General features: G+C 33.3%; 2 protein-coding genes across 3 annotated transcripts; one reads left to right on the plus strand and one right to left on the minus strand.

Moving 5' to 3' along the window:
* Positions 1-2086: 2086 nt before the first annotated feature.
* LOC145663688 (carboxypeptidase B-like) lies at positions 2087-104494 on the minus strand. 2 transcript variants are annotated; one of them, XM_081729784.1, is made up of 9 exons: positions 104288-104494; positions 84251-84365; positions 63229-63385; positions 32651-32808; positions 17399-17489; positions 13979-14124; positions 9767-9823; positions 7972-8056; positions 2087-2408 (listed from the first exon to the last, which is right to left on the minus strand). In XM_081729784.1, the coding sequence occupies exons 1-9, from the start codon at positions 104365-104367 to the stop codon at positions 2203-2205; spliced, it is 1095 nt and encodes a 364-aa protein (XP_081585910.1). In that variant the 5' UTR covers positions 104368-104494; the 3' UTR covers positions 2087-2202. The 2 variants fall into 2 exon arrangements, with proteins under 2 accessions (XP_081585910.1, XP_081585911.1); XM_081729785.1 differs by lacking the exon at positions 9767-9823.
* Positions 104495-112260: 7766 nt separating this feature from the next.
* On the plus strand, positions 112261-113316 carry LOC145665338 (uncharacterized). The gene has a single exon (XM_081732637.1). The coding sequence runs from the start codon at positions 112261-112263 to the stop codon at positions 113314-113316; it is 1056 nt and encodes a 351-aa protein (XP_081588763.1).
* Positions 113317-144179: the final 30863 nt, after the last annotated feature.

Raw genomic sequence — 144179 nt, forward strand, 5'->3', positions numbered from 1 at the left:
ATTCAATACTAATCTACATCTTTCTAAATTTGAAAAACTGGTCTATAATTTATTTCTCTCATATAATAGAATAGGACAATCTCAAATGACACCCTACTTCCTTAGAAGCAAACCTGGCAGCTACAAGACTATCAATTTTGGAAAACCTGTTCCAAAATTCCGACTTTTATTGATGTTGCTTTTGTTTCTATCGCGAAAGGATGTCTTATTGTATATATTACATGAGAAAAATATTACAGGAAATAGTTTTCCAAATTTAGAAGGACGTAGAATACCATTAAACGAGATGTGGGAAAATTCCATGAATAGTAATGTAAAAATGATTTCGAATATGAAGTAGTTTTCGATTGCAGTTCAGTTAATATATTTAATATTAAATAACAGTTCATTATTAGCCAGTACACACTTGTATTTTATCATTTAAAGATATTACTATGTTTGATTTTCACTAAAATGTTAAAATCTAGCATTATAATAATTTAGTATTCATTCTTACCTTGATTTCTTCTAATGTTTGGACAACCGTGTGGAAAAGTCGTGGCTGGCCGTTTTCGATATAAATTATCGATAACATTAGCCAATTTGTTTCTAAATACGGAAGTTAGTCAAACTCTTAGTACGACGGTAATCACACGTTAAAATGCCTCTGAATGTCAATGAAAGAGTGTCAAGCAAAGAGGTTCAGTTATTTATTTATTTTATCTATTTAAATAATGAATCTTCCCTTAAAGTCCTTTGGTTTTAGTTCTCTCTCTCTCTCTCTCTCTCTCTCTCTCTCTCTTTCTCTCTCTCTCTCTAGTTTCTCATAATTATCTCTGTTTGTGAATTTGATAAATATATATTCCTTTAGAAAATAATATTTCGTGAGTTACATCCAAGAAAGTAATGCAACACAGAATATCTTTATTTCAAGATTAGACGGGAAAAATCGAACAAGTTGAAAAATTAATATTTAGAAATTTCAGCATCTTTTCCTAATACTTAAGGTACAGTAGAGCGTCGATTATCCGAAGTAATTGGGGGACATGGGCGTTCGGAAAACTGGTTTGTTCGGATAATCGAACTGTACATGTTTATTTGCCAAAAAGAAGTACTGTACAGTAAATTTATTCATAAAAACAGGCATCTCTTTAAGTATTACAAAGTAACGTACAAAGGCAACTTTAGTAGGAATATATAGTATGTGGTACAGTTTATTAAACAAAAATATGTACATATTACATACGCATTTTGCATGAACAATACACACAGTACACAAAGTGTGCTGATTGTTGAAACACAGCGACTGGCGGCTTGGCCGATCAGCAGCGCCTTATGAAGGCCCCATTAGAAGCAATGTTCCGCCAGCGGTGGCTCAGTGCGGCGACTACTGTGGGAAACTTGGTTTGGGAGTGAGGGGGATGATGACGGTAGGGTGGGAGAGTAACAGGTGCGAGCGAGTACACAGTTCGGTTAAGCGGTCGTTCGGTTGACCGACGTTCGGATAATCGACGCTCTACTGTATATCTATTGACATAACAAGTTCCTACGAAAATTGATTATATTACATTGAAATTAGCTAATGAATTGCTTTTGTTTCAGTAAGGATAGACGCTACGTGTAGTTTTTCAGCTTTCTGAATCATTTGATATTAGATTTATCTGTTTTTCCAAAATTATTATTTAATTGTTAAATTTATCTCTTGAATCTTTGAAAAAAGCGATGTAAATTAATTTAAACCTGTGAGACCAAGATCTTATAAAACAAAATAAAAAACAGTTACTTCATATGTCGTTAAGAACCAGTAAGAAAAAAATAATGAAAATTCTTTAGATTAAGTTTTTAATATTGTTATAAATCTTCTACTTCTTGTTTCGCTGGTAAATATGATAATTCAAGTTCTCAAAAAAGAAAGAAAAAACTGTTAAGTTTCATATACAAAGATGGAATTATAGATTTAATTACTCAATACTACAAAATAGTTTTCAATTTGTGAGAACTAAAATGTAGTTCACAATGTCATATGTTTGAGTTTAAGACTTCAGTTTCAGTATCTATTCACGAAACGTATTTTAGTTTAACGTTAAAATTAAAGAACGCTTTATGGACAGTGAAGATTTCCTCTTTTCTCATGTACAAATAATATTCTCAATATATACCAAATTATGTTTTTATTACAAACTATTAACTAGTAATTTACATCGAAACTCTTATCTACTAATTTTATGCAAAAATATCATTGTTGTCGTTTGCATTCTCTGATGCAATTATCTGTGCAAAAGCCTTAACAGCTTCGAACCCTTCTTTGGACAGAGGTAGAATTTCTGATCGCGGAGGATGGAAACTATCTCCACCCAATTCCAGAGTGTATGAGTACTCTATTCCAGCGGCTCCTTTTGCCCAATCATCACTTCCACCTGGTGCAATGCCTTTGAATAAGAAATGAAAACACTCCTTAAAGTTATGTTACAATTTAACTGTCTCTATTAACTAAAGGTTCAATGTTAAAGGCCACACGAAAGCATATAATCGGCTAGTGTATCATTCATCTTGTGTAAACTTATTAGTCGTTTAGAAACAGAAACATCATATGTCTGAAACTTTGAAGTTTTGCCTTTAACTGTTGGCTATATTGAGCTATTCTGAACTCAAATCAGTTTTACATTTTCTTAACACGTAAGAAGTTTTATAAACTCTGTAAATGAAATATGTAACAATTTATTGACTATTAATTTCCATATTAACACATTATGTTACGTGAAATAAGAAGAAACATGAAAAAGATACTCTTAATATAGATGCAATACTTTAAAATATATCATGCACATGGAAATACTATACCTTACCAAGAATAGAATATCAATGATTTTGTCTCGAAGAATTAATATAAACTCATTTATCGAACTTTTCTTAAAAGATAAACAAACCGTACTTAATATCATATTTCAACCAACATTCTGATTGAACTATTTCATGAACATATATATTAATGAAAGGAGGAAACATACACACCATATCGTCTGCAGGTGTGAATTCAATAACTTACAAAGAGTGAAAGAAATGAATGACTGGACCATTGTAGTGGTTAACGGAGCGGCATGGTATACCGAAGATCCCGGGTTCAAGTCTTGGTCCAGCCATTCACTTTTTCACTCTTTGTAAGGATTTAGGATTTAGATTTCTGGACTTTGGGTATCTTTGGCCATTTAGCCCGTCAGTATGAGGGATGACGTCCCTCGGTGAGCACACTACCTGGAGAAAGGGAAGAAAGAAAGGATTGGGGAAGAAAGGAAGTGACCTGGGGCCTATAAGTTAGGTACCACCCCGGCATTTGCTTAATATGAATGAAAAAATAAACAGGAAAACCTCATTTAGGACGGCTGGCCTGAAAAGGCTTTTTACACTTTTTCGAAGGAGTGCCCCCAGGACGGGAATCGAACCCGGGACCACACTCTTTGTAGGTTATTCCATGAACTATATTTATACTCTCGTGCATAACTTTCTTGTATACGGACCTACGTACTTTGCCTCTGTTTCCTTAAATACGAATGATAAACAACTTGTATATGCGGTTCCTGACAAATTATGCTGTCTTTTCAAGTATTAACCATTATCAGTCAACATAAGAAAATTTTCATCGAGTTTGATCAAGACTACCATTTTTCCTTTTGTTAAACAGGCCTTTCGTGTTTATAGCATCATATTTGTGTACTGCTGCGTTTTGATTTGTATGCTAATATGTTAAAGTTTACATTTCGTATTTACTTGTTTTTTCTTTTCCATCTAGCCAGAATAAATGTCTTTGTTTCTAATAATATACTTCTAATTGTTTGTACGTTAGGCGTCAATGTCGGTGTAAAGGAAGTCAAACGTACACCACCCTAAAATACATATTCCAGCAATGTACAATGGATGTGCAAAAGAATACCCACTGGCTATAATTCCCGAAAGTGCAACCAACAGAATTTATAGATATGCTCTGAATTAAAAGTGGGTTTAAAGCAGTTAAAACATAAGCTTTGACAGCAGTGGTCTCTAAATGCGTCGGCGGAAAGTTGGAAATGTTAGGGACCAATGGCTTCACGGTTCCTCATGTTCGTAATGACGGGTGCTGCGGTGTAATTTTTTTTCACACTTAAACATGATAAAATATGATTTACAAAGTGAAAAATACATCGAAGCACAAGTTATTCCGAAAGAGAGGAACCGTGGAGCTGACAGTCCCTAACAGTTCCGATTTCCCCCCGATGCATTCCGTTCGTCTGCTGCACTGCTGTTAAGGCTTTTTTTTTTTTTTTTTTTTTTTTTGAACTACCACATCTGGAAATTTTGTTGGGAGCACGTCTAGGAGTTGTGTCCAATATGGAATCCCTTGCGCACTCATTGCACATTGTTGAAATATATGTTTTGACATGGCGTATGAGTCACTTCCTTTACGCCGATATGAAGTTCCATACCACATTTCTAGTGTTCGAAATAAGCGTGTTACAATTTATATTTTCTATTTTTTGGCGTCCCTAGCTCTGAAACTAATTATGTACTTTTCCCTAAGATCCATATGAACTTTTTTATGTAAGGTATCAACTCTTACAATTTTTGGTAGAGTTTTTTAACACCCTGTACTTGTGGTTTCAAACGATGTGCTATATGTCATTCATTTATAGTTTCTCCTTGACGAACGCCTGGGAAGATATAATTGTAATTTCATTTCTTGGTCCTCAACATCCTTCAGAGAAAGGTATATAAAATATGCGATGGGAGAAATTACTATAAAAGCGAACCGATGAAACTCCTTAACTAGAACATCAATGATTTTGTCTCGCTTTAGCAGACTTAATAGTTCCTGCATTTTGTTACAAACTATTTTGCAGTAAGACAGAAAGATGATACAAATTCTGAACTGCATTGTTTGGTTTGTGTATCCCATCGGTTTTTAATTTTTAGTACACAGGAATTCTACCATAGCTCTTAATTTCATTGAATCACTTGTTGAATTCCAGATACAATTTTCTTCTCATTTCACTAGCGTTTGTTTTTAGTTATCAACTAATAAAGCATACAGGTATTTATAACGCTGCCTGAGGTTCTCGAGCTTCTCTCACTGATGTTTTCTTTTAATTACAGCGCTCACAACTAGCAACTCTAAGATGAAGTATTCATTAACACGGTACCTTATGGGGTGTAGATAACATATGCAATGTTATGAGAAAATCCAAGAAAATTTTCTTCGGTTTATAATGCCATGTTCATATACTTATGTATCGAGAACATTAAAGTAGCCTACTCATGTATCTTATACATATATTGTTTTATTTTAATAAGTAACTCTACTTCATTCGTTTGTGTTGTAACTTAATTGAAATTGAAACACTGGCCTCAGCCGTTAGTTTCGTGTACAAACTATCTCCTACATGCGGACTATCGCCTACCATAGGGTCAATCACTCGACTATTTTCAGTGTTTATACAATATGAAAATAAAAAGATGCTTCGGAAACAGATAATTCGCAGGGAACCACAGGATGCTTTCTGTTTTTACCAAGAACACAAAAAGTTTAAGAAGGTAGGCATTTCCGTAAGATCATGTCGGGACGTCACTTCACGTTTTGTAACAAGTTTTTCCTGCCAAATACAAGCCAAAGCAATTGACTATTAAGTCAAAGACGTTCTAACATTACCGTGTTCAATCACTACAGCCAGTCACTTTTGTGGTCAGAAAAGCCATGTACAAATTCAGTAAATGAATAGAAAGACAATGTCCAATTTTGAATTTAAGAGGCCTAATCACGGCGAAATTAAAATACCGCTAATATTACAGTAATTATGTGATATCTTCAAATAGATAAAAGATAATCAAAATGTGGAGCAAGAACGTACTAGACAATATTATTTTGTATGAGGTACAGTTATCACGAGTCATCTAGTAGCTTTCCGTTTGCAGCCATTTAGAAACGCGAAAATAAATGCCGATTTTCTAAATGACTGGAAATCGAAAGCAGATAAGTGAGTCGTGATAACGGTACCTCATGTAAAATAATACTGTCTAGGGAGCTCTTGTTCCATTTTTCGATTATCTTTTATCTATTTGAAGATATCACATAATTACTGTAAAATTAGCGGTATTTTAATTTCGCCGTGATGGGGCCAAGACTAAAAAGGGGTAGGAAGATAGAAGACATGCCTTACGATTGGTAGATGGACTGAATGCACTCAAATCATACCTAATTAATTATATTGTGCGTTGAATAGTCAATTTGTACATTAACTAAGAGCTGAAGATTTAAGTTAAATATCAAGATCCTAACCCTCTTTGTTTTATTTCTTAGAGTTCGACTTCCGACGAGAAACATTACGAAAACATGTTAAAGACAGTTTTAGAAATCGTATCCCTTTAGAAAAGAGTTCGGTTCTCCAAACAGCTGAATATGTATCCCCTGCAAAAGTGATAAAATGTAGTGAAAGTGTTAAATGCGCGAACATTTGAGGTTATTTTATAGATGGAACATTTCTTCAAGACTTCTATATTTTTCATCAGTATTTGGAAGTTGAAACCATATTTTCCATAAATCTAGCAAAATTGTGTAGGTGTCATCTCGCTCTATTAGATGTTAATGATTTTTGGATTAACACTATACCCACATTTAACAGCCATACACTCTCTCACTCTTCGGTGTTCGGTTTTCTTCGAAAGTGTATGGCTGTTCTGGGAGCGTACTGGGTAGCGTAGTATTTAACGCATCGGCATGATACACCGAAGATCTCGGGTTCGAGTTCGTGTCCAGTCTTTCACTCATTGTGTATTATTGAATTCGGACCTACCATCTAGCGTGTAAAAATAAGTTTAAATCGGTTGTTTCCACCTTTCAGTAATATAATGATAATACAACCATTAGCGATGTTCTGAACATGGAAACTGGATTGTCCAAACACAGTAGCTAAGTTGTGGTATAAGCCACGTGGCCTGCGTGAAAGAATACCAAAGAGTGAGAGAATGTATGGTTATTCTGGGAGTAGTCGCACCGCACAGGATTTGATGTATAAAAATAAGTTTAAATAGGTTGTTTCTGCCTTTCATTAATATAATGTATTCTCTTATTTTTATTCAAGAGTTTACACACCGAATTTTAGATCTCCAACTTAAGTTAATCCTTACACTCGGGACTTTGTGAATTAGTAAAGGGAAATTTCAATAAAATTGAAACTATCCTCTTCTTTCCCTTTGTGGAATATTCAGAAACGCTCAAATACATGTTTCCTTATTTTAAATTAAAACTCTAAATATCGAATTTCAGATTTTCAACTTAAGTGAGCTCTCACAATCGGCACTTTCTGATTATACAAAGGAAAATTTTAATATTTTATAAATATCTTTCTCTCTCTCTCCTTAGAAGCGATATTTTTGAAAACGCTGAAACACTTTTTGTGTGTATATTTTTTTTTTTTTTTTTTAAATTTAAAAGTTTGTATCTTGAAATACATCTTCACCTTAAGTGACTCCTCACACTCAGCACTTTGAGAATAAATAAAAATCTATATGCCGAATTTCAGATCTCCAAATTAAGCGAATCTTCACATATGGCACTTTCTAATTAAATAAGAGGAAATTTGAGTATTTCGTAAATTTCCCCCTTTTCCTCTTCAAAGTGAAATTTTTGATAACGTCGAAACACGTATTTTCTTGTTTTAATGAAGAGTTCATATGCAGAGTCTTATCTCTTTTACACCAGGGATTCGTGAGATACGCTATTTTTAAGGGAAATTTTCAACCCTCTTTCATCCCTCTTAGAATATGTATTTCCAAAACTCCTTTCTTAACCCTTACTTTCGTGACACTCTCTCCGATTTTCACGTTAATTTCTATAGTATCATGGCCTAGCCAATGATGAGTTGCCTCCTTCTTCTTTATATATATATATATATATATATATATATATAATATAGATTAATTTTACTTGTCGATGATATTACAATATTGTAAATTAAAATATCTTACCAAATTCAACTGAAGATTGTCGTACGTGATAAACGCTCCCGCGTACGGATTTTATGGCTTCAGCAGCACGTTCACCAGCCTTTTGCTAAAAGAAAATATAAAAAATATAATCCATAATTCAATATATTTATGAAATTATATAAGATTTAAATTAATGATGTAGGCCCTATTTAAAATTGTCTGCCTTATTCACGCTTATTAGATTTTTATGTTAGTATATTAAAGACTGTGTTGTAGGTGTTAGAATTCCATATAAGAGCTCCATTTTCTCCCAGGATGTGTTGGAAATAAGTTAATGTTTCAATAGAAATTGTTTTAATGATTTCTTTAATATCTTTCTTAGTTTATATTGATTCCACTGACTTTTCGGAAAGAAACAACTTTTCAAATACAAGCGTTAATTGTATAAAAATGTAAATGAAACACCAACGAAATACATAAAACTCTTTGTTTCACGTGTACTACCGTTAAACCTTTACAGAGTGTATGAATGTGATTTCTCGCTGAGTAACATTTCATCCTGTTTGATCTTAATAATAAATTTTCCAGTGAAACACTTGCATTTTCTATTATTTTTGTACTGGAGATAGGGCCTTTTGCACATGGATGTCCACAGCGAGGAGGAAGGAAGGTTAGTCGTCACAAAAGGTACATCACTGAAATTCTTGTGAGGGGTGGGGAGCGAAACATGATCCATTCAAACTGATATTATTTTTCAGTTTTAATAGAAATAAAACTGACATTGTAACCAGGAATTTCATCTTACAAGTATACTATTTTCGATTGACAATTGTGTGTTTGGTCAGTTTCAACAATTTCCTTGCATACGATTCCGATATAACTTAATGAAAGTTCAGTGTTAAGCAAAGCTTCTTTAAAAGCACACCTTTCGGTCATCCCACTCAGTCAGAAGTTGAAGGACCGAAAATTGTGTTTAGACAGAGAATATCTCGTAGCAAAGCGGGATCGGGAAAGGAACGTCAATAGCTAAGAAGACGTAATCCTAAAAATATTTTAGATAGAAATATTTCAAGCGCACATCTCACATTAAATTGTAGAATATTAATAGCAAAAAGTGTTGAGTAATAGCGAGTAGTATGTGAGATAATGTATGCAATGTATGGACTTCGGTATGCAATATGCCAAATGTTGATGGTATAACACATAATATCTCTCCAATACTTAGAGAGAAAATCGTGTTGATTAGTGGTAGCAAGTGTATCTAAGACCTCCAAAGTGTTAGTTGTATCATAGGCAATAGTCTTCAAGGATCATTAGGAAAAAGAATATGGAACTGAAACCAAGACTGGGCGACAGGAATCATCGAATATTAAAGAGGATTTTCAGAAGAAAAGGAAAAAACAAAAAAAGAAAAAACTTAGTAGCACAACTGACTACAGACTGCAATGAGCATTTCGAACAATTTGTTTCTACAACCACAATTCGACGAGAGATGTACATCCTAAACATTCGTTGTTTGTTTCGAATAGCCTTCTACAATATTTCTGTAATTATTGTTAATAAGCAGTTGATAATAACTAAACTCGGTCACTTGCTGTTCGTTTACTGCACTAAAGTAATCAAAATTATATATATACACACAGATAGATAGATAGATTAATTGCATAGAGGATAGTACTAAACATTACAACTTGACAACTTACGACGTACTCATTTCTTATTTTTTTGAATTGCTAATTTTCTTTAGCCTTGTAAGGAAGTTTTTTTTTTTTTTTTTTTTTTTTTTTTAAATAAATCATGTAGTAACTTTAGATCAGAGCTCTCCCTTACTTACTAGTTTCTGCCAGTCTGGTGGTGGTTCAAATGTGTATCCCCACGGATATAGTAAACTCTGCAACAATAAAAGTTAAACTTTGAACAGTCATGAGACACTAAAAGGAGAAGAAGCAAACCAATCTTGGTTCTTAACATAAAATAACTGAAGAAAATGCACATATTATTACTTGAAAAGTTTTAGTGTTTTCCAGAATAATCTGAATTAAGAAGGAAACTATATACCTTATTTACCCGAAAGATCCAATTATTTTGTGTGCCTCTGCTCATTGTGGCCGTAATATCAGCCATTTTTCACTGACAAATAATATACAGAGGAAGAAGAATCGTAACAAGAGAATAAATTTTTATCTTGGGTAATGAGAAAATGTGATATCTTCTTCAATCATCGAAAATTTGCCACTTTGATACAGGATTTGTCTCAGGAAGACCAATATTTTATGTACAATATATAACTCATATTTGAGAATAAAAATACTGAGAAATTTGTGAAAATTGTCTTTCCTTTAACTTAAATGTATAGGAAGAGACGTTAACGAAAAAGAAATAGTCATAATTAATGAGCTTGTGAAAGATGATACTGAAGTCATTTAAAAATAATACTACCCTACTTCACAAGGAAATTTTGAATTGATGTATTTTGTGTACCATTATTCTCTTTTTAGTGAATAGTGAATAAGTAGAATTACTAAACAAGGACACAGAAAATCTTCATTTTGTAGGGAAAAAAGTCAATTCATCCGGACCAAATTACTATTTACTATGCAATGTCGTCCTTGGGATAACCTGCCTCAGGTTTTCAAAAAGGAATGGTGTTGAATGAACTATGAACTTTAAGTTGCACCCATTATCATAGACCTAGTGAAATAGAATACTTTACTGGAGTCTCTAGATATTAAAATTATTACCTCTATTTATTATTATTTGTATTTATTTTCTCTAGATATTTATTATTATTTGAGCAGTTCTAGGGACATACCATCCTCTCTAGGTAATGAGGTGATAACTATACTTATTATACTGGCAGCGATGGTTTTGAGGATAAAACATTGAAAAATGTGTAAATAGTGAATACAAATATATTTGATATTGAGGAAATTTAAACTGAAAAGTAAAACTTGTAAACAAATTAAAGAAAATTGGCAGTAAAATATTTTGTATTTGTGTGATAAAAATAGAAAGAATTGAAAGATTGCTACAAAAACAGAACATGTGCACTCATAGATTTATTGAATATTTTATTTTTATTTTATTTTATTTTATTTTATGCATCAAAGTATAATTTTGCTGAAAAAACTGATTATTCCTATCTCTTGAAAGACTTTGAATTTTTATCCATATATAGAATTAAATGACATGCGAATCTTCGTCATTCGATAGAAATTTTCTTGAAACCAAAACATTGTAAATTTGAACTTAAAGATAAGAAAATATGACCTTTAAAAGAGAGATGGATGGCCAGTTGTTTTTGAGCAAGCCTGTACACTTACTGATACATACAGATTTTATAACCATTTTCTCTTCTGTTGAAGTTACAGGCTAAAACAATATACTCTAGGGTTAGCTTTTCAGTTTCGTGAAAAGTGGGGTCTCGACTTTGGTGTATACATATATATTGAACGTACACATACACAATATATATATATATATATATATTGTGTGTGTGTGTGTACGTTCAATTGCACCTTGCATTAAACTTCATTATTATCGTTTCTTTATAACCAAGAAAGTAATCTACTGATCTGTTTGACAATAGATGCCAATTTTATATATCAAATTATGGAATAGCCTACCTCGAAAGCAGGTATTTACTAGTATTTTGTTTAAGTATGTTCACCTTACTTGCAGGATACTTCATACGAAACGAGGATTTACGGGATACAGAAATCGGAGTGTTTATTAGTGGAGTGTAACCAATTCTTGATATGTCAAGACGTTGACCGAGTGTTTCATTTGCTAACGGCATAATTGCCATCAAGAACATTTACTTGAATCCTGTATTTTATTAGTTATTTGTTTGTTTAATGAAGCCTAGCATTTCTTTTCAGACTGAGGCTATATAGGACGTGGACCTACAGTTTAGGGTGAAATCCAAATTACAGTAACGTGTTCAAATTTCAATTCTCTTCTACCAGGAATCGAACCAAAGCCCATATGTACCAAAGGTGCGCGTACTAACCATGACCAGCGATGAGAATTGTATGGTATTAGTGTGATATGAGACACTGAGAAGAAAATTACAATTGCATACATTTGTTCAGTATCTGACATAAAAATCATGTATTTGTAACTATTTACTAAATTTAATAAAAAAAGCTATTAAATAAGATAGGGGCTCATCATATTTTTGCTGTAACAAAAGACAGTTTACTTGTGTTGACTATTCAAAAAGTGTTGAATAGTCGATATATTATACTCATAGAAAAGTAGATTGTTTATTTAGTAAAACATTTAAGAATAAGATCTGTTCATTTTTCGATAAAAATAAATATCCTAACTGGATTATAAAGGCTCTTATCTAGACATTGAGGATCATAGAAAGGTAATGAACTTTTCACAATAAAGTCAAACTATATATAAATATCTTCTTAATAATGAAAACTTCTTTATAATTAATTTAAAATAACAGGAGAAAATCAGAAGCAATATCCTAAATTTTGGAGCTTCGTTTTGGAGCGAAATAGCAATTTCAGTAATCAAGTAATGCCATTTAATGATAAGGTATTCAAGTATTGTTTTTGCAGAATAATATGCCAGCTTCTTTCAGTCAATGTACGCCAAATTCCCAGGTATTACAGTCATTTCATATTGATTGTATTACATGTGGAAATGTGAAACACAATCTGTGTCTACAGTCTGAATGTGACTTGAATTTAGGAATACCTCAAGGACCAAATAGCAAAGAGATATTTTCAATCTACTTTCTTTCTTTAAGAAAAAGTGATTTTAAAAAAAATCAAATGCCATATTCTCACAGCCCTACATAGAAGAACTTGGTGTTTGGTTTGAAATGCTGAAAAGTCTTAAATAGAAAAAGAAGATTCACATTTTTTTGATCTACATACTTTTGTTTATCCTATTGTATTTATTTTCATCGTTTATCTTATACATCATTTACAAAGTGAATGTATGAATTGGATACGTTAGAAAACATTGTATGTATGCAGGATTATACATTTAAATCTTACGCATACAATATTTGACATTTAGCTTAAGGTTGACTCTCAGGATAGACTTCTAGGACTATAAATCTAGCTATGCAAAATATTAAAAACAATAGATTCCGCAGAGGGTAGATATTTACCTAGGTATGTATCAACATCGGGAAAAGTTTACGGGGTCTCTTATCATGTAATGTACAGAATATGGAAAATTATAAATAATTCTCTTAATTTCTATGTGCCACAAATATATAATATTAAAGAAATCTCACATGAAGTGTTGTGGTGGCTCAGTGATAAAGAACTCCCCTCTTGTGCATGGAGTCCCTGGTTCAATCCAAGCTCGTGTCAAATGGGCTTTTTAGTGGTCAAATATTGTGTAAGTGGGTTTTCTCGTGATTCTTCCGGTTCTTCCCACTTTTTTATTCCATCATTTCACTGAATATCATCACCTTCTCCCTTAGTTTCGGAAGACAATTGTGGGACGTTAAACTAAAAAGTATTAAAGTAAAGAAATCCCATGATTTGCCACGAATATTCACTTTTTTTTTAATTTGGAATCAATATTAGACAATGAACTTGGAGATACTTCATACCTGCATTGTAGATATTCTTAGAAATATTTTTGTATTGAGAAGCAATTCTGAATATATGTGATTATTTAGGAAAGCTTATATACAGGTATTTGTAATAGTTTATAATGTAATACATTATAAATGTGTAGGTTTATAAGATATATGCAAATGCGTATGAATATGTTCTTCTTTATTAATATTTATAAAGTCTCTTGTCTACTCAAAATTCAAAATAAATAAATCATTATTTTATTATATCATTATATAATTAATATTTTCCATTTTGTGTTGAGTTTGTATATATAAATAACCTTTACTTTTTAATTACAATAATCTATATTTGAGATGTTGAGAGGAGATTGTGTACATTATTATTATAACCGGAAATTCTATTAAAATGAATATACTGATCAGTATATTTTGATTTCTTCTAAAGTTCACAATCATATTGCTTACATGTGTCTTAAGCGATCTTACCTGGCCATACGTGTGTATACTTATATAGGCTTTAATTCTATCCTTATGGGCATTAATGAAGTCCCGTAATGCTTGACTTTCTGGTTCTGAGAAAGGTTTTTCCCCAGCATACAAATCATAACAAGGATTCATGCTTCTTCCTGGTGCTGTAAGAATGTAGTAACAAATTTTATTACCATCACTACTATAGAATATTGTATGTATTCTTTTTCAAACAAAACTTTAAATTTAACTTCATTACCTGTTCTCACTAATTTCCAATGTTTCATAAAATACAATGTACACTCAAGGTCAAAAATTTGGAAACAAAATGAAAAGTACTGAAAAAATAACACATTGGCTTAATACTAAGAATTGTATTTTATCAGTAGAATATGAACATTGAACATGTATGTACAGAATGGAACCAAAAAATCACAGTTTTGATAACAAATCTTAGCATTATGAAAGAATACCCCTACAAACTAAACTGATTTTTCGTCAATATAACCGCCCTTAGCCTTTATGACGGCTTTGCATATTCGTGGTATCTTAGCTACCATTTTCTGTATTATGTTAAGCTGAATGGATTCCCAGACAGTCAATAATTGCCTCCACAGTTCTTACTTCGAAGCGGAACACGTTTTCTCACTTCTCTGTCCAATTCATCCCACAAAAGTTCGATGAATCCCAAACCAAGCGACTGTGGAGGCCAAACCATTATTGACAGGACACCTTCGTGTTGTTTTTGCTTCAGGTCAACCTTATAAAGCTGAGAACTATGTTTCGGATCATTGTCTTGTGGAACACGAAGGGAGCGTCATTCAGTCTAATACCAGATGGTATAGCATGCTCTAATATTAATTGTAATCTTCTATTTTGAAAATACCCTCTACCTGGAACAAATCCCCAACTCCAGACTCATTCAATTGTCCATATTTGAGCTAAGCCTTACGAGTAAAGTATGAAAGCTTCTACCTAGGTAGGTTACAATTAGAATGGCAACAAGTAATAACTCAAATAAATGTAAATTCGACTACTTAATGTAATACTGCATTGTTTTTCAGTATTTCCATTACAAGTAGTGTGTTCGTAATTGTTATGAGTATTTACGTAACTATTAGAAGTTTGTTTGTCGCCATTAGGAGAATATATAAATACAATCCGCTTCAGCAGAATAAAAACTGTCAATTATCATTACCATGATACACATTTTAGAACCATAAAAGTTACTTTTTTGCTTTTTTTTAAAAAAAAAGTTAGTAGAACAATTTATCCTCAAGCATATCATTTCTTTCTGCTCAATACGATCTATTGATTGATATATGTTTTCTTCGGTCAATATTGTAACATCCCTCATGGTTTCATTTACAACCAATCAACATGTGATTATATTAATAAGCATCAATCATGTGCGTCTTACTACGGATTGCTATAGCTGTAGACAACAAGCACACCAGCGCTACTGCCTCACCTGTAGCACCTATATAACCGAGATAATTTCAGTGACAAGTATCAGTCTCTGGCTGGTCAAATCCCCCTCCTCAGCTTGTCATGGACCTTTGGGAGAACCTTACCCAACCCTAGCCTTTAGCTTGCATTGGAGCTCCAGACCTCCTTACCCTCCTGGCTTGCAGTGGAGCCATATTGAGACCTTTACCTCTCTCTCTCCGCTTGCAGTAGAGCATTGAGTGTTCTATCCCTCGTCATGTAGCTTGCTTCGTGAGGAATCCTTCCCAAGAATGTCAGACCGAAGGGGACACCTATTTTTACACAAACATTTAAAGAATTTGTGCTTATTTTTATTATAGTGGAATTATGTAATAAAATTTCGTAGTGGGGGGAAAACGATTCTGGACTGTAATTTGCTCTAGCTGTGATCTACCTACACCCGCATAAGCATAACTTTAGAATATTACGGTTAAACTGAAATTAAAATTTTATAGTTAGTCCTAATTATGGGTTCTACCTCATTGCATATCTCTGTGTACTACAATTTGCTACTGTCATATTGTATATCTTGATAGTAGTCTTTTTCATATCAGTTTCAGCGTAATATGTGGCTTGGTTGACGCACATTATATTTTGGGTTTACAAAATTTCGTTTCTCTCGATTTTCTGAAAAACTACGCATGAGATTTTTATGTTCTTCTATACAACTTTGTTTAACTCAATGACATCTATCCATTGGAATCACCTCATCTTTGAACATTTTCTCCTTAATTTCTAAAGATTGTAGAATTATTATAGAATAATTAATTAATAACATTAAATTCTTCATATTGCCTTCATAGTCATATTGGCAACTTTACGGTAGAGAGTACAAACTGTAGTGTGATATATGGAAACAAACTCAATAGATGAGTGTAAAGAAATTACCTACGACTTTACAGAAGAAGCGAATAAAATGTAAGAAATACTAAGGAATGACTTGAGCAGTTTCAGACAACTTAAAGTGTTGTACAGCAATCAGGTACAGCAACAATCAGCTTGTCATTTCGCTTTGCAGGGAGGCAATTTAAAATTCGAGATCAACATTGCATTGAGTGTTTCATAATCTTCATTTATACCCGAAAAGTGCAAAATACTCAGATGGGGCCAAATTTGATATGGGTAATGACAACAATTTACGGATTTGAGACTCTAATGAAGGACAGAAAAGTTTTCTTGTTGAGGCTACAGTATCTGGTCCTCTATATCTTGGTATGTCGTGTCACTTCTGTATCCTTAGGTAGTTGATTTACAACCCAATGTAATCTATCAACATGATGGTATATCTTCACTTAACGGATCTGATTGTTCAGAATTTCTTCAGCATATCAAGTTCCCAAACTGCTGGATTGTACGTACGAAATCTATGAGGCTTGTTAAAAAATATTGAGATTGGCAACACCATGCTCATCATTTGCTAACATGGCATTTTAATTAGGGTAAATCTACAATAATCTAGATGATTTGTGCTTGATATTATCGAGGGTCTTCAGTATGGCAAATGTGGTAATAAATTGTCAAATACCAATAATAATATATGACATTTGGCAACTACCAGTACCAAACTAAGTAATTAATTAAGCGTTTCAAGTCTGTAGAAACGCGTTCAAAAATTACATTTTATCAACATAGGGGAGAATAGGTTATAATTGCCAATAAGTCCATGTTCGTATTCACCAAATTTATTAAACATAATGTATAGCATCTCTACGCATGGAAACACACAATCAATTACTTTATGTTTCGTAAGTGTAGTTGTAGTTCATATTCATAAATAAATTGATAGAATTTCTGAATATTAAAAGAAGAGAAAAATTAAATATTCGTTCTATTTATTTGGAGAGGAAAGCTGAATTCGTTAGGCCGAAGTGCACTACACAAGAAACTTTTCACATAAGTTATATTAACTTTGAATATGCTAAAAATGCCAAGCAAAATAGAACAATTTACCATCCCAATGGAAACCAAAATTCCTATTCAGATCTGTGCCTTTGCATATACTATTTTCGTTTATGTTTCTGTTCTTCCTCCAGAACTGCATCTAAAAGTAAGAGAAAATAAATTCAATTCGTATTTAGTTGAAACTTATGTTTTAAAAATATGTCAATACAAACATCTAGTACTTTTATGCAGCAAATTGATTTATTAATGACAAATATGATTTGTTGTAGAATACATTATTACTGTATTAGTTCTATTAATCTGTAGGTACATAAATTACTGTAAAATATATGTGTAAGTTTTTATTAATTCTGGAAATAAAAATGCATCTTCTTTAATTTTAAATTTAATTATATTTTCAATATTCTCAAATCAATTTTGATAATCATATCGAAATGGTCCAAGAAGTTTTTTTGCTTGATGCATCGCTAAGAGGCCCCGTAAGCTTGCAGTAGGATAGATGTCGGCTCTGAGCACATTATTTCAAATTTCTCATCCAGTATGAGTCAGCGATTCGGCTGGAAACGTCTTTTAAGTTAAATAAAACTGTCGTTTTTTCATAAATTTGTGCTTGTACAGTTGAATTCAATCAAAAAGATATATTGGAATGTAGTAAGTGTTAGAAGGGTAAAGCGTAATTTAAAGTACATCCGGCACAATATCTGTAAAAAGGTGAAAAGTGTGTTTACCAGTTCTATGCTTGAAAGTGTTGTTTTCTGTATAATTTCAAGAGCTGTGCGTTGGAAGTGTTGTTTTCTATACAATCTCGAGAGCTCTTCCCCAGCCCACATAGGAAAACAGAAGTTGGTGTAGATTAATTCCCCTTACTAATGACATAGTAACTTTCACTGTAATGTAATGTGTTGTGTCGAACTACTATCGCTATATCTGCATTATATTGTGTAATGTTTTGGCTGAATGTTCTACATTGTTGGATAGTTCCTGCTTTCCTAGTAAATTTTATTACATATACACACTTTTTAGGAGTTCTTGCACGTAGTCCTACGTGTGAAGTGCTCATATTACAGCATATCCAACTGTTTTCAACACAACACTTTGCAGTGTAAGTCATTATCAGTTGTAACGATTCTGTTTTTTTACAATGATTTTTTAAGTATATTTTTAATATTTGATTATTCTTTTTATGATTTACCATAAATGGTTATAGTAGAAAGGGGGCACCCGGTAGCTGAAAAATCGCCTTTTTTTCCAGGGTCTCCTGAGATCAAGGACTCAATTTTCCACTGTCTCACGATACGCTATGACCCACGCATCGTGCACCGTCCATGGTCTTTTACGACCTCCATTTTAGGGGTGTATTCATTCCCTTTTATGAGCACTTTTTAGGGGTGTACTCGTTCTCTTTTATGGCCACTTTTTCCACCCCTATTCGAACATAGTAGATAACACAGAAGATTACAAACACATAGCAGAGCAGAGAATACATAGCAGAGACTACGTAACATAGCAAGGGTGAACTCGTTCCCTTCTATGAGCATATTTTCCAACCCCTATTTTAACATAGCAGAAATGACACAAGACTACGAACACATAGAAGAGCAGATAACACATAGCAGAGACTACGTAACATAGCAAGGGTGTATTCGTTCCCTTTTATGAGCACATTTTCCAACCCCTATTTTAACATAGCAGAAATGACATAAGACTACGAACACATAGAAGACCAGATAACACATGGAGACTACGAACACATAGCAGAGCGGATCACCCATATTTGAACATATGGGGGGTGTACTCATTCCCTTTTATGAACACTTTTTCAACCCCTATTTTAACATAGCAGATAACACATAAGACTATGTAACATAGCAGGGGTGTACTTGTTCTTTTTTATGAGCATATGTTTCAACCCCTATTATAACATAACAGAAATGACATAAGAATACGTAACATAGCAGAGCTAATAAAAGACTATGGCTTATTTTTCAACCCTTATAAGACTATGTAACATAGCAGGGGTGTACTCATTCCAACCCTTATTTTAACATAACATAAATAGCAGACAATGAGCAAAGATTACAATCGAACACCCACGGTCTACAGATAGTCATTTTTAGAGGGTGTATTCATTCATTCTCTTTGATGGTCATTTTTTCCACCCCTAATTGAAATTACATAGCAGAGCAGATAATACATAAGATTCGCTTCCTTTTATAAACACTTTTAGGGGTGTATTCGTTCTCTTTTATGATTACTTTTTTCACCCCTATTTGAACATTTTAACATAGCAGAAATTTATGAACACATTCTCCACCCCTATTTTAACGTAGCACTGATTTCGTTCTCAACCCCTAATTTAACATACCAGAAATGACACAAGCATGTCCCCAAACTACTGACCATCGTGAACAAAGGCCAAACTCAAAAACGAAACAACATATCGAGGTGCTGTTTCCACATTTAGTAATTGGTCATCAACTAGTACATGTTATAAAAGTACTGACCATCGAGGTCAAAGGTCAAAATACTTAAAACCTAATAACTCAAAAACGGAGCCACATATTGAGGTGGTGTTTCCACATTTAGTAATTGGTCATCAACTACTACAAGTTTAAAGAAGTACTGACCATCGAGGTCAAAGGTCAAAATACTTAAAACCCAATAACTCGAAAACGGAGCTAAATATTGAAGTGGTGTTTCACAATCTAGTAATTGGTCATCAAGTACTACAAGTTCCAAAAATAATGACCATCAAGGTCAAAGGTCAAAATACTTAAAACCTAATAACTCGAAAACGGAGCCAAAATTTGAGGTGCTGTTGCCACATTTAGTAATTGGTCATCAACTACTGCAAGTTTCAAAAATGACCACCAAGGTCAAAGGTCAAAATACTTAAAACCTAATAACTCGAAAACGGAGCAAAAATTTGGGTGATGTTTTCACATTTAGTAATTGGTCATCAACTAGTAAATGTTAAAAAAGTACTGACCATCGAGGTCAAAGGTCAAAATACTTAAAACCTAATAACTCGAAAACGGATCGACATATTGAGGTGCTGTTTCCACATTTAGTAATTGGTCATCAACCACTGCAAGTTCTAAAATTAGTGGTCATCAAGGTCAAAGGTCAATATACTTAAAACCTAATAACTCGATACGCAGCCAAAATTTGAGGTGCTGTTTCCACATTTAGTAATAGTTCATCAACCACTGCTAGTTCCAAAATAATGGCCATCGAGGTCAAAGGTCAAAATACTTAAAAACTAATAACTCGAAAACGGAACCAAATATCGAAGTGGTGTTTCCACATTTAGTAATTGGTCATCAACTACTGCAAATTCCAAAATAATGACCATCGAGGTCAAAGGTCAATCTCGTAAACGGAGCCAAAAATTGAGGTGCTGTTTCCACATTTAGTAATAGTTCATCAACCACTGCAAGTTCCAAAATAATGACCATCGTGGTCAAAAGTCAAAATACTAAAACCTAATAACTGGAAAACGGAACCAAATATCGAAGTGGTGTTTCCACATTTAGTAATTGGTCATCAACTACTACAAGTTCCAAAATAATGACCATCGAGGTCAAAGGTCAAAATACTTAAAACCTAATAAGTCGAAAACGGAGCCAAAAATTGAGGTGCTGTTGCCACATTTAGTAATAGTTCACAATTTTAACTAGTGCAGAATTTCTGTACCTTTGTGAGCTATTCAAATAAACGCAAAAATTAATTTGGATAGACTAACAAGAAAGAAAGCAAAGATATACCATATCAACTAGCTGAGAATTTTATATCATCTTGTATTATTTAAACAAAACGAAGGACTAAATTAGAGAAAGCGAACATGGACCATTTTACTCAAATTTGGATTGAGTATTTAGTTTTGTATGAACCAGAAAAAAGTCAAGAAGGTCCATTTTAACTAGTTCAATATTTCTGTACAATTTTGTACTACCCAAATTTTATTTTTGTACCAATCAGAAGAAAATCAAAGAAGGGTCATTTTAACAAGCTCAGCATTTTATACCTTTTTGTGATATTCAAATAATAAAGGGAACAAATTTCAGTGGTCTATTTTATTTCTGTACCAATCAGAAGAAAAGCAAAGATATGCCATTTTAACTATTTAAACAAACGAAAAGATAAATTTGAGTGGTCTATTCAATTTTGTACCAATGAGAAATGCCATTTTTATCTAACTCAGAATTTCTAGAGCATGTTGTATTATTTAAACAAACGAAGGGATAAATTTTACTAACCAGAAAAAAGCGAAAACGGACTCAGAATTTATGTATAACCTTTGTACTGCTCAAATAAACGAGTGAATAAATTTCCAAAAGTACTTACCATCGAGGTCAAAGGTCAAATATTTGAACCCGAATAACTCGTAAACGGAGCCAGCAAGAGATTTCTGTGACCTATTCATTTTTTGTAGCAAGCAGAAAAAGTGAAGAAGGAATAACGTCATTTTAACAGGCTCACAATTTCTGTACGTTTTTGGGTTATTGAAACAAATGATGGAGTATTTATTTTTTGTAATAACGAGAAAGAAAGGAAAGATATGCCATTTAAATAGCTAAGAATTTTATATTATCACGTAAGGGATAAATTTGATTGACCTATTCAATTTTCTACCAACTACAACTGTCATTTTAACTAGCTCAAAATTTATGTACCTTTTTGTGCTAACTTAAAAAAGGCGAAGAAGGTCGATTTTAACTTCTGAGAATTTTATGTCGTCTTGTACTATTTAAATAAACGAAGGAATATATTTGAGTGGTCTATTCAATTTTGTAATAACGAGAAATACCATTTTAACTAGCTGAGTATTTTATACCATTTTGTACTACAAAGGAATAAATTTGTACTAACCAGAAAGGATCATTATAACTGGCTCAGAAGTTCCAATACCATTTTGTACTATTTAAACAAACGAAGGGATAACTTTCGAGTAAGCTTTTTAATTTTGTACCAAGAAAAAAGCGAAAAAGGGCCATATTTTATATCATTTTGTACGAATCAGAAAAAAAGTGAAGAATGAATAAAATTTGAGTGAACTATTTCCTTATGTACCAACTGGAAAAAGTGAAGGGCCATTATAGCTTTTGTATTATTCAAATAAACGAAGAAATAAACTTTATTTACCAGCAAGGGCGAAGAAGGTCTATTTTAACTAACTCAGCATTTTATACCTTTTTTGTGCTATTCAAATAATCAAGGGAAAATATTTGAGTAGTCTCTTTTATTTTTGTACCCATTAGAAGAAAAGGAAAGAAATACCATTTTAACTAGCGCAGCATTTTATACCTTTTTATGCCATTTAAAGAAATGAGTAAATAAATACGGGTGTCCTATTTCCTTTTGTACCAACGTGAAAACAAAAAAGCGAAAAAGGATCATTTTTAACTGGATTAGAATTTTATACCTTTTTGTAATATTTAATCAAACGAAGGGTTAAATTTCGTTTTGTACCAAACATAAAAAAGCTACACAAGTAAACAAAGGAATCAATTTGTACTAACCAGAAAAAGCGAAGAAAGACCATTTGTGTTGCCTATTGAATTTTGTACCAACGAGAAATCTCATTTCCAGGTCATGTTTTACTATTTAAACAAAGGAATAAATTTGTACTAACCAGACTCAAAATTTTATATCATTTTGTAGTACTCAAATTTGGATGGATTATTTAGTTTTGTACCAAGCAGAAAAAAGAAATAAATTTGTACTGATCAGAAAATCGAAGACATTTAAAAAATAATAAATTTATTGGGGTGTCCTATTTCCTTTTATACCAACGAGAACCATTTTTAACTGGCTTAGAATTTTATACCTTTTTGTAAAATTTGTACAAAACCGAAAAAGCAAGGAAATACCATTTTAACTAGCTCAGCATGTTATAACTTTTTGTGTTACACATTTGAGTGGTCTACCCAATTTCTTGATCATGTTGTACTTTTTAAACAAACAAAGGAATAAATTTGTACTAACCAGACTCAAAATTTTATATCATTTTGTGAAGGAATAAATTTGTGTGACCTATTCACTTTTGTAGCAAGCAGAAAAATGAAAGAACTAACATTTTGTACTAACTCAAACAAACGAAAGAATAAATTTGAGTGGCTTAAGCAAACAAGGTCAATGGTAACTAGCCTTTTTGTGCTATTAAAATAAACGAAAGGTTAAATTTGAGTGACCTATTAAAGAATGAATAAATTTTGTTTGCGGAGGTCTATTTTTATGTACATTTTGTACTACTCAAATTCTACTTTCTGTACCAACCAGAGAAAAACAAAGAAAGACCATATTACTCAAACAAACGAAGGAATTTCTATACCTTTTTTCTGCTATTCAAATAAACGAAGGAATAAATTTGTGTGACCTATTCACTTTTATAGCAAGCAGAAAAAGCCCCTTTTAGTTTATACCAACCACGAAGGTCCATTATAACAAGCTCGGTATTTTTATACCATTTTGTATTACACTAATAAATTTAGTGGTCTATTTCATTTTTGTAACAATCAGAAGAAAAGCTCAGAATTTTATACCTTTGTGGTGTTACATTTTGTTTATTTTGTGTCATCCAGAGAAGAATTTAAATTGAATCCCACTGACAATTCAGTTGCCGGTAATTCAGTATTTTAGCTCTAACTATTATTTACATGTGGTAGTCCAATGTTTGTAATCTATTAAATTCTTAATATTACAATATTACAAACTGATCCATTTATAAAATAATATAGTTAACAGTTCAATTCTCTGTAGCCCTTTGTAATTTTAGCCCTAATATGTTCTTCTATTCATACACAATCAAAAGCATATGCTACAATGCCTCAGTGTTCATTTACAGAATTAAATAATTGTTTATCTTTCTCTAAAAACATTTCTAGTATTTCTTTGATATAATAATCACACTCTGTAATGTATTCATATACCAGATTAAATTTTTTCTCCAAAGTATAAGTGTTCTTAATATTACAACCTTGAAAATGCTTCTTTAAATAAAGTTTATAGATTTTCTCTCTCATTTCACGTTTAATTAAGATCGTCCACACCTTTGTAATAATTCGTAATCATATTGCAGCAAATAGTTGTGATCTTTTTCATTTTCATTATGGTCAGAACATGCTTCGCATAATAATACTGCATTTGGTGTGTACTCATTAAATAATTGTATAACACATGTATCACTAATACTTTCACTATTACAATCGCACTCATTAACTTCCATTTCAAACAAGTAATATTTGATATACTGTCATCATCACTTTCCGGGAGTATTTCATCATTATATCTATTATAGCGTCTAAAATAATACACTTCTTCTATTTCTTGTGTTGGATATATGATTCTCACTTTATCACGTAATTCATCTGCCAAATCAGGGTCAGACGGGTGAATTAACAGTATAGGTTTTTCGTTTTCACACTGAATTTCTTTTTCTCTAGGTGAAACATAAACAATCTCCATGCTAGTCATTTTTCTGCTCTTCAGCAAAAACAAAACAAATAAATAATTTTATATACCTACAATAAAAGCATTCTATGCATTTTCCGTGTTTAATAATATGTTTCAAGCAATACAAAGAAACAATTCGTTAATATAACATCATGATGTATGTTCTATTATTTTCCAAATATATTCCATAAACTTATATTCCATTTTAATAAAACACATAAATGCAAAAATATATATATTTGAAGTTTCATATAATTTGCCTTAGACGAGGAAAGAAAGTTTAAAAAAATAATTAAATCGTCGAGTAATAGGCAGTATACTAGCAATATAAATGTTAGGTAACACATTGGTAACGTTGCTTAAATATCTGCATGGAACTTTCAAAACTTTTCGTTTCCTTGCTGAGCTGATTTTTACTTTGATATGATTCCTTCCGCTATGATCCAAACTGGCCAAGTATGCTGTTATGATTCGTCGTCATTCATCAGTTTTCTTTAAAACGCTAATTGCTATGAAGTCTGTTCTACACAATTATGACGCAACTCTGGTTTGTTAAATCTCACGTTCAAATATTTTATGAGCCTTACTTAGTGACGTGAGAGTCAATTTAAATTGTTCTCTGGATGACACAAAAATATACAAAATGTAACACCACAAAGATATAAAATTCTGAGCTTTTCTTCTGATTGTTACAAAAATGAAATAGACCACCCAAATTTATTAGAGTAATACAAAATGGTATAAAAGTACCGAGCTTGTTATAATGGACCTTCGTGATTGGTATGAAACTAAAAGGGGCTTTTTCTGCTTGCTATAAAAGTGAATAGGTCACACAAGTTTATTCCTTCGTTTATTTGAATAGCACAAAAAGGTATAGAAATTCCTTCGTTTGTTTGAGTAGCAGAATATGGTCTTTCTTTGTTTTTCTCTGGTTGTTAAAGAAAGTAGAATTTGAGTAGTACAAAATGTACATAAAAATAGACTTCCGCAAACAAAATTTATTCATTCTTCAATAGGTCAATCAATTTAACCTTTCGTTTATTTTAATAGCACAAAAAGACTAGTTACCATTGACCTTGTTTGCTTAAGCCACTCAAATTTATTCTTTCGTTTGTTTGAGTTAGTACAAAATGTTAGTTCTTTCATTTTTCTGCTTACTACAAAAGTGAATAGGTCACACAAATTTATTCCTTCACAAAATGATATAAAATTTTGAGTCTGGTTAGTACAAATTTATTCCTTTGTTTGTTTAAAAAGTACAACATGATCAAGAAATTGGGTAGACCACTCAAATGTGTAGCACAAAAAGTTATGACATGCTGAGCTAGTTAAAATGGTATTTCCTTGCTTTTTTCGGTTTTGTACAAATTTTACAAAAAGGTATAAAATTCTAAGCCAGTTAAAAATGGTTCTCGTTGGTATAAAGGGAAATAAGACACCCCAATAAATTTATTACTTTTTAAAAATGTCTTCGATTTTCTGATCAGTACAAATTTATTCCTTTTTTCTGCTTGGTACAAACCTAAATAATCCATCCAAATTTGAGTATTACAAAATGATATAAAATTTTGAGTCTGGTTAGTACAAATTTACTCCTTTGTTTAAATAGTAAAACATGACCTGGAAATGAGATTTCTCGTTGGTACAAAATTCAATAGGCAACTCAAATGGTCTTTCTTCGCTTTTTCTGGATTAGTACAAATTGATTCCTTCGTTTACTTGTGTAGCTTTTTTATGTTTGGTGCAAAACGAAATTTAACCCTTCGTTTGATTAGATATTACAAAAAGGTATAAAATTCTAATCCAGTAAAAATGATCCTTTTTCGCTTTTTTGTTTTCACGTTGGTACAAAAGGAAATAGGACACTCGTATTTATTTATTCATTTCTTTAAATGGCATAAAAAGGTATAAAATGCTGCGCTAGTTAAAATGGTACTTCTTTCCTTTTCTTCTAATGGGTACAAAAATAAAAGAGACTACTCAAATTTATTCCCTTGATTATTTGAATAGCACAAAAAAGGTATAAAATGCTGAGTTAGTTAAAATAGACCTTCTTCGCCTCTGCTGGTAAATAAAGTTTATTTCTTCGTTTATTTGAATAATACAAAAGCTATAATGGCCCTTCACTTTTTCCAGTTGGTACATAAGGAAATAGTTCACTCAAATTTTATTCATTCTTCACTTTTTTTTCTGATTCGTACAAAATGATATAAAATATGGCCCTTCTTCGCTTTTTTTCTTGGTACAAAATTAAAAAGCTCACTCAAAAGTTAGCCCTTCGTTTGTTTAAATAGTACAAAATGGTATTGGAACTTCTGAGCCAGTTATAATGATCCTTTCTGGTTAGTACAAATTTATTCCTTTGTAGTACAAAATGGTATAAAATACTCAGCTAGTTAAAATGGTATTTCTCGTTATTACAAAATTGAATAGACCACTCAAATATATTCCTTCGTTTATTTAAATAGTACAAGACGACATAAAATTCTCAGAAGTTAAAATCGACCTTCTTCGCCTTTTTTAAGTTAGCAAGAAAGGTACATAAATTTTGAGCTAGTTAAAATGACAGTTGTAGTTGGTAGAAAATTGAATAGGTCAATCAAATTTATCCCTTACGTGATGATATAAAATTCTTAGCTATTTAAATGGCATATCTTTCCTTTCTTTCTCGTTAGTATAAAAAATAAATACTCCATCATTTGTTTCAATAACCCAAAAAGGTACAGAAATTGTGAGCCTGTTAAAATGACGTTATTCCTTCTTCACTTTTTCTGCTTGCTACAAAAAAATGAATAGGTCACAGAAATCTCTTGCTGGCTCCGTTTACGAGTTATTCGGGTTCAAATATTTGACCTTTGACCTCGATGGTAAGTACTTTTGGAAATTTATTCACTCGTTTATTTGAGCAGTACAAAGGTTATACATAAATTCTGAGTCCGTTTTCGCTTTTTTCTGGTTAGTAAAATTTATCCCTTCGTTTGTTTAAATAATACAACATGCTCTAGAAATTCTGAGTTAGATAAAAATGGCATTTCTCATTGGTACAAAATTGAATAGACCACTCAAATTTATCTTTTCGTTTGTTTAAATAGTTAAAATGGCATATCTTTGCTTTTCTTCTGATTGGTACAAAAATAAAATAGACCACTGAAATTTGTTCCCTCTATTATTTGAATATCACAAAAAGGTATAAAAGTCTGAGCTAGTTAAAATGACCCTTCTTTGATTTTCTTCTGATTGGTACAAAAATAAAATTTGGGTAGTACAAAATTGTACAGAAATATTGAACTAGTTAAAATGGACCTTCTTGACTTTTTTCTGGTTCATACAAAACTAAATACTCAATCCAAATTTGAGTAAAATGGTCCATGTTCGCTTTCTCTAATTTAGCCCTTCGTTTTGTTTAAATAATACAAGATGATATAAAATTCTCAGCTAGTTAATATGGTATATCTTTGCTTTCTTTCTTGTTAGTCCATCCAAATTAATTTTTGCGTTTATTTGAATAGCTCAAAAAGGTACAGAAATTCAGCGTTAGTTAAAATTGTGTTTCTTTGGTTTCTTTCTCATTAATACAGAAGTAAATAAGCCACTCAAATTTATTCCTTCTCTACTTTTTTTTGCTTGGTACAAAATTGAATAGATCACACAAATTTACTAAATGTAAAAGAATGTCATCTCAATATGTGATTTCGTTTACGAGATTGACCTTTGACCTCGATGGTCATTATTTTGGAACTTGCAGTGGTTGATGAACTATTACTAAATGTGGCAACAGCACCTCAATTTTTGGCTTCCTTTTCGAGTTATTAGGTTTTAAGTATTTTGACCTTTGACCTCGATGGTCATTATTTTGGAACTTGTAGTAGTTGATGACCAATTACTAAATGTGGAAACATCACTTCGATATTTGGTTCCGTTTTCGAGTTATTAGGTTTTAAGTATTTTGACCTTTGACCTCGATGGTCATTATTTTGGAACTTGCAGTGGTTGATGAACTATTACTAAATGTTGAAACAGCACCTCAATTTTTTGCTCCGTTTACGAGATTGACCTTTGACCTCGATGGTCATTATTTTGGAACTTGCAGTTGTTGATGACCAATTACTAAATGTGGCAACAGCACCTCAATTTTTGGCTCCGTTTTCGACTTATTAGGTTTTAAGTATATTGACCTTTGACCTCGATGGTCATTATTTTGGAACTTGTAGTAGTTGATGACCAATTACTAAATGTGGAAACACCACTTCGATATTTGGTTCCGTTTTCGAGTTATTAGGTTTTAAGTATTTTGACCTTTGATCTCGATGGTCATTATTTTGGAACTAGCAGTGGTTGATGAACTATTACTAAATGTGGAAACAGCACCTCAATTTTTGGCTCCGTTTTCGAGTTATTAGGTTTTAAGTATTTTGACCTTTGACCTCGAATGTCATTATTTTGTAACTTCTTATTACGTGCAGTAGTTGATTACTAATTACTAGATTTGGAAACAGCACCTCAATATGTCGATCCGTTTTCGAGTTATTAGGTTTTAAGTATTTTGACCTTTGACCTCGATGATCAGTACTTTTTTAACATTTACTAGTTGATGACCAATTACTAAATGTGGCAACAGCATTTTAAATTTTTGCTCCGTTTTCCAGTTATTAGGTTTTAAGTATTTTGACCTTTGACCTTGATGACCACTAATTTTGGTACTTGCAGTGGTTGATGACCAATTACTAAATGTGGCAACAGCACCTCAAATTTTGGCTCCGTTTTCGAGTTATTAGGTTTTAAGTATTTTGACCTTTGACCTTGATGGTCAGTACTTTTTTAACATGTACTAGTTGATGACCAATTACTAGATTTTGAAACACCGCTTCAATATTTAGCTCCGTTTTCGAGTTATTGGGTTTTAAGTATTTTGACCTTTGACCTCGATGGTCAGTACTTCTTTAAACTTGTAGTAGTTGATGACCAATTACTAAATGTGGAAACACCACCTCAATATGTGGCTCCGTTTTCGAGTTATTTGGTTTTAAGTATTTTGACCTTTGACCTCGATGGTCAGTACTTTTTTAACATGTACTAGTTGATGACCAATTACTAAATGTGGAAACAGCACCTCGATATGTTGTTTCGTTTTTGAGTTTGACCTTTGTTCACGATGGTCAGTTGTTTGGAGACATGCTTGTGTCATTTCTGCTATGTTAAATTAGGGGTTGAGAACGAAATCAGTGCTACGTAAAAATAGGGGTGGAGAATGTGTTCATAAATTTCTGCTATGTTAAAATGTTCAAATAGAGGTTGAAAAAAGTAATCATAAAATAGAACGAATACACCCCTAAAAGTGTTTATAAAAGGAAACAAATCTTAGTATTATCTGCTCTGCTATGTAATTTCAATTAGGGGTGGAAAAATGATCATCAATGAGAATGAATGACTACACCCTTTAAAATGACTATCTGTAGACCGTGGGTGTTCGATTGTAATTTTTGCTCATTGTCTGCTATTTCTGTTATGTTAAAATAAGGGTTGCAATGAGTACACTCCTGCTATGTAACATAGTCTTATAAGGGTTGAAAAATAAGCCATAGTCTTTTATTAGCTCTGCTATGTTACGTATTCTTATGTCATTTCTGTTATGTTAAAATAGGGGTTGAAAAATATGCTCATAAAAGAGAACGAGTACACCCCTGCTATGTTACATAGTTTTATGTGTTATCTGCTATGTTAAAATAGGGGTTGAAAAAAGTGTTCACAAAAGGAAACGAGTACCCCCCCCCATATGTTCAAATATGGGTGATCCGCTCTGCTATGTGTTCGTAGTCTCCATGTGTTATCTGCTTTTCTATGTGTTCGTAATCTTATGTCATTTCTGCTATGTTAAAATAGGGGTTGGAAAATGTGCTCATAAAAGGGAACGAATACACCCTTGCTATGTTACGTAGTCTCTGCTATGTGTTATCTGCTCTTCTATGTGTTCGTAGTCTTATGTCATTTCTGCTATGTTAAAATAGGGGTTGGAAAATATGCTCATAGAAGGGAACGAGTTCAACCTTGCTATGTTACGTAGTCTCTGCTATGTATTCTCTGCTCTGCTATGTGTTTGTAATCTTATGTGTTATCTACTATGTTAAAGTAGGGGGGGGGGAAAGTGGCCATAAAAGGGAACGAGTTCACCCCTAAAAAGTGCTCATAAAAGAGAACGAATACACCCCCTAAAAAGTGCTCATAAAAGGGAACGAGTACACCCCTAAAATGGAGGTCGTAAAAGATCGTGGGTGGACGGAGCGTGGGTCATAGCGTATCGTGAGACACTGGAAAATTGAGTCCTTGATCTCAGGAGACCCTGGAAAAAAAGGCGATTTTTCAGCTACCGGGTGTCAGGTGTTCCCCTTCTACTGTTATTTTACATATTTTAGCTTTTTATTTATTTATTTATTTATTTTTACTTATTTATTTATGTTTTGCATTGAAAAGTTCTCTATGTGGGAGTATTAATATATAGATAGTTGAATACGATTTCACTACTAAATGTATGCATTTAAAATAAATATCTTAAATTAAAAATTCAGGTTTATTTGAAAAACTTTATTTTCAATTTCTTCAGCAAGGGAGACGAAATTCTTTTATAAAGAATTTCCGTAATTTTCTAGATTTTAATTAATATAATCGGGGTTATTTTAGTTAATCTTATCATAAAATGGATTTGGTTAGGCCCAGACGCGTGCAAATTCTGTTGACTTCAAAAGTCATTAATTTTGAGTAAATATAAGAATGCTGTTTATTGCCAGTATATGATGTTGTTACAAGTAAGAAAATCTACAATGATGAATTTAAATATCGTCAATAAAGTCACTAACACCGCTATCTTTAAAGAAAAGTTATCAATCTGCATAAAGTCTCCGTATTTATAAATTAAAGTTGCCCTGCTGCTTTGATATTATTAAATTTTGAACAGGTCGAAGTACTATTTATCAGAAAGTACTAGAAAGAGGTTTGATTCAAATTTGAAAATTTGTCTGGTAAGATAAAGTAAACATTTTTCTGTTTGGAACAACCTAAGATTTGTACTCATAGTGTATCTCAATTTCGTGTACATACATTGCTTTCTGTCTCGGTGACACTCGAATAATAACTGAGAAATAGAAATTCCAAATATTGTTCTTAAATTGTTCCAACATACTACGAAATGAGTTTTAAATTGAATGAATAACTTGCAGTTGGAATTATTTGCTCAGTACGTTGATATTTATATTATTTTATTTCGACGAATGGGGTTTCAGTGGTTTGATTTCAACACTCATTTAGTCCGCAAATCCAGCAAAATGTTCTTTACTTTAAATGTTCTTTACTGAAAATTAAATGTTCTTTTACATAATTTTCCCTAAAATAAAATTGGACAAAGTAAATTATTATTATTAGTAATGTATGTTACAATTTCGGCAATCATAGCCTTCTTTGCTTGGTAAAATTTTTTCTTTATTTTTAAGTTTTACGACATTTCAAAGCTATAATGAGCAGCATTCACATACTTGTAATGTCAAGTAATCAAATTTAATTTTAGTAATATTAAATTTATGAATAATTGAAAAAGCAAGGAACATTTAAGTAGATGTGAAGTAGAAATCAGTAAAATCATTAAAATATTTGTTCATTTTAAAGAAAACAGAAAAATCATTTTCCTTAAAAATCAATAAATTAAAACATGAAGATAGTACAAGTATATGTACTCAATATCGTTATCGATAGAAACCTTAAGTCAATTCGGAGTCGAATATTTTGTGCACATAAGGTGAATTTAAGATAGACTATGATATATATTTTATATTAAAAGTTTATAAATGGTATACTTACCCTATTCCGACTGTAATCATACCCGTCAGGATTAAGTAAGGGAATCATATACCAATCTACAGCATTAAGTACATCAAAGTGATAGGTTCTATTTTCCAGAAGTTGATAAAGTATATACAATCCACATGCAGGAGACACCCATTCACGCGCATGGATACCTTGAAAATTAAAATTATTCCTATGTTGGTCGAATAGTAAACCTGTATGCAGTTAAGAAATTAAATAACAAACACAAATTTTTCGTTACAGGAAAAATAAGTTATTCATGATTGCAAGAGTTTCCTAAAAACTTTAGGGTTAAACATCGCACTTTAATATGGCTTCTAATGTCTGCAAGAAATTCAGCAGTTAATTTTATTTAAGATTGCTCAGGATAGATACCTGAAAATAATGTTAAAAAATGAGACTTATTCATGATCCTATGAATCTCCAAGAGTTTAATTAATTCTCTATAAAGGTATTCTTCACTAGTACTTATCGCAACTTAAACTGTCAATGAATGCCATTTAAATTAACGTTGTACTATAATGATATTATATTAACCACGATGAAATCCTGTGCCAGTTTTCTTGCTTAGCCCATTGTTTTACGTATATGGCGAATCATTTTTCTGTTTCCTTAGAAATAACTTGGTGTTTTAATTGTTTGATTTTGTCTTCTTTAAATTTAAGTGAGTCTTGCATCGTAAAAATCAAATTTTGTGATTATATATAAATTTAACATCCCTTGCTTTCTTGAGATGAATTTGCATTATATATAAATTTGTTTTACTTAAATTTGAGTACTAAACGTTAAAATTATGTATATAAAATGTCAAATTATACTAGCAGAACACCCGTTCTTCGCACGAAGAGAATACGTTTCAGTTTGGACATAAAGTGTTGAATTTGGATTTAAACAGCATCGGAAGTGTCACTGTTCGTCTCAGCGACCCCGAAAGCTATGTATTCGACACTAATATCGGTCACTTTCGATCATTTGTATATACCTCTCCCTCCCCCAAGTTGCGAGGCTGAATTTGGATTTAAACTGCATCGGAAGTGTCACTGTTCATCTTAGCGTCCCTGAAAAATATGGATTGGTCGTTTTCGATTATTTCTAAATATCTCCCCCTCCTCCTCCCCTAGTTGTACTGTCAAAGAGAAATGATAAAAAAGATCCTAGGATCGAACCTCATCTATGTTGAAAATTTGATTGAGATTGGTCGGGTGTTCAAGAGGTATGATGTCACAAACATAGTGACTTTCATTTTTATATATATAGATATATAACATAAGAAAATTTTAACATTTAATAATTAAATTTAGTTTTAGTAAAATACATTTATGTATAATGCAAATTCATCTCAAGAAAGCAAGGAATATGTAGTTTGACTCGAACAAGAAACCAGTAAAATTACAATATTAATTCCAAAGAAAACTTTTAGCCTATATAAATCAATAGGTTAAAAGTAAATAAAGTATAAGTATTCAGTACTGTTAACAATATTGCTTATACCTCCTTAAAGAAATCTTTTCATCCACAACACTTAATGATAGGGAAACTTCATATCTTTTTTTCAGTTGTTTTAAGTAGTGAGATATGTCGAAAATATAAATGATAGTTAAAAGTATACAAATTCGAATGTAATTCTAAGATCTCCTTACTTTCATTTTGGGATAATACTGAAGGAATTAGATCCTATAGGTTTGGTATATATTGCTAACTTACGTTCTGATAGTGTGAAACATCCCAAAAAAAAAATGAAGATTAAATGGTCAAATTAAGCAACAAGGAGTCTCAAAATGGTAGCTGTTGTCAAATATCATATATCAATGCAAAGGCGGGGGTGATGAAGATTCAGACTTTCCCGAAACTTTAAGAAAATCAACATTTTCAAGTGAAACAAGCAAAGAGTGAGCAAAAAGAAAAAAAAAAAAGTAATCAGAAAAGTGTAGTTTTTTCTGAGTCAGTCCAAAGCGTATCTCCAATTTACCAAATTCGGTGAGCACGAGAATGAACACTGTGTGAAACGAGATGGTGCAATAAGAATCTATTACTTTTTAAAAAAATATTGATTACAATGGTTGCAGCTTTTAAGTATGTCATCAACTATCTGGTGAACATTCAAAATATATGTTATGAATAGAATATATATTAATTTTAAATGATGCAGAAACATCGTCATTCATTCCAGCGCTGATTATCATTTCAAAATTATTGTTGGAGTTGAAATCTTACAAAAGCATTTTACAATGCCCAACAATAAGTAAAGATGACAATAAAACTTGCACATGATTCGACACAAAGTACTGACTATGAGTTTTACAAACTGTTCAAAGGATCCCTGGAACTAGTAGCATCCTATGTAATAATTCGTCTTTAGAGGTATTACGATTCACATTGTACAAAATACAGACTCGGAGACATACTTCCCAATACTACTCTTTTTTATATTCTTAATTAGATTAAATTTTTTTATCTCAACAGGATACCCTATCATTTATCTTGTATCTGATTCCAACCAAGTGTCACGCCATTTGATCGACATGCATTCAAATTCTACAGGGACGACTTAATTGATTCTTACGATGAGGTATTTTGAAGAAAATGGGAATAATAGGGACAAAAAATCTGAAAATGTCCTCTCTACACAAAACAACTGCGAAGAAAACATTTTCCCACTATTTTCTCTACTTTCTTACTATTTAGCTTTAGTTAAACAAAGATTTTCAAACCTGAAATTAATTAAAATGTATTTGAGGAAACGAAGAAGTGAAAATTGGTTGAATGGACTTGTTTTTGTCTTTATTCATATTTTTTCCAAATCTAGGCTGTAGATTCTCCTAATTATCAAACCATTTTGTTGGATCTGGAACGCAAGACGTATAAAACTCATTGTGAGAAATATAGGTAAAAACAATTACGAATATTTTCTTTGTAATATCAATCTTTTCTTCGGCATTGTACTCGTGGAACAATATTAGTATTATCCATTATACTAATATAGAAGCGAGTCTCTTTTTTTTTTATCTAAAAACATTTTTTTTTTTTGGGAAGGGATCTCTATCAATCAAAATTTAAGAAAATACTAAGTCTCTTTATTCTCACATTTATTTAGTCAAATTGTTTGAGTTGTAGCCAATGTACAGAAAAATATCAGTTATTAGATAAAATAATAATAATTAATAATAATAATAATAATAATAATAATAATAATAATAATAATAATAATAATAATAATAATAATGAGTAAAGACTACATAATACAAGATAAATATAGTAAATATGTGTAGAAGGTTGATAGAACTTCTGCCTCGAAAGAAAAGGTTACCAAGGGGACCTTTGTATGTTTGTTTTACCTTTTTTGTTGCCCATAAATGAATTTCAACAGGTTATTACTTCTCGGTGACTCAGCTTTTAATGTTGCACTTTAAAAATTGATACAGATAGATTTTTTTCATTTTTTCAGTGCACCTTATCTACGAATATTGGGGAACTAAAAATGCTGTGTCGTATGATTATCAGTAATCTGCCTCCAAATAAATCTTTTTGCCATGTGACCATTACCAATTATTTAATTAGAATTGTAACAGATAGGAATACTTATGAAATAGTCCTTTTGTTGGCATCTCTTGTATGTTTTGTTAACATCCTTTGATATCTGTTCTTGAACTTTCTCTAAAAGCACATAATTCATTTCAATGGATTGCACTTTGGTGTAACTAAAACCTACACTCTGTTTCACTTTAGAGGTCTTAATATGTATTAAGGTTGAATCCTGTGAGACGGACCTTAAAGAAGGCCTAAGTAAAGTAAGTTCTTACAAACTGGAAAGTCAGGAAAAACGAGGAAAATTAAAAATGGCCAGGGCATATCAGAGAAACCAATTGAAAATGAGAGAAAGTCAGAGGAAACATTGAAGTATATTCGGACGTTTTTGTTTTATTAAATGGAGAACATTTAAAATAGATAGAAATATCTTTAACGTAACGCCATTATGAATCATCGATGGTGCGATGAATCAGTGGATTGGAATATGTGTAACCTACTACGTCATTTGCACTACTTATTCAATGACTCTGCCGCTAGTCGAGGAAAGTTTACTGCTATCACAGGATGTATAAAATTTTCTGTGAAATTATGTGACGTCCGCTGGTTCAAAAATGCCATTTGTTTTCAAAGGGCAATGGAAATTTTGGATTATGTAATTAAACTTCTACAAGCAAAGCTGCCAAACACAAGATCTATTTAAAAAACCGAAGAAGGTAGCAAGAGATCCATTTATGAACTGCAAATTGGCTTTCTGCAAGATGATATATTGAATGTCAGGCCTTCCTGCGTAGGTTTTAGCCTTCAAGACTAATGGCTCTAATCGTTTTGAATGTTAAAGGGAAATTTTTACAAGACCTCATGATTCATTGTGGGAGACTAGAACTACTGAAAGGTATAAATACAGGGCTATCAAATTTTCATGTGTCAGAAAATTTTATTGTGAGCAAAACTGTCAACAGTAGATTTGCTTCCTGACTTTCTCTCGCAGAAATAGGAAGAGAGACCAGGGAACAACAGGAACTGGAATTTTCATGATTAACCTGAATCCTAACTACTATGATTACCAAACTTCAGCAGTGCAGTCTTTTACAGTACAAAGCAGTTAAAGATATTTCGTTAGATCCTAAGATAATTCAACATTTACCCCGTGTAGGTCAAAAACGGTTCTCTTTTCTTCTAGATAAACTTCATATGTCTGACAAAAAAGGTGTTTTCTTCTTCTAGACAAATTTCATATGTCTAACATCAGAGACGTTGTGCTCGCTTAAAGCTCTAGGAAAGGATGCATCTCTTTATTCACCTGAATTCAACTTCAAGAAATCTTCCAGAGTTGTAACAAACAGGGGCGGATCCAGGGGTGATCGGAGCGACCCCCCCCCAGAAGAGGGAACTTTCTTATTTTATATATATAAATAAAACCCATCCCGAAGTTTGGAGCCCTTAAAAGTAGCAGTATGACAATCCCCCCCCCCCAGAAGTCGGTCCTGGATCCGCCCCTGGTAGCAAATTAGAACTTGAGACTGCTTACAGCAAGTTTCTTACTGGTACTGAAGAATTATGGAAAATTCTAAAAATTGGGTTGCCATTCTTGCATGGAAATGCAACGATCGAACGAGGGTTTTTCGTCAATAAATCACTTTTAATGTAAAATATGCATGAAAAGGCTGTAGCAGAAAGGCATATTCATAACTATGCACAAGAGGCAAGAAGTATGGAACACATGCAAATCATCAGAAGATACTACTTTACGTGAAAGGCTCCAGAGACACTGCAAAGAGTACTTGCACCAGCAGAATGAAGAGATAAATGAGTACAACATAAAGGAATCTGAGAAGAGAATGTTGGATGAATAACTGAGAGATTTGGAGCAACAGAGAATACGTCTGAAACGGGAAAGTGATGTAAACGAGATAGCCACCGAACTAAACGAGATGAAGACGGAAAGGACTTTCTTGACGTAAATTGCAAGAACTTTCTGACGAGAAGGTCGATGTTTGGTCATAATTTTGCGTTAATCTTGTTTCTAATTATAGTTTAATAGTTTTAATTCAAATAAATTGCTGTATTGGTTTTTACTATTTGAAAGTTTCAGTCATATTTATATGTATTTTATGTGGAGTTTAAAAAATAAAAAAGTAGTGACAATATATATGAAAACAAAAGCAAAATAGGTACAAAAATAAAATACTGAAGGGAAATTATCAAATTGGTGAGGTCGGTTGTAGGGGAGGGGAGGACGACTTTACAAGAATTGCATGTAGCCATGGAAAGTCATGGATTTTTTTTTTATTATTTTTATCAGAACTTATAGGAATCTTGAAGTGTTAGTTACTCCGAAGAGCAGTCCAAATTTTATATTTTAGTGATTTTCGAGATATAACCATGTTTTTGAAATTAATTGTGTGGATTATACATTAGAGAAAGTTAAAGGAATGAATAATAATTATTGTGTTATGTATTTCAAGTGTGTCTCCACCAGCTTGGTAGGGGTAAATCACTAAAAACTTTTTTAAAATGTTACATTTTCTAACCCCTAATGACTAAGAGTTAATTTGAGAAGTATCTTATCAGAGACTGATCAATCTCCAAAGTGTTGAATATATTTGTATTTTGTAGAAAAATTAAACAGTATAATTTGTGCGCAAGTACTTTTTTTTGTAAGGTATATCGATATGTTCTTGAAAGTTATACTATCATAGTAGTTTATATCAAAATTGTTTAAATATACGAAATATTTTCACGGTCAGGAGACATCATTTCTCAGCTAGATGAAAGGTTTTTTTTAGCACATTGTGAAAAATAATTTTATGAAATTCAACTAACTGTGTACTATGTGCTTTACAATTCTAGCTCTCACCAAAGAAAAAAAGGTTACTTGCCCAGGTTTGTATATACAGAGTAGATCATTCATGAGCTTCTTCGTGGCTAAGCGGTTAGCGTACGCGTCTTTGGCGTGAGAGACTCCGGTTCGATTCCCGGTAGGAGCTCATGTGGTTCGGATTCCACGTTAATCAGTAGGTCCCGTCTCACACAGCCTCGTTGCTGACAGAAACGTTAAGCTCAAAAATCAAATCAAACCTATTAGATCATTCATTTCAAAACACCTTTGTGACTAAAAAAAATGGACAATGCAAATATCGACAGGGAAAAATTCTTTAACATGCCCTGCAATATCATCAGATTAACATTGTTCCCAACCTATGCGAGAATTTGTATTTAGCCTACCAAAATCTATTGCTGCAATGATATAGAAGCAAGGGAAGGCATTAATCATGTTAAAAAATTACCACAAATATGTCATTCTAAGTAGTAAAGCAAGCTTACGAAACTTCTTTAGTGGAACTATATTAGTCGCCGAAATGAAGTGATCTTAGGGCTGTTTCGTTTCGTGCATACTTATTTCTATTTAGTGAGTGATGTTAATTATCCATGCTGTGAAGACTGTATCGTTCCACTAAGTATTTTTCAAATTTTTATGGAATATCCAGAATACCAGATCTCAGCGAACTGTTCGGACTATCTATTGATTTCATTTTGATTTTGAGAGATAATTCTATTTTAGTGACTGAATTGTCTATTTTATTCGTAAGTTTTGCGAAGTTAGTGTTTTTTTTTTTAGTTTTTTCTTTCCAATTTTTCCTGTTAGGTGATATTATAATTGCTACCCTTTGAACTATTTTCATGTTATATGTTCTTGTTTTGTCATTTAATATTTTAGCTTGCTTATGACTTCTGTCTTAATTTTATTATAGTAATTTTTGTTGGATTTACTCTATTATCTCTTTGAAGCTGTATTTGATTTGCACTGATTTACACTATTTACACTATTTACTGAAGTCGTATCTTTAATTTAACTAATCTTATGAGCACCATGTGTCATCAATCTTATCGTGACGGGGACAAATAGTCTCACTATTGATTTCCTCATTAATCTCAGCAATCAATCAATATCGTTATAACAATAATTTTTGATCCAGTGCATTCTTGTATTTCTCCCTAGATTTTATAATGTTCTTATCATTATGTGTCAACAATAAATTTTAGGTTCTGTTCTGCTGTTTCCTTTTCGTTTGTTTCTTAAAATGTTTATATTTTTATATATATTTATCATTGTGAAAAGATAAGCAGTTTTATTGCTGACTTTTTTTCGAATCAGACTTTGCAGACTGTATTGGTATAAATTTGCTATAGAATTTTGTGCCAATATAAGTTTTTGATATAAACAAAGTTTGTATTATAATTTATAGAATTCTTTGTTCTTTTTTGGTAGAAATTTTATTGTTTAATAATAACAAAATATTTTTATTTTTGAGGTCCAATCAACTAATAATAAAGGTGATAGTACACTTACATCATCTGTACAGATACATGATGAAATTTTGCTTTTTCATTATAAATGTTACAACTTGGCGTAACGTGTAATTTTTCCCTTCAAATATGAATATGAGTGCTGTAACTTGAATTGTTTGAAGTTCAGAGGAGAAACTAATTCTGACGCATCCACATTTTTATATTTCGATTTGGAAGCGTTTGTAAAAATTAGGAAAGTAAAATGATTATACCACGAATTGTAGTGTCATTTAATTTATCATTGTTGTGTAAGTCGTTGTCATTATATAAGTCAGACATTATAGTATAATTGTTAGAAAAACGAACAAAAGCCAAATAGCACTTGTTTTTATATCAAATGGAAAACAACTAAAACCGAAATACCCTTCTTCCAATTCTAAGTTTATCTAAATGATTTCGTAATATATATCTGAATATAATTTATGCTTTCCATATTTTAAATCCTACTTCTGGTCCTTAGTAGAAAATGATCATCTTAAAAAGGAACAGAACATTTCTAATACGTTAAAATATGTTCTCAACAACTGACTAATGGATATAACACTAAATAACTTAATAATTAGATCCGAGATTTAAAAAAAAAGAACAAATTTTTAAATTTGAGATTGAATTTTATAAATTAGTACAGAAAAAAACAGAAAGAGAAAATGCTCTCTTTATATGGTTGTGAGATATGAATACGATTAACGAAGCAGTTCCATATTTTGTATTTTCTATCAACAACTTCTTCACTATACATTAATTGTAGTACACTGAAGAAATTGACCTAAATAAACTTTTAGCCGATTTGAAGTCTACTCTAGTAAAAACACAAAATTGATAATAATTATTTTTTTTTATTAAACATTACGCAATCAGATATTTTGAGATGAAGTTTCTGATGACTTAGATTTTTCTTCGGCTTTTATACATATTGAGGATGCTGATTACAAAAATGAACTTCGTTTTACGCTAACACATCAGGCTTCTTCAGAAATAGCGCCCAAATTCGGGAAAATTACAAAATTTGTGTATTTTACAAAATATATAGAAAATTTGAAACTCTGGATAAATAGAATGATCACAGGAATGAATGAACACAGGAATAAATCTTGGGTTTGTATATTTTATGTTACAATAAGAATGAGCAGCTCTTCTAAATTTTCCAGTTAAATGATCATGATCAGCAACTTTGGTTATACATGATTTTATATTGTTTATAGTCTTTTTCAATTCTTTAGTACATTCATCAAGTATAACTTCTATATCCTCCTTTTGTTCTTTTATATCTATTAATATGTCATCTATATCATCAATATCATCATCATCTTTTTTCATATACAATTCCTCTTCTAGATGTTTATAACCTTCTTCGATTTTCTTTTTTAAATGACTAGTTAAAATATTTAACCTCTCTATTTTCTTTTCTAATAAGCGTGGAAGTTCTTCAAAAGTTCTTTCACAAATATGACATTTTTCAGATGATTCAAATATATTTCTTTCTTCTTCTGTAAGGTGATTCATAGGTTTATAAGTATCATAAATCTTTGCAATTTTAATAGCTTCTTCTTTTAATTTTTCTACAAATACATCTGATACATTATCTCCTATATATTCTACTGGTTTGCTTTTATAAGAATCTAAAGTGCTTTTGACATAGTATGTAAAACTATTTGGTTTATGTTCTTGATATGCGTTTGAATAAGATCTTTCTGGATCAGGTTGGCATGTAATAATTTCCTTTAATAGTGATTCAAAGTCAGCAATAATTGTAAATGGAATTCTCAAAGTTTATAATTCGTTTATAATTAATAAATTCAAGTACCTTATTCCATTCTTTTGGTAAAACGATTTTTGCAGCTGAATATAATCCACAGTATTTTTCATGCTCTTTTAATAACTCTTCTGATTTAAAATGCTTAGCTAAACATCTTTCACATAGGAATCTTTTATGACCATCTTTAGTTATTTGATTGCCTACAAGCTTCCACAAGTCTTTAATCCAACAATAATGAGTTTTCTTTTCACTTTTAAGATATAACAGATGAATATGTTTTTCTTTCTTTTCTTGTGCGATTCGAAGTGGAAAAATTGAATAGTTATTATCAAAACTAAATACACTAATGGAAATATCAGTTCTTTTTTCAAACTTGGCTATATCAGTGATTTGTACAGGAAATGGGATATCTTTAAAAACATCTCTAAACTTATCTTCATGTTTTTTATATGTAGAGACCCTGTCTCCATGTTGCCCATGTTTAACTGGATATAATGCAGATATGACTGAGTATAGGAAACACTTTTGATCATTATTCTTTATATTAACACATGCTCTTCTCTTCTTAACCATGTATGGAAGTTCTATGTAAGAGGAACCTCTCATTGATACATACTTATTAATTCTTAATTCTAAAAAGTCTATAGAATGTAACATCCATCCAGATCCTTTACTTTGAAACTCTTCCATTTCTCTTATGAGTTTGTATGAAGCTTTTTTACAAAAGTCATCTAAATCTGTAAATTCGAGTATTATTTCATTTGAAGTTTTAAAATTATGTTCTTGTATCATATTTTCTTTTTTAAATTTACAAATAAATGACATATTAACTTTAAGCGCATTGAAAAGTTTAAAACTGTCCTTGATTTTATTTTTAACAATCCTACTACTTGCATTTAAGAATTTCAAAGGATCTTTATAACCATCAATGTTTTCTATTCTAAATGTCTGTAATCTATATTTCAATGATGTTTCTTTCAATTCAACTTTTAGCTTAGGTCTTTTCGGTTTCGGTTCTTCAATTACTTCTTGTTTAAAGGGGAATATATCTCTAATCTGCCTTCTGCTTTGTTCATCGTCATGTTGCTTAAGAAGGTTTATTAGTTCTGCTTTTCTTAATCGGGAATATCTTTTGATTCCCTTTTCTTTACATTGTCGTCTTAACTCTATTACAGTAAATTTACTATAATTACTCATCTTATTTATTATATATAAAATCCTACTACTCAATTTTTATCTTCGCCGGATTATTTCTGTTCATTTTTGTACTATTTTTAGTTCCATATATCCTAATACAACGCTTAACATTGTACACTCCTGCCATTGTCTACATATTACGCGTTGTATTAGAACACGACTTTGATGAGAATACCCCATCAAAGTCACATATACACATATTAAAATTAAATCATTTTTGTAAACTTACTCATCATCATCATCATAATCATCACTGCCATATTTATATTCATCATCACTATTCAAATCAGATGTTTTTTGTTGCATTATTAATAATTCTTTTTCCTTTAACATTATTTGCTTCTCTACTAGTGCTGCTAAGAGTTTAAGATCATGATGAATTAGTTTAAGTCTATCATGTAATAAATCAAAATGTGCTTCCATATTTGTTATATAGAAAACCAACAAAAAAATGAAATAAATTTAAAATCTAAGAATAAAAAACAAACATGACTAGTGCTAAGGAAATATTATCTTACAAGCCTATATTTGATTGTGTATGTAAATATTTAGATATTGGTGGTTATAATGATGAAGACAAAATAAATTTTAGCATCTCCATAGGTATGTTAGATCATTTGTTCAAGAAAGCCACTAAAGAAAACAACTCATTTCTTACACAAAACATTCTCTATGCAAATGTTATGAATTTGTCAGATGAGATATTAGATTCACTGACTAATGAACAATGGTTATCTATAGGTTATGATGATTATGAGGGGGAATATAACTATGATCACATTACAGAAGACTTCATACGTAAATATCTGCAGAAAGTTAATTTGAACGAAATATGTTTATGGAAAAAGTTATCGGAAGAGTTTATAAGAGAATTAGCTGATAAAGTTGATTGGGAGATTATTTCAGGAAGCCAAGACTTATCAGAAGACTTTATAAGAGAATTTGCAGATAGAGTTGATTGGAAGGAAGTATCGTATAACCAAAAGCTATCTGAAGAATTTATTAATGAGTTTATAGATAAGCTTGATTTTGATGCTATATCTTATGGAAACAAACTCTCTGAAGCCTTTATACGAGAACATGCAGATAAAGTTTCTTGGGGACGCTTATCTGGAACTCAACATTTATCAGAAAACCTTATAAGAGATTACGCTGACAAAGTAGATTGGGAAATAATTTCAATATTTCAAAATTTAACAGAAGGATTTATTGCAGAGTTCAAAGACAGAGTTCATTGGCATAACATTTCAATTTTTCAACACCTCTCTGTAGAGTTTATATATTTATTTAGACATTATGTAGATTGGAGAGTTATAATAAGAAAATACCGTAATAATCCTGATTTAGGTGGTATATTGAATTTAGCATTCGATGTTACAGCAGATGGTTTGTTTAATGTTTAACTAATTACCTTTTATGACTATTATATCATAAAAGTCGTAACCTTAATTATTAGATATTAACCTTAATTATCTTTTATGATTATTATATCATAAAAGTTGTAACTTTAATTATTTAATATTAACCTTAATTATCAGATAATAACCTATCATATAAACAATCAATTTCTTTAATCAATTCTTCTTCTGATAGTGGCGTCCAAAACTCATTACCCTTACCTTTACGAATATCTAGTTCTTGTTGCATTAGATTGAATAGCTTAATACTGTTAGGATCTCTAAACTTTTCATATATTATTACATGATTCGAATATTTTTCTTCTGCTTCATTAAGAGGCTTATATAGACTTCTCTTTTGACATCTGATAGCATAATAAGGGAAAGGATCATTAGGTTTGTTTTTCTTATATATGATTAGACAATTATCTTTTGAATTATCGTTTGTATATGGTGCTGCGATTGTTTTAAGATGATTTATTTCCTTTTCTTGTTTCTCATTGTTTATACGTAATTCATTCATTTGTTGTTCTATTTCTTGTAGTCTTGTTTGAAGTTGATCGTTGTTATCCTTATATTGTTTAAAGTCTTTAGAGAAATAGTCTTCAATAATATCATAACACTTATCATAAAAGTCTTGTGAAATCCAAAAAGCAATAGCAAGAAATATTTTTTATATACATATGTTCCTGAGATGACTGATGTTGTTTCTTTATCCCCTCCTTTTATTAGATATGTAGAGCAACAGAGCGAAAGTGCTCCATTGCTTTTTTCCGTTTTGCTATTTATTTTTTCATTATAGTATTGTATTAGTTCTTTTGATTCTTTATTTCTCAACCAATCTTTAAACGGCTTACCACCATCTTGACACAGTTTAGTAGCATTGAAGTAACCAGTCTTCTTATCTATAATCAGTCTAAAGTCACCAAACAGACCGTACCAGTAATCATCTTTAATCTGTTCATAGCAAATATCATTTAAACTATACGAATTATCCATAGTACTTATATTTATTATATAGAAAATCTTTATTTTTTTTTTGCCGGAGCATCACGATCTTGACATAGCTTAGTAGCATTGAATTAACCTGTATTCGTCTTTTATGGAATAATAACCATAAAAGACAACATTTATAGTTACACTACAACATTACTTTTATCTATCCAACTATTATGCGAATCATCAAACCCTAGCCATTTAACATATACTTTATCACCTTTCTTTCTCAACACCTTTTCCACCAAGTATTCATCTTTATGTTTCGTCTGTAATAGTTCTGGTTCGTAAAATCTACCTTGTACATCCTCTTCTTCTAAATCTTTAATTCTATATGTAGGTGGATTAGATGGAATAACTTCACTAATAACAAATACTTCTGTTGACCAATTAGGTGTATATCCTTTCTCAAATAACCCTTTCGATTTACTTATACGAACATAATCACCTAATTTGTATTTAGATTTAACACGTCTATATTCTTTTTTATACACTTTTTCCAATATTGTTCGCTCATTCTTCTTATTAACTTCTATAGGCTTTAAACCAATTGTTCTATGTACTCTATTATTATACTCACTAGCCAATGTTGGTAATATCTCTATCCATTTATAATTTCCTTGTGTTGTGAACCTTTTTCACATGTTTTGTTTAAGTGTTCTATTAAATCTCTCAACAACAGAAGCTTTCTTACCACTATAGGTTGAGTAGTGATTAATCTTATTTTCATCCATTAACTTCTTAAACTCTTTATTATAAAACTCTTTACCTTGATCTGTTTATAAGTTACTAGGTTTTCTCGTTTTTAATATGGATTCGAATGGTTCTGTAACATTCTTACCACTTTTATCTTTAACAGGAACAGCAAACGCATATTTAGAGAACACATCTATAATCGTTAGCAGATACTTATAACCTTTATTTAATTTGGAAACACCTTTTAATACTCCACTATCCATTTCAACAAGATCAGCTTGCCAAAGATCATCGATACCTTTTATAACTACACTTAATCTGTCAAATTTTTTTCTAGATGGTTTGTGAATTTCTTCTATAATGTCTTCTCTAACACCTTTACCTTCTTTTAGTCAATCGGGCTTTTTAACGAATTGAGTTTTAGTAACACCACATACAGAACAAATACCTTTCTTTAGATATCTTCCATTCTTTGTTTGTTCAATTCTAAAGGTATCTTTCTCCGTATCTGTTAACTTCTTACACTTAACACAATACATCATTATTTATTGTATAGAAAATCAACAAAAAAATTTAAAATTTATCATTACCTAATACTATACTTTTAACATTATCATCATCATCATCACTTGATTCGTTTTTATCTTCTATTTCTACATACATAATAATCAATAATAACTTACCTTCTTTCAATTCAGAATCTTTAGATGGTCTAATTGCTAACTGATCATTTATATTAAAGTGTAATGGAAAACTTTCAACTAAAACGTCATTTAAAAATAAGTCTATAAGATGTTTATTAAAACTCGATTCTATATGCATTAACCTACCTCTATAAAGAAATTTGTAGGCAGCAGCTAAATTATGTACAAAAAAGACTGGTTTCCCAAGATCATCTTCTGCCAATCGACATGGAACTTCAACAATTTCTTTTCTTGTAAGTAAATTAAACTCTTTTTTCACTGATTCAAGCTGTTCTAATGTTACAACATCTTGTTTATCAATAGCATTAGATACATTACCAAAAATATCCATATTTATTATATAGCAAACGTCTTTAGGAAAGCTCTCTTTCTATGTACATCACAACAAACAATAATTGACCTTCTTCCATAGCCGAATTTTTAGTTGGTTTAATCGTTATTATATCATTCTTCTTAAAACCAAAAGGTATATTTTCAATCAAAGTATCACCTATAGTCTAGCAGCTAGGAGAGTCCTGTTGGGAGTTTGAGAGCCAGAAGGTTTGTTTATTTTATCGAGTTCTACTATCTTTAGTGTTTTAAAAAAGATTGGTCACATGTTCTGAATCATGGTCATTATTGCGCAATGGCCGCCATCTTGAATATTCCTTTCGTATTCACTACATTTTTCTTAAATACATCTACCTCAAGCTGTAATTGTCGCAAAGGTATCAGTTATATCTCGTTCGATTTGCAATAGTATAGGCTTTTAGGTGACGTTATTCACTTGTCAGTAATACACACAAGAGGGAAGTAAAGGAGGGAAATTTGGAAAAATTCCCTCAAAAATTTCACTTTTACCGATTTTTTGCTATTGTTATATGGCAACGCTGGGTTCTAGACGAGAAAGAAAAATTACATACATTTCTTGTAATGTGATAAATATATGCTGAAAGTTTTGTCTTGATTGGTTTACTAGCAGAGGAGTAATAAAATATTTTGTATTTTATGATTTTGGTCGCTCTAACAATCTTTGGATTTAATGAAAGTACTTTTGTCACATAGAAAGACCTCCAGCTCAGACTGTAATTGCCGTAGAGGTACAAATAATATTTTGTTTTATAATTTGTTTGATTAGAGTAATAAATGGTGTGGATTAATCTAACATATGTGCCATTATAACTTATGACAAGGAAGTATAAAGGAAATAAATATAAAATTCACACGAAATATTTTCCTTTAATGATGTGGAAACACTAAAAGATAGAAGTGGAACTACTAGAAATTCACTAAACATTAATACCCAATATTTAATTCACAAGTGAAGACATAGATTTTTTAAAAATCGTAACATTTCATATTTCGTAATTAAGAAATGTGTTCCAAATTTGATATCAAGTGATATTTTCAAACAGCAATTTATCATTATTCTTATATAACAGTCCACAAATGTCTGATAAACTGACACTTTCATCCCACGTTTACACACATATTCTTCACTTTACATTTACAGAATGGACAACACGGTATTTGTTTCACTCTGCAAGGACAAACATTAACTTTGGCACATGTCTTGCACATACAAGGAGAGACAAATTCAGGAGGTCTGAAATATCCAGTCGTTATTATTGGCTTAAGATATCCTGCTTCTTCTATGTAACCATACTCTAGTGGATTCAGTGGTTGGGCTTCATCCAGCACAGTCACCCATATGTAGCACTGAAGATATGCACGCTGTATATGAAAGACTATCGTTGTTGATGATGGACATAGTTGAGAAAAGTTGATAGCTTTTGCTTTGTGGTACTGTTCAAATCGTTCAAATCGATGAACCAAGTACTTTTGCAATAAAAAGCTCAGCATTTTGTATCATTCTTCCATCCAAGGGAGCAACCCCAAAATTGTTCAACAGGGTTCCTGATGTCATTACTGTTTTAAGTGCCATAAGTTTTGTCCCAACCTTACTTGTGGTATCGCAACCAGTTAAACTGTGCACAGCAGGAAGAACATATAAAAGTGTGTCGTCCATGTTCTCCGTCATTTTGTGAAGTGGTATGTACCTCATAGATGGTCGTGTGTCTTTGACAACCCACAGTTCTTTCAGGCCACATTTTTTATAACTCTATTTGAAATGATATAGTGCGGAAATCATAACATATGTATCTACTGAGGCAATCATAACTCTTTCAATGGAATCGGTTTCGACCATGTGTTGGATGTGTTTCATGATTCTATTATCAGCTTCCTCACATTCACAGTGAAGATCTGGTACCAAACTAACAGATCCTTCGGTTAATTTCAGGCATAGCTTTGGGTTATGTTTGTGACCTCCTCCCAAATACAAAGATTTTATAGAATTTCCTTGATGACAATCCACTCAATGAAGAGTTCTTGCAAACGTGCTTTGTTCTGGCTTGAAGCCCAAAAAGTGTCCATGTTGACAGGAAGAGGTGCATTTGGGTTACTAGGAATCACATCAATAAGATCAACATTTTTTTGTCGCCTCAGTCGCTCCCAGTTTTTGATACTTTTATCTTGATAGAATTCAAACACTATGTCAGTGCGCAAACAACCTTCGGAGAGTTTTAAAAATATTTTCCACAAATAGTCAAAGTAGTCTCCAAACGTTTTACACATAATTCGTTTGACATAGACTTTTCGCGCGTACACCATAAAGTCAATCACCATTGCTGCTCTCGTTTCCTGCTTTGGTAGATAACTAACTACATTATTCTTATTTAAAAAGTGTTTTTCAAGTTCTTTGCTGAGTTGTGCTTTATCTGCTTTCTTTAAGAACCCATCATCTGTTAGATAATACGATGTAAATGTAAGATCGTATTTTAGTACTGTCTCAATATCGAAATTTCTTGAACATGCTATTTCTATGAACCGAATAGCATTATTTGTTTCTTGGAGTGCCGTCTCGGTTGCAGATATGTGTTTCTTTGTCTCTGGAAATTGTTTATGTATGGGATCTAGAATACCTTTGGATTTGTCAATGAGCCTTTCGTGAACGAAGTTTTTGTAGCTAGTATAGAGAGTTAGTACTCAGCTATTACTTGATCAATTTTTGTTCCACTTATAATGTTAGAAATTCCACGACTTTCGACTTTCGAAAAGGGATTTCCTCTCTCAAGCACAAGAGTTATCATCTCTGAAATATTTTGCTGCTCTTAAATTGTTAAAGACTTTGAAAACTCATGATGAAGAGCATATTCATCGTCTTCATTAAGGCCACAAAACCGTCTCAAAAAGTATGTTATATTTTCTTTCTCATGTTTGATAAGATTGTGTTTTGTCACGGCTTCTTTTTTCTGGTTACTCCGATTATGCCTCCAGATCCCTTGGCTGGCTTATTGTAGTGTTGCTCTAGTGCTTGATCCAATGCAATGCTGCTGAATCTATTGTTACTATGTTGAACTGTGAAATGACCGTTCTTAAACTCATTATAGATCAGAAGATGTTCTTGTTCTAGTTTTAAGCAATCGTGGTAATATAGAGTACAACACTGTGCATAATTTGTTCTGTCAAATGAGAAGAAAAGTGGCAAACACTCTCTAAGGCTGCATACATGCAAATCCCAGTTATTTTCTCTGTCCGCTCGAATTAAGTCTCGGAGAAGAGGAGCAAGTGTGGAGACAAACCGATCCCAATAAGCAAACATTTCACTCTTTTGTGCTCAACTTTCTCTAAATTTTTCAAAGTCCATTCTGATGGCACTCAGGTTTTCGATAGCACATTTAGTTTCTTTAGATAAACTTTGTTCTTCATACACAGATAACTGTATGCGTTTTACTATTGAGAACAATTTGGAATATTTAGTTATGTTAATCTGTTCCATGAACGCCTTCCACTCCAGTGTTTCCATTTCTTCACAAAGCATTCCTATTGCTCTAACTCCCCTGCTATAGTGGTTTCCTTTTAAAGTGTGTGGACCCATGGTTTCAGTCTGAACAAGCATTTCCAAAGCTCCACTGCTCTTGAGGTATAGTCCAATACATGCAAGCACGACTTTCTGAAGATGAAATCCTCCAAGGCCAAAAAATATGTTGGAAAACTTTTCGGGTTGAAGAAGCTGAATTTCTTTAGTTATATGATATACGCCTTCGTCACACCACAGTGAACTCTCTTCGATATTTAACTGGTGCAAGATATCTTGGAAATTACACATTGTTGTATAAATAGAGTCATACTGAGTTGCAGGATAGGGTAATATTGGAGTATATCCCGTAATGGTCCAGTGAGAAGGATGTTCAGATAGTGCACTCGTAAAAGCGTTTCTAGAGGGAATCTCAACTTCCTGAGGGAAATCTAAATGAGGTACGTTAGGAACGAAAGTACTGAGGATACTGCACCTTGTTTTTGGCTTTGTATAGTAAAATAGTTTTTGGGCATCTATATCTTTAGTGAGAGTTCGTGAAGTGACATCAATGCCAAACGTTCCCAGGTATCTCTCGCTAAACACACACAGAGTGTCTCGAAAGTACCCCGATATAGAATAATTCTGTTATTATCAGAGTTACAGCAAAATGTAAGAGGGAAAACCATCTCCAAATACGATGTTTTCAATCTAAAGTGAAGGTTCTTCTAACAAGACGTTATCACTCAGATGATGGTCTTGAAACAAGACAAGTACTGTGTCGTGTGTTCCATGCATTCCTGAAAATGTAGCTTCTTCTCTGTCGAAATTGTCCATAGCACCTCGAACAGGAATGTTGGGTTTTATTGATGGAGGTATGGAAACACGGTGTCCTTTAGCCTTAATAATAGTCCTGTTTGCTAGCATTTGATCTTGACGTAGCACATCATCATAACTGCAGCATAGCCCTTGACGGTTCAACATGGTGATGATAGTTTTGGATCTACTTAAATGGTGTATTGCTTGAGCATTAGCGACATGTAACGATGTTTTTTTAAGCCATTGTGTATTAAGAAATAGGATATCTGAAATAAGGTATCACGTCTACGCTGAGTACTTGATGATTTACAGAATGAGGGTACTAATTCGTGAAGGAGCTTTTCCCATTGCTTTGGCCCTGACTGTTCATAATCTAATTCAGATTTTTGCAGGTCAACTGTATCACCACACCATTTATTACTCTAATCAAACAAATTATAAAACGAAATATTATTTGTACCTCTACGGCAATTACAGTCTGAGCTGGAGGTCTTTCTATGTGACAAAAATACTTTCATTAAATCCAAAGATTGTTAGAGCGACCAAAATCATAAAATACAAAATATTTTATTACTCCTCTGCTAGTAAACCAATCAAGACAAAACTTTCAGCATATATTTATCACATTACAAGAAATGTATGTAATTTTTCTTTCTCGTCTAGAACCCAGCGTTGCCATATAACAATAGCAAAAAATCGGTAAAAGTGAAATTTTTGAGGGAATTTTTCCAAATTTCCCTCCTTTACTTCCCTCTTGTGTGTATTACTGACAAGTGAATAACGTCACCTAAAAGCCTATACTATTGCAAATCGAACGAGGTATAACTGATACCTTTGCGACAATTACAGCTTGAGGTAGATGTATTTAAGAAAAATGTAGTGAATACGAAAGGAATATTCAAGATGGCGGCCATTGCGCAATAATGACCATGATTCAGAACATGTGACCAATTTTTTTTAAAACACTAAAGATAGTAGAATTCGGTAAAACAAACAAACCTTCTGGCTCTCAAACTCCCAACAGGACTTTCCTAGCTGCTGGATTACTAAATATATGTCTAAAAAGTATTTATCCAAACTTAATTCCATGTGCATTATTTTCCCATTATAGAGAAATTTGTAACCGTTAGAGAGATTAAATATTCTAAAGATTGGCTCCTTAACGTTTTTAGCTCTTAATCGATATAGTAGAGGTACAGTTTCTTTCTGCATAATCAATTTAGTAGTATCCATCCTAACCTTTTGAAGATCTTCTTTCTTTATGTATGTGTCTTGTAACGTTTCTAATGCATCTTCAAATCGTTTTCTATCGTTCTCTAATTGAGCTTCTATTGATCTAAGTTGACTTACGCTAACAACATCATTTAAATTCTCCAACAACTTTAATTTTTCTTCACTAATATCAACATTATCTTTTCTATCTTTAACATTACCAAATATATCCATACTCATTTATTATACAGAAAATGTCCAACCTAATTTTTCAAAACATTTCTTTAACATCTCTATTTGTTTAGATGAATGTTTAAAATCAATATCAACATGAACATCGTGCTTTTTCAACACATAGTATAATACACATTTTAAGTTAATAAACAATACTCTTTTCGGATACAGTTCTTTAAAGGTTTTGTATAAGTTTTCGAAGTCCGTTATAAGTGTTTCTTCCATATGTCGTAAGTTTAATGGTTTTTGATCGGTAAGGTGATAGTGTATTAAATAAACATCATCATAATATTTTGTGTATTTGTTTTTCTTTAATACTTCTAGAACATCTTTTGTTGATATTAAATGTTTTGATATATCTCTAAATTCATCATTTAACACCTTGAACACCTCTTCAGGAATAATTCTATACTGTAAAGCTTGTAAACGAGATAACTGTAACTTAAATCTTTTTATAGTATCATACCATGGTTTTCTTACGCAAGCAGCTCTCATTCCTTCACAAGTACTGTAAACAAAACCATTCGCTACAGAACAATTATGACAAATATATGTACTCCTGCCTTTTGTTAATGACTTACTACCACAATTACTGCATTTTAATGGTCCGGTGTTATAATTTGATAACATATCCTTTAAGGTAATTATTGGATATAACTTTACCAACTCTTCTTCCGTATACAAAAATTTAGGTATTAACATTTTCCATAACTGAACAACTGTATATGCGTTGTTTTTATCTTTTAAGTCTATCTTACTAACATCCCGAAAATACCAATTAAAATTAAATCTAACTAGTGCATCTAGTTCATCCTCATTTTTCTCAAAATAATCTAAAAATCTATTGTGTATGGCTTCCATATTTATCTTAAAACAAAACTTTTATGAATATAAACCATAAAAGTACTTAAACTTAATAATATTTAATCATTTTTAATCATATACATAACATCACTAAAAGAATACCCTTGATTTAGAAGATTTAAAACCTTAACACAAAGATGACCACATATAACTGAACTAAAGTCTTGTATTCGTTCGTCATTGTAAAATAAGTTTTCGGTACCAAGATATTGTACTAGTTGTTTAGGAGGAACACCACCATAAGAATCGAACACGTACTTTATGTTGTTATCTTTCCAATAGCATATCCAATGAGTACCAATGTTTTCTGATTTATCAAAGTTAACTACACCACATTCATTTATATAGGGTTTTTGTGGAAGTTCATCACTCATAAATAGGCCTCTAAATTGTTTTATCTTTAATTCTTTAACCAACCTCTCTATATCGAAGTTGGTCAATGGTTTTAGTTTTTTGATTTCTTTGGTTTACCTGCTCCCTGCTTTTCTTCCATAGCCATATTGTGTCTTTTTTGTTCTTCAAGTTCTTGTTTATTCTTCTTAGCATCCAGTACAGTTTTAGTAATCGCTGCTGCACCACCTGCTAATGAGCCAACTGCTCCTAAAGCTGCTAAAATGGCTGGAATTGTAAAGATAAAACCACCCATATGCTCTTTCTTAATATTTTTCATTTGTGCAGTAGTTAAAGTTAAATCCATTCCTTTACCTTCTTTAATTTTCTTAGATTTATCACTAAGTTGTTTCTTTGTTAATACATGATCAATATTTAAATCCTTTAGTTCGTTATAAGGAACACTAAACATACAACCTTTAATAGAACACATCTTCCTATTTATTTAAGAGAAAATCTTAGTTTGTAAAAATACAGTTGTTGTTGCTCCACCAAAATCAATTAAGGAATCATTCTCATCTGTTATCCTTATCTCAAAATTGTCAACCTTGTCTTTGGATATAGGGAAAAATAATGGATAAGTAGGCTCGTAAATAATACTATGTTTGAACTCAGCATCTGTTTTGAATGATGCTAAAATTCCTGTTTCCCTATGTGTATATTCTGTATCTTTCACAAACATACCATCTGCTATATTACAGTGAACATTTATAGTATCAAACGGATGAAACTTTGGCAACTTACTTCCAATATGTGTTTTGTTCTTTTCTAAAACTTCAAAAACATTAAACCCGAGGACAGTACCTATACTCCCAATTGTAACATCATTACTATCAGTTTGAATTTTAACTCTATTTCTTAAATGATCTTCTGATAATGTTATGTTGATGGATTGAGATTTTAAATATTCATTAAGTGATTTTAAATTATATTGACCTTCTGGTATAAAAACTTGTCTATTACCATATGAGAAACTGTTTTTTTCTGTTGTTATGTTTGGAGTTAGATATGTACTGTAAAACCCAACTAGTCCTATACTTAAATAGTTGCTACTGTTGTCTAATTCGTAATGGAGTTTCTTCTTTAAAACAGAAGTATCACTCGTTAACTTAAATACCTTAGCCATTTATTATATAATAAATGAATGAGTTTGATTTACCTAGAGATATTCCAAGAGAAAAAGTAATCAAGTTAATAGAAGATGTTATTCAAAAGTTAGAATACAGTTTAAAGAAGAAAAAGAGAAAACTACGAATTGTTAAATATGCATACTACACTTTGATCACGTTATCAGTCATACTTTCTGCAACAACTGGATTTATTAATATTTTTATACCTGTAACAATTTACTCAATATTAACAACGTCTCTTGCAACTGGAAGTGCTATAATAACAGGTTTGTCTTCTAAGTTAAACATAAGCAAAAGAAAAGACGAATATAAAACCATTGTCACTTGTATTAACTCATTTAAAGAACAGCTAGAGATGATAATAACATTAAATGGTGAAATGGATAACGAATATATAAAAGATACGTTGCTTAAGATCAGAGAACAACTTAAAGATATAAGATCATAAAAGAGTCGATTTTCTCTATAATAAATGAGTAAGAAAACTATTAATTGGGATGTAAAAGAGATGATAAAAGAAACAACAGTTAAGAAAAGAAATGGAGAACTTATACCTGATGATATTCGATGCCTTATAGTGGGTTCATCTGGGTGTGGTAAGACGTTTTTGTTATTTAATTTTTTATTACAGCCAGGTTGGTAAACAATAATTACTTCTATATATATTCTAAAAGCATGAATCAGCCAAAGTATGAGCAGTTAAAAGATCGATTTGAAAAGGCAGAACTAAAGTTTAAGAAACAAATAGCAACGTTCTTAAGCGGTAATGATTCTATTGTACCTATTGATGAATGTGAAAAATACTCTGTAGTAGTGTTTGACGATTACATTTTGGAAAATCAAGATACTGTTAGAAATTACTTTACAAGAGGTAGGCATAGACATTTAGACTCTTTCTATCTTGCACAAACATATTCAAAAGTACCTAAACAGCTTATAAGAGATAACGTTAACTTCCTATGCATATTCAGACAAGATGATACTAATCTTAAACATGTGTATAATGAGTTTGTTGGAGGAGATATGTCTAATGATAAATTTAAAGAGATATGTTCAAAATGTTGGCAAGAAGATTATGGTTTTATAGTAATTGATATGACAAGGAAGGTAAACAATGGTAAGTATAGAAACAAGATAAAACACTTCTTAAACGTTTGAGTTTTTTCACGTTTATTTATGTTCTTTGACGTTTATTGACGTTTGTTCGTTTTCTATATAATAAATGGATGAAAAAGATATTAATAAGAATATCAAGTTAAAGGAGTTCTTGATAAAGGGCTTGAAATCTTGGAAGAAAGAAAGAGCAGGTATATATGATAAATTTAAGACACAAGAGCAACCTGTAATTGATGCTATTCAAAACTTAGGAAGTGAGATCAAAGAAGTAGCAGAACAAAATAAAAATCTAATAACTGAACTTGTTCCAGTTGTACATAAGACGGTTTCAATAGATCCTAGTCTACTAGAAACACCTAAAAAGATAACTTATGATAGTTCCCCAAGTAGTAGTGATACGCCTATAACAGGAGAAATAAAACAAATGAGAAAACAAATTAAAGACAAAGTTGAAGGAGTAGAGCCTTTAACAACAGCACAATCATTTGGTAAGATTGCAACGAAATATTATAGTAAAACAAATGATAGTGTGTTTGGAATAAGAACTGTAGAAGAAGATGGAAAAATAATAAGATAGGAAATTCTGAAGTTAAAGTGAATGGTGATGATTTGATAATTAATGGTAAAACTTATAAGGGAACAGAAGGTCTATGGGAATTGTTAACGATGAATACTAATAAAACCATTGAAGATTATGATGATGATGATTTTGAACAGTACAAGGAAATAATAATAGAATCAGATGCTGCCTTCCAAAAATATAATCGAGATAAAAAAGTAGCATCTAATAGAGGTTCTAAGTACATTAATATTATCAAGCCTATTTGGGATAATTATATTAAACCATCTTTACCTCCAACTCCTAAAAGGACTGGTGAAGGAATTAAACAATATACAGAGATACCTAAAGAATATATATGGATGGATGATGTGAGAAAGTTAATTGATCGGTTAATAGTTATAGATGGAGAAGAAAAGGCTGGTAATAATAACTTTTATAATGAGAAAGTAGGTATAGTGAGTATGATTAATAATAAGCTTTCACAATTTATTCCTAATGATCTAAAAGGTATAGGTTATTTGATTAAGATCTTAAATACATTACCACCACGATTCTGGAATGATAAGAAGCTTGGAAAAGGATTAGTAAATGATTTGATTAATAAACTCCCATTTGAATTACATATTCCAGGTTTCAGATTTTGCGGGCCTGGGACTAAGCTTCAAGAAAGATTAGAGAGAGGTGATGAAGGCATTAACCCATTAGATGAGGCTTGTAAAGAACACGATATATACTACAGAGACAATAAAGATACAGAGTCAAGACATATTGCAGATAAGGAACTAGAAACTAAAGCATGGAAAAGAGCATTTAGTAGTGATGCATCAATTGGTGAACGATTAGCTGCTTTTGGGGTTGGTACTGCTATGAATGCTAAGGTTAAGTTAGGATGGGGATTATAAGTTTTTAATTGTTATTATGTATGATTCTTTTATGGGTATATCCCATAAAAGCGTTGTTTCAAGATTTTCTTTATAATAAATGGATAGTGTTGAGAGTTACGAGTTACAAAGCTTTAAAGCTAACACAAGAACATTTAATAATTTGAATGAAGCTAACAAAGATATTGAGTTTGATTTCGATGTGGGGGATGGCTTTATACATCCACACAAAGCAGATTGTCATATGACTTTTGAAGTTGTTGGTGCATCAGTCGGAGGAACATTTGGTGCAAATGATACTATAAAACTTGTAGATAACTTCTTACCATTCTTCTTTTCTCAAATTGAGGTTAGAAAGCATGGTGTTGTTATAGACAAGATTGAGCTACCAGGAATAACATCTACAGCTATCGGAACATTAAAGATTTCCAAACCAGAAGTTGAATATCTAAAACAAGCAGGATTTGAAACAGATGATAAACTTGGTCTAAGAAAGCACTTTAGTGTTTTATATCCATTAAGATTAATTCCCGGCTTTTTAAGTGATTATAAAGAGGTTATGTGGAAAGGTGGATTGAGAATAACATTTACAAAAGCTAACAACAATAACGATGTCTTGTATAAATGGACTGGATCAGGAGCAGGTGCAGCAGCTCCTCATGATGGAAAAATAACAATAAAAAGTATGGAGATAAGAATGCCTATTGTTGAATACGAATCTAATTATGAAAACAAGTTAAAGTTGAATATTCTTAAAGAACCTAAAATCATGTTTTCATTCCATACTTATCAATGTGTTCAAAAGACTGTTGTAGGTTCTTTCTTGGAGTTTGATGTTACTACTCAATTTAATTCTAGACAATTTGATATGCTGATTTCGTAGTTGTAATGTTCCAAACTGATAGAAGTGGCAAACAAACAGCAGATGCAAGTAAGTTTGATCATTGTAAGGTAAAGAATATCTATCTTAAGAATGGAAGGAATGAGGTATTTCCAAAAGAATCAAGAAACTTAGATATTGCTAACAAGGATTATTTTAAGATGTACGAAGATTATACTGCATTTAAGAGAATAACATGTGGCAATATCGAAATGTACTATGATCCTAAAGAGTTTATAGATAACAGACCAATGTATGTGATTAATTGTAGTAAGAGGAAGAATGTATCGGTAAATGAGAGAACAAACATAAAGATTGTAGTAGACTTTGCAGAAGCTGTGGCTGCTAATACTATATGTTATGCAATTTTAATTGGACAAAAGAACTTTACATATGATCCTAAGAATGAGAAAGTAGTAGAAGAGTTTTAGATAGTTAAATGTATGTTTGTATTCAAGTTTTTCCATAAACAAAATTCATAAAAAATGATTAAATATTTTTTGGTGAAGATAAAAATTGAAGAGTGTTCATTGATTTTCTATATAATAAATACGATGTCGAGTCATATTGAGCTTTTAAATAAACTTGGAAGTCTTGAACAAAAACAAGTTATTGGATTAAGAGAATTAGAATTAAATACAGAATATAAAATTGTGAAAATGGAAAAGATTAAAACTAAGTTTGGAAAGAGCATTTTAGTTGAATGTGAGGAGTTTAAGGTATTTCTTCCACCTAGATTTACAAAACACTTAACTGATAAAATGATTGATGAGATCGTTAAAGATGGAATAAAAATGAAATACACTGGTTTAAAAGATAATTATCCAACTGTTGAGTTCTGTATGTAAATGAGGATTGGTTTTAAGAATTTCTCATAAAACGAGCATTTTCCTTATAATAAATAAACTATGGCTAATTATTTGAATAAAAAAAATGACGTTAAAGCATTGAGATTCCTTCGCATAGATGAGTTAGAAAAAGGTAAAGCGTACGAGATAACATTATGGAAATTGATTCAAACACAGCGTTATGGTCAAAGAGTTTTAGTACATTTAGATGAGAAATATAAGACGTTATTACCACAAGGATATAATGATGAAACTGAGCAAGTATTGAAAGATTTGAAAAAGTATAAGCTGTTTGTTAAGTATGAAGGTTTGAAAGATTTAGATAATGGTTATAAAATACATCAGTTTTACTTTAGAAATGAATCCAAAAATAAAACTTGTAATTTTAAGTGTATAAGTGTTTTTATGATTTCATTATCAATATCCGAACTTGTAATTTTAAGTGTATAAGTGTTTTTATAGTATCAGACTATAAAAAACTAAGACCTTTGGATATACAGAACATAATGTCATTTAAATTTTAAAGATACATATATAAATAAGGGATTTATTTGAGTTTTTTGTAATTATATCCTTAGAGTTATGCAATTTATAAGACTTTCAATAGATAGGAAATTTATTTGTCTATTGATTGTCGTTTGAATTTTGAAAATCGGTTAATATTTGACGTTCTTATAGCAAGTTCAAAATTTCGGGAATTTTTTACGGGTTTATTTTTGAGTTTTCGGGAAAATGTTATTCTTTAAAAAAGTCTTAAAATATTATTTGACTTATGGTAGTATTTTTATTTTTTCGATTTGTTGAAATTTTGTGGAGATATTGAAAAAGGGAAAAGTATCCTTTGGGTTATGTAACCATCTATGCATTTTAAAAAATTGGTTATGTTATTAGTATTCATTTACCGTTTGAATTCTTGAAATCGGTTAATTAGGGATCGAGGTATTAAATAATAACGTTATTTGGGGGTGGGACTGCAAGTGTTGCCAACTCACTTTTAACAATTATCATATTTATTAGTAATGGGGTGAATTCATCCCTATATGTTTTAAAGCGATATCTTGAAAAATTAAAATCCTGGAACGTTCCGAAAAAATATATTGAGTTGGAGACACTGATTTTTTCTTTTTTGAACATTGATGTTTTAACTAAATTTCCCGGTTAGGTGGCTATGATCAATAAGTTACTCACCTACTCAATAGATGGTGTTGCATGTGGTATGTTTCAGAGTAATAAAAGCTAGAGAGTTGCGGACAGATTTTGTATCAAGAATTTTCTTCAAAGTGATGATCTTGAATCGAAAAAAGCGGGACAGACAACAAGCCGTGACAGCTAAGACAGACAGCCAGGACGGACAGTTTTGGTGTTGTTATTATTACATACTCAGAAGAAGGAGAAAACATGTTAACTGGTATTATGCAAGTAACGTTTTACTTCCTCTTTCTTCTTTGCTATATATGTATATGTGTGCTCGACGGCTGATATTGTGAATGTGTGCGTGTGTGCAATTGAATGAAAGTGAATGCAGCGTCTGTATGCAACATAGTAAACTTTAAACTTTTATAATTCAGTTATTTGTGATCCGATTTACACCAAACAAAAACTATTTTTTCAATCAAAGACAGCACTATATGTTACAAGTTTTAGATGTAAGATTTTAAGATTTTAAATGTCATAAAACAAATGTTTATTTAGCTTTACTCCCAATTTGAATAAGGCATCATCCTTACCCTCCATTTCAAAAATGCACTTATATAATCATTCCACTTCTTATTATTGATATGATTAATAAAGATATGATGGTTCTTAAAACTAAAATAGTAGTCTAAATTCTTTTAGGGTAATGCATTATTCCACAGCTCGTGTATTTTATTAAGATGATATTTTGCTCTTTCATCAAGTTGAACTTTCCCATTCTTGTAGTCGATGTAAAATTCTAAAAACATTAGTTTGATATAATTCAATTCGTTTTGTAAGTCTATAAATTCTTTTTCAGATAATTGTTCAGGATTTACAACATGATAAGCAAACGCACCTATTTTTTCTGTTTCATCATTTTGTTTGCTCATTTTATTCCGGCATGCTTTACACTCATCTCGTCTTGTATTTCCATTTCGAGAAAATTCTTGATATTGTTTTAATTCTCCACAAATTACACACTTTTTCATGATTTATTAAATATAAAATATCCAAAATAATTAATTCATTTTTTTTATTTTTAAATGTCATAAAAGCCTATATGCAGTGCAATTATCCAATTTACTTTGTGCATTCTTCTTTGTTAAAATACTATGGCTAGTGGTGGATTTTAAATTTTCGATGTGTATAATTAGATTCTATGCTGGAGGATTTCATATATAAAAAAGCCTGGTTTGAGGAAGTGGCCCCAAACTGGTTTTATGAATACTACTGCCATATTTTACGGATTATAAGACACGCCTTCATTGTTCGCATTTTTTTTAAATACCGTAACATTTTTCCAGTTTTTCGCAGAGTTTACGGCCTGCATATTCTAGTCTGTGGTTCTGGGTTTGTGATGGCGGGGAAGGAGGAAGGCAGTGTTAGCAAGCCTGTGAATCCCCGCAACTCATGTTCATCACATCGGTGCATTGCTGCTGCTAGTTGAATCCAGTGTTGCCAGATAGAGATAAGTTTCCCGTGGCATCGAATATATGGTCAGTTTTAAGATTGGCGGGAATTTTAAATCAAACACTGGACATTTTTATATTAATTTCAATATAAGGCTCACCTGAATTTTGGAGGCAATTTTTCGAAGAAAAATGTGCGTCTTATAGTCTGTAAATTACGGTAGTACAATATAATTAATTACAAACATATAGGATATAGATGGCATATATTTATGAAACATGCCCCTGTAATATATATAGCAAGAAGTTGAAAATAAATAAATAAATGATTTTCTCACCTCAAAGGGGTAACTGTGACAAAGGAAAAGAAAAATATTAAAATTAACTTAATTTTTCCACCAGACTATATATAAAACCATAACCTTGAAGAAATTTATTTAAGATTTGTAGATATACTCTATGAATGTTAGGGCCTACATAAATGTTGCATATGATCAAATAGTGATATCTACGACATTTGATATTGAATAATCCTATATTTACTGAACTAAGCTTTAACATAAGAATTAATAATGTGTAGGGGAGTTACCTGCATCAAAGAATATGGCTGGTTTCTTTGTAGTATTTTGTTGTGATGTTGATATTCTGATTCCTAGAATAGGCCTTCCCAAAAACGTGTATCCTATATCTTTTACATTAATGATGTTAGGATAGGTATTAGCGAGATAATCTACATAAGAGTAGATCTGTTGAAAGAAGAAAATCATGAATTATTTAACAAAGATTTAAAAGTGATGAAAGAACTTTTTTCATTGTAACATGTCAAATTGTTACCTTAAATGTCATTATCAATTTTAAGTTTAAAGTTTCTCGCTAATACTTACCTACGATGTTCCAGTGTGAAAAAGCCTCTTTTTAGAAAGCCATGCATTACTATTCTGGTAACTGATAGTAGTGATAATGTCAACATGAAATCAAATTAATATTTTACTACCCAATGAAAAGAATTAAAAATTCGACTTTGCTATTACACTGTATTTTGCACTGTGTATGTTATTACTTATACACTAAAGATAAGTACTAATCCAAGAAAAGTAGGCACTAAGACAGACAGTTGAAAATATTGTAAACAAAAGTACGTCAATACACCATCTTTGGCGTTTTTTTTAATAACCGATACTATTTTATCCATTATTAATACATCATCTGGTTTGTTACTAAATTCCAGTGGAACACATTCAATACCTTTTGTGGTGTAATTCAAATTTAATAATTCGATATGAAACAAAATCGAACAAACATAATCATCACCTTTTAAGTTGCAAGGCATCCACAGCGCGTCGATTAGGAAACAAAGCTTATAACGGTATGTTGGTCTCAGCAGCAGTTTAGAGACACCAAAGTGGGCAACGATGTAGCCACTGGACTATACGATTTGGAGCAAAGAGTTTGTGGTAGGACATTTGGGCAACACAAGATGTCCGAATATTCGTATATTCTAAATATACGTTCACTCATTCATTTATTGCATCCGTTAATCTTCATACAACGAAATTGGACAATATATACAAAAATATATATGCATTTATTACACTTAGAGTACTCTAAATTCATTAATATGCCTTATTATACATTTTATTTTTACATATACGAATTATTTTAATACATTCTTTAATAAACTAAAAGCATTGTTATAGTAGATACTTTTAAGTTTGATTCTAAAGTTATTTACAGAAACCTGACCTTTTATACATGGTGGAAGCAGATTATATAATAGACTACTTTTAAGTATGACAGATTTATTATGTATGCTTGTTCTGTGTGCATGCAAGTGAATATCTTCTTTGCTTCTTTTATTGTAAACTATGTATGTCTTTGTTAACTAAATTTGTTACTATTGTTTTTTCAGATAATTAAATATTTCAAACAAACACATCGAAGAAAGAGTCGTGATACGTTTTAAATGGACTGCTAGTGCAGATACAACTCAACATAAATATTGTTGTGTTGTCTGAGCACTAATTTAAATAAGCTGAAATGGAAAGAACAAATTAAATATTATACTTTTATACATTAAAATATTAAATTTATATTATTATGTTATATTGTGTATATTATATAATTTAAAAAGTACATGTAAAACTTGTAATTTTATATTTTAAGGCACGTCATTTGAAAACCACTACACAGTACACTCTACATTTTGCATTATATTAAAATACATAGTTTAGCACAATAACTTGATTGATTTTTGTCATAATAAAACACTAATTATAATAGATCCCCAATTACGTTTTGTACGTCACTTGCGGAAGACATGATAGACCGTATTATACTCATTGTTCCATTAGTGATAATTATTTCATTTTCACAAATATGTACATGAATTTTTCTGGGTTCTTTGACAGTTTGAATGATGCATCTTTATTTCTCTGAAAAAGATAACTTTATCAACGTATCATTTTGTTTAATCACGTAATTGTTCAGTTTTGTTCAGTTTTAAACACTGCTCTTTTTCGTCACTAGATATTTTTTGATTATATTATCGTAGATTTTTGGGAGTAGTGTTGTAATTTATAAATATTAATATTAACTATAAAATGAAATATTATAATTAGTTTTAGGAGTAATGCAATCTATCGCGCTACATTATGCATTGACTATTGGTCACACAGGCATTGCAGGTCAATTGTTGTTTTATTCCCTCTTCATTCTCGGCTGTTGTTGAGATAGGTGTGGGCGGAGCGGAGAAGAGAGGACCACAAAAAAATTAATTTGTTCTTTCCACTGAGGGGAAAAGAATAATATGACACGAAGATATTTATAATTATTATCACATATTTAGCTATTTAATACAATTAATAATTACCGAGATAATGGATGTTTTCACTAAAGGGAAATTCTCGATTTACTGGATTACTAACACAATTGTTAAATTTAACTATGATTTCACCAGTAGAGAGGTGTTTCGAGGATTTTTTATTTAATACCAAATAAGGAAAACAGAAATCAAGCACAATGTTGGACAAAGCTAACAGCTCTTTCACTGCCAAACGTATATAACGTACCTAGGTATATTTGAAAGGAGCAAATTTCCAAGATTTTTTAAAATACGGATGGTTACGAAAACAAATTAAAATGAATATAACACATCGGTGGATAATTGACTGATTATTTTGCTACAAAGTTAATTTGACAAGAAGGTTTTTATAGTGGTGAAACTTGCGTGTAGCATTAGGAACACATACAGAAACTTCTAGTTTGGCCGGTAGCTAGTGTAACTGGGTTAACTCTCGTGATATCTTGTCACCACTTCAAAAATGGAACTAAAGGTATATATTAAGTTTTGTGCGTTCTTAAGGAACTCCAATGGAAATATTGAGAGTTCGAAACAGCTTTATTGGGACAATAGCCTTTCTTGTTGCCGTGTTTTTGAATTGCATAAGGAATTCACTGCTAACAGGGAATCTGCAAAAGATGAAAAACGCCCAGATGCAAGCACATCTTTTCAGAGAAACCCAAATTACTGACAAGTTCAAAGTATCATTTTTGATTGTCCAAAATGCAAGACTCGGGATAATGTCAAACCTCCTGGAGATGAGTAAGGAGAATGATCGCCATATGAAAACAGACAATTTAAAGAGACTGAAAGTGCGTGCACGTTTTGAGCCCCATTCCTTAACGGAAGATAAGAAACTGAAACTACTAGAAACACTCCACAAGAACATTGGTAGGATGGAAGGAGCACCGAGAAAACCATGGGTAAATGAAGGAATGTTTATGAAGATGGAGGAACGCAAAAGGGCGAAAACTATGGAAATCGAAGAATATGGAAGGCTGAATGATAAATTGAGAATGACACTAGTCACGTCCTGATGAGTAATTAGTGCAATACTAAAGAGTTCGACTAACATATGTTTCCTGCAGTAGTCAGGCCTTTAGTATGACACTAATCATACGTCAAAACGACTCTGCATAAGGCCCCATGTAACGTGAGTTCTTGTCACCACGGCATGGCGCGCCCTGGGGTCGCGGATCGAGGATACGTCCTCTAGATATGAATATTAGCTGCGAATGTATTGAATAAGCAGCCACGGAAAGATGACAAGGGGTGGTTCTCCATTTTGGGAGTTTGATGCGATTATTTTTACCTCATTATGTAAAAAAAATACTTTAAAATGGACTTGAGATTTGGAACGCGAAATATAAGAAATCTTATTGGGTAGGCCCACTAAAATTCGTAAGGACTAAGTTAGACAAACATAGGATGGGCCTAGTGGGAGTTCAAGAAGTTAGTGGCTGGAAAGAGAACAGTGCCGTCCGGAGATTTTATGTTCTTTTATGGGAACGGAAATAAAAATTCCCGACTAGGAACAGAGTTTATCGTTCAGAAACGAATAGTATCAACAATTAAACAGGTTAAATATGTTAATGATAGACTTTCTCTTATTAATCTTGATGGTTAATGGCGTGATATTTGGTCGTTTAGAGAAGCTGACTGTGACACTGGCCTCTACCTGGTAGAAGCAATAATAAGAGAGATATTGTTGAAGAAAGGAAAAATTTAACATCTGAACACCGAGAAGTTTTATTTAAAGGAAGAGAGCCAAGTGAGAGGTTGTCAGATTCAAGTGTCGAATAGATTCTCGGTTTTAGAAGGTTTGGATGTACTAGCGTTGAGGATATTTAGTTGGAATTAAGGATGACATTACAATGTCAGCAAAAGAAAAATCGTGCCAATCGGAAATACATAGTTTAGTGCATTTAGTCAAACCATGTATTTCCTAACAGAGAAGAGAAAACAGGTAAAACTGCGTTCACTACAAAATCTGAACAATATAACTACACAAAATTTAGTAGACATCAGGCGGTAAGCTTCAAAAACCTTTAGATCAAAGAAACGCGACCTTTTGAAAGCTAAAATTAATGAACTTGAAGTTAATAGTAAGAACAGAAACATTCTGGACATGTATACAGACATCAACGAATTTTAAGGATGTCTATCAAGCTCACGCTTATATATTAAAGAAAGCTGATGGAATAATCCTCACTGAAAGATTATCCAGTTTGAATAGATGGAAAGATTTATTTGATAACTTGCTTAATACACAGCAAAAAACTAATGTTCTTGTAGAAAGGGAAATGCATATAGCAGAACCGTATATTTCAGACCCTAACCAAAGAAATAGAAATTGCTGTAAAGAAATTAAAGAAAACACAAATCTCCTTGTGTAGACGAAATTTCGGCTGAGTTAATTTTAGTAATACGATCTTGTTACTCGCTGTTGACATATTTCTTGAGGAACATTATGTAAAACAATTGAAAACACATCGCGCGGTTTGCATGTTGAAATTTTGCATATACCTGGATTTGTTTAAGTGTTTCTTTCTACTGTGCTTGTCTGTAGTTTCAATTTATAAGACTTTATAATTAGATGCTCAACATATTTGGTAATCACACAGAAAACAACACCGAATATTCTACACTTGTGTTTATTTAACACACAGGCCCTGTGTCATTTCAACTACTGGTATTTGATACACAACTCCAAATGGAGGGTGAGTTGTTCTAACCACCTGTTTGTGTTATATTTTAACACAATCGTGTTAACACATACGCATGTCGTTGAAATAACACAACGATTTTTTACAGTGTACTGTTAGCAAGATTGGCCCCATAAGCACATGAAATTACTCGAAATTATCAGTGCGGATTTAGGCGAAATCGATTAACTATCGACCAGTAGAAAAAAATACTCGAAAAGAAATGGGAATACAATACTCCGGTGCATCAATTATTTATTGATTTTACAAAGGTCTACGACTCAATTCGGAGTGAAACATTGTACAACATTCTTACAAAAGGAATACAATAAATAAATAAATAAAAACGTTAGGTTAATTGCTATGTTAAAATGAATCCCAAAGTAAAGTCGGGGTAGGAAAACTCTTGTTCACAAGCTTTCACGTCGAGAATGGCCTGAAACTAGGAGATGCGTTGTCCCCATTATTAAACTTTGTTCTGCAGTACGCTATAAGGAAAATCAAAGACATCAACCAGGCCTAGAGCTGAATGATATTTACCAGGTTATGGCGTATGCTGACGATGTAAATCTGATAGAGGATGATAGGAGAACAATAGAAAGAAATGCAGAGGTCTTATTAAACGGTTGCAGGAACATAGGTTTAGAAGTAAATGCAGAGAAAACTAAATACATGGAAGTTCATCGGGATTGTAATATTGTGAAGTATAGATACGAAAAATATCTAATAGTACTTTCGACAAAATAGATACTTTCAATTTTTTAGGTTCAATATTAACAGACCAATACCACATTCACAAATAAATTAAATGTCGGCTGAAAGCAGGGGCGTCGTGTTATTGTTCAGTTCAAAATCATTCGTGTTCGTGAATTCTGTCGAGGAATTTAAAGCTTAAAATATATAAAACAACAATCATGCTTGTTATGCTGTATGGTTGCGAAATATGGTCGCTTACTCTGAGGAAAGAACATAGACGGAAAGTATTTGAGAATAAAATATTAAGGCGAATATTCGGACCCAAGAGGAACGGAAATGAGGAATGGCAGAAACTGCATAATTTATACCCTTCACCAAACATTGTTAGTGTCATCAAGCCTAGGAGGCTCAGGTGGACAAATCATGTAGCCAAAATGAAAGAAAGTAGAAACGGTTTCAAAATATTAACTGGAAATTCAATCGAAAAACTACCATTAGGGATAATTAGTAAGTTCCAATTGACTCAAAAATGCAAGATGAATACCAGAAACAATATTTTATTGTTATGTTACTGATACATAACCTACTTTTCAATATATGCACCACTTTTCAACATAAATGCATTTGTGATAACGAGACACGAAGTTTTGTATGCCTGTGTCAAAGGACTTCACCGCTAAACGTTTATCCTTGTCAGGTTGCCACAACCATCTGTAGCTCAGCAGTGCTGTTTAAACTTTGTCCGGCCAGAAATTACTTCAGGTGAAGGAACAAGTGGAAGTAGCTGCGCACTTTCTATCAATTCAGGTATAATCATAAACAGTCGGCCACTACGATGTTCGTCGTGCACATTGGTGTGGTCTGCTGTGAAATATCTGCCATCTTCTGATTATACCTTTACTCATGACATCAGATCCTTACACTTTACACAACTACTGGTGGATCTGTGGCACTGACAGCTTCTGAGCATAGAGAAACCTGATTACAATGCGTATTTCGCACTTGGCACGAGACTGTATGAGAGTACACATGTTTACCGAGCTACAATTCTCTCACCGCTAACTTCACACAGCTGCGTTAGATCAAGCTTCTGGCTACGTGTTCCTCCTCTACTCGTGCGCAAACCATCTTGGAACACTTTGAGAACTTACTTTCTGGATGCGCCTCGTACTAATCGTCCAGTGATCGGAGTTTTTTGACAAACACAAGGTAATGATTGATGTTTGATGTATTATGAATGTTATTACTTAAAGTGTGTTAAACTCTAATATGCCTTTTCCACATTCACATTTTTGTGTAGACGCCTACCCAAAACTTAAATTAAAAATTAAAAAAAAATTAAAAGTATTTCAGGTTTATTTAACGTAATACCATCATATGAATTTAACACTGCCAATAACTTAACTTACCTTTATTCTTACCTGCACTAAAAGTTACAGGAACATTAAGATTGTTTCATCTATGAAAAATATTAGCGTTATATGATCTGCTACACACTATTTGTGTTCTTTATTGCTTTATCCACATCTGCCATTATAAGATTCGAGTGTTGCGTCGTAATTTTCATTATCTATCTTTATTATCTGTTTGATGTGGTGGAATAATGTGGTCGTTAATTTACCGTTTCTAGTGGGCTATATAATCTTAGTCCATTGTTTTATTCCTATTCCGCATTTGTTTCATACTTCGTACCACTTAACAGTATTATCTCAGAAATGAAGCAAACATTAATGAAATAGAACGTATACTGACAGTTCAAGTTGTGAATAACAATACAAATGGCGGACAAAACCAAGAAAATAAAACTGAAAAGGGGAAGTAAACAAATAGATACTCATAAATAAACAATACGATGAAATCAAAATTAAAATATTACTTCGGGAGACAGAACTCAAGAATGGAAAAGAAATTGTTTCAATTGAAGTAAAATGGCTTCTAATTAAAGGCCGAAAATATATCATTTACATGAAAAATTGGAAAGGAATTACTCCAATTTACAAAAGAAGAAATAACGTATAACTCTAACTTCTCATCTAAAACTGGATTACGGAAAATGAAAATGTATTGTCAGTAGCAATTACATATAGGTAGATCGCGAAGGCCTGTGATAGATCAAGTGACAATGCCAGAGGTAAGTAAGGGAATCAGGTGCTTCCTGGTAGCTATGTTTTCTACCAATAGTGATGATTGCAGACAATTTCTTCCGGGTGGAATTTCAATACACAGGGGTTAAAGTAATACTGCAAAAATACTGGTAAAATACTGTAAGCACGATTTGAGATTTGTCGTGGGAGCCTCGTAAACTTAGAGGACTCTAGGCTCTTATTAAATAAAGATACACATAAGTCTTATTCGTTCATTGTGAAGTCCATAGGCTTGATTGTATAAAAGAGTATAAGATGTTTTTTCAAATTGTCGGGACTGATTGACTCCTGATAAACTGAGTGTGACTAACTTTCCCAATTTGCAAAATAAATTCAACTATCGGTAACATTTCTCTACGCCCCACTTAAGCCAGAGAGGTACATAATATAATAATGGCTTTGAAATTAAGTTGGTCTTCTGGTCTGGATGAAATATCAATGGCCATTATCAAAAAACATAGCATTCATATCTCGGAAGCGTTGTCCCACCTCATTAACATTAACATGTCTTTTCAGACAGGCATATTTCCTGAGAAGTTAAAATACGCCTAGGTCAAACCGTTATATAACAATGGAGCCAAAAATATCGAAAATTACAGACCAATTTCATTAGTGTCTTCTTTTTCAAAAGTCATAGAAAAAGCCATTCTCAACCAAATTACAATTCTTATCTAAGCATAATGTAATTTCACCTACGCAGTTTGGTTTTCAAAAACACAAATAAACTGAAATTGTTATCCATAATTATATCAATGAGGTCGCGGAAACTCTGGGCAAAGGCAAAAAGTGCATGGGAATGTTTCTAGATTTATCCAAAGCTTTTGACTCCGTCCTTCATAACGTTTTTATCCATCAACTTAACACTTACAGTTTAAGAGAAGTTGTTAACTCTTGGATTAAATCTTATTTAGAAAATCGTGCCCAAGCTGTTGAAATCTCATTCATGTCGGACACAGCTGAATCAGCGACTTATAGATCTAAATTGAAAATCATTTCTACTAGTGTTCCTCAGGGATCGATACTAGGACCCATATTATTTCTGTTATATGTAAATGATTTGCCTACCAAGGGAAAGTCACGAACTGGCTCCGCTTAGATCCGAACGACACAATTGTGTTTGCATTTGGTATGCTATAACTAGACGAGTCCCAAAGCTATACGTACCACCGGTTGGTATATCGTGAGTTAGAACATATTTTGTAATGTAGAAGCCATTAGCTGATAGAGTAGTTTGAACCGGATCATTTGTTCGGAAACGATTGGGTATATGGAAACTTGACGAATACGTATTCCTTCATTTTCAAGGGCACAATCTTTGGGGTAAAAAAGTTTTCTCCAGGGTCCCCCGCAGCGTCCCAGACAGGGCCCAACTCAAAAGTGTCAAAAGGCAAGAGGGTTAAGTAGCACATCATTTGAAAGCTGTTGTGGAATGAAAGAAGATGGAGCAAGTTTCGACTCTCTATGACAAACCTATCCAAAATGGCGGCGGGTCAAAATGTGATGAAAAACGTAATTGGAAAGTCTATGGCCAACCCTTTAAATCGAAAATGGTGAGACAAATGTAAAAACAGGAAATCACGTGTGGCATTATTTTCAATGTACTACTATGAGCAAAATAAATGACGCGTCTCTTTATTTTGAAGTTTTTTGAAAATATCTCCGTTTTCTTTATTTCGAAATTTCGGAAGGTTTCCCCAGCAGGACAGGTTAATAACAAACCCGTTTTTAATATTTGTGTTAGATATTAGCTTAAAATAAAGAAATTAGAAGCAAAAAACAGTAAATCGACAGAAATCTCGAGAATTACCAACTCTGCTAAAGTGGGAAATTTTCAAGAACGCGAGGGAATTCTGCAGTTCAACACGAAGCAGCGACATCTATGTCATTGAGAGAAACGTGGATTAGATCTACAAACGAAAATTTTAACGAAGTATTTCTAATATGTCTTATTATATGCATTATCAGCGAACTCCAAATATATGAATCTATGTTAAGTATTAACGTATAGATAGAGCAAATAGTGCAAATTGAATATGGAAAAGGACGAATTGTTAGCACATCGTAATGAAAAATCGTCTTTATTGTAGAACAGGTTCAGTTCACGTAAGTAAATAAATAGCTCAGTTAGATAAAGGAACGAGTCTGTATGCTAAAGGCAGTGGGTTCGAATCTCATGGAAGTGCTGTTGTCATTTTTATCACTATGTTATTTTATTTATTTTTTATGTGGGAAAGAATCAAATTGTGACGTATGTGTAAAACTCATGATGATACCAAAAAAACAGAAAATATCGTTGTCGCATTTGCATTAGTGTCTCTAATTTTTGTTTGCAAACAGTTTCGTAATTATTTTCCCTGTGCTCACTGCTCACTACATGCTCACTGATGCATAACGAATGTTTTTCAGTAAATGTTAATTCTAATTTGGAGAATTTTATAAAGTTTCACAATGTTTCTCACTAGATAGTCTTCTATCTACGTGTTTGGATATTTTGATAACAGATTTCCCTATTAAATGTTTAATTTTCCCTATAAATATTTGTATTAAATTGAAATTGTTTTGAATCTACTACATAAGGAAAGTTGCCCGAAGGAGAAGAACTCAAGTAATTTATATTCTACGTAAAAGCAATCTATTGTAGAATGATGATGCCTCTTACCTTCAGCACATAATCTTAACGTTAGAGAGTCAGACAGAGAAAAATCCTGTTTTTTCCTCCCCTATGACCACTCATCTTAAAGCTCTATATGTAATGATTCGTGTCACATAATTTCGGCTCTCCAAAAACATTTATTATTATTATTATTATTATTATTATTATTATTATTATTATTATTATTATTATTATTATTATTATTATTATTATTATATTATTCATGTATATGCCACCCTTACATAATGTGGTAACTTTCGATATCTTAGTTTAAAGTGCTTTCTTTAGTAATAATTTGAGCAACCACGTCACAAACTTAAAAATGTATGAGGGGGTAGGACGTTTTATGTCCCCCCTCTCTTTTCAGCACCCTCACCCAACAGAAAGTATATAATTTCTGAGAAGCAGGGCAGACAAAATGAATAAGAAATATATTTACAGCATCCTTTCCTCCTTCGTAAATGGAATATCACGTAGCATTTTTTATTCTACCGAAGACGACCCTAGGCCGTTATGGTTAAGTAACAAAAGAAATACCTAATATATTGATAGCGCCCCTTGACTGTAATATTATCTCTTCTTTATTTGCTCGAGGCTGCCCTACACAACCAAGGGTGACAAAAAGAATAGGAAAAGTGTCTAAAGATTACAAAAGCACTTTATTTTTTGTCAGAAACAAGGCAGTATATACACAGCATTGCTTTCGTTAACAAGTGTTTCACCCTTGAGTCGCTTATAAAATTAGGCAGAATAAACTTTTGCCGATCATTGTTCTAGAGGGACTTGTCCAGGATGGTTCGGTGTCGGGCTAATAACGATGAGTATGTTTGTTTACATCACCATTAAAGAAATAGCAAACTTTCTGAAAGGAACTTACTCAGGAAACATCAGATCTACCTTCTACTTAGCCAGAGCACACTCTGAAAAATTGCATCTGGAGATCTGAGTGAAAGTTCTATGGGACTATTAGAAAAATATATATTCCCGTTTCCACGCTGATGGTAGAATTTCTTAAGCAGTTATTGAATTACGTTCGAAGCATAGGCGTAAATAGCGGCCCCGCAGCCCTGTGGCGTGGGGACCGCACAAGCCGCAAGGCCAAAAAATATACAGAAAGTACGCAGGGGAGGACCAGGCCAAATTTTCACACGTGCAAATTGACTTTTTGGCGCCCTCCCTCTAGTACTAGCCTATATTTTACATTTTATCATAGTGTTTTTAATATTTTAAACCCATTTTTCAAAAAGAAATTCATTACGTAGGAAAATTTCACAAAGAATATGGCCCGCTATAAGCAATACGAACTCCGCCCCCGCTATAAATAATACGAACTCCGCTTGGTCTAGTGGCTAGCACGTTTGCCTTCTGTGGTGCCGGGTCCAATTCCAGGTGGATTATTGTTGAACGATAAAAGAGGTTCGGATTCCACTATAATTAGTATCCACATCTCCTCTGGCCATTAAGGCATAACAATGGAACGCTAAACTCAAGCAAACAAACAAACAATACCTACTTCCCCGCCACTCTTTATTCTACATGCCCTCTCTCCATTTTCCGATACAGCCCCCTTAATAATATAAAACTCTCTTCTTCCATGGTGAAATGGAAAAAGATCATGTAATTGCCAGTACTTTACAAGAATATAACCAAAAACGTCAGTAGAAAACACATTATAAAATTTACTCTTTGAGGCTCGTTTTGGCGCCCCTCTTTCTCTGGCGCCCCGAACAGTCGCTTGGCTCTTGGTCCATCCCTGAAAGTACGGACACATAACTAAGGACTGCGGAGGATAGGTTAAGCTTCATGTTATGCCACTGGTTTCACGTGTTTGAAATGTTCAGTAAGTGATCGGTTAGTGAAATAATTTCGACGGTCACTGATGTTTAAAGTGTAGCTAAGACAAAGTTACCTAACCAAATACATTTGATATCGCGATGCCACAATTTGATTTTTCCTCACATAAAAAAGATAAAAACAATAGTAATAAAACCCTTACTCATACTGGGCTCGAACTAAAAACCTAATTTATACGTACTAGTTGCTCTGACCAACTGAGTTTCGATTTCTTACGCGAAAGACGTCTGTTATATTACGAGGCATGCTTTTCATTATCAAAACTGTTCGAAGTAATACGAACATGGCTTAAGAACAGAGACGTAACTGAATTACCACTCGATTGACCTTAAGGGCAAATCATCAAAAGGTAGCTATAAACGTAAGTTCAGCATGCGTTTCTGAGGAGTTCTATTCAGTATTCCTATCTGCCAATCATGCTTGTTCATAGGAGTAATATTTTACAAACCTAACCTTTCGATAGAGCACAATGGCAGAGAAAGGGAAGGAATTCTTGCCCTTGTGAATACCACAATAAAACTGTCGCGTCTCCTTGAAGTGATATTTCATCGAAAACAACTCGTTTTCCTTTATATATCCGAAGTTTTTGAGGGTTTCAAAATGAGGAAACGTTACTGACAAACAAGGACGCATTTAGGGGTGGGTCCAGGGGGTCCGGACCCCCCTCTGAAATCCCAACTTTCTGTAAATTTAGCCTAATTTTTGGAGTTATATTAATTTTATTATAATTTATCCTAATATTGAAGTCGGACCCCTCCCGAAATAAATTACTGCATACGTGTCTGCTGACAATTTGCAATATATTCGTTAAATAGTAAAGTAAAATAACTAAATTAGGAGCAAAAAGCTTCAACACGGGCTAACTTTTGTCCACTGCCAATATTGTTAGAAGGGATATTAATAGCAAAAACTGCTAGTCAATGCTGAACCTTGGAATGTCATCCCGAAAAACAAGCCTATTATTGAGAACTACATATGAAACATGTTATCAAAACTTATCCAGCTTTTATCTGGCATGAAATTATTATATACACTAAAATTCACTCTCCTAAAATGTGTATCTAAACATTGCTCTACGTATCTACGAAGCAATGAAAATTTTTTATCGAAATATGTGAGCAGGAAACTTTAACAGCCAGCCATTTTATTTAAATCGTAATAAACCCTGTAACCGTGCATTAACGTGAAGACAAATCTTGGTCCATTGGTAAAGTGTAGGGAGAATGAAAACTCAATGTTCGTAGACTCGAATCTATCCACTCATCACAACATTTTATTCTTATGGGTAACGATGAAATAAAAAAATGTATAACCGTTAAGACAAAACTTCAACCAAGTCTGAAGTAAACAATACTAAAATAGTAACACAATGACGTCAACCAAGAATTATTTTGTGTAGCGTTTGGACGAAATTACAGCTGTCAACAATTGCAGAAGTAAAATCAGGCTGATAGGTGTAATGCAGTCTAGACTTCTAAATGCATTTACTTCCTGAAAACTTCCGTCTCGTCATTGGTATGCCGTAAGTCATGGTAAAACCTTTCAATTGGAAGTGAAATGACACAAACTAAAACAGTTTTAAATCAATAAATGTCTATGTGTAAAAGTAGGTGTCTCTTGTCTGTAGTTCTGAGTTCCTTTTACTTTGAAGTGACAAATGAGAGAAGAAAGTATGGTGTTCGAAAAAAATCAAATTTGAGATTTCAACGAATTTACACGTATTAACGTATAGCTCCTAACACCGAAAAAGTTACTTTTCGATACATGTCCATCTGTTTGTCCATCCGTTTGCTACACGCACTCGCCTAGAGGCCATACCGTTCAACTTATCTGCACGAAATTTTAGTTTAAGATTTTCATAGTATTTCCTATAGTTTTTTTATTTCCCTCCTACTCCCAAAACAAGGGTAGTTTCCTGTACGATGAAAATAGAAAAAAAGATATTTTCTCATAACTGGCTCTAACGATCTTGTTTTCTTTCTTTTTTATATAAATCAATATTTAATTAGCAACCCTATTTTGTGGTATAAGGCATTTATCTGAGAAAAATCTACAAGGGGTAGTTTATACTAAGGGGTGAGTTTTTCTCAGTAATTTGCTCAGAATGGACTCAAGCGTTTTCGTTCATATTTTATAAATAAGTATTTCATTAATAAAACAATATGACATAACTCGTTTGACCTAAAAAAATGCGAGGGGTAGTTTATTTTTGGTGGAGTGTGTTGTCTAGGCGATTTTCTCAAAAACGACTCAAAAGAGTTTATTCATATTGTAAAAATAAATATTTCGTTAATAACCGAACAATATGGCAAAACTCGTTTGTCCTGAAAAAAATATGCGAGGTGTAGTTTACTCTCGGGGGTGTTTTTCCTCCACGGTTTTCTCAAAAATGAGTCAAGCAATTTTGTTCGTACTCAGAAATAAATATTTCATTAAAAACCTAATAAGATGGAATAACTCGCTTACCCTTAAAGAATCCTCAAGAGATAGTTTATTCGGGGAGTTATTTTTCCCTCACGATTTTCTCAAAAATTACGCGGGCAATTTTACTGATAATTTATAAATAAGTATTTCATTAATAACCCTATATTTTAGTATAAGTTATTTCTATGAAAAACAATTACAACGGATAGTTTATTTGGGGGTCAAGGTTTTTTCTCGACTATTTTCTCGAACGACAGGCGATTTTGTTCAAATTTTGCAAATAAATATTTCATTAATAACCAAAATATATCTTAACTCATTGTTCGAAACGATTTACAAGATGTAGGTTACTCCTGACGTGTTCTTTCTTAACGACTTTTTCAAAAATGACTAATTTGTTTTTTTTTTCATATTTCATAAACAATGATTTCATTAATTGGTATATTATATGTCTAATGAAAATGTGCTCAAAGTGTGAGTTAGTTTTGTAGTGTGGATTTTCTTCAATCGAAGTTTTTAATTCGATAATCTGACATTCGATGTATTTTAATAATACGATAATTTTATCCGCATTATCCAAATACACATTTCAGGAACAACTGCGGCCTAACACAGTTAAGACATTGAATTTAAAAAGTTTAGTGCGGTGGCCCTGTATCTGAATATTTTTTGGCGAACTCCCTAGCTTTTTTGTGGTAAACTCAGGCTTTTCTTTTTCGAGCGACAAAAGAGAGAAGAAAATATAGTGATTGTGAAAATAATATATCAAATTCACATTTCAACGGATTTACATGTTTCATGGCGTCTACATACCGAAAATGCGACTTTTCGACACCCGTCCTTTCGCTCAGTCCGTTCGGTACACTTTTCTACGCACTCGCCTAGAGACCATACCGTTCAACGTATCTACACCAAATTTTAAACTTAGGGTTTACATAGTATTCCTACATGAGATTTTCCAATTTTTTCCTACCACCTAAAATAAGTGTGGTTTACCAACCGCCGAAAATCTAAAAAAGCTATTTTCTCAAAAATGGTTTTAACAATTTTGTTTATTTTTCATTAATCAATATTTAATTAACAACCCTATATTGCAGTATCAGATATTTCTCTTAGAAAAATTTACGAGGGGTAATTTATTCTTGAAGGTGACTTTTTCTCGACGATTTTCTCAGAAAAGTCTCTGGCAAAGTTTGTACACACTTCATAAATAAATATTTAACCTTACAACATGGTATAAGTCAATTGACTTGAAAAATATATGAGTAGTAGTTTATTCTTGGAGTTGAATTTATTCCCAGTGAGTTTCTCAAACTCGACCAGTTGGCAACCCTGTATCTCGACAACGAAGCTAAATTCGAAAATTACAAGAGGACCATTTGTCTCCTTTTGATGTCACGAATCATCTCCCAAAGTTTGTGGACATCTTTCAGGTTCACCCTTAATGAAGCTTCTTTCCGAAAGGTTAACTATTAACTTTAGGCATTGTTTATTTTTTTTAAATCACAAATGCCGTTATTAATTTTAAGGCAGAGAGCTATTCTGAGAGAGTAGATCTTGAAAAATAATTTTAAAACTTAGACTTTTGTTTTCGAGACATTTTACAAGCTATCTCGTGTCCGAAACATTAGTCTCGTCTTATCTTGGATGACACAAAGCACGTCTCGTCTTTCTCGAGACATGTTTTATCTCGTGCACATTCGTTAACACTTGGAAAGGATTATCTTTCTACTCAAAGCATTGTTTTTATAATGATTGCATATTTATGATAATTGCTGTCAACATAAATTACAGTCCTTTCAGTTGAATTAATTTTTATTATTATTATTGAAATTAAAATTAAATGCAATATCTAGTTTAACGTTGCACGATTATGCACCTACGCTAAGGGAGAATGATGATGAATGAAATGGTGAAATGAAGAAAGTGGGAGGAAAATGGAAAATCCCAAGAAAACCCATACCCATGCACACGGTATTTCTCCACCTCAAATTTCACTTGGCGCGAAGTGGAATCGAACCACGGACCCCATGCACCAAACGTGAATGCTTTATTATTATTATTATTATTATTATTATTATTATTAGTATTATTATTATTATTATTATTATTATTAATAATAATAATAATAATAATAATAATAATAATAATTGAAGCGAGCTTAACGAGTTGAGTTGATTTTGAGTTTAACGTCCTGTTCAACAGCGAGGCTATATGAGACGTGAACCTACTGATTAACGTGGATTCCGAACCACATGAGTTCCCGCCGGGAATCCAATCCGCATTTCCCACGCCAAAGTCGCGTACGCTAACCGCTTAGCCTCGGAGGAGCTCCGAACTTAACGAGCTTAACGAGTTTCAACCGTCCGATTCAACCAACGTTTGGGTGCCTGCTCGTTCGTCTGCTCCATGACAACTTCTCATAAAAGACATTTCATTTTAATGAAACTAATAAGTGCCATCTTTTAGCTTTGCGAAGTAACTATTGCTTCGAATTTGAATCTGTAAAATATAAGAGGTTAAAGTAACCAAATGGTGCAAGTTTCCACTCATGTATACAAAACAATTTTGCAATATCAACTACGTGAATCTTGTCCTATAAAAAAAGCCGAAAACCCTACACCGAAGAGCCCTCCGAGATTTGATCATTGTCCACACGGACTGAAATTGTCGTTTGAAGCCAATACTTTAATATGAAGCCAATAATTTCTTTAAAATAGACGAAAAATTCGAAAGTTATAAGCATTTTCATGTTTTTGCCTTTTCCCATAAGGGAGCCGTAGCCTCTTATACTGAAGAGCCCCCCCTTCCCTCGAGATTTGATCAGTGTCCACTCGGACTGAAATTGTCATTTGGAACCAACACTTTAATAAAACTAGCTCTATGGCCTATGGAACCCGGAGGTTCAATGCCGCGTTCACAAAAGCTCTCCACTGACTTCTATCCTTAGCTAACTGCATCCAGTTTCTAGTTTGTATTCCAATCTCTGCGAGATACCAACACTTTAATACGAAGCAAAATATTTCTTTAAAATAGACGAAAAATTCGAAAGTTATAAACATGTTAATATTTTTGCCTTTTCTCATAAGGGGGCCGTATTAGCCTACACTAAAGAGCCCTACGAAATTTAATCATTGACCACTTGGACAGAAATTCTCATTTGAAACCAAAACTTTAATATGAAACCAAAAATTAAATTTTTACATCAATTTAAACTGACTGGGTTCCGGTTCACTCCGCTATTGTTTAGTTTAGTTAAGGGGTAATTTGTGACAGCTTCACATCATCAAAAGAATCCTTCACTTCCAAGCCCCCCCCCCAGAAGTTCGTGCTGGATCCGCCACTGGAATCAATATACACTTTTCCTATTCTTTTTGCCACCCTTGATTGCGTAGGGGCTCCTTCGTACAAATAAAGAAGTGGTAATATTACAATCAAGGGGCGCTATATATTAGGCATTTCTTTAGTTACCTACCCCTAACCTCACAGGGCCATCTTAGGTAGAATAAAAAATGTTACGTGATATTCCAATCATGAAAGGGGAGAGGATGCTGTAAATATATCTTATTCATTTTGTCTGCCCTGCTTATCAGAAATTACTTTCTGTCGGAAGGGTACTGAAATGAGAGGGGCAAAATAAAACGTCGTACCCCCTCCTACATGGTTGCTCAAACAATTACTAAAGAAAATATTTTAAACTAAGATGTTTAAGATTTAAACTAAGAAACTAAGATATCCTTACATTATGTAAGGATGGCAGATGGCATATTTAGGATAATAATAATAATAATAATAATAATAATAATAATAATAATAATTATTATTATTATTATTATTATTATTATTATATTTATTATTATTATTATTATTATTATTATTATTATTATTATTATTATTATTATTATTATTATTATTATTATTATTATTGAATGTTTTTGGAGCACCGAAATTTTGTGAGACGAACAATGGTATGTAGAAGTTTAAGAAGTTTAAGATGGGTGGTCAAAGGGGAGGAAAAACCAGGATTTTTCTCTGTCTGACTCTCTAACGTAAAGATAATGTGCTGAAGGTAAGAAGCATCATCATTCTACAATAGGTTGCTTTTACGTAGAATACCAATTACTTGAGTTTTCCTCCTTCGGGCTACTTACTTTATGCAGTAAATTCAAAACAATTTCAATTCAATACAAATACATTGTAAAACTTTTCCGTAATTAAACATCTAGGGAAAATTAAACATTTAATAGGGAAATCTGTTATCAAAATATCCAAACACGTAGATAGAAGACTATCTAGTGAGAAATATTGTGAAACTTTATAAAATCCTCCAAATTAGAATTAACATTTACTGGGAAACATTCGTTATGCGCCAGCGAGCATATAGTGAGCAGTGAGCACAGGGAAAATAATTACGAAACTGTTTGCAAACAAAATTAGGGACGCTAATGCAAGTGAGAGAAATTAATAATATTCACGGAGAAATTAAATATCGACTAAAAGCAGGGAATTCGTGTTACTATTCGGTTCAAAATCTCTTATCGGCGCGATTTCTGTCGAGGAATTTGAAGCTTAAAATATACAAAACGATATTCATGCCTGTTGTTCTGTATGGTTGCGAAATATGGTCACTTACTCTGAGGGAAGAACATAGACTGAAAGTATTTGAGAACAAGATCCTGAGACGAATATTCGATCCAAGAGGAACGGGAATGGAGAATGGCGGAAACTTCATAACGAGGAACTACATAATTTATATGGTTTACCCAACATTGTTAGGGTCGTCAAGTATAGGAGGCTTAGGTGGGCGGATCATGTAGCTAGAATGGAAGAAAGTAGAAACGCTTTCGAAGTCTTGACTGGAAGACCAATCGGAAAACGACCATTAGGAAGACCTAGGCGCAGATGGGAGGACAATATTAAAATGGACCTCGCAGAGATTGGAATACAAAGTAGAAACTGGATGCAGTTAGCTAAGGATAGAAGTCAGTAGAGAGCTTTTGTGAACGCGGCATTTAACCTCCGGGTTCCATAGGCCATATAGTTAATTAGTTAGTTAGTTAATGCAAGTGCGACAACGACACTTTTTTTTTATGGTATCGTCATAAGTTTTACACATATGTTACAGTTTGATTCTTTCCCACATAAAAAATTAATAAAATAACCATAGTTATAAAAATGACAACAGCACTTTCATGGGGATCGAACCCATTACCTTCGGCATACAGACTCGTTGCTTTAACTAACTGAGCTATTTGTTTTCTTATGTGAAATGAGCCTGATCCGGTAAAGACGATTTTTCATTACGATCGTGCTACCAATTCCTCCTTTTCCATAGATAATTTCCACTATTTGCTCTATCTTTGCGTTAATACTTGGCATATATTCATATATTTGGAGTTTGCAGATAATGCACGTAATAAGACATATTAGAAATACTTCGTTAAAATTTTCGTTTGTAGATCTAATCCACGTTTCTCTCAATGACATAGATGTCGCTGCTTCGTGTTGAACTGCAGGATTCCCTCGCGTTCTTGAAAATTTCCCACTTTAGCAGAGTTGGTAATTCTCGAGATTTCTATCGACTTAATGTTTTTTGCTTCTAATTTCTTTATTTTAAGCTAATATCTAACACAAATATTAAAAACGGGTTTGTTATTAACCTGTCCTGCTGGGGAAGCCTTCCGAAATTTCCAACACATCAAGAAAGCGGAGATATTTTCAATAAACTTCAAAATAAAGAGACGCGTCATTTATTTTGCTCATAGTAGTACAACGACCTAAAGTAAAAACATCTTGTTCCTGGGCTTCCGCAGGGTCCCAGGTGGGGCCCAACTCAAAGTTTTCAAGTGGCAAAGTGACGATGACATGTAAAATGATCTAAAACAACCGATAATAGTCTCCAATCCAAAGTTTTCGAAGTTGCTGAGATGAATTGTGGCACTGCCGATGGCATTTAACTCTTAAGTTCATCACCTACCAACGTGGGGTGACAAAGGTGAGGGGTGGGATGGGAGCGAGAGACATGAAAAAATAATCAAAAAGACAATATTAGTATCAAATCCATAGTTCTTGTGACTGAGATGAATTGTGACACTCCAGATGCCGTTCAAGTTCAAGTCATTATTGGCATGAGGGTGTCAAGGGGACAGGAGTTCAATACATAGTTTTTGATGTCGCTGAGATGAATAGTGACACTTCCGATGCCATTTAATCCAGGTTTGGCCCCTATCGGAGCTCCACGTTCAAGAGCTAAAAATAACATAAAAATAATGCGTATATTTATCGTAACTACCTACCTGGTTTATATCGAAGTAATCATCGAAGGAGATCTTAAAGTTATTTACAGGGCCAAAGTTATTTACAGGGCCTATCGAGCCTATTGATTCGCTATTGAGGTTCACTCTGCCAGATCTACAAAAGAAATACAAAGATATTTTAAGAGGTACAAAGACTACAAGCATATGACCTAAAGGAATTTTTATTAATTCACTTTCAATCTTATATATATAGCTCAATGTCAGCGCCGGGCTGTTGATAGTGTAAAATGAGCGACTTCACTTACAAAGCTGTCCCAAAAGTTCTGCAACATACAAGAGGAAATTGAAACACGAATATCAGAAACAAAGACAGGCCATCATGTTGGATGACCATTACTCATCTTTGGAACAACAGTTCAAGCTGATGGCGATATCAGATGGTAGGTTTAGAATTGAAAAACTTGCGACAGACAGCATGCATCTCATCATATGAATTGAATTGTCTACCACACAAGAAATGTATGAGAGAGCGCAACAAACTATAATCTGAAGGTGCAACATCTGGTCTATAGGCAGGATGAAGTAACAACTCAAACCCTTCAAGTTCAGCCGACCATACTTCGAGGCCGATGACTCTGAGCATTGTTAATTTGCAGCAAAAACCTCTTACTCCTCGTTAATGACTGATATTTCTCATTCAGAATGGCACACACTCGGCGTAATTGTTCAGAGTACAGTTCACCTGTTACAGCATGACCCTCTGGAACAAACTCAAAATGAATTATCTGGTCAATATTCCACCAAACACACAGCATTAGCTTTTCCCCAAATCTGTCCTGTTTCACATTGGCTAGGCTTCCTGTCCTTTTTTCACCCACTGTTTACGTGTGTCATATGTCAGGGTTTTTCGAAAATACCCACTTTTTATCTCCTGTCACAATTTTCCACCAGAAACGAACACCACATGGGTTATCTTTTAACAAAATCTGGCAAATTGCCACTCTGCGATGGGCCTGTCCCTCTGTTAGCTCAAGCGGACTTTGTCGGGGCTGTTTATTGATGTAATCCATGTCATGCAATTGACGGTTTACTGCCGATTTGGATGCCCCAACCACTCGTACTAACACATGTGTACTCGATTGTGGTTCAGTACTCACAACATTTTGCAGAGAGCCGTTAATGCCCATCAGAGGTAAACCCTTGCGGAGCTTGTCCGCGATGCTTAAATAACCTGAAGTAATTTTTTTGAACCAACGGGAAGCTGTCGATCGATCCAGTACTGCTTTGTCCTCTACACGACAAATTTTCTCCGCTGCAGCATTTGCAGTTAGTTCTTTTTTCCATAAAAATCGTAGCACAGCTCGCATTGTAATTTGGTCCTCACTCATGTTGCCCTTTTTGACTTTACGGGAACACTCGTTACACACGCACTATTTGCCTTCACTTGATCCCACGAACCTGTCCTCTATGCCTCCTAAAATAGGTCATCGTGATTGGGAAAGTTAGTCGCTTCCTTTTAAAAAAAAAACTGGAATCTTGTAATTATGATAATGTAGCCAAATATGAAATAAATTTTAAAACATGAATTTCGGAATTCTTGCTTCATATATATGCTTTAGGATTAAGTAATTCATATCGGACTTCCGAAGAGAAACATCAAAAGAATTTAATGACCGTGTCTATAGCGACAACTCCCAGTCACGACCCCTCTCCAGTTTTATTAGAAAGAGGAAAGAAAGAGTGAGAAAGAAGAGGAGAAGGTAGGAGAAAGGAGGAAAAGGAGCAAGGAAGGCGGAACTAGAGATAAATGATTACTGGATAATTATGGAAATATGAAAAATGAAATCTTTAGTTTTACGTTCCACGATTATGCCGGTTAGGCTAAAGAAGAATTATGGAAATATGATAAAGGAACTTGAATAGTTATTAAAACGTGATTCACATTCGAAGGTTATTACTTGAGGATCAATTCTGAAGTGACCCGGAAGAGACACATGTTCCCTCATACTACCCGGACTTGGATCCAGGCAACTGCACAAGTGGGAGTTGCCCTAACCCAGCCCAGGGGACGAGAAGTTTTAATTTAATTGTTTATCTATTATTTCGAAACGTTAAATAAGCTGTATCCAGTATTTGAATATTCATAATGGAGATCGAACACACATTTGAATCAGTCAAGAAAAAAATAAAGTAACGTATATATTCTTCACCAATAGAAGTCCGAGATTTCTGAAAAGACTGTCGTTATTCAAGCTCATCCTGTCATTTTAGCTTTTCTCCCAGAGCCGATTTAGACTACTTTGGAATTAGTTATCTTTCATGACCTCCGTCATACACTAATACATATATAATGTCATTACAAAATTATTATGAACACTATCATAGAAAATCAATATTAAATGCTACCGCTTAAAACTAAATTTATCATTCATTCACACACACACACATACATACATACTTGACAGAGTATCGACAAACCATCTATCTACGATTTGGTGAACATTTATTACATCTATTAAGAAATTAAACACAGAATTTATAAACATACATATAAATATGCCAATCCACACACGAGATTGAACAATAGTAATGCAAGGATATATATATTAACAGATAGATTAAAAGGAAAGAAAAATATGTTACATATAGAAAGAAAAATATATAAACACTACGAGTCCTCTCTCGTAGCTCTATACGAGCTATAATATCATATATATTATCGCAGCACCCTTTCTGGTGTCCATGCATTTCACTTTATTCCATTTCTTATACACACATAAGATTACGTTTACTAATAGTCATTAACACATATTCTGTTCGTCGAAGTATCTATCCAATACATTTCTCCCATTTCTGGGGTTAAAATATCAAAGTCTTGTCACTCATATCACGTTGACTAATGTTGCTTATTCTGTCGTTCACCTACTATCCCATTCATCTTCTTTCTTTCTTCAGTTTCTTTCAGTTAATATCACCTTCTACTACCAGGCGCACACAGTTAACGTTAGATTCACACAATGTATATGTAGGAACGAGAATTTTCCAAGTTCAGAAGGAACTTTCGTTTGTATTGAGAACACGACTACTGAGGTGGAAACACTGATCAAGTTTGAGAATCCGTATGGGAGGGAAGGAAATCGAAACGTAGTTTTACGGAAGGATTTTAGTTTACTAACCTGAAGGTAGATTTAAGGATACAATAGGGTTACGATTACTTGCCTTAATCCCATGCTACATACAGTTAATGTCATTATATATGTTACTTAATAATATTACAAAGATTGAAGAGAGTACCTATAACATGCGGCGGTATTTTCTAACATTCACATTTTACATTTATCGGATATCTCGGAACTGTAGCAACCAAGGACCGTTCGGGGTAGGTACCAAGACCCTTTACACATATTTATTCAATTCTCCATTATACATCTTATTTCAATATCATACTTATATTCCACACATATTTATATTTTAATATTCATTAACCATTTAAACTTTCAAATCAATAACCCCTACACATTAAATTTTATAGGTTGCACTTTACCTAATCACCTAATATTTCACCTAAGAGATAATCAAAATATATCGCACATTTACAAATAACTAATTGACCGCACATAATGATAAAATTAATATTCTCAAGTATTTTATTTAAACTGGTAGATATTTAATTTGCATGGCAAGCACGTAAACACAGAATATGTATAAATATATGGTTCTAAAAGGTTAACACTACTTTTGGGCACAAAACAACTACAACAACATTTACGTTTATGGCTACCAATGGAAACAAACGTAGAAATGACTGATAATTCGAAGGGGAATTCCGAACGAATAATGAAAAAAGGCAAAATTTTATCGTATACTGAACCATCGCTCGCTATTTCAGGGGTCGAAATATGGAAAACGTTTCCTCAATATTCCACATCAACGAATACCTCCACGAATCGTGTCTCGCGATATCTCGGTTGGTAAATCAAGTTCAAATGATCTATGTTGAATGGTTGATATACGTCAAGTTCAAAACGGGGGTGGAGAAGGTTAAAAATAACAAATCTTGAAGAAGAGAATAGAGGAATAGATAGAGAAGAAAAAGAAAAAGCAAAAGCGGTGCCAAAGGAATAAGCTAGGACACTAAAACTACAGGGATAAGTGGTAGAATTTAGACATACAACAATAAACAGCCAAATATGCTTTTCTATGCCTAAAACGTGCTCTACTATATATGTAGCCTAAGATAAATATCTTGAAGCCCACAAGCTAGTCCGTGTCCTGAGCGAGATTTCCAAAAAGACAGTGGCTTTATGGAAATCTCACTTCGCGCTGTGTCCGGCTGAGACTGTGGAGACTCCGGTACTACCGGAATGATTGCGTGGAATCTTAATTTAGAATTTCTAAATAAAAAAAATATCCGACCCCTCAGAAACTGATAACAGTTCCCAGTAAAGTATAGAAACTAGAGTAAAGTCGATAATTTAGAGACGATTCTAACAGGGACTTGCCAGAATTAAAAAATAAATTAAATTACTTTTGTACTAGTAAGTTGTCAGCGAAATCTTATTATTAGCTCCCAAATCGCAAGGGTGCCAACCTTGAGGAGTCAACTAATTTCAAAACACTATATCTACTAGAAATAGAAGAAATGAAAATTCATGGACATGGGGGATTTTGGACGTCCTGGTACGGTATAACGAAATTCTACTGTACTAGATTTTCTATATTATTCAATCCTATCCATTCCGTTACCTCCGCAAACAGCAATGAACTTAGCCTAATCAGGTGACGTGGATAAGAGATCAGAGATGCAGAGTAGTATCGCAAATGTAAGCTGAACGCGTATATTTGAACTGTACCAATTCTGCAAACAGCTATTCTGTTTTGTGATTGACTGGAAAATGTCCGGAATTATTTGCTTTATGGCTACCATTTGTGTCGTCAGGCTGGATGATTAGTTAGTATGTACGTTTTACTATTAAATGTCAAACCACGAAGTGAAAATGGAACCCGTCATTTATACACGACACACTATCCTCACACAAAATTCGAACGTAATAATTAATGTACTAATGTATTTATCATTATTTAAATAAATTCAATAGTTTGTAACAAAATTTCCACTGGACAAATATATTCACGGGTGTCCTATAATTTGTTCATACTCACTACCATATACACATATATATTATTAATATTACCATTACTCACTTATATATCTTTATTCATTTTTATAATGTCGATTTATTTTGACACACTATAGTCTACCATTACGCCCAAGACTGTTCAAAGCAGTCTTATTATATGTTAAAGTCAACAAAATTATTATAGTACATTAATTAATACGCGAGATCTTGTATGAACTGATATTAGATTCTACCAAAGCAAACTAGTATATTTCACTCTAGGGCTTCGAATTATTTTATATGCAATGAAAGATCAATGTCATTAACCCGTAATAGGGCGCATGGTGTACAAAGCTCCGCAGCAAATGCTTTTAGTATTGTATGAAACACAATGCGGCACCCCCGCCGCTCACCCCCCACCCTATCTATCCCCCACTACCCCTCTACCTGACCCTTAGACAGAGAACCAGTTTGACACTCAGCTCTGGCTAGGTTAGGCGATTTAGGAAGCAGTGTTGTCTTTTGTACGCCGCGCGCCCTATTGTGTGAGTTTTTGTGCGGACACTTGTACGCCGCGCGCCCTACACCGGCATTGTTTTTACAAACTTTTTACGTACTTGTTTTAGTGAAATCGTCTTGTTTTGCGTTTCATGTCGTCGTGTGTTGTGTGTTTGTAATGTATTATAATTTGAATCTTTAAATAGACCTATTACTTTGTAGAATTTTGTGGTAAAGTTATTTTGGCTACAATGGAAAATGAAGAAAGAAATCGTTTGCTTTCTTTACTTGATAGGGTTAAAAAATAAATCGAAGAAGAAGAAAGAAATGGTTAACCTGGTATAGAGACTTGCGTAGACATTTGTTTGAATATAACGAAGATGATAGTAGAAGTAATGAACCTGAGCAAGAAGATGTTATCGAAGAGGAAGGATCTGATCAGTCCGAAGATGAATTGGAATACAGTGATCACGATAAGGAGTCAGAAATGTCTGCTAATGAAGAAACAGCAATAGAAAATGATAGTGATGGAACAGTAAACCGGAATGTATTAATTGGAAAGGACAAGGAAACTGAATGGAATGCTCACATGAATGATGCTAATTTACGTGGAAGAGTGCGAAGACAAAATATTATTCGAGCGGAAAGAATAGGAGTGCGTCTTCCTACACCAAAAGGTGAAGCTTTGGCAACGAAAACCCCATACGAAACTGACTCCCTGACTCGCTCATTGACGAAATTGTTGAGTACACCAATGTTTGGATACGGACAAATAGAGCAAATTATGCTGTTGAAAGGGACGCTAAAGAGACTGGCCGATTAGAAATCCATGCTGTTATGAGTTTGTTATTTCTTGCCGGTGTGCTGCGGTCTTCGAATACACGTATGGAATATCTATGGGCAAACGATGCACTAGGAATTGAGTACTTTCGTTCCACAATGTCAGTCAAACGTTCCATTTTATATTCATTTCTTGTTATAAAGTCGTTTTCGCAAATGTTAGTTTTTTTTTTTTACCTGTAACTGCTTAAAATGATAAGTTTAAATAAATTTTGTTTAAAAAATTGTCAAATTTCAAGTTTTTTTAACATATAAATTGTTAAAAAACAACTTAGGACTGAAAAATTACAGTAAATATGTCTTTAGAGACCAAATGAGTGTATGTGGTACTTTGTACGCCACGCGCCCTATTACGTAACTTTTTCTTATGCGCCCTATTAAGGGTTAATTATCCTCTTAACTACATGCAATCATATTTTCTGAGAGTGTCAACAATGCTATCGTTCAGCGAACGTAAGGAACAGAGAATTTCGAAACTTCATCCTGACAACAGAAAATGCCATATAGACAAACTTCAAATTAAGGAAAAAGGCAAAGCTTTCTGTTATTAATAATTTGATTACTGGATTATATAAATGACTGTGCTTGTCAGGAAAGTTAATTTACAATGTAAATCATATAAATAGCTAATCATATGGGCCAGAACTAATATTTACTCATCATTAATCGCAAAAGAAGGGTAATTTTCGTGTTGACCAGTTTACAGTTTACTAAGTATCAGAGCAACAAAAACCTAGCGGCGAATAATTCACAACTCGGCACGAGATGGCGTTAGTAGTATGAAAACGAGCTTTGCACTAGTAAATGAAATTTGTACTTTGTCATCGATAACTATAAGTAATCTACTATGCAATTACGGTACAGTGTTACTATGAATCTGCGGTGTGAATTGATTTATCCGTTTAAACTGACCACAAGAGACGACTAATTAAACGATACACTGTCCATAAATCGATTAGGTTTACATGCACACACCTACATGCTACAGCCCACATAAACTAAGAAACCAAATATATATATATATATATATATATATATATATATATATATATATATCACTACACATGTTGAATCATCTTATCGCATAGCTCAACTATACATAAATCAAACAAATTACTAAATTTCACCCTCTCTATGAACTATGAAAAGGAGAAGGATTAATTAGAGCCCAATGGCCCTACAACTAATCAAATCATGGTTTCCAATTACTATTAATGAAAAAGAGAGATAGGTCCCTTTCCTGATGGGAAAAGAACCCTTACCAAAAATCGTTCTACCCATTTCCGTTGGAGCTGTGGTCAATTTAGGAGCAAATGAGAGTTCCTGTGCTAACTTACACTGACATTATGAAATTTAATTTAACTATAAATAAACCTACACCTACCGCCATGTTAATAACAATTTTAAAAAATCACATTAACTATAGAAGCTATGTTATTACAGGCCTTCGTACCCTAAATATATTTGGAAGGGTTAACGGGATATCCTAAATGTTTTAAATCACTTAATCTTAATCTGGGGAGCTCTCGACACCAAAAAGACCATACACTATTGTTCTACTCCTATCCACAGCCACTTATAGATGCAAACATGGCGTCCTTGACTTGAGGTTCCATATCTTAATTTTCTTGAGTATTTTAAAATGAAATTTTAGTAAGTTAAGACTCTCAAATGCTTCCTCACTGTTTATTTCGTAACTTAAACTACTTTTGCCTTGATAATACGGCTTTCTTTGACTAAAATTCCAATTTTCTGAGAACGGAAACTGATGTGGTCTAGCTTCAATCGTGTCCCAAGCAGAGAATGACAAGAATCGCACCTTAATACTAGCGTTGGAAATAGTTCCAATCAGAACAAAGGATTTTGGCGGCGGAAAATATAAAGCGAATAGAAAATAGTATAAACTGGATGAACCGAATTTTGGAAGGATATGGGCATCTCAGAGGGACAAAGGGGGTCTAAATTATTCTGTCAAATATTAGATTGGAGGATAATTTCAAACAATTTCTGTCCAATAGCGGACCTATGTTTTCGTATAACATTAAAGTGTATAATTTCAATACTCATCCATTTGAAATGTTCATATACAGGGTTTACATTAAAATAATGCATAAATAAAGATATTATTCTCCAAAATATAATTCCTACTGGGTTATTCAAAGCTTCCATAATAATTTTGGTTTGGATAAGAAACAAATGAATATACTACGTGGACCGATGAATATATATTGAAAAATCTACAGTATACATTACGTTCAAAAAATATTGGGCCACTCCAAACAAAAATTTAATTACCCTGAGTGTAATGATACATTACACAGAACAGTTTTCATTTGTAGCACCACCTATCCTCCCAAAATTTTACCTCATGCAGGTCAGTATGCTGATGGTGCAGGACTTCTAGCATAGTCTGATATTTCCAAAGAAGGCAAATTATTGGCGATCAGTTATGTTATATGAACGTGGCGAAGGTGATAAGTGTGTTGTGTATGTAGCGAGAGACAATGACCAAGGTGATACGGCCTACATAACTCACCCGTAAAACCACATGATACGGATCTAAGTGACAGGACCGCTGAGGTTTAAACGAGTTGTCATTCAAAACCTTCATGGATTGCGGTGCAAGTGACGGAACAAGTTAAACAGCAACTCCCACAGTCCGTGTCGACAACCTCAGTCCGTTGCTAGTTACATGGAATGAATATAGTATAGGATTGGGTTGAACAGGCAAAACCGCGTATATGGGACCATAACGCTTTAATTCGATGGCAATGCAAATTGGACCACTGATGACTTGAAACGTATGTGATATGATCGGCTGAATCATTGTTAACATTATTTCAAACCTCGAGTCGTTTTTACATGTGGCGGACACCCAAAGAAGCTTGTGATCCGCAGTGTTTCAGTCTGAACTATGAAACTGTGCAATGTTTTGGGCTGTAATATCCTATTTTTGAGTGTATCCTGTACTGATGCTGATCGTCACTTTGCTGCCGTAATTATATGTCGCCACTTAAGGTGTGATCCCCATTTTATGATCCAGATGTTTTTTTGGGGCAGTGATACCATAATTCAGGATGATAATGCACCAATTTACACAGCTGGAGCTGCTGCAACGTGATTTCACGAACATCGGGATGAAGTTGAATACCTCTCTGGCTCGGTATACCTTTGAGCCACAACAAAATTGAATATCTGTGGTTCACTTTGGAGACATAAATCCGCCACAAATCTCCCTCTCTCACACACACAAGGAACTGGATGAAGCACTGCACGCGGAATGGAGTAATATTCCACTTGCTATCATTTACAATGTCTATTAATAAATTTCATGTCGCATCAAAGCTGTTCTGAGGACGAAAGGTAGTATATATATATATACAGGGGCGGATCCAGGATATGATCAAGGGAGGTGCTAAATCAAATTTTGCCGTTTTATCCAGTGTAAAGCAGGATTGAAGCCCATTTTATCCAGTGTATATCTTAGCGTCAAGGGGGGCTATAGCCCCTATATCCCCCCTTGGATCCGCCACTATATATATATATATATACTACCACAATTCCACTAATTATATTGGAAGATAAATAATGGAAATATGTTAAAGTAAAAGTAATAATCATATGCATTACAGAGTACTCGTCATCATCATCGTATGTATTATGTCGTTATTGGGAGGTCACTTGCTTCAACTAAGAAGCTTCCATGTTCCACTGTCTTCTGCTAACCTCTGTGTCTTCACGTACGATTTCTCTATTTTAATATCGTCTATTAATGTAAAGTACTAGTTGCAAGGTTTCTTAGCCATATAACTTAGATATAAAGTTTTTCTTTTAGAAGCGAAGGAAGGACATTGGCTCCTGCTCATGATAAAACTACTTTTAATTTAGCTATTATGAGAATTTGCTTACCTTACAAAGAATTCAGCTAAAGAAGAAGGAAAGATACAAGAAAACAAGTGAAACAAAACCGATCAAATTATATTTATCGCGTTATAAAATTTATACTACATTATAAACGACTAAATGAGGCGTTTTATTATCTATACTAATATCATAAAGCTCTAACAGCCTGAAGTCTAAAGCTTGCTAAATAAAATATTTATAATATGACGTTTAGATATAGTAGTACTATATAGTTATGTTCATTACAGTGTACGCTATTTCTATATCACGGTTTTAAAGTTCGCATTCCAATAGTCTACTCAAATGTACTAAACTAGACTGATGTATTATGGTTAAGCGGAAAACTGAGTATCGTGCAGGAAAATACGATGAAAAATTCCAGCTTACAAGGTGAAGATTTTTTTTCAAGCATGTTTTAATGTTTTTGTGTGGAATAGTAGACAAACTTCGGAATACGGTAGTAGAAAATTTATATGTTGCTTTTAAAAACTTCGACCTGTACTCATTTTGTGATCTAATGGCTAATGATCTCGTTTCTCGAGTACGAAGTCCAGAATCCAATCCTTTTTTGTGGTGAAAATCTAAATACGTAGATGTTGATAACCAATTTAAACTAATACGTTAACATCAACGCAGAAATGATACGTCGAACACCAATATTGAGGTTTTAAACTCTAAATATGAATTTTTAGTATGTAACAACATTTTGTGCATTTCTAAACCAAATTATATACTCTAGAGTCACAACGCACTAAGGATTTTGGTCGATTGAATTTATTTAATTGGATGTTTGTCAGTACCTGACTTTTTTCGCTATTATTGCCTTGCTTTGTAGACCGGAATCGGCTACTTTTAATACAAGTTGCTCATTAAAATCAGTCACCATGCTAGATCAAAAATTAAAATTTTGTACTTCTGTCTGACATGAATTCGGATCTCGCGTACTAGCACGCTGCATTACTGAATTATCTTATATAATATACATTTTGAGCTCCTTCGTAGCTAAGCGGATAGGGTACACGCCTTTAGCATGGTTGGATTTCCGGCGGGAGCTCATGTGGTTCGGATTCCACGTTAATCAATAGGTACCGTCTCATATAGTATCGTTACTGAGAGAGACGTTAAACTCAAAATCAACTCAACATACATTTTTTTTAAAACCCTGCTATCTAATCAGAAGGAATAGTAATAGAAAAATCTTAGGTTTCGTGAGTGCTATATTAATCGTTAGTAGAGCGGCACGGTGGCTTAGTGGCTCTGGTGTGTGAGGTCTCTGGTTCGATTCCAGGCCAAGTAAATTTGTGATGGACAGCATCGTGTCAATGGGTTTTCTCGGGTTTGTCCAGTTTCCTCCCACTTTCTCATTCCATAAATTCTTCCATCGTCATTCACCTGCCTTAATCATCGTTTCTTTAGCCTCACAGGCATAATCGTGAGACGTTAAACTGAAATATTTATTCTATTTTCACTAATCGAATATGTAGCTTTTAACAAGAGGAACTTGGAATCATCAATTTTATCTCTCTTTATTTACGAGTTAGAAACTGTTTCCAATTATCGTGTTATTTCGTATTAACATAACAAATGTATATACAGTCATGTTGGAAGATTCCCAGCCACATTTATATCTCTTCAAAAAATAAAGAAAAAAGAAAAAGAAGAAGAAAAGAAAACCATTTCTTCGTAATCAATCAATAGATTTTATAAAGCTGGACGAAACGGTATGCGCGATTATAAATCCTCATGCGTATTTTTCGAGAAAGTCGACCAAAAGGAATTGTTATGACGTTAATAAAGTATGCTATTCGTAGCTAGCATAAATAAACTCATAAACATTCCATCTATTAAGATAAAAACCGATACTAAATATGTCGTCATCAAGCCTTTCATCATGACAATAGAATGATGGCGGTATACATGATGATTAGTGAGATATAGTAACCTACAACCATAATTAAATCTTAAACATTAGTTTTAAATATATTTCGATTAATATTTTCAGAGTTGTACGTTTTTCTCCTTTTTTGCAAATATGAAGAAAATATATTTTTTAAATTCACTTCCTCTTGTGAGTAAGTATACGGGATATTTTTAAAGAAAGATGAGCGCCATGATATTTGAACAAGACTATACGATAAATACAGTATTTTAAGAAATATATATATATATATATATATATATATATATATATATATATATATATATATATATATATATATATATATATGTTGTTTTAAAACTTACAGTGAGAATCCCTCTATCAAACTCCAATATTGCAAATCCACAAGTATTGTAAAGAGAACTATGCTGTACATTTCCCAATACAATCTACTTGTCTTAATATCAAGAAGAGTCCACATATGAGAGATAATGAAATATTAAAAAAATGACTATGAATCAAACATTATTCATAATTTTTTCCGTGTCTTAATCACTCTTTCTTTGAAAATGCATTTTGTGCTCTTATGATTAACATTATGAAAGGATGCGTGCGCGCACACATAACTTAGATTACAAAATCAGGAAACATGAATTAGATCTATATACAGTTTTATTTTCGAAACTTTTTTCATACAGAATCAGTGTAGCTTATTACATTGTGTGTCGCAGAAGTTAATTAAAAGTTGCAAAGGACTAATTTTTTTACTTTTGGAATAAGCTATTGTGTATGGTATTGTTTCAACCTATCTCTTCGGAAGTCTTCAATAATAAAATTGTTTTCGTCAAAGGAAAGAGCGTATATGACAATGGTATCATTTTTAGTGTGCCATAAAACTTGCTTTTATAAGCATGTTATGTACATCAAGTTTGTGATTCCAATGTTTTCCGTATACCTAGACATTTATGCGTTTATCTAGCCAGACACATGATCTTCTGTTGTCTTACAAGCGGAAGCATACGTACAGAAATTGTAATAAAAGTTTCATCCGTTAACTTGTACAAAACAGTAATGGAAAAATTATTTAATTATATATTTACTTTTCTTGTTAATAAAAATATGTATCAACGTGGGACTATTTCACAATGTAAATGAAAGGATGTGGATAATTCAAAACAACTTTTAAAAAATCGAATCTCGTTTCAATACATCTTTGTTGTTTTCAAAATACTACCATATGTAAGTATAAATAGTTAAAATTCCGTATAAAATATATCGGAGAAAATGAATCTTTTCCTCAACTGTACTTAGATAATTTTAGTATTTGGCTTAAAAATTTTACAAAATTATTATCATATAATGAAAAGAAATATCTCCGAAAATGACTCACAAACCAGTAGTTAGATGCTATTGACCTGATCAAAATAATAGGCGAATACAAATTGTCACGAGTAGTTTTTGAGGAGTATATATATATATATATATATATATATATATATATATATATATATATATATATATATATATATGAGTATGCACATGCAGGGTGATTGTGCACCGTTGGCGGAAACTTCGGAGATGAATCTACAGATAAAATCAAGAAAAAATGCCACATGAACATTGGGTAAATGCGGCTTCGTTTGGACGCTAGAAGCATCTGAAATGCCATGCCACCTTCTGAGGCGGCATTTTGTAATGTCGCGAGAAGGGACAGAAAAGAGGAATGTTGGGTCAAAACATATCAAAGAAAACCCCATTCGAAGAATACAATTATGCACAAGTAATCAGGGAACATTGGCGGCGCAACGGTGGCTACAAAGAAAGTGAATAAACACCAGAGAAAAGTAAACGAATTACACTGAGAAACTGTAAGAAGTGATGCTACATGTAACATCCAGCAACAAACGGAAATGAACAAAGACAATTGGCTGCGTTGAAGCTCCAGAGATTCTTTGGAAGCCGTCATGTAGTAGTATCTTGGTAACACAGAAAAGTAGCAATTTCGGTTCAAAGGAAATCCCATCCGAAGAAGATAATTATACACAATTGATGACATAACAGTGGCGGTGCAAGGATAAACCACAAAGAAAGCTGGAACTCTACATGTGGAATGCGTATGCAATTGGACTATCCCTTTGAAAAACTCCTGGTGCATAGGTAGCGAAATGTACGACTGCAAAAGAATAAGAATAATAATTAAAAAAAGATAAGAAGCGTAAACAGCGAAGAGTGGGGAGCACGGTAATTCCCTCACTGTTTGTAACAAACCTTCTAATTTCTGTTTTTACTTCGACATATTACGTTTTGCGCCCCGGATTACTATACGTGAAATCACCTTCACTGAAGATTACCTGGAGAAGGGGTTAGAAGGGTAGATAATATTATACGTATCCCAATCAGTAGTGTTAAATGAAAGTGAAGTGAATTGTCGTACACATCTCGCTTTCCGACTTGCATTTTTTAAAGCATTCATATGTATTCAATCAAACGCAGATCGCGGAAGCGAAACTAGGACTATGGGAAAATACAGTTAAGAGTCAGAAATAATTTTGATCTGGCAATTATGAATAAAAGGAAAACTCGAGGCGCGGATCTCCCTCCCACGTGCACTCTGTCCCCACTTCGACAGACATGATTGGACGCAATGTTTATTATGAACGCAATGTTTGACAAAATTACGTTTGTTATTACATGAACAGAGGGCTTACACCAACAGTAGGTGGAACAAGGGGGCGTGACGAGCGTTGGGTTGTAGAGCTTCTACAGGCAGTAGTGGAAGCGTTATCATGGAAATAGCACTCGCATTGATGGTGCAGAGTACAACGGTCAGTGGATTCGTAGTGAATAGGACAATCAAGATAACATCGCAAGCGTTCCTGTGATAAACTGCTCTGATACAGTAATTTCGGGACCGGCTTTTAAGGTGCAAAAATGTAGTAGGAAAAAGGGAATAAAAGAGGCTGAAAAATCGTTCAAAAGGTGCTAATAGGACCTTTATTAAGTGCTATAGTATACAGTTACATGAACAATCTTTATTCATTAGGGCTGAAACAGCAAATATTGTTAAAATCTTGGCTTTAAACATTTGACAGATTGCAAAATTGTTTTATTTAATCTCAAACTTGAACAACATTCGACATTCTTGTAACAAAATTGTGGTTAAAACAAACTAGGTATTTAAAATAAAAGCATTAATTTAGCAATATTGTGGCTTGAGAAACCCTTACTTACTACTGAGTTTTCAGCAACTGGTTTTTCGAATGTTAGTTTATGTCGCTTGGAGCTCAAAAGCTCCTTGCACGGTACGTGAAGAAACTTCGCTCGACATCAACGGAAACCAGTGGTACACATCTTGTAAGCACATGGACAGGAAGTTCAGTTGACGTTGCAAAGGTTTCTATGTCCGGATAGTTTCGCAAATTCAGTTCAAATTTATCCCTAGGAAATTCGTCAAGATTGCGTCTAAATTTATGGAATGTTACGTGTGAACCAGATTGAAAATAAAACATATTGTTTTGTCAAAATTTTTAAGAAAAGAGAGAGAAAAGGGATAATAAAGATGCTGAAGGGTAAAAGAAGTAAGAAAAAGGGAAATTTTATGAATCTAGCGAAAAAGGTACAACATCCATTAAAAAGTTGCAACAAAGTGCGTTCATTTCAGTTCGTTTTATGCCCGGAAATAGATATTATAAACTTTGGTTGTTATAACAACCACATTTTTAGAAAAGGAGCTGAATCTTAAAATCCGCTCTCTAGTAATTACGAAGTTTATTTTGTAGCTCCCCTGCGCCACCACTGTTGTATCATCACTCGTGCATAATTGTCTTCTTTGGATGGAGTTTCCTTTTATATCTTTTGTACCGATATTCCTACTTTTCTGCGTTACCAAGATATTACTACATGCCGCCTCCCATAGGATCTACCTATATAGGACTTCAACGCAGCCATTTTTGCCTTTGTTCATTCTCGTTTGTTGTTGAATGTTACATGTAGCATCACTTCCAACAGTTTCTCAGTGTAATTTGTTTACTTTCCTGCGGTGTATATTCACTTTCTTTGCGGCTCACCCTTGCGCCGCCAGTGTTCCCTGATCACTTGTGCATAATTGTATTCTTTGGATGGGGATTCCTTAGATATCTTTTGACCCAACATTCCTCTTTCTCTCCGTTCTGGCGATATTGCAAAAGGAAGGTAGCCTGTAGCCTCCAAACGAAGCCGCATTCACCCAATCTTCATATGACATTCTTTATTTTTTTTTTACCTGTAGATTTATCTCCCGAAGCTTCCGTCAACCCGTCAACGATGCGCAAATCTCCCTATATATATCCAAAAGTGTATCCTTCATCAATTTTCAATAGGTGTACAGGGTATTCCCTGCCGGATGTAATTCTCACAAGGGACTTATTATTATTATTATTATTATTATTATTATTATTATTATTATTATTATTATTATTATTATTATTATTATTATTGACAACTCGATTTCTGAAAATACTTGCTATCATCGGATGCAGCGCGCAAAGAAACCTAAGAAAAACAAGTTTTTAGTATCAGACCGTAAACAGGGCTGGAGATAAAGGGGTCCTAAGTTCGAATAGAGGACGCGGAAAGTGCATATAAAAATCATGTAATTTTGAAATGAGTGAGGGAATTGAGATCAAAGGTGTGAGGTGCGAGTATCGAGTGTAAAGCTCTTCGGAATAGGTATACTGCGCATCATGTCGGCCATCCTAAAAGTCGCCGTATTGGAGTTATCGAAAATAAAGAAACGGGAAGGAAATCATATGACATCAATTTAGGCTAGCCTGTTCCCAGAAATTCAAATAGAAGTTAGTTTTTACCAACCCTTATGTGTTGAGTTTTTACGGATGCTGGAAATTTTGAAAAGGCGCAATTAATTGTAGTGTTTTCTACCATTTTAGTCGATTCAACGTGAACCAGAAACACGATCAAAATTGGGCTGTGAGTGTGGGCACAGTGTTAGAGTTACTTCCGTGGATGAGGGAGTATTATGTTGTTAATCAAGCTTTAAAGGTACATACAATCCTATCAATATATTAGCACCTTAAGGATCCTCGAAACAGCTATGTGAGAAAGTTACTCATGAGGCGGAAACTACAGATGCTTAAATTCCAAGGGTAATCAGTGTTGATAGGGAATAGCGTTTTGAACCTGCAACCTAATTTTGAGTAGTTCCACCGGAAAATGTTGGAGTAGTATCTTACGAAACATGACTCCCGTCCCATGCAGAGTCCTTGTGTATTTATGACCCATTCCAGCTAAAATCACTGGTTCTAACACTCCTTAGTGCTCTTCTATGCATACACCGACGATTGTGGTCACCTCTGGTATCTGTTATTTTTAGAAACAGTGTCCATTTACAACCATGTGCAGGATTACAATTAACGGAGCAATCTGTTCAAAATTTCCACCATCCGTAACTACTCAACACATAAGGGTTGGTAAACACTAACTTCATATTTGAATATCTGGGAACAAGCTAGAATAAATTGATATGCCACATGATTTCCTTCCCGTTTCTTCATTTTCGATAACTCCAATATGGCGACTTTTAAGATGGCCGATATGATGCGCAATATACCTATTCCGAATAGCTTCACATTCGACACTGACAACCAGATTTGATCTCAATTCCTCCAATTGTTTCAAAATTACATGATGTTTATATGCAATTTTTACGTCCTGTATTCGAACTTAGGACCCCTTTATCTCCAGCCCTGTTTACGGTCTGCCGCTAAAAGCTTGTTTTTCTCGGTTTCTTTGGGTGCTTCATCTGATGATAGCAAGCATTTTCAGAAATCGACTTGTGAAAAAAAGAATGGCCCTTATCAGATATGCTCTCAATAGAATTTTGAGATATACCCTGATTTCATGGAGGGTCCAAAATAGGCAGGAGGTAAGCTTTGGCAACAATGGACATCCAATGCTTCGGAGGGAAGGCGGAAGTGTTAGGAACAGGCAGCTCTACGTTTGTTTCTTATTTTGTGTGTGTGTGTGTGTGTGTGTTAGGAATAACATGTGATGCGATGTATTTTGTCATGGTATATTTCACGTTTTCTGCACTTATAAGAGTGAATGAAAACATTGCAGCATGCGTTCTCCCGAGTACAAGAGACCGTGCTGCTGACGATCCATAACACTTCTGACATTGCGCCAAATGATCCCATGTTCACTGCTATCAAAGCTTATCGTTTGCCTACTTTGGACCAATCATAAAATCAGAGCATATCTCAAAATTCAGTTGATGGTATGTCTGGGAATTTCATCCTGCAGGGAATACTTTGTACACCAATTGAACATTAATGAAATATGCATTTTGGAATTGCGTATGCGTGACTTCCTTTACGTTGATAAGGACCACCATCTACAGTCTCTCGAATTCGAAATAGGGGTTCTTGAAATTTGGCTTTTTCGTGATTTTGGACAGTCCTAGCTCTGGAACTATGCACTTTTCCCCACAGGTTCATATGAACTTTTTCTCTTATTTTGATGTAAGAAATCATCTTTTACAGTTTGTCGGTATAGTTCATTAACACTAGAAAACGTGAGCAAGAGCTGTTTAGAACATGGGGTGAAAATAAAACCCAGTATTATTAGTGATGATATGAAGTGTGAACGTGAAATAAAAGCAAGGATATGAATGATGAGAGAAGCCTTTAGGAGAAAGAAAACGCTATTTTGTGGGACCTTGAATAGAGAGTTGAGAAAAGGAATTATAAAATGCCTCGTGTGGAGTGTTGTACTGTATGGATCAGAAATATAGACATTACGCAAAACGATGAAAAACGACTGGAAGCTCTCGAAATGTGGGTGTGGAGAAGAATGAAAGGAATTAGCTCGGTCTAGCGGAAAACAAATAGGAAAGTGTTGGAAATGGTGAATTAGAAAAGAACAATTTTAGATATTTTTAAGAAGAGGAAGAGAACTGGTTAAGGATATTGGGTAAGAAGAAACTGTAGGGACGTGGTGGAGAGTATAGTGGCAGGAAAGAGAGAGAGAGAGCGAAGGAGACTACAATTAATGGACAATATCAGAGCAGGGAAATCGTACGTGAGGACGAAGAAGTTAGCGGAAGACCGTGGAGCAAGTAAGCTCAGTTGCAGCAAGTGACTTGTCAATAGTGGCAGAATTTCTATGATGATGATGATGATGATGCATATCAGTCGATAAATCACATCGAACTGAACAAAATGACATACTTGAGAGTAAAATCTCATGAATAGTTTTTCAAGAAAATTGAAATAAACTAATTTTTATGTTACTGAAAAGTATATTGTTCATTGTCAATAATAACTAGTACTTTTTGTTTTGTTGGAATAGATTGTTTATTTACTTATGTGTAAAATACTGTACCATATCGGATAATGTTAAGTACCGTAGAAGATTGTCTAGTGACATACACATACTCTTTACAGTGACACATATAATCCTAACAGTGATATACAGTACATACTACTTGAATAATTCAATTTATCAGATTAACATTTACATTTGTTAAATTTAATTAAACTTATGTATAAGAACTTGTATTGACTTGGTTTTCGTTTTTTCGTATATAATCATGTATAATCATGATCATATATAGTTTTGATATTTACACATCAATTTCATTCAAGTACTATTAAACGTGTATGTAACGCAAATGCATTTTGACAGAGCAAGGGACATTTAACTCGACTCTAAAAGAACAATTAGATTCACGTTTATTTGAAAGAAAAAAGAATGCATCATATAAATCAATGGCATGAAAAGAGAATATAGAGAAGGTACTCAATCCCATTAATAAATTGATCACTATGCAACAAAACTTACTTGATGCTATTTTGATTGTTGCTTGCAGGCAAGGATGCAGCGAGCACTAGAATGGCAGTTAACAAGCAGAGAGCAATCATATTTTGTATATGTGTGTGTCTGTACGTAGTAGCCAAGATAATATACAAAGGATCAAACTACCATCATCCTCTTCGTGACACAAAATGACATGTTAGGAAACCGAAAGCAATGACGAAATGTTGCTCTTAACTCATTCAGCACGAGAACTGCTATTGTTTTCTTCTCTACTTACAGAGACGCCATTTTCTCTTTACCTTTGCATTCATTTTAATCATTACTACTTTAAAAGTTGATGACTCTAAATCATAAAGAGCATTTTTTTCACGTATGATGAAATTTCTTCACACAATTAACATCTTTTAACACCTAAAATGGTGTGTATATAAAAAATTATATATAGTTAGAAGTGCGTGTAATTATCGATTTCGTACTTTTATTCTCACATAATGATCAGAATTGAATGACTAATTAAAATGTTAGTGACTTTATTTAGTGGTGGATGATTATTAAACGATGAAAATGTCATGTTGTACTTTTACTTTTCTTTCTTGTAAGTTGCCATGTTAAAGTACTTGTTCTTATTTTTCATGCGCTAGATAGTTTGACTTCCAATATTTCTAATATTGATGAAACGTATTCGTTTGTATTGTTAAACAAATTATTTTTAATTTTTATCCTTAACTTGAGTTTCCTTTTTCCAAAAGTAAATCACAAGTACACATAGTACGTAATTGACTACACTCTTCCTATCTTATCCAAGCTTACCATGATGGTAGATATTGCTTATCTTTGAGCGCAAATGAAAACATTTCTACGTGAAGGTCTTTAATTTCAGACCATGGGCCATCAAACTTTCAAAAACAGTTCTGGTGAATGTACAACAAAATTACATGAAACAAACCTATTATTCAACGTTAATTTGACTCATAAAAGAGCGAGACGGATGATTAGCTATGCTGTATAATGTACTGAGCACCTGCAATAAAAATTTGCTTTATAATACTCAATGAAGGACCATCATTTTTATGCCCTAGTAGCCATAATGGTGAAAAGAAAATAAGTAAGAATTAAAACCAAAAAAGAACAATTATTTGTTTCAGCTGTCACAATATATGTTAAAGTAGAGTGTTTTGTAAAAATGTTTACCGGCATTAAAGTTACTGGTCACAGCTTCATAACTTAAGGAAGTCAGAGGTTTTCCTCACAGAAACAAAAATTTACTACTGAAGGATATCGGTCCAGTAAGAATTAAATAGATCCAGTGGCGTAGTAATTCCTGTAAGATAATCAGGAGCTTCGAAAAGAAGCCTCCAATTTAGAAAACGCTGAATTAAGTCTAATAGACGGGCATAGACCGGGAGCACACAAATAAGAGGTCATGTGCGCTTGTGCTATAAAAAGTGCACGATAAGCGCACATAATTTAAAAGAGTTCTTGTCCTTAGTGGACTGATTTTTTTTATTTCGCAAAATATTACATTATTCCTTACACACAGTCTTACGTTGTAAATTACGAATAGAATAAATGATATATCAGGACCTTGGAGGAGAAAAGGCGAACCCGAAAAATCGATTTTTTTTTCCTCTTAGCGGACAGGTCTGGACAATATATAGATAGCGCATCTCGCTCTGCTTCGCCCTTAGTTTTTTCACAGATTTAAGATAAACAAAGATTCGCCCTATCTATCTTAATGTACTTACAAAACTTTTAGCTTGATTTCCCAACACCCCGATTTCAGGATTCGCCCTTTCTCCTCCAAGGTCCTGATGTGTCGGAGATGAACATTCATTTTCTATAAAGGAGGAGCAATGAAACCAAAAGTTAATGTATCTGTTAGGGGTGTTCCGTGCATTGTATTCACTGAGCATAAGTTCTGTCAATTTCGTTGTGGAAAAGATAACATAACTTGGAGATAAGTTAATATAATACGTTTTACGTCTTTGCTTTCACGTTGACGGTACTTTTTTAAAAAAGAAAATATATTAAAGGCCCTGCTTTATTAATAGCCACAGCAACCATTTTTCAAATTAAATAGCAAGGTTAATTGTGCATAAATGTAATTAAAGAAATTTGTTTCAAAACTTGTAGCAATCTGGTACAAGTTTCTTCTCCTTGACCAAACTTATTTAGCTGGTGGTGCTTACATCTTTCATTGTGGTGCGAGAGTAAAAATTAATTCTAAAATTTCTCTACGTAATTATTCAGTGTTTCGAAAATACCAGTTAATGGAATAATTTGTATTTTTGATATGTTCCCCACTCTGAAAGAATAAGTCTTGAATTCAATTTTGATACATCATTGCCTTAGATTACGAACTAAGCAAGATCAAAACCTTCTCAAAAGAACTGGTTAATTAACTAACAAGCAAGATCTTTCAAGTGCCACACTCCAATTTGCTTGAAACTCCTGGAGTGAATAAAGGAGTCAAAAGTATGACATACTCGTTTTTTCTATCGGCCAATGTGGGGGATGAAGGGGTAAACAGCCCCATAAAGTGCGAACATAGGGCTATATGACACATTTTAGTAAGGCCGTAACTAACAGCGACAACGCAGATTTGCTTAAAACTCCTGCAGTGGATAAAGGAATCAAAAGTACATAGGTGTTTTTTTATATATCGGCCAACGTGGGCAATGAAAGCGGTTAACACCCCCATAAACTGCGAACATAGGGCAATATGACACATTTTAGCAAGGACATAACTATCAACGCACAAAACAAATGTGCTTGAAACTTCTGCAGTGAATAAAGGAATCAAAAGTACATACGTGTTTATATATATATATATAAACGAGGGTCATTCGGAAAGTAAAGAACGTTTTGCGCTAGCGCGTGCGCGTGTTCCCCCACCCCCCCTGCCGCTTTGTTATTGACCTGGGCATGCTTTAGCCTCAGTCTGGCACCAGCTGCGATCCGCTACGGTCCGTTATTGCTTCGCTGTGCGACTGTAAAATGTGCGATACAATTACTGATCCCGCCAAGTATGAGGTTCGTAGTGTGATAAGATTTTTGAATGCAAGGAAAGTGCGTCCGATAGAAATTTATAGACAAATCACTTAGGTGTATGGAAATGTAATGAATGAAGCATCAGTTCGTAAGTGGTGCATTATGTTTAATGACGGACGGACGAATGTGCACGATGAGGAACGCTCGGGCAGGCCTTCTGTTGTGACTGACGAACTCAAAGGAAGAATTGAGCGGAAAATTCAAGAGGATAGGCGATTCACTATTGATGGGCTGCACGATTTCTTTCCTGAAATTTCAAGAACTTAAGGAAGCTGTTAGATTGGTTCAACAGTTTGGCGGCAACTGTGTATGCCGAAGGCATAGAAAAACTTGTACCACGGTATGACAAGTGTTTAAATTTACACGGCGACTATGACGAAAAGTAACTTAAGTATCACATAGTATGTAACACAAATTTCGCCTTTGTATATCAGTTATTAAAGTGTTTATACAAAAACGTTCTTTACTTTCCGAATGACCCTCGTATATATATATATATATATATATATATATATATATATATATATCGGCCAACGTGGGACATGAAGGTAGTAAACACACCCTAAAGTGGAAACGTAGGGTAATATGACACCTTTTAGCAATGCCCTAACTAGTTACGCCATTAGAGTTACACATTGGCTAATGTTGGAAAACAGCAATTTGGTCACTTTACGTAGAACAATATTGTGCACCCTCTTAAATGCCCACAGCCACGTTTTTAAGGCCGTAAATGTAGCTAGGTTATGCTCCTGACTTGCCTGGAAAGCCCACTGCTGTAGTCTACGTCATTCAGCGGTAAATGTACACCTACTGAGCTTTGGAAATTTCTGTGGCGAGCGACACCTCACGCAATTTGCCTTTGCGAGTTCCATCTGAAGAGACTTGCTTTTCCCTACGGTACGACTGTTTTCGTGACGTTAATCTCTTGTAGTTTCGCATAACGAACCGTAATGACAATCTCTTTCGTTTTCCACTGTTATATAATTCAACTGGTTTCGTCTTCTATTCCAAGTTAACAGACTCACCATTCATATCACCGCAGGTTCCCGATGTTTTACTACGCACATATTCCTCTAACGTTTCATCCACTTCTTCAGAGTTGGTGATGGCATTTGGTTCCATTACTTCCTCATCCAAATCAAAATATGGCATTTTCGTTGCTACTTACGGCCTTTCTAAAAGGTGTCATATTGACCTATGTTTGCACTTCAGGAGGGGGTTTACCCCATTCATCCCCCACGTTTGCCGATATAAAAAACACGCATGTCCCACTTTTGATTCCTTTATTCACTCCAGGAGTTTCAAGCAAATCGGAGTGTGGAGTTTGTATCTGGCAACATTGTGAAGAGTTTAAAAACATTTGACTGTAATGAGTCGTAGTAGTTCTGCAGAAGCTAGAGAAAAGGTTGAAGTCATGTGTACCGGTAACATTTGTAATTTTTGAAGACATTCAGTCAATTTGTATGGTTTTGGTCTTGTTTGTAGAATGATATAGTAATGTGTGACGTTTAACGGAAAATAGACAAAAGATAGAAAGTTGTGGTTTGATTCTTAAACACAAATTGCTTTTATAGACTGTAACATTTTGGCACACCAACGTGAGGCGGGAAAAAAGGACGAATCATGGATAAATTAGTAAAGGCTAGGAAACCGGTGCAGATATCGTTTTCAAAGGCTTATAATAGCTTAGTGGCTGAATGTGAAAAACACAATGTAAATGTGGAAAGTGTCAAGTTATATTTTACGAAGTTGGAGAGACTTATAACCGAATTGTCAACCTATGATGAAAATATTCTTGAATTGTTGCTTAGTGATACAAGCAAAAAAAGTGAAGCACGTTACAATGAAGAGTACAGCAACGTGGAAAGTTACCGGGAAATGTTCGACGAAGCGCGTGTAACAAAACATGAGAACATTTTGAAAAAAGTAGCTCCTTCTAGCAGTTCAGGTGGTCATACAGGTAAAAAGAAACTTAAATTACCGAGAATTGAGTTGAAAACTTTCAGTGGGGAAATAAGTGAGTGGATAAGTTTCTGGAGCCAGTTCAAACGAATTCATAACGATGATGAAATCGAGAAAGAGGACAAGTTCCAATACCTGCTACAAGCAATTAGTACCGGTAACAGAGCATGGGACGTAGTGAACAGTTATCCACCCACAGCCGATAATTACGATAAAGCTATAGAAAGTTTATGCAATCGTTTTGGTCGAGAAGAATTGTTGATAGAGTACTACATACGTGAACTGTTAGGACTTGTTATACAGAATGTTTCAAATGACAAAAATAAGTTAAAATTGTATTCCTTATATGATAAACTTGAGTCATATTTACGTGCGCTAGAATCAATAGGTATGACTAGTAAAAAATATGCAGCTATGTTATTCCCCTTGGTAGAATCTTGTTTGCCTGATGAAATTTTGAGGGTTTGGTTAAGGCATACAGCGACTGCCAGTGTAAGTGACAGTAATGCAAATACGTATAGTGAGAAACTAAAACAGTTGTTACAGTTTCTGAGAAATGAAGTGGAGGGAGAAGAACGCATTGCGTTAGCTCAAGCAGGGTTTAAAGTGAAACAAACTTCCATGGTGAATTTTAAAAAGAATAAAGAAGAAAAAGGGTGCCTACTGTTAATAATCTGTTTTCTGGACAAAATCCGGTAAAAGAGGACAAACGGTGTGTTTTTGTGAGGCGTATCATTTACCACAAAAGTGTGAAAAGGCCAAAAGTATGAATCTGGAAAAGAAGAAGAAACTGTTAATGCAGCAAAAGTGTTGTTTTCGGTGTTTAAAACCTCTAAAACACACTGCCAAGAACTGTACATTTAATGTTGTTTGTTTTTTGTGTAAGGGAAAACATTTTTCGGTTTTGTGCTCGGAAAAATTAGAAAACAAAACAAACCAAAATTCAGAACAGCATAATGTAACGCTAACGAATGAAAATGGTAGGGATGAGTTTCTCCTACAAACACTTAAGTTAAAATTGAAAACAAACGGGAAAGAATGTGTAGTGCGTGCACTTTATGACAGTGGTTCACAGAGATCATATGTCTCTAAGCGAGTAGTGGAAGTACTGGGTTGTCAACCAATATGTACTGAAACTTTAGAACATAGTTTGTTTGGTGGTGTCAAAACACAAAAGCAGTCCCTTAACAAATATAGTATACTTGTAGCTGATGTTAATGACAATCATTCGTGTAGGATGGAAGTTTTAGAGAAACCAGTGATTTGCGGTGAGATACCTTCTCTTAAACGTGGACCGTGGTTAAAAGAAATGAAGAAGAGAAAAATTTGGCTGTCCGATTTAGATAGTACAGGAGAAATGGAACTGTTAATCGGTGCGGATATGGCTAGTAAATTTTTAACAGTAGATATGTTAAAGTTAGAGTCAGGACTATTTGCTGTTAGAACAATGTTTAGATGGACGATAATGGGTAAGTTACCGTCCAAAAGATGTTATGGTATGTCTGCCAATGTTGTGATCACTTTATTGTCAATCAGTGACCGTATTGCGGATTTGTGGAAATTAGATACGTTAGGCATCACTGACCCAATAGAAGTTAAGACTAAGAACGAAAACCATGAAGTGATTTTAAGACATTTTGAAGAAACTTTGTGTGTGAATTCAGATGGTCGTTACGAAGTTAAATTGCCGTGGAAGGAAGAACCTATGGAACTACATGACAACAAGGAAATAGCTGAAAAGAGATGTGTGAAGATGACCAAGAAGCTGTGGCAAGAAGGAAGATACGAAGACTCTGATAACGTCTTCCGAAACTGGTTGGAAGAAGGAATCACCGGAGGAGGAGCTGGACAATCGAAGTTACTATTTACCACATAGGGCAGTGATAAAAGAGAATTCCACTACCCCAATCAGGCCAGTTTTTGATGCGTCTTCGAAAACAAAGGGTGCATATTCATTGAATGACTGTTTAGAGAAGGGTCCAAACTTAATTGAAGAAATTCCGGCACTTATGCATAGGTTTAGAGAAAAAAAATAGGGATTATATCGGACATTAGAAAAGCTTTCCTGCAAATTTCGGTAAATAAAAACGATCGTGATTATTTAAGATTTCTTTGGTGGGAGAATTTTGACGAAAGGAAGTTTAAAACTTTTAGACATATGCGAGTTGTTTTTGGTGTGAATTGCAGTCCCTTTCGGTTGGGGGCCGTGCTTAATTACTATTTAGAAAATGCTCCCCGTGAATATGAAGAAATAGCTAGTAAATTGAAACAATCCCTTTATGTCGATAATTGTATCACGTCTGTTGACAATGAAGACGAAATGTTTGCTTTGATCGAAAAATCAAAGTAGCTGCTCAGTGAAGGTAAATTCGATTTACGAGGATGGGTATATAGTGGTTCTTCTATAGGCAGTAATGATGTTTACACTCCAGTTCTAGGTATGTTATGGGACACATGTACAGACATTTTATTGTGTGATACAAAGAATTTAGGCAGAGTAGAAGGACCAGTGTCAAAACGAGTTATTTTATCTACTGCTCATAGGTTATTTGACCCTCTAGGATTTCTGTCACCAGTGACGTTGATTCCAAAATTGTTACTTCAAGAAAGCTGGGAAAATAACAACTCTTGGGACACACCAGTATCTTCAGAAATTTCCAGAAAATTCGACAGGTGGTATAAAGAACTGACGATGTTGGCCGAAATAAAGATTCCTAGACAGTTTGCACAAGATGTTACAAGGAACTCTTGGACGTTACATGCTTTTTGTGATTCTAGTAAATAATGAAAAACTGAAAACAGTTGTTTCATTAAATGTTGCAAATAAGCCAAAGTGGCATATGCAATATTTTTCAAATTATGAGAATTTAATACGTATGGTTGCATGGATCTTGCGTTTTATCCATAATTGTCGTTCAAAGGAAAGTAAAAGGTTAACGGGTGAGCTATTGGTATTTGAAATAGAATCAGCTGAGAAGGTTATAATGAGAACTATTCAGAAAGAATGTTTTGTGAGTGAACCAGATCGTTTGAAACAATTGTGTACTTTTGTTGATGGTGAAGATTTGATTAGGTTAAAGACTAAAATTGCACGTAGACTCGATGAAGATGATTTTCGGAGTCCTATTGTATTGCCACCTGAGCATGAAGTTGTGAAGATGTTGATATTGAAGGAACATTTGAAATCAGCTCATGCTGGAGTTCAAGTATTATTGACAAAGTTGCGTGAAAGGTTTTGGATTCTTCGTGGGAGAAAAACTATAAGTTCTGTTGTTCGAAGATGTGTCAAATGTAAACGGTACGATGCAAAAAATATTAATGTCACACCAGCTTCCTTGCCAGAAGACAGAGTTAAGGATGCATTAGTTTTCGAAATAACCGGAGTGGATTTAGCTGGGCCTCTCTTCCTTCAAGATGGGAAAAGATGTTGGATTGTCTTGTTTACTTGTGCCGTTTATCGTGCAGTGCATTTAGAACTGGTACTGTCTTTATCGACCTCTAGTTTTTTGTCAGCTTTTAGGAGATTTATTGACAGGCGCGGAAGGCCGAAGGTCATTTATTCTGATAATGGAACGAATTTTGTCGGTGCAGATAATCTCTTTAAGTTAATCGACTGGGAACAAATTTTTTTGTACTCATCAGTAGAAAGAATTCAGTGGAAGTTCATTCCACCTACCGCTGCCTGGTGGGGTGGATGGTGGGAACGAATTATACAAATGATCAAGAAGCTTCTTCGTAGAACGTTGGGTAGAGCGTCTTTAAGTTATGAAGAATTGAGTACAGTGTTGTGTGACATAGAAGCAGTTATTAATGCACGTCCGTTGACTTATTTGTCAGAAGATTCAAACGATCTCACACCCATTACTCCAGCTATGTTTTTACAAGATAATTTGGAGATAGGAGTACCTGATCTGGATCATATAGAGACAGTTGACAAGTCAAAAAGATTTAGAAGATTGCAGCACATAAGAACACAATTGAGAGATAGATTTCGTAGTGAGTATTTAAGTCAGTTAGTACTGAAGCAAACCGGAAAGTAAACTTGTCGAGAAATAAAAGAAGAAGACGTTGTACTTGTTGGAAGTGACAATAAGAGAAGACTAGACTGGCCTTTAGGAAAAGTTACAAAGGTGTTCCCTGGGAAGGATGATATTGTGAGAGTAGCTAGGATTAAGACTGAGAGTGGAGAAATTATAAGACCTGTTCAGTGGTTGTACCCCTTGGAAGTGAGTTTTGTTCAAACCGAAGAAAGTGTTGTGCAAGCGAAAGATGAAGAGGAATGTCCGTCTAAAAACTTGACTTTAGGTAAAATTGAAGAAAAGGGTGAACGTGTTGCCACAACAAGAAAAGGTCGAAAGGTGAAGATACCTGTACGATACTTAGTGTGATTTTGTTTTGATTTATTTGTCATAAATCAAAAGGTGGGAGGATGTGGAGTTTGTATCTGGCAACATTGTGAAGAGTTTAAAAACATTTGACTGTAATGAATCGTAGTAGTTCTGCAGAAGCTAGAGAAAAGGTTGAAGTCATGTGTACCGGTAACATTTGTAATTTTTGAAGACATTCAGTCAATTTGTATGGTTTTGGTCTTGTTTGTAGAATGATATAGTAATGTGTGACGTTTAACGGAAAATAGACAAAAGATAGAAAGTTGTGGTTTGATTCTTAAACACAAATTGCTTTTATAGACTGTAACACGGAGTGTGACGCTTGGAAAACCTTGCTTGTAAGTAGTAGTTTGTGATCTATAGAAAACTACATGAATAAATTATATTATTCTTCTCTTTCTGAACTATTTTGATAAAAACGGGGATCGGAGTAATAAGCACCTAAGCAGAGTCGGCTCTAGGTATTTTCACACTCTATATGAGACATATTTTGACGTCCCTGATATAATAATATTACACTTTTTGTCAAAGTAAAGACCTTTACTTAAACTGAAATTACCATTCATTACCCTCTTGACCTGGATATAAGGTAATGCCATTTCGATTTCGATCAAGTTCACGATGAAGCTTTCTACCATATATGCTAACTTGCTTTAATAACCTTATATAGGTTGTATACTAGTTGTGCACCCCATTAATGTTATGAACTCTGCAAAGCAATAATAATAACTAACCTGTCATGATGCCCCTAAAATTTGTTGCCTGCGACAGCTGCTTAATTAGCCAATATGGACGAGCCGACTCTGCACCTCAGTATGAATACACAAATCATAATCAAGTGGCACTGATTAGAGGGGTATGGAGGGCAGTTTGCGATTTTTTTTTTTTTTTTTTTTTTTTTTTTTGCTTCCACACCATTACCTAAACATATACTGTATTTCCTTACTATTGGCACATTTTCGCAATTTGCCACACCTCCAGTATCTACAGTCAATCACCGCTACTCATGTCAGGTTTAATACAAATAAGCTCGATATGACTACTTATTATTACGTTGTATATAGATGTTGCCAGCGTTTGTATCACAATACGTAATCAATAGACTTGGTATATTGACCTATATACACCCGATATCGATACAGAGCTACCTTGTGGCTAAATATGCAGGATATGGCCCGGGTTCGATACCTTATATTAATCCATGTGTCTCGGCTTTCATGTTAAGCTGTAGGTCTACCTCTCACGTAGGTAGTGATAGGGATATTGAACTCCAAACCAACCAACTAATCCAACTTGATCCCTGAATATTCCGTACAAACGAAATTTCAAGCTTATAATATTGATATATACATAATTTCAATAAGGCTTTAAAGAATCAAAATCCTATCAATAACAATGATAAATCTAATAATAATAAAACAAAAATCTATTATTATGACTATATCTTACGTAATGTACCTGCACGTTACTATTTTTTATGTAATAAATAAATTTTCTTGATAATTAATACTGACAATTTTTATATCTTGTTCATTTATTATAATAAAGGTTATATATATCATTTATGTACAAAGCAAGCAAATTTGTCTACTTTTTTGCGGTTAATCATGTCATGCGTCCAGGTTAGAAAAGAAAGGATGTAGCAAAAAGAAAGAGTACACACGTACTGCACTCAAGTCTTATTTTCAATGATCTAAAGCCTCTCAGAATTTCGAAATTTGCATTCAAATTACGCATTTTGAAGTATAACCTAGTAAAAATTATAAACTTTGGAACATCCTGAAAATTTGGGTTTTGAGAGAGCCTTATAAAAATTAGAACGAACCGCCATTAGGAATATATTCATTCGTGTGTACACGAACAGCTCAACGACATCATTTTCGATGGGAAATGAAATTGCTGGAACTTCAAGTTATATTTTGTAGGGAGGCAGCTGTTCTGTTAAATTACTGAAGAGAATCGAGGGTCCTTGAAGAAGATAATTGTCGTATCAGCTTAATTTTGCTGATATCAAGGTATTATTAATACTAATATATATTGGTATCCAGTATAGGCTGGTGATAGGCAATATGGTACATATGTCGTGAACCTTGTGATGTACCTTTCCGTAAAACAAAATGTGACCAGAATATGAATTACCCAAAAATCTAGGTTAAGGCAGCGACTAGAAAAATGAATTCAACAGTAATTGATGACTTATCATGTTGCCTTGGCTACTTGTTAACTACTTTTTAAATAATATTTGTATTTATTTTATAATAAACAGAAAGTATAATTTTAATAACTTCCGATTCGTATTTTTGGATGTAGAATAATATTACCTATTATTGTGGTAAGCTACATTTCATTATCTCTTTCCAGTTACAGCTCCTTCGTGGCTAAGGGGTTAGCGTACGCGCCTTTGGTGTGGGAGTTCCGGGTTCGATTCCCGGCGGGAGCTCATGTGGTTCGGATTCCACGTTAATCAGTAGGTCCACGTCTCATATAGCCTCGCTGCTGAACGGGACGTTAAACTCAATCAGTCAATCTTTCCACTTACGAAATACGGGCGAAAGAAAAATGGTTAGCTTTTGTATCATTTTTAGTAGTCTACCCCCTTAGTTGGTTGGAGATAAAAATGTGAATGTAATTGTTGTGAATAAGTAGAATATTCTCATCCTGAATACTTGACACGATACGACGAGTCTGAAAATTTGCTTGTTATTGAATTTACTAGCAGCAAACTAACAATGTACGAGGTTTCTTATTCGGATTTTGAGTCAGAGCTCTTGATTGTGCTATTCTTCTGCTAATATTTTTCGTATTATATCCTAGGGCGAAAAATTAAAAATTATAAAGTTTGAGACTGGTTCACTGTGATATATGAATTCACACTTTAAAATTTGACATGCTTACAACTAAGCTCTTCTTAAAATTACAAAGATTTTACTTACAATTTGAACATATAAAAGAAACTGATAGTAAAATCGCTGCCCTTTTAAGTAGGAATTTGGTTTTGCATCAAAAATTATGGTAGCCATTGTAAGAAAACTCTTGAATTATGGCTATTTTTCGATCAAAAGATCCAATATATTTCAGGCAAAAATTTTCTTGTAATCCTTATATCTCGAGAACTACATATAGTGTATCCAAACCAAAACTAACAATTTACTCAGTATGATGTGTTTATTCCGTAAAAAATACGAAAACTTGATTTAGGGACCGTTCAAAAATTTTGTGGCCCCTGATCCACAAAATTCAATATATTTCATACAATCAAACATTCTCTTGTACGCCCCATATTTTGATAACTACATATAGTGTATCCAAACCAAAACTAACAATTTACTCAGTATGATGTGTTTAATCCGTAAAAAATACGAAAACTCGATTTAAAGACCGTACAAAAATTTTGTGGCCTGATATACAGCATTCAATATATTTCATGCGATCAAACATGTTCCTGTACGCCCCATATTTTGAGAACTACATATAGTGTATCCAAACCAAAACTAACAATTCACTCAGTATGATGTGCTTATTCCGTAAAAAATAGAAAACTCGATTTAGAGACCGTACAAAAATTTTGTGGTCCCTGATCTACAAAATTCAATATATGCCATACAATCAAACATTTTCTTATACGCCCCATGTTTTGAGAATTACATATAATATATCCAAACCAAACAAACAATTTTCTCAGTATGATGTGCTTATTCCTAAAGAAAAACGAAAACTCGATTTAGAGACCGTTCAAAAATTTTGTGGTCCCTGATCCACAAAATTCAATTTATCTCATACAATCAAGCATTTTCTTGTACGCCCCATATTTTGAGAACTACATATAATGTATCCAAACTAAAACTAACAGTTTACTCAGTACGATGTGCTTATTCCGTAAAAAATACGAAAATTCGATTTACGGGCCATTTAAATATTTTGTGGCCCCTGATCCACAAAATTTAATATATTTCATTCAATCAAACATTTTATTTTACGCCCCATATTTTGAAAACTACATATAGTATAGCCAAACCCAAACTATCACTTAACTCAGTATGATATGCTTATTCTGTAAAAGATAGGAAAACTCGATTTAGGAGCCATTCAAAAATTGTGTGGACCCTGATCCTAAAAATCAATATATTTCATTCAATCAAACATTTTCTTGTACGCCTTATAGCTGGAGTACTACATATAGTGTAGCCAAACCCAAAGTATCTCTTAACTCAGTATGATGTGCTTATTCCGTAAAAAAATACGAGAACTCGATTTAGGAACGAAAAGCCCATTCCGGACTTTTTTGGCCCCTGATAAAAAATCTAATTATTGGCCAAGATCGAAAACTTTCGATCCATTTTTTGGATCATTCCTAAAATTCTTGTTACGTTATATCAATAGTAGATGTTTATACTAGGTTTATCTGTTAGCTATCTTTGAAAACTGCTACTGAGCCGGAAATCAGCAGAGTTCAGGATAAAGAATATTTTTATGTCCATATCCAAATCACATAGTACCTGATAAAGGACTGCAGTTTGTGCCACATTACTGGAAAATGTATTGCATGGAACATCGAATCCACTATATACTAACTACTCATTACAATCAAAAAGCCAATAGAATTGTAGAGCGCTCCATAGAGAATTAAACCTTAAAAAAATGAAATCTTAAGTTTTACGTCCCACGGTTATGCCGGTTAGGCTAAAGGAGACGGTGATGATGAGAAATGAGTGAAATGGTGGAATGAAGAAAGTGGGAGGAAACGGGAAAACCCCGATAAAACCCACGAGCACGGTGTTTGTCCACCACAAAGATCACTTGGTGGAGGCTGGGATCGAACCCGGGACCTCAAGCACCAGAGGTGAACGCTCTACCACTGAGCCACCGCGCCCCCCTAGAATTAAATCTTATTATATGTCCTATGTGCCAATGGAAACCCTACAAAGTGAAAGAATGTGTTAAAGTTGACAGATGATTTATTGAATTATTTTTACAATAGTACAATTGAATACGCTCCTACTGAGGTATTTATATCTTGTTCGGTCAGCGATTTAAGGAAAAGTTTCCTTGGACATCGTGATTAAAGGATGCGCAGTCTTCTAAGCGCCATATTCAAGTAGAGCCTCGTATGCTATCCGACAAAAGCGAAACATGTAAGCTAAATTAAATCGATTAATTCAGTCGTAATTCAAGAGGGCATTTTAGTAATGGTCCGGGCGCACTTTTTTCAGATGCTTATAAAAAAAATTCTCACAAGTGTATGCATGTAAACATAGATCCATATGTAGTGACTGGAATAGGTTTTCTTGAAGATCCCCAAGGGGATAGAAATGATCGGTCAAAATTTGTCAGTGTAAAACTTTTTGATTATTCTGCCAAAAAGCGAAGAAACTTGCTAGAAAAATTTAACAAAAAATGTTCTTGTTCCTTTGTTGAAAAACGATATTTTTTCAGGCTGTTGAAAAAATGTTACGTACCATTTTCTCTGATTACGTAACATTGTTTACATAACTGCTAAGCATATGGTGCACTACCCTTGTACTGCAACACGGTGTGTGTATTGCGCTTTAAGTACCCTTGTCATTAATCTACATGTTAGTCCGGTTATTTGTGCTTATATTATAACTCATCTGTGTTCGTGATTTCATTTGATTTGATTCTCAGTTTTAACGTCCCTTTCAAAAGCGAGGTTATATGAGATGTGGAACTACAGCTTAACGTGGAATTCGAACCATATGAGCTCCCATCGGGAATCGAACCCGGGTTTTCCAGGCCAGAGGTGCGTACGCTAACCGCTTAGCTACGAGGAAGCTCTCATCTATGTTCGTATGTTTATTGTTTACATTCGTACTTTTCATTAATTCTTTCATTGGTGAAAATAACACATTTAGGAGTAAGATACGGTAGCAACCCCGTACTTAATTTTCTGTTATTAATTATTATCTAATAGTACTTGGGAAAATAAATTCCATTTAAAGTTTAAGACAATCGTTTAAAAAGTATCAGCATGTCTGGAAATACACATTGTCTTGAAGCAAACAAGACAAGGTGTAAACATTACACCTACACAATCTTGTTATTATGAAGTTCTACAAATCTCCTGTTATATACACAACATCTCCATACAGGGCCGCGCCGTGGAGGGGCGATCGGGGCGACGGCCCCGGGCGCCGAAGTAAGGGGGCGAAAAATTCGGGAGAAAAAAGGAAAAAGATAGGAAAAATTACTTGGAATATATGTATGGGGGCGCCGTCGTATACTCTCGCCCCGGGCGCTGATTTTCCACGGTACGGCCCTGTCTCCATATAACTGGAGATTTGTAGAACTGTGATCTCATTGTGGTGGAAATTATTTGTTAATTCCTAAATATTCAAAATTCTCATTTTGAATTGTTTCTTATACTTATGATTCTAGATAACATTTGTAGTTCTCCGTTTCTCCTTTGTCATTAAAGTTATGCATCACGTAAGGGTCGCTAGGCGAGACTAAACCGAAAAAACAAAACAATTCAAGAGGAGTACTGAAATTAATATTCGGATGTACATTATGCTTCAAATTACCATTAATAAATATTCTCCTTGATAATTAAAATTGATAATTCTTATACCTTGTCTATTTATTGGAATAAAAGTTACATATATGCAAGGTAAGCAAATTTGAGTGCTTTTTGCAAGTATTTAATGACAAATGAATTTCTTAATAGAGTTCTCATGTCATACGTACAAATTGAAAAATAGATTGTAGCAAGAGAAAAGAGTATACATGTATTGCCAATGATCTAAAGCTTCTCAGAATTTCTAAATGTACATTCAAATTACACATTTTGGAGTATAGCCTAGCAAAAATTACAACCCTTCGAATAATCTGAAAATTTGGTTAATGAGAGAGCCTTATAAAAATTAAAATAAAACGCCATCAGGAAGATATTCATTTGTGTGTACACAAATAGCCCACCGATACCATTTTCCAAGAGACAAGAATTGATGAAATTTCAAGATTTATTTTGTGGGGAGGCGGGAGCTGTTCTATTAACTGAAAAATCAGAGAATTCTCGAAGAGAGTAGCTGTCGTATTAGTTTAATTTTGCTTGAGTCCAGGTAACATTAATATTAAAAGATATTGGTATTCAGAAGACTAGTGATAGGTAATATGGTGCCTATATGTCGTAAAACCTTGTGATGCGCCATTCCGAAAAGCAAAACATAAAATAAAACAAAACTTATTTAATTATTTTATTCGTATTTATTATATTAAGTAACTGATAATATACAATTTGAAGTATTTAATGACAAATTAATTGCTTAATAAAGTTTATTAATTTCTGATTAAGATAAATACGACAATCGAGATTGAACGAAACAAACAAAATGAAAGGAAGTTAGTCCCATGTTTGGCCTTTGACATTTATTAGTTCAATCAATAACAAGGTATTCGGAAATAAATTGTATAAAACATTTTTATATGAGCTTTATGATTCTCAGATATAAGATTTTGTTTGAAGTAAACACATTTTATTTATTGTTTACATGAGATCTCACTACTTTCACCTAGGATCAAGTAAAATAATAAATTGTTTAAATGCATTACTCATCTGCCGAACAAACTGGTCAAAGCAATTAAACAGATTTACTTCGAATGTATTATACTTAAATACTCTCTTGATCTTCCTACTCTGACACTAGAAATGATATATCTAGGTGTTATAACAATGTACTTATATCTCGGTACATCAATATTGTCCAATTATGTTCTTTATTATATATATATATATATATTTTAGTATGAAGTACCGGTACTGCGGGAGTACATCTTACTGCTTTAGATTCTGACTTCCTTATTGCTACAATCAGATTGTTTAAGCGAGAGTCGTATCATATTTCACACATTCAAATTACCAATAAAATACCTATGCACTACAACTACTACTGACTACATAAATGAATAAAATTGAATAAAATGAATTATGTATAGATGAATTGTTGAAACAAGAAAGAGCAATGAACGAAAGAAGAAACAATAGACAGCCACAAGAAATCGCGTTAGCATTTGTATAAGAGTTCAATAAACAAACATTCCGTTTGTAATATTAAAACACAAATATCAGGACCTATATTTAAATCTTAAGCATGACAGACCATTTGATTGTTAGCAAAAAACTGTCGTACATTTTCACAGTTTGAGCAAATGAAGCAAGTGCATATAATGATTGTAACTATTTTACTTGAAAGTCATATATGTATTTAACATTTATAGCGCTAGTTGATACTCGAAGCAGAAAAATAGATGAACCACTGCAATAGTACACTCAAGTGGAATTCAAGATAAACATCCTTAAAAATGAACCACGTACAATAGAACAACGAAATTTTAACGAAACAAGCAAAACATTTCTTAATCGGTAAGCAAAAAAATTTTTTTTAAAAATTATGTTGATTCATTCTCTTATCTTTCAAAAGTATTTGACATGCATCGCCTAAAAGTATGGGACAAGGTTTTTCATATATCGGGAAAAGTTACAAAAGGACTGCAATTGAGAATAATACTTCTTCGATATTTTTAAGATGTGCGACGTCAAACGGTTTACCACATCATTGTTATCCTACAATCCATGTTACATAAAATATATCAAAACACTAAACGATTAGGTTCAATTTCAAATGCACAGTCGCACTTGTAAAAACGCGACTTGTAAAAATGTCGCCAAGGCTCGGCCGGCCATGGTAACAGATGCTAAGATCATATGATACTCCATTGAGGAAAATACATCCACCAGTACACGACAATTCTCGAACCAATTCGGTATGTTCCAGTCCACTGTAGTACGTCACTTTCACGAACTCAGGAAAACCATCAGAAGCTACTGCATTGGGCCACATGACTTGACTCCAGCTCAGGCCCAGAGGAGAGTAGATGTGTATTGATAACTACGGTAAAATCCACGTGTTGAACTTTCGCTGAAACGGATTGTCACACGCGATAAAAAGTAGGTGTGTCTTAGAAATCCTAATGTGCAAAAACAGTAGTTAAGTAAGGGCAAATTTCCAGAACCGGTTGTAAAACAGAGTTGTTTCGAGCATAAAGTCATGCTTTACGTGTAGTGGAATTACGAGGGTGTAATTCACTTCCAGTTCGTTCCTAACTGTCGTACAATTAATGCCGATCTTTATTCCGAATAATTGGAGAGGATGCATTGAATATTCTGCATTCGTGAACCGAAAGCGCGTCCTGGTGCAACAGGATAACGCAAAATCTCACTCGGCTCCAGAAACGCAACAAAAATGCAAGAACTTTAAGGCATCGCATTGGTGTGACACCCGTCAAATAGTCTTATTCTTCTCTTCGAATTACTATATATTTAAGTCCGTGACACATTTCCTGAAGTCACGAGGTTTCACCAATCAACAAGCGGTGGAAACAGAAATGACTAATTTCTTTACATCAAAGGAGAGGACCTGGTAACAACGTGGAATCGAGAAACTAGGAGAAAGGTGGCTGTAGACAATTCATCACGAGGAGCTATATTTTGAATTTAAATTGCTTTCATTACACTATAATAAATATATATATATTGTGTACCAGAATATTACAAGACTTATGACTGAGGCTTGTAATATCTTATTTAAATCACTATGAAGATCTGAATTTGTTGTAAATAAGGCGTATTTTTAAATAGGAAATCAAATATTTAACTCGTTTAAAGATATTGATTTTCATGCTGTTTAGGTTTTCATGTTTAAAGAGTGTTAATGCTTCAATTTTACCAACATACTTAGAAAATAAATGAAAAACCATCCAGTACAAACTCGCGAATAACTCTTCTTTCGATTATTTATTTATTTATTCCATTATCTCATCTTATTTAAAATGTTTGTTTAGCTCTAAATATGCTCAAAGAAATGGCCTACATTTTTGCATAAAAATTCAATTTTTACAGGTTTTTAAAATCATTGGTTCTTATGATAATTACCTTATTTCGCTTTCTATTTTAGAAGTGTCTTATGTATTTGGTAACTCAGTCATCTCTCACGCATTTACATACTAAATGAAATACTCTTTCGGTAGAACATACTTTGTACTTCCTCTTTATTCAAAATGTATGTCTTTTATTTTGGAAAATGCTTTTTTCTGGTTCGAATGGGCTAATTCTCAATCTGTTTCGATATTTTTGTTTCCGTAGGGTCTTTTGCAACAGATGACTCAACTATCTAAAACCCATCAGAAAATACTAATAAAAAAACTCTTTTGATATTCTCTAAATCCCACTTCCTCTTCTCTTTGTAATTATTTTTAACTGCTAGGTAGATCTGTATTTGATCGAAGTAGAAGCATATTCCTTTGAAAAAGTAGTTTTATATCTCGTCCGTAGCATTGATCCTCAACTCTATTGTTTTCTTTGGGGTGGGAGTCTTAAGCAAGTGGCTTATTAGTTCAAACGCATCTACAAAATACTAGTAAAAACTCTTTCAGTATACACTACATTTCACTTCCCCTCATATTACACTAACTTATTTTTTAATTCCTATGCAGATTTGCATTTGATTGATATAGAGGCGTATTACGAGTATTAAAAAAGTTTTTTTCTCGTTCGGAAGCATAAATACTCACTCTATTTTGCTTTCTGTTTTTCTAGGGTCTAAAATAAGGGTCAATTATCCGAACGCATCTACAAATCAGATGAAAAACTCTTTTGGTAGACAGTACATTCTGTTGTAACCTATTTATTCTATTATCTTAATTTACTTAAACTCCTGTGTAGGTCTTCCTCTGTTCGAATTATATGTCTATTACTTTGAATTTTTTTCTCATTCCGGAGCATTAATTTTGACGCTATTTTGCTATAGTTTAAAAGGACATTATGTATAGAGCGGCTCAATTATTTCCAACACATCTACAAAAAAAAAAATAAATAAAAAAAATAACTATTTTGGTAGACAATACATTCTCTTCCTTTCGTAAGTTAATAAATAAATTACAGTTTTATTAATTATTTAATAAAATCAAGTAAATAAATAAATTACAGCGTACGATTTCACAGCGTACTTCGATGGAGCTTTATTCGGTTGAACGCTGTGGTTGGAAGCATTGTCCATGACAATGATACTTTCTTTCGGCAAGTTAGACACGATATTTGTCCATTTCTCAAAATTTTCAGAGTTCATTTGTTCATGGTAATTTTCAGTCGCTTTTTCTGCTCTAAATATATTAAGATTTTTTCATCAATGAAATCACTTTGCAACCCAGCACTAAGTAATATTAAACGGTTAGAGGAACTGGTGTTGGTCAACATTCCCTGGACAGACTCACTTTGTTCACATTTATTAAATGCCAAATTATTATCCATCCACGATTCATCAATGTACATAATGTTCGTTTTCCGTGCCTATACATTTGAGATAACTTCAGTATCTTCCTCGCTACATTACAGCTTGGATGTTCAATAAGTATCTTTCTTCTACTTTCACACTTCTTCCACCTAAATCCCATATCAGGTCGCAAACATCGTAATGTATGGGTTGTCCATGGAAAATTGAGTTTTTCTCTAATGGCCACTAGCAGTTTCAGTACTGTTGGTACATTCTTCTGGTTTAAATAGAAGTTCTGAAAGATATTTCGTATCACACGTTTATCAAATTCAATGTAATGAAATTTATATTCTTCAGAACATGGCCGTTTCTTGCCTGGAGAAGTTAATGAGGATTCACCAGTTCATCTCCTTTTTTCCAAATTTTAAACCTCATTAATATTCCAGTATAGTCAGAGTCACGCAAATTTAATTTATCTAATAAATATTTTAACCGACCTTCCCCTGCTTCTTCATCACATATATTTATAACTTTTCTTACAACTTGTCTAGCTTCACTGCGAATAGTTCGTTCCGTCCTGCGAACTGAAACATGATTTGAATGGCTAAAATTACTATCGCTAAATGGAATGTAATACGATGGTTTATCTTTTTAAAAAATAATAAAATTTAACAAAAGAAACTGACTTGGCCGAATTCAGTGAACACTTCGAATATTACACTGAACTGATGAAATGCTATTCACTAAGACTAACACACTGACACTTGACGCAATCTGTTTCACACTCATTACATGGTTACTGGTTCACATTTGTGAAGAATGCCCTCATTTCACGATCACTTTGTTTTGAGCACTCCCAGTGAACTTTTTTAGTGTGCATCCATTCATGCTTCAAGATAAAAGATTATCTTTAGTCACTTGTTGACAAGTCATCCATAGAAAGTACGGAAAGTACTAACTGCACTTGCTTCATTAGATCGAGATCTCGCTTCTATATAGGTTACCAAACATCCAAACTTTTCCCGCTTTTGTCTTTCATATCAGATAAGTGTTCAGGCCAGCACTTAAAAAACTAGAACCACTTTCTTTCTCATTTTATATTATAATATGTAAGCAAGGTTTGAACTTGAGATAAAAGTATATGTGCAAGATGCCACCAAAAGAGACATAATGTTAAGTCTAGTCCAGTGACATTTTGATGTTATGATATGTCCAACAAAATAGCAAGCAAGTTTTCTCATCTTTGTACACAGAACTTACACACAACAATAATAAATAAATAATATCATCAGCTACATCTATCATCCATAAAAGCATTCTGACACAATTGGAACAGATAAATGCTAAAAATTTTCTAAGAAACTGACAAAATATAAACATTTCTTGACGCCGGCCGTGTGGTAAGATTTATTTTATTTTATTTTATTTTATTTTATTTTATTTTATTTTATTTTATTTTATTCTTTTTTAAAGAGAAGAACTCTTTCACTGCACTTACTAGACACGGACATCGGTCAGATCGTTTCACCGCTTCGTTGCTTCGTTGAGTTTTCCTGTCGTGGCTTTTCCCCTTAGTTATTTTATACTCGTGGGCTTCCCTCAAGTCATGAGTAGTCTAGAGGTGAAGAAATCTTTGGCTTTGTGTGAACCACGAACTAAAACAACAAAACCCAAAAAAGATGAATAAACTTGAAAAAGCTTTCAAATTACTTTTCATTAATCTTCAACAAAGCATGCAACGATAACGTTTATGTATATTTAGTTATAGAACAATAAGGACAATAGTCCGGTACCTTATGATAACAAAAGCTTGTGGTCAGATTTGTTTAAACTTGTTTAATTTATGCTGTTAAAGATATAATAAGTTGATAATAAGTGAGGAAGCATTAGGTGATTGAAGTGTATTTTTAATATCGTGAAATGAATGATAAATATTAAGGAAATACAAATTTTAAAAGGAATAAAAATAGTTTAATTTATTGAAATAATTATAGTGGTAAGTCTTGGTAAATACCAAAGTACCAATTTTAAACGAACTGGAACCGCAATATTTAATTATATACGTGTGTTACAGGTATCACTTCATAATAAAAAAAAGTGCATATTATATTTAAGATAAAGATATATATATATATTTAAGATATGATGCATGAAATAAATTAAAAAAAAAAAGAAAAGATTTTTATTGCGTTATACGTCGGATATACGTAATTCCTTGGACTGCATATTAACCTGTGTTGTTAATTCCTTTAGTAGATGAGCATATTTTAAAAATACTTTTAATTTGCAACTTATTTCTAATATCCGAATATTAATAAATATATGGTTTGTACGTTAAAGGGAATATATTTGGAGTATGGACAGAAATATCGTTTGGTTTTTACCTTTCTGCTCCTGTTCGAGTTTTTCAGTTTTTCACTAATCTTTCAAAGCGTTTCATTCCAGTTTCAGTTACTACATTCCACTCTTATGTGTAATAAATGCTTCTATTAGCATTTATATAATTTTAATCCGTGTGAAATTTGTTCACCTTCCGAGTCAGATCTAATACAAAAAAATCCCTAAATTTATCCTTAATACCCAAGCATAATAGCAACTGAAATGAACAATTTTGTGTCAAATTGTTATTGTTGGTAATTTGCTAGATGGTTACTTTCATACTTTTAATTAGAAGTATCTCGATACATTACAAGCAAAGAAGGAAGGTTTAAATTTATCTTTGAGTAAAAATTGGCAATTAGTTTTGGAAATATTTAACAAAACTGAAACTACTAAAAAAAGTTGTTCGGAAAAGTTTCTTTTGGAAACCATAGGCAGCCGTTAGATCGGCAAGATAAACATTTGTGGACAATTTCATGTTTTGGCTAATCGGAAGCAAACGCTTGTGTTCATGTTTCAGCTGCATCTTATGTCATGTATCCGAGTAATTACCCTTTCAATTTTAAATAAATTAACTTGATCATTAATGTTCTTAAGTGCTATAACAAAGATTTGAAGACCATAGGAATAATAGCTACATTATTCACAGTACTTCTTGAGTACGACAATGCAATACCTTACTAGTGATTTAGTTTACATTGGGAGTTGTGGTTTACATTCACAATTCACTTATTTGTATGTTACTTCAGTAGTTTAATTTTAAATCGTAACTTTGGATCTCTATTAATAGTATAAGATTTAAACACAGTAATGATTAATATTTTGGGTTAGAAATTTGTGTGTTTCGTAATTGACTTTTCTCCCTAAGCAAGACTAGCTCCTTTAGGTAATAAGCCACGACGACATTCTTCTTCAGGAAAAAAGTTAGGAAATTAACAAACAGGTAATCACCCCGAAGGGAAGTAACCACAGATCTTGTGAGATCTTTTTCAGTTAAAACTGGTTTAAACCGAAATATAAGAGATAATAATAATAATAATAATAATAATAATAATAATAATAATAATAATAATAATAATAATAATAATAATAATAATAATAATAATTAGGGCTCGAAAGTTGAAGACCTGACAATTGCCTGAAAAGGACCTATAAAAAACCTAAAACTTTCTAAAATAGGACCTAAGAACTGGAAAATGGACGTAAAAAAACCAATTTAATTATAATTACATATTTAATGAAAACAAGAAATACAAGCTTCTGGTGGGTTAACCGGTCTGTCCTTCCACAAACTGAAGTACAAACTAAAATAAGAAAACTTTCCCACCTTCACTCCTCCTTGCTGGAGGACATTGTTACGCCTCCTTACCTGACTTGTGATTGTTGCACATCTGGTCTTATCAGTCCAGTCGTTGAAGAATTTCTTATCGTTTGAATTTTCTTTACTAAAGAAAATATGTTTAAGACGTGGTGGTGATCCGAGTTAATGGCCAGAAATTTATTCTCTAAAGACGAAACACACACACACACACACACACACACAAAAGACGTTAAGACATATAAAAAGCTTTAAAAAAGACCAATAAACGAAAAAAACGCTGAAAAAGGCAAAAAAAGAACAAATAAAATCCACCATTTTCTGGCCTACAATGACCCAAAATGAACATATATTTTGTTAAGCTTCGTCTTCGGGCACTCGTAGGGATTTTTCCTCAACTTCCGGGCCCTAATAATAATAATAATAATAATAATAATAATAATAATAATAATAATAATAAAGTTGTTTGAGTCGATAGTGAATGCTAGATGCAAGAAGTGTACTTTCAATGTGATGATGCGCAAGGTAAATTCATTTATGAATTTATTTTCTGGCTTGAGATGGAAAAAATGAAATGAAATATCTGAGTTTTACGTCCCGCGGTTATGCCGGCTAAGATAAAGGAGATAGTGATGATGACAAATGAATGAAATGGTGGAATGAAGAAAGTGGGAGGAAACGAGAGAACCCCGAGGAAACCCAGGCACACGGTGTTTTTCCACTACAAAGTTCACATGGCGCGAGCTGGGATAGAACCAGGGACCCATGTACCAGACGTGAACGCTCTATCACTGAGCCACCGCTACCCCAGCTTGAAATGGAAGTATCGAAACTGAAGAAAAAAAGTCAAATAATTTTTAATTATTTTTTCAAACGATCTCTTCAGATTCTTCCTGGAGCCTAATAGTTAAATTACATCGAAACAAGTAATATACTATATTTACTCTCAAATACAATATTTTTATTGGCAAGTTCTTAAACTTTTTTTTTTTCATCCTTCATTTGAAATTAGTCATACTAAAAGGGAATGTCTCTGCTCGCTAACTGCTGCGTAGCTATATGTTTGGTGTCACTGAAGCTTGATTTGCTGCATCTCCTCACCCTCCCCCAAAATGGTCAGAAGGAAACTTTTCTTTGGATTTCCACACAAACATGGCATTCACTATATACTGGGAACTTTGAAAAAACAAAGAGAAAGGTGTGTCTTTGGAGAATTAAAAAAAATATATATATATGTAGTTTTGAGAGGGCAATAACTACACCCCCTGTTCTCCACATTTTCACCCAAACTTGTATTCATCTCTGCAACTGTCTATAAATGGTTTCCAGTAGACATAAATATTATAATGCCGTTTACAGCAATTAGATATTTCAAATAATTCGGGAGATATGAAAAAATTGTACAATTTGATATATTGCTTTAAATGGCGTATTTGTGGCAACTTTCTAAAACAATTTTTGATTTACTTTGCTTCCACAACATCACAACAACTCTTGTTGGAAGGTACAATTACAATAAGTTCTTAGAACTACATAATTTTAAGCAGTATTACAAACTTTAGCAATTTATACCATGTCTCCAGGGCGATTTTAGATATCTAATTGCTCTAAACGACATTGTAATTTTCACGCCTATTGAAAAACTATCTATGTAATTTGACGAGGCATTTTTCTAAGCATTTTTTCGGAATAAATGACTTGAAAAAAAATCACGTTTTCATCCTTCTGACTTTGTTCGCATTCATTCGAGATTTGTCATATCATGATCATAGTATTAGACACTAAAGTACTTTGAATGTAAATTGCCCCGTCTGTCTTATTTGTGTTATTACTGCTATAGGAGCCACAAAAATGTGAATGTTTATAGTACTGTAAAGTCCTTAGTTTGCAAGACTACATGATTAGTATCGTATTGTATATTTTACATCTAGATGTGAAATATGTAATAATCTGACGTAGTGCCATTTGAAAAAAAATCAACTTTATGTTGGGTTGGCAACACTAACCTTGTGGTATCACAGAGTACTGTGCCAAACAATTTCCTCCTGTTGATATTTCCACGAGCAAAATTTCAGCACTTTCTGTTCATTAGTTTAAAAGTTACAAGAACTTATCAAGATAAATAGTCCACCTGTATATATCCTATTTCAAATTACCATATAAATATGTAGTCTTTACATCATACAACTTGATTACCATCTCACGTTTCACTGCTAATGTTACGATCAGTGATGAAAATTTTCCGGAAAATTTTCCGATTCATAAAAACATATTCCACTTATTCCTACATCGTTGTTTAACAGTCATGTGAGGTGGAAAATTTTTTTCAGGCTCAGACAATTTTCAGTACTATGTAGGAACAAGTGAAACAATTTTTCATCAATCGAAAAATTGTCAGTCCTGTACAGTGATGAAAATTTTCCTGAAAATTTAGAAACGGAAAATTTTCCGATTCATAAAAACATACTCCACTTATTCCTACATCGTTGTTTAACAGTGATGTGAGTTGGGAAATTTTCTTCTATATTTTTCTAGAAAATTTTTCGTTCTTAACAAATATCAGTGATCAATTAACAGTTCCTCAGTATTCAAAAAAAAAAAAAAAAAAAAATGATTGAAATCATGTATAGAAATGTTAAAAAGTGAAAGATCGTTTAAAGAATCTGAAAATTTTCATGGCTTAGACAATTTTCAGTACTATGTAGGAACAAGCAAAACAATTTTTCATGAATCGAAGTATTTTCTGTCTTCTATGGAAAAATTACAGAACTTTTTATGAGTCGGAAAAATTTCATCATTTTGAAGCAAAAAGTAAAACAACTTTTTGTGAATCGGAAAGTTTTATTGCTCTGTAGAAGCAAGTGAAGGAAATTTTCATGAATCGGAAAATTTTCATCACGATGTAGAAACAAGTGGAGAGAAACTTTTCATAAGCCGAACAATTTTGGATATTATGTATACTGATGTTAGGTGGAAAATTTTCCACTACATTTAACTGCATATTCAGGTATATAATTCAATTCCTGTAGAGGGAAGTTAGACAGCAACAAATTATCATTTTTCCAATTAGCTTTCGGAAACCAGAAAATTTTGTAATATTTCAAGTTGGGAAGTAAAAATATACAGTTTTTCTCTCTCTCTCTTTCTCTCTCTCTATCTATCTATCTATCTCTCTTTTTCTTTCTCTCTCTCTCTCTCTTTGTGTGTGTGTGTGTGTGTGTGTGTGTGTAAAGTGCAGGGACCATACATCAAGTTCGTACAGAACAAATATCACATTCCAATATTTAAAATGTAACAAGAAATTAAAAAGAAACCTTTGTGAATTTATCAATTTCTGAAACAGAAAATTCACACGTAGGACTGCCTATGTAATGAAATAACTACATAAAAGTTCCTTGTGAAGATTATTTTTTTAACAGAGAATCAAAAAATGATTTTATTGTGTTTAACACTCGTAAATCATAATTTCAATATTGGAATTTTGTATAATCAACATCTTAGAGCAGATATTTGTATTGTAAAACTACTACTATTATGTATAAAAATGTATTAGAAATAATGACGATTCGATAGAACAAGTACATATATACACATATAAGAAATATGTTTTTTTATTTTGTAAATTAAAATGAAATTACTTGCTGCTTTTAGAACGCAGCGCTAATAGTGCAGCTTTTTATGTTTCTTTTTATTATTTCATTGGAAGAACAACTACACAAATCAGCTGCTTCCTTATTATTTATATTTCACTTTCTCTTCTGAATGAATATATGAATAAATAAATGTTTAGTTCCAGAAAATGGTCAGTATTTGCTTTCATAAGTTACTTAAACTCGAATTTTGGGTAGTCAAAAATTTACAGTAGGCACTTTATATTATATCTACGTATTTATAAATGTTGCAGTATGTAAATCTATTAAAGTAGTAAAGCTATGAGAAAACCATCTTATGCGTATTAAACTGACGAAATCTAATATTGTAAGATCAAAGGTGGATTCTACGGGAAGAACGCATTGAAGTTTTTGAAACATTCTTGAAATGAAGAATCGTTAGATTTTCACTTCATGAAACTTTTAAGACAATATTTATTACCAATAAATTTTACGGCTAAACAAAGATGTAGTAATAAGTGGAGTATGTTTTTATGAATAGGAAAATTTTCCGGAAAGTTTTCATCACTGATGTGCAGTTAAATATAATGGAAAATTTTCCACCTAACATCACTATACATAATATCCAAAATTGTCCGGCTTACGAAAAGTTTTTTCCACTTGTTTCTACATCGTGATGAAAATTTTCCGATCTATGAAAATTCCTTTCACTTGTTTTTACAGAGCAATAAAACTTTCCGATTCACAAAAAGTTATTTTACTTTTTGCTCCAAAATGATGAAACTTTTTCCGAATCATAAAAAGTTCTTCAATTTTTCCATATAAGATAGAAAATATTTCGATTCATGAAAAATTGTTTCACTTGTTCCTACATAGTACTGAAAATTGTCTGAGCCATGAAAATTTTCAGATTCCTTAAACGATCTTTCAATTTTTAACATTTCTATACATGAATTTAACCAATTTTATGATTGCTGAGGAATTGTTACTTGATTACTGATATTTTTTTAGAACAGACAATTTTCCGGAAAAATATAGCGGAAAATTTTCCACCTCACATCACTAGTTACGCTCTTAATAATTTTCACTTTATCGCGATTGTGAAGAAGATTTCAGAGGGGCTAAAACGTTCGACGGCAGTATAGAGAACATCGCTCACATGCCACAACTTAAGCCATATAGCCTATTACAGCCCTGGAACAAGTCTTCTGACTTTCTGTGTATCGTTGGCCACAACATTAGGCTATTCTGTATACAAACTGACTCTAGGACTGCATTTTTATCACACAACTACATTATCATGTCCGCCTATCACGTTGTATTAACTATCTAGGTGGAGTAGTCACTCTTTGCAGATGAGTTTTATTGTAGTATAGAGAGTAATTAAGTGTCTATTCATCCAGTGTGTCCCAAGGGCACATTACAATTTCTCAATATGTTCCGAATGTTTAATATATGTTCCGGATTCCTCATCCGAATGTCAAGTTGGTTCAGCAAAAGGAACAATCAGATGAATATGAAATACAATGTAGTTTTACTTATAAAACATAGTTTTTATGCATAAATACACTTATACATTGAGCCCCTTTCTGCTTACATAGCTCCAATAAAGCTATCGTTTTGCTGATGAAGCATTCTGGTTGAAATCTCGGACAATTTTTACGATGGAAAACAAATGCCGTATTTACTCGCGTAATTTTCGCACTTTTTTAGACGAAAAAAGTTGTTTTGAAACAAGGGTGCGTAAATTATGCGGGGAACAAAATTGCCACATCAGTGAACATCATCTAATTTTTTTCCCCAGTCAAAATAACACGAAAATACCGGTACACATTTTCTTTGTAGCAAGAATTGACAACAAACAACTAATTCTAAATTTGTAGAAAAATAACATTAAAAAATTGAGTAAGAAGTCGTGTGGTTTCTTACCTTACAACAATGGTTTGCTGTGTTGCCAATTGTTCATTAGCTACCGTAATTGATTCCTGGGAAAATGCTGTTTCACAAAAAGTTTCCGCGTGCGCAAATTACGCGAGGAAACTAAAATATACAGAAAATGCCCTTCAAAATTGGGATGCGAAAATTATGCGAGGGCGAAAATTACGCGCGTATTTACGGTATTGAATAACGCAATAACCAAACTCACGCAAGATTTCGTACAAAAAATTCACATTGCTTGTAGAAAAAATGTTTACACATAAAAACTAAAATCAAGATTCCTTTTATCATCACTGTATTAGAATCACATGTTAAACAATGTAGGAGGAAACGAAAAATTAAAGAATAGAAAAGTAATTATGAAGTATTGAGTTGTGAACCATATTGAAATACAATCACGTGATACTATTGCTAGATTGAAAATGGAAAATTTAGTGGAAGAAGACAAAATTAGTGACGTGGATTGATCAAAAAGTGTTAAAAAGAGGAAAAGTATAATGCAGAAAGAGGAAAATGTATGTGAGCTTATGTAAAATAATAGAAAACTAATATAATAGAAAACTAATATAATTGAAAACCTAAAGAATGTAAAGTGCAAATTAATGGAAACATTTATTTAAAAAATCAAATATGTAATAAAGAATAATAATCAAATAATGGCAAAATTTATAAATAATAGAAAACGAAAATCACTTACTAAAATTAATATTTAGAGGGAGAAAAGTTAGCAATGAAATAGATATAAGAGAAATCAAGTTAGTTAAAGAGATGTTATGGACAGGCAAGGGCGCCCATCAAGGAGGGCAATGTGGGGCGCTCCCCCCCCCCCCTAGAGGAAATTGTACTTCAGAATATCGAAAACCCAATAGAATTTTTACATTACTTACAGCAAAATTTGAAACTATATTTGAAACGTCGCTTATACTTGCCCCTCTTTGGAAACCACAACATGGGAGCCTTTGTGGACAGGTAAAAATCAAGGAAAGAACTCACGGATAGAACTTTAATATAAGGGCCTTACATCTCTTTCTCAGGTACGTGGGAGAATGTGGAGATGTGGAGTAAACATTATGAGGGTATGTACTAGGAGATGTAGTGAAATGTGCATGGGTATGAGAGATCTAGGTAGAAGACTCTTGGTCGAATTTATTGTTGTGATGAATTGAAGATATTTCTGTCTCACATTAATCACCTCACCTGGAATTGACAAAGCTTTCCCGATCCAACCGAAAATCATTTAACAAATCTCCTCCCTCCTTACTTTACGCCCTTGAAACATGCCTCACTTCCACCGAAGAAATGGCAGAAACCCATATGTCCTATATTTGATATCAATCAGTTTAGACTTTGCATCAATCGACAGTTAAGATTATTTCAATTTCATGTACTCTCTACTCAAAAATACTTGGCCGCTTATCTCTCTTTGAAAAGTCCTGCACTCCTACCTAAAGTTGGAATTAAATCTAACAGTTGAGAATTTTCTTAAGGCAATTGAGATCCTTATTTAGAAACAAAGTATTAGAATTTCCTGCATATGATTGCCAGAATATAGTCCAGACTTTTTGAGCAAAGACTTAAACTCACCCATTGTCCAATCTTCTGTGCAGATGAAGCTCTAACTCGTCTTTCGATACACATTCACAACTAATATAGCTTCTGCAATGCTGAAATTTCCCCATCTACCTGTCTCAGAACATACAACTATCACAAAGTACATTTGACCACACTTTCTGAATAGGTATCCTGAAAAATTCTTTTCCTTAGACTTTTTCACATTCCTCGGGGAAAGATAGGAAATCTCTTGTATTGCCTTTCTATGCGCTAACTTCCCTTCCTCCCAGTCTTAATTCTTAAAGACCCATCAAACTAAATTCACTTTGTTTCGAAGATACCAAATTTTATCTTTGGAATTTTTAATTCATTTTTTATTATTATGTTTAATACGCAGTTTCTATCTTTATCTGTCATTATTATTGTCATTAGTGTTTTCTTGTTCTTGTTATAATTTTAATTGTTATTAATTTTTTATTGATTTGCATATTATATATTTCAGTTATTATTTTATATTTCCTTTCTGTTATATTACGTAATTATTCATATACAAATTTATCTCCTTAATTATTATACCTTCTCTGACTTGTATTATTACCGAACTAACATATTAGCTATATCATGTTCTATTAAAATCAATCCGCTTTAAACTTATCACTTTATTGCAATACAGTATGTTAGGCAACTAGGTGTTAACACCTACGTTTCTCTTTCTTTTCTTTCCTTCCTGCTTATTCTCCTCTATCTGATGAGATACTCAGCGAAAGCACTATAATGTTTTTTTTTTTTTTTTAACATTGTGTGTCATTGTTTTAAGTATTTGATTTTCAACCAACTTTGAGATTTATTACTCCAACCTACATACATACATATATATACTTGTAAAGGGGTAAAACTCATAGGCGTCCTAGGGAGTGGTGGGGTATTTGCAGAGACTAGGCATCCTACCAAAAGAATCTCTCAGAGACCTGGGGTCATAGGGGATGGTGAGGTATTTGAAGAGACTAGCCGTCCTACCAAAAGAAACTCTCAGAGATCAGGCGTTCTAGGGAGTGGTGAGGAATTTGCAAAGACTAGGCATCCTACCAAAAGAAACTCTCAGAGACCAGGCGTTCTAGGGAGTTGTGAGGTGTTTGCAGAGACTAGCCCTCCTACCAAAAGGAACTCTCAGAGACTAGGCGTCCTAGAGAGTGGTGGTGGTGGTGAAACGATGGAAATTGATGCCTTCTGCAGTGTTGAAGCTCCTTTTATCCAAAAATGTTTTTGACTTGATTAATCTTCGTCACTTCACGATCTTGCATGATTGTTGATGACATCTTCTTCGTGGCTTCGTCCGAAGTCAAGTGTGTTTACAGTCAGCACGTGGTGTTGGAAGTACCTGTAGAACCTTGCAATATATACAGTACAGGGTGAGGGTTTGTGAAAATCAAAATTAACAACACTTGCATAATAATCATTTAATTATTATTATTATTATTATCACTATTTTGCCTTTATACTTTGGAACTACATTTTAATTGGAAGAAGTAGCTATAGGCTCGCTGCTTATTAATTAGAATTTAATTTTAATCTCTCGTTTCAGCATCGAAACTACATAAAACGAGACCTACTGCTTAATGTAGAATTCAAACCACTACTCGTGTGAGGTATTTATACGACACAAATGTCCATCGTTCTGGATAAAATAAAAAAACACACGTAAAGAAAGCATGCATAATAGAGATTTGCCCGCGAGGGTGCCCCTATAAACTAATTTTATGATCTTGTTCAAAAAAAGTATGGATACCTATTTATCTTTTAAGATTTTTATACCTTTTTCGTTGTTGTTGAAATTTTTCCGAAATTTTACACTTTCTAAAAATCGATTGTAGTAGCTCAAAAGTAAATGAAACCAGATTCTGTATCAACGAGGATTCCAAAGAATCTAAAATAGATCTCAGTTCCCTTATACCGAAGATTATCATTTATGCTTAAGAATATTACACAAAAAAATAACCTAAAACCAAGTTTATAACCTCTTAAAATGCAGAGAAAGCTTTAACTGATTTTAAACAATGTTCTTAAGTAAAAAAAAATTATTTTGAATTGTATAAAATAAAATGTCAATGTGACAGCATATACATATACTGGGGTAGCTAAAAGTAACAAAAAAGAGTGAATAGGGATTGAAAAGAAATAAAAAAAAAAAAGCAAGCAAGCACACCGAGTTAGACGAAATACGTATTTTCATATAATCAGAATATAAAGAATACACGTGTTAATATAAATTAACTTTACAAATAGAAAGAAATGTATTCGAGTCATTCTGCATCCGCAGAAAAAAATTCAGAAGTTACCACAAATAAATGGAATTTGAATACAAGTATGTTATTAATAGCTTTCAAGGCTCTTCACTAAGGTTTAAATCAAACGGGAAGGTGTGCGTTCGGAGCATCCTTCTCTTATTCGTATGTCCGTAATACAGTTCTACTTCGTGATGCATAACGTAGGCCTGCAAAATGAAACATTTGTTTTGCAGAATAAGATGAAACAAATGTCCCTACCTAATTTCGATACACTGATTTCTAATCTACAGACCACTTTTCTATATAACGTAAAGATTTTTACAATGTTGAGAAGAAAATAATTAAAGTCTGCTAATTTATTACAGAATCATTACCAATTACAAAATCGAATGTATGTAGAACTGGCTACCAACAACAAAATGTGACGAAAACGGGAGTGATATAGAAGTTATCTGAAACTCACCAAATACAAATTAACTGCTCTGTGTCATCTTAAGTTTGTGGTCTTCATCTGGGTTATCTCACACTAGACACCAACTGTAATCTGCTATCATATACAATGGTCCTATCAATCCTGATACCTCATTTCCATCTCTTTAATGTCTTAGCGAAACTTTACCCCTTTCCTCTGGTAAGTGAATTCAAATTTTGTTGAAAGTAGCCACGAAAATGTTTCTTAAATCTCATGTCACATTCCAATATATACATTTCTTTTGAAACGTAGTTTTCACATTCTGTTCGTATTGGTCATGTTTGACATTACTCAAAAGTTGTTGACAATATTGATAAATGAGCCCCATGAATGAATCTCCAAGTAGTTCATAATATTTCTGAATGCAGAATCTTTCATGAGCTTGTGAATTTTTGGGTTATCAAAAATATCTTATTATATGCATTGGACAACAACAAAAAATATTTGAACTAGATATTTGGAAACAAGGACCACCTTTGTCCAACGCTTTGACGAATTGCTTTACTATCCCTAATTTAATGTGTAAGAGAAGTAACGCTTGAGGGTCATTTAATAGGGAATGCAACCATCTTCTGATACCATTAAACTTTGTTATGATGTTGTTCATGATTTTAGTTTTTAATTTCCCACGATTATACTTCTAAACTAAGGGAGACGGTGATGAAGATAATGAATGAAATGATGAAACACAGAAAGTGAGAGGAAGCGAAAGAACCCCGACTCTTAGTTTATTATTATTATTATTATTATTATTATTATTATTATTATTATTATTATTATTATTATTATTATTATTATTATTATTATTATTATTATTATTAAACAGAAAGTACGCTTGAGGCGAGTAGAGATCCACCCAGGCTCCTCATGAACCAGAAGTGCGCTTTCTACCACTGATCCATCACAATCTAATGTTGTCCATAAAGTTGCAACTTCATAATGTACATTCAAGCAGGAATAAGTACCATCTATTGTCTTTGAGATACTACAATGTAAATGGCGAACAACAATAAAGGTTTGTTGTCCTTTAGTCCGGGTTTGTTCTTCCAGGTGTGAACTTACATTTATAAACAAATGCATTATGGAAAAAAAAATTCGAAATGTTTAAGCATTTAAAACACCCTTCTACAGACGCTGATAAAAGCAGTACTTCTAATACAACATATACTACGTACTATATATAAATGAATTGATTGCACAAAATTTGTACGTGGCAGGACAAAACTATTAATGGTTTTATAATCAGGGCATTAGATTTGACTTATCTGTCGTAACATATTTCGCGTCGCAAAATCATTGCGACTGTATAATTAATGACAACATATTATAAATTCTGGCCCACTCATGAAATCAAGAAAATTCTTAAACTTTTGTACCCTTCAAGCAAAATCCAAAAATTATAGTTCTTTTACTTTTTCATACGTGACGGGAGAAACAAGTTTTTGAAAAAATAAAAAGTGAACTAGATAGCTTGATCTTTAAATTAACTGAGGCCTCTTTGCTAAGGCTATTTTGTATATCTCAAGTTTTAGATTATCTGGTGAGTGTTCACAAAAATTCATATTTGTAGCGCTAGTGTTGTCAAATCGCTTCAGAAATATACTATAAGCGACCTATCGTATTACATCCATATATATGAGTTGGCTGTATGATTTTAAAGGAAAGATCGAAACAGAGACAGATGTATTTGTTTCTGTGAACGTGTTACACGCACAAAGAAAAGTTTTCGTTTGATTTTATTTTTCTCTTTCAATCCAAATAAAACTTATATGAAGTCTCGAAAAATGACCGATCGTAGATGCGAGGTCAGTATTCACGCTTCGTAATAGGAAGGTTATAGTTTCCAATGCAAGACCGCTAATCTAGGTTTCTGTTTCTCCAGGATCTGTGTCAGTTTCACGAGACAGAATTTACTTTCTCTTGTGCTAAAATTCATAATAACGCAACATAAATGACTTTCAAATATATATATAGTGGCGGATCCAAGGGGGCTATAGGAACCTGCTTTACACTGGATAAAACGGCAAACTATGGTCTAGCCCCTCCCTTGATCATATCCTGGATCCGCCACTATATATATATATATATATATATATATATATATATATATATATATATATATATATATATATATATGTATGTATGTATTAAGAAAGTGAAAAAAAATGTCTGTCTTATCATTATGGGGAACGGAATCACTATTTGAACATAGTTAGTACGTACCTTTGTCTAAGCTTTTATTATGTCATTTTTACCACCCCTATTAAAGTGTATATTTTAAGGGAGAAAAAACAGTTCAAAATTTATATTAAAACTAGAGTATCTCAGGAATTCGTCAAGGAGAGGAGATAAACATTGTATGTAAACTTCTCATTAGAAATAAAGGACATGTGACTATGTTTTTTTTTTTTAAATTCCGTTCAGGGGGAGGGGAAGAAGGATATTGAAATCGACTTTTTTATTGCAAAACGGAAAATCAGTAAACTCTTTGAAATTAATTTTGAAACATAATCTCTACCTCGAGCACAGAAAGACAAGCATAATATACAAAGGAATCAAAACTAAATTTGGGATGAGTAATTTGGACAAAAGTTAAAATAACTAATTGATTATTTTCACTGTCGTTATCAAGTACTGAAGAAAAAGATTTAAGATTTGTATTCTATTGACCAACTGAATATTTTTATTGATTTGTACTAACATTTAATTTTCATACACCTTGTTGCTATTACATACCGTTCTTTACCTAAATCATGACAAAGCTGACAGCTGTCATCAAAATCTTGATGTTTAATTTAACATAATTTGGAGGGGCAAAAGTGATGACGCAACAGGCAACGTAAAAATACAGATTGCTCTCCTTAGTACTTTGAGAAGCAGAACTTTTGGAAATACTGGGACACGTGTCAATTTCGTTTCAAAGAGTAGTATATATATATATATATATATATATTGTAGAGGAACTCGATTTTCGAGAATAATTATTTGTATATTTCAAATTTATTGTTATGTTTATGTCTTGAAATTATTGAGAAAGGTTATGGGAATTTAATGTTGAATGTGTAAAGTTAATGCAAGCTGCACAATCTCGCTAACAGTTGTGTCAGCAATTCATTGTAAACAATGTTGTATAAAAATGTCATCGTATCGTGTCTGGCAATGTAGGAAGGAAATGTTGAAAATGTGTCTTTCCTCACATTAGCCAGATTCTGGAAATTGTACAAAAACATGAATTTGTGGGATGGTATGAATTTCATGAGATTACGGATGTGCGGAGAATTGCTTAGGATCGGAAAATCAGAACGTGTCGAGGGTTGCAGTTTTGAGTTTTGACACATGGAAGGAATTTGTCTCTCCATGTGAAAACGGGGTCACACGTGCAACAGCAGACGAAACAGCAGACGATGGTAGTTGGACCCAGCCAAACAAAACCACAGGACGAGAAGGTTTTCGGATGAGTTCATGGAGATCGGATCAGTCCTAGGAGTTTAGATCAGCTCTTGAGAGTCAGTTCTAAGAGTTCCAAGATTGGTCTTCGATTTTGAAGATACTTGGGTTCGAGTCTGGAGAACCAAGTTACATTTAATTAGCCACCAGATGATAGGAGGAAACAGTACGTTGTACTTCGGCTTATTATAACGACGCAGAACTTCGAGGGAGAATTACATTGAGAGGCCCATTCCTCAATGCCAGCTTTCATCGTCCAACAACAAGGAGTGACAGCTTAAGGTGCAGAGTTCAACACCAGATCGACGTGGGACAACAACAGATTGAACCAGGTATGTGTGACTCCGAGTCAGAATTCAAAGCTCAATGCTTGGTCGTACTATATCTTACTGGCAAATGACTCCGAAAATCCGTTATAGCAACGATTCAGAAATCTCACAAATCATTCATCAGATTTTAGAAATACAGTATTGTATAATTAATGAAGTGTACCGTTTATTTATTTAAATTATCTCCATGGTGGACATGCTGTGAGGTCATTTTGACCATTGTAATGATCCCAGGAGTAATTAGAAAGCATGATGGAGATGCTGAAAGACGTTAGGTCTTGGTAACGATCCCGGTCGATAGAAAGCATGGTGGACATGCTGTGAGGTCATTTTGACCATTGTAACGATCCCAGGAGTAATTAGAAAGCATGGTGCAGATGCGTTGGGTTAATTTCCCAGTTAAAAGTCAAAGTATTTGTATAACCTTTTTGAGTTATCACACGGACAAAAGTAATTAGATTGATATGGTAATAAACAATAGTAAATTTAAATCCCTCCCGTCCCACCCATGGTGAATTATGTGCGTATAGTAAATTTAAAATCACTCTCGATGGTAAATAATGTTAAAAGTAGTAACTAAGATAATTGTTAATGAAACCGCCCATCCCACCCTCGCTTCAATACAGCTTAATGGTAAAACAAGTGCGTCGACTACTGAGTTCGATTCTTGATTGAATGACAGAAAAGTGTATCAGTTATATTAAACAACGAATTACGTTTATTAAACATAGTAACTAAATGCTAGTTTGTGTTGTAATAATAAGGTTAATAAAAGTGACAAATACAGTAATAATATTAAGAGATTACAACAATAATATTAAGAAAAAGAAAGTGAAATAATTTCGTTGTATTTATGTTCTGGACACACAGAACAGATGCATGTATCAAGCAGGTTGTGTTGAACGGAGGACGAGAGTCGCTCAAGCGATTACGCACGAGTGTACCCGAGTTGACACGAAGGTACAAGGTCACGGAGACGGCCGCACAGAAAATTTGCTCCGTGTTGAAGCAGGCAGAACAACAGAGTCGAACCTGTTGTTGTACAATACATTAAATATAACTTTCATTAATTCTAGGATTAGACTATTGATTATTCAATTAATAGTAAATAGTAATAGTTATTACAATGTTGTCCCTAAAGAACAATCATAGGGTGCACTACCCTGTTCTTAAAGACAATGGTAAACCGGCGACAATGTTTAGTAAATCTAGGTACTATTCATTAGATTTAGGAGTTTTGAGATATTTTGCGGAATATTTTCCGACATATAGTGTAAACAAAGAACAGACATTTAGAGAGAATGTTCTGGGTCGCCGATACAAAAACTATTACATGATCGAATTTTCTGAGAAGGATTTTAGCGTTGATAAGTTAGTAGAATTGGGATTCAGGAGACATTTCTTATCCATAATTACTGGTATTGCTGAAACGAATACATTAATACGCAACGCTATATTTTTCGCAATAAAAGAGGAACAACTTAAATACAGAGTATGTGCGTTATTTACTAGCGGTGCTAGTCAAGAGCTAGTGGATACATGGCTTGATCATTTTAGAAATAGATTTGACTGCACGCAGGCAGTAAAGATTTCTGAGTTTGTGAGTACAGTAGCGTTATACGAGAAAAGAGCACAAATCATAGTAGCAAGCGATAAATCATTGCTTGATTTAGTAGCTTTTGCGTTGTTCTTCAAACAACGAACACCTTGGTTATTAGCCTAGTGAGGGTCAAGAAACTACAAGAGTTTTGTGTAGATATTAGTATTAGTATTGGTTATATATATATGGGATAAGGATATATTATTAGTAAATTATTAAGGATTTAGAATTTAGTAACGATAGTAATTTAGTTATATGATATTTTGTGTTAGTAATATAGAACGTAGATATATGGGTAATTAT

The sequence above is a fragment of the Thermobia domestica genome, chromosome 11 (assembly GCF_964235325.1).
Source record: "Thermobia domestica chromosome 11, izTheDome1.hap1.1, whole genome shotgun sequence".
In the NCBI taxonomy this organism is placed as follows: domain Eukaryota; kingdom Metazoa; phylum Arthropoda; class Insecta; order Zygentoma; family Lepismatidae; genus Thermobia; species Thermobia domestica.

Coding starts and splice junctions, on each gene's coding strand:
- LOC145663688 (XM_081729784.1), bottom strand. CDS start 104,367: ATGATTGCTCTCTGCTTGTTAACTGCCATTCTAGTGCTCGCTGCATCC. Junction 84,366..104,287: donor AACAATCAAAATAGCATCAA/GTAAGTTTTGTT, acceptor TTTCTTTTGTAG/ATCTGGCAGAGTGAACCTCA. Junction 9,824..13,978: donor GTATACACACGTATGGCCAG/GTAAGATCGCTT, acceptor TTATTGTTGCAG/AGTTTACTATATCCGTGGGG.
- LOC145665338 (XM_081732637.1), top strand. CDS start 112,261: ATGAGAACTATTCAGAAAGAATGTTTTGTGAGTGAACCAGATCGTTTG.